Consider the following 144,179-nt stretch of genomic DNA (forward strand, 5'->3'; position numbering starts at 1 on the left):
TCTAACTAAAAAATAAACAATAAATAAACTAGGGAAGTTAAAAAAAACAAACAAACAAACAAACTAAGGATTCCTAGAAAAAATTAGATATGATAGACCTCTAGAGAAAACTGAATAGGGACAGAAAGGAATCTACTTTTTTCTTGGCAATACATGGCACTTAAACAAAAATTAACCATGTATTAGGGAATTAAAAACCTCAGAATCAAATACAAAAAAAGCACTTTTCCTTTTCAGATCATTATGTAATAAAAAAATTATACTCAATAAAAGACCAGGGAAAGATAGACTAAAAACCAAGTAAAAATTGAAAATTCTAATTTTAAAAATTGAGTAGGTAAAAGAACCAATCATAGAAATAATCCATAATTTCATCCAAGAGAATGACATAATGAGACAATATACTAAAACCTATGGGATGAAGCAAAAGTAGTTTTTAAGGGAAATTTTATATTTTTAAATATCCACATGAATGAAATAGAGAAAAAGATTAATGAATTAGGCATGCAACTAAAAATGCTAGAAAAGAAACAAATTAAAAGCCTCCAATTAAATACCACATTGAAACTCAAAGGACAAATTAATAAAATTACAACTAAAAAAAATTGAACTAATAAAAAAGTCAGGTTGGCTTTATGAAAAAAGATAGTGTGTTGTCTATAAGTATACAAACATTCCATGTATCATTGATGAAAGGAATCATATTTGCAAAATTTTTTGTGCTTTGCTTATATGTGTATGTGCATGTTTTGAACACAAGGTGGTATTTCTGCCTGCTTTGATAATCAGAGCAGGGTTGGGTAAAAATAAATTTTTTAGTTCACCTTTCTAAGTTCCTCATACCAGGAGCTGAGCAAAGTGATCCTCAAAAGACTGCTCAGACACTCAAGGAGCTGCCAAAATCTCATTCCCAGTGGGAAAAAAAAAATGACCTTATGGCTAGGCCACCTGTGGTCAAGATTGTGACTATAGCTCCCTGTGTATCTGTACCTGCTACTTTACCACTTGTCTAGTGCTAAAGGACTTTGCAGTAGGTAAAAAGTATAAAATGGTATGACTGATGTTTTTAAATTTCTGAGTAAATTGGACGTAAGTGAGTCAGAGTTGAATGAAGTCATCAGCCTCTCTCTTCCAGAATCATCATGATAGAGTCAAGATGATTGGTGAAGGATCAAGATGTAGTAGATGACCTTGGTATTTTTAATGTCTATAATGCTTGCTTCAGCTACTTTCATAGCAGTTGGAAAAAAATCTTCTCATTTGCCTATTCCACCAGGAAATGTCTTCATATACTTGGGGTATACACTCCCCTAACTCACCAATGAGACCTCTTGGGTACCCTCGATGTAGTTCAGCTTGATAGATGAAATGATTTTCTAGGGTATAGCTGCTTCGTATGCTATAGCTTCCTAGACCATAGGTGAGAATTAAGTGAATCATGTGTATTCTAAGTGGGTAAGCTGACATGTTAAAACTAATGAAAAAACTAGTCTTTCCTAAGCACAACTTTATACCTCATAATATATGTATGATATATATATATATATATATATATATTATATGACACTATAATAACAATGGAATGTGATATTATACAATAATGTTATAAACTGAATAAACTTGATTTGATAATATAGTTATTATGGACCTTGGAGAGTTCAATTCTATTATGGTATTGAGGAAATAATCTATTTTAAAAGGTTTGGGAATAAAAATAAATTGGTGAAGTTGAGTAAAACAGTGACTGAATTATTATAAAAATATTGATAGTTAAGAATTGAAGGAGAAAAAGATATAAAATAATCTGATAAAGGAAAGGATTTATTTTGGTTTTGTGTTCTTTTATAATATAGTGGATCTATACACTTTTTGTTAGTGATTAAAAAAAAAGACAGTTGAAAAGGTGAAGCATGATGATGATGATGGGAATGATTGATAGAATTAAGTACAGGAGAAATGAAAAGTTATTTCCAGAACAGAAGTAGAACATTTAGCCTTGTCTGGGGAAAAGGTCACTCTTTCATTTGAGAATAGAGCCAAAAAAAGAATATGGATAATAATGAAGTGAAGTTTTAAAAGGTGGAGATTAATAAATATGGCAGCACACAGTGAATAGACTTAAATTACAGTAAAGTCAGAGACAATGAACAAATAATTAGTTGGGCAAAGAAGGACAATAACGGAAGAAAAATAATGGAAGTATTTTTCAGTAGAAATTACAAAAAATAGTGTTGGGAGGAATACTTTTGATTTCAGATTTCTATAGGTAACATACAATATAGCTTGAAATTTGGACACAAATGAAATTTCCTAAGTATAAGCAAGGCCAGGTAAAATGAACCTGAGAACTAAAATACAGAAATAGGAAGATGAAAATTGTTCTTTGAAAATGAATTTACTCAATAAAATAGTTATGTAATGGTTTACATTAAGCACATATTCATTTTACCTGAGGGTAAAATATGATGGAAATCATCTAGGTGAAAATATTAAAGTGATAGAAGCAGGAATGATATTTTGGATTCATAGTACAGATCACCTAGTAAAAGAAATATAGATATTTTAATGCAAATGAAAAGACTTCCACAGAATAAGAATTAAGTGATTAATTAGAAGATCTGGAAAATTCATGACTTGACAATGCCTCAGAAGATAGAATGACCATATTACAAACAAAGTTTAGCATTAGCTTTGCTCTCTCTCATCAGTAAAAAATAGTTGTCGAAGGATATGAACAGACAATTTTCAGATGAAAAAAATTGGATAAGTCTAGTTATATGAAAAGGGGCTGTAAATCACTATTGATCAGAGAAATTGGAATTAAGACAACACTGAAGTACCACTACACACCTCTCAGATTGGCTAAAATGACAGGAAAATGATGAAATGATGGAAATTGGAAGAGATACCAAAAAACTGTAACACTAATACATTGTAGGTGGAGCTGTGAATTGATTGAACCATTCTGGAGAACAATTTGGAACTATGCTCAAAGGGCTATCAAACTGTTCATATCCTTTGATCTAGCAGTATTTCTACTGAGTTTGTATCCTAAAGCAATCATAAAGGTCACTTTCTCTACTTTCATCTTAGCCAAGCATTTTCACTTTTTTGTTGTTGTTTCCTTACATTTTGTTTTCTTTCTCATTTTTCCCTTTTTGATCTGATATTTCTTGTGTAACATGATAATTGTGGAAATATATATATATATATATATATATAAAAGAATTGCCCATGTTTAGCATCTAAGGGAGGAATTGGGGGGAACAGAGGAAAAATTTTGGAACATAAGGTTATGAAGGGTGAATGTTGAAAATTATCTATGCACATTTTTCAAAAATAAAAACCTTAATACAAAAATTAATAAATAATAAAGAAAGAAAGAAGTGTGACAGATGGCCTAGCAAAAATGAAAAAAAAAAAAAAGATGAATTCGTTGCAATAGAAAGTAATACGTTTGTGGAAAGTACATGTATATGTCTGTTTAGAGAAGAAATGGTGAAACATGAAGGTACCAAAATATCCAGGAAAGTGAGAGTCACACTAGACTAAAAGAGAATATGGTTTAAAATGAATAGAACTTTCTAATTAGTTAAATTCTTTTTATATAATCAAAACTATCACAATGCATAAGTAATATCTAAAAAACAAAAGTTCTCAAAAGGAATGTGGCTTCACAGGTTATCCATTTTAACAAGTTTATATGTACTAAACTTAGGCAGAGGAATTGCACAATTAAATATCAGTACAACAATAATGCAATGGTCTGTAAAAATTATAAGTAGCTTACCTTCTGTTCTTTCCACCCCCAACTTTTTTGGACCAGATATATAGGGAAGATGAAAGGAGAAGATAAATAGTGTCTTCTTGTGGCTGCCAGCAAAGACAAACCCAAGAATTATATGAACACAACTAAAAAACACTTCTCACACAAATAGAGTTACAATTGGAAAACAATTGGAAAAATATGAATTTATCATGGGTACGCCCAGATAATATAATAAAAATTATAATTCTGCCTAAATTGTCTAGTTGTGCAGTGTCATACCTAACAAACTACCAAAAAATATTTTATAGAACTAAAAAAAAAATAACAATAAAATTCATCTGGAAGAAAAAAGGTCAAAAATATCAAGAGAACTGATCAAAAATAATTACAAAAGATGATGGCTTAGTAGTACCAAGTCTAAAACAATATTATAAAATAGCAGTCACCAAAATCAGTTGGTACTGGCTAAGATCATAGAATGGTGGATCAAAATAGATTAGACACATATTATGCAATAAACAAGACCTATAGTAATATAATACTTGATAAACACATAAACTCCAGCTTCTGTAATAAGAACTCACTATTTGACAAAAATTACTGGGGAAACTGGAAAATAATGTCAGAAATTCAATATAGATTTACATCTTACACTCCATACCAAAATGAGGTCAAAATGCGCACATGATTTGGGCATAAAGGATGATACCATAAACAAAGTAGGAGAGCAAGGGATAATTTACCTATCAGATCTTTGAAAAAGGATGGCAATTTTGACCAAAGAAGAACAAGAAAACATGAAAGACAAGATGGATGGACAATTTGGATTATATTAAATAACAAAGTTTTTTTTTGAAGAAACAAAACCAATAGAAACAAGATTAAAAAGGAATTACAAAGCTAAGGAAAAATCTTTTCTGCTAAAGGTCTTATTTCTAAAATATATAAAGAACTGTATCAACCTTTTTAGGAATATAAATACATGTCATTTCCCAATTGATAAATTGTCAAAGTATATCAAGAGACAATTTTGAGATGAAATTAAAACCTGATCATTATATGAAAAAATGCTATAAATCACTGATTAGAAAAATGCAAATTAAAACAACTCTGAGACACCAACACAAACCTCTCAGTTTGTCTAAGACAATAGGAAAATATGACAATAAATGTGGAGGGGATGTGGGCAAACTGGGACATATACATTGTTGCTGGAGTTCTGAAATGATTCAACTATTCTGGAAATCAATATGAAACTATGCCCAAAGGGCTAAAAAACTTTACATGTCCTTTAATTAAGTGGCACCACTAATGGATCTGTATTCCAAAAAACTCAAAAAGGAGGGGGAAAGGCCTACATATGCAAAAATGTTTGTGGCAGCTCTTTTTTGTGGTAGCAAAGGAATTGAAAAATTAGTACATGACCATAAATTGGGGAATTGCTGGACAAGTTCTAATGTATGAAGATAATGGAATATTATTGTTCTATAAAACAAGATGAAGAAGCTGATTTTAGAAAGACCTGGAAAGATTTACATTAACGGATGCTGAGCGAACAAACAGATACATTGTACACAGTAACAGCAAGAATGTGAGATGATAAAGTACAAATGACATGTGTTCTTTTCAGTGGTTCAGTGATCCAAAGCAATTCCAATAGAATTTGGACAGAAAATGTCATCTGCATCCAGAAAGAGAATATAGAGACTAAATGTAAAGCAACACATACTATGTTCACTTCTTTTTTCTATTTTTTTATCCCTCTCATGGCTTTTCCTTTTTAGGAAAAATTTTCTAAATTTCTATTTTCACTTATTTTATTAATTATAGATTTTAATTTGAATTGAAATATTATCACAGAAAATTATTTAAACTTAATTTGAATTGAAATATTATCACAGAAAATTATTTAAACTTAGATTTGCCTTCAAGTCTCCAACACATGAATCCAGTTAGTAGTTTTTACTTAAAGAAATCAATCAGTATTTGTTAAAAGCAGTGAGTGTGCATAGGTCAGAAGGGAAACTATATTTTAGCAATGAAAGCAATATAACAAAGTTATTAATATTTTTAACAAAACAAGCCAATAGCTTTGCCACAAGTTTCAATTCTATAGCAAAATGTATGGTTGAGAATTGAATCTTCAGTATGTAAGAAAAATAAATAAAATCATGAAATATTCTTTTAAATCTTCCATTCTCTGTGTTAAGTCATTTATTATTAAACTTTGAATGGAAGACATTTTTCTTAATGTTGTAGTACTGAGACTCACTATCCATTGTGAAATGTAAGACTTGTTCATTTCAAATATGTGAGTAGGTAAAATGAAAACAATTTTCATATTTCAATGATCATCAAATGAATCATATTTAGCCATTTGGACAATTTTTTCTTTCAATTGAGATTTAGTCACTTAGACATTTAGACAAATGGACAATTTTTTTGATTGAAATGTTTTTTTACAAAAGACTACTTAGTGATTAAAAAAAAAAAATTGCCTGGTTTCTCTTGTTTTTCCTGTCTTGTAAATTACTTTTTTTTCATAATTCAAAACAATAATACCTTTAAATGCTCCCATAAAATCCATTTTAAATAATACAAAGGTTCATAGAAATTCTGTCATTTATTGAGAGTTACACATGCAGTAATTCCTATACACACACAATTCTTTCTCTGATATTAGCATATTTGTGACCAAATAGATACCTCTTAATGTACTGCTGTTGAAAGTTAATTATATAGTATCTAAAAGGATCTTTTCCTCCAAATATTATAGCATTCACAGTAAAGGTTATTGTGTATCAAAAAACAGTCATTTTTTTATGGATAAGCCTTTTTCCTATTAAGTCCCTCACAATTGCAAACCTATCTCCTTGTCAAGAGTGAACTATTTACTGCCAATATTACTGGATTGGAGGGATCTTAAAGATTTGTAAAACATACCTTTACAAGAATATTCTATGACATAATATGATAAGTATTTTTATAATCATTTTTGGACATGTCACGCTTTGAGTTAAACAAATCCTTTCAGAGCAATGTATTCAATCTTTTAGAAATTCTCATTGTAATGAATTTTTTCCCCTTTCCTCAAGGCAAAATTTGCTTCTTTTTAATATCTATCTATTCCCTCCCCTCAGGTTCACCTCATTTTGGCCTCTGGGTCACAAAGAGGACAAATTTATTCATTCTTCCACTACACTGATTTTCAGCTGTTTAAGGAGAATGAAACCTCTTCTCCAGGCTAAATATTTCCATTTCCTTTAAATGATCCTTAGATTATATGAATTTATGGCCTTTGAATTATGACTTTTTCCTCTAGAGAATCATTCTCTTATCCATTTTTTCATAGTCACTGTATCTTAAATGCAGTTTAATGAGAGAAGCAATTTGGTGTTACAAGATAGAATGAAATTTTCTTCTCTGTACATTAAAACCACCTAATGAAGAAAAGAAAGAAGCAAAAAAAAAAAAAAAAAACAATGCAAATTCTAAAAATTTCAAGTATTGTGATCATTTTAGTCATCAAATTATATCTCAAGTAATATTATTTTTGCTACTTTTGTCATATACTTGAAAATACATTAAACTAGAAGTCAGAAAACATGTGTATTTCTCCCAAACTAACACTGAAGAACTTGTGACTTTAAGAAATTCTATAGATCTTTCTTCCCTTCAATACTCTCAACAAGAAAATGGAAAGAATAACAGTTCCACTCATTTCAGAAAGCAATTTTAAGGATCAACTAATTTTTTTCAGATACTTTCATAGAATCATAGAATTGTAAGATTTAGAACTAAATCATCTTAGACAACATTTAATGCAAGCTACTCATTTTATAGAGGATAGGGAAATTGACTCCCTCAAGGTCATACATATAGAAAATAACTTTACCTAAACTTTTTTACACTTAAAATGTCTAAAAACACAAACTATTTTAATATGAATTTACATTATTTTACATAGCTCAAAATCTTCATGCAGCACATATCTTTTGGCGTAGGAAAATTTATTTAAAATATTCAATTCACTTAAAATATATTTTTCACTTTGAATATCTTTTTTTTTTAGCTTAAATATGTAGTCATGATATATAATTTTATTTGGTAAATTGATGAAGTGGAAATATCTGAAAATGGAATAAAACAATATCTTCTCATTAAAAAAAAAAAAAAATCACAACATAAACCAGGACAGAAAATGTTGACGGCACTACAGACATAGTATGTGACAATTGAGATAATTAGTTAATATCAATAAAAACAATGATGTTCTTACATAATATATTTTATTTTTCTCCTCCCTATTTTGAATCCTATAAGTTATTTAGATAAAGTTCTCTGGGTCTGCAAAAAATTAGATGTAAAATAAAATATCACTGAAAAGCAAAAAAAAAAAAAATCATCAAAAGTTGTGTTTTCTTTTTAATCTAAAAATTTGAGAACAGTGAAAATGGACAAGGATAATTCAGTGATGTAACACAAAAGACATGAAAAAAACAAAGAATTTTATTAAAATAAAGAAGACAAAGGAAGGCATAAATGCTGAGGTGAAAGTTCAGAAGCACTGTGGTTTCTCCGTTCAAGAAAATTATATTTTGATAGAAGGTGTCAGCACATATAAGGCACTGCTATTCTTAGATGGTGATTTGATGAGGAAAGATACAGGGTTATATAGAGGTGTCATTTAACTCCTTTCCAAAATCAATAGGGGTGTGTGTGTGTGTGTGTGTGTGTGTGTGTGTGTGTGTGTGTGTTTGCATATGTGTATGGTTTCATGTGTGTGGAGAGAGACAGAAAGACACACAGAGTTAGAGTGAGACACAAGCACAGACACAAACAGAGACAAAGAGACAGAGATAAAGATGAATATTGTTGGAAAATGAACAATGGGACAGATGAAGTTGGCCATGATGGATAATAGGATAAGTTATAAAGCATGATGGGGATCCTGCATTAGTGGGGACAATGTTTTTTGACAGTGGCTAATTCAACAATCAAATGAGCATTCTTTAGGTTAGTAATACTACAAAGCTGAATGAATTTATTAATTTACTGAGGACATTATATTAAGAAGAAACAGATACATAGAGAATTATAATGCAATATGCAATATTGGTAGGATAGGAAAAATCAATAATGAATCACTTTATAAAATGAATATATCTTCCTATTATCATACACATTAGGCAGATAAAATTAGAAAAAACCTTTCAATGACTAAATAACTTAGATTTTTGAAGGAGTTGAAAGCTCAGACACTTGTTTTAGTTCAGTTTGGGAATCAGATACTTGCAAAGCGAGGAAGGAAAGATATTTCACTCTCTTTCTCCACCCTAATAGCCAAGGTATCATGGTATCACTTACCAAAAAACAGATATATTTACCTAGCAGCTAAAAATAGTTTGAAACACATTTTGAGGGAGCATATACAAACAATCCAGACAAATATGGAAAAGCAGTCATTTGAGGGGGATACGGATTTTAAGTAAAAAGAATCTTAGCAGCAAAATTACAGATAGCTATGATGCTAAGAAAAAGCTCAACCTGACAATACATAGTCAAACCATGGAAAGGAGAAGACTTTGGTAACTCAAATTGACTAATACATTCAGCAAAGATCTTGTATCTCAGGGAACCAAAAGCATTATTCAAAGATTTTTAAAAATTGCTATAGTAGAACTCTGGATTATCTTAATTTGCTTGGATCCTATATATGTGCCTTACTGCTCAAATACTGTAAGTCTGAACTCACATTCTCCAGAAATTTTCATATCTTTGGGAGAAAACATATTCAAGATTTATGAGAAAAATATTTCAAGCTTCTATTTATGTTATGGAATCTTAGTAAATATCTTCTAAGAGTTAGTTGTGTTTATGAATTGTCAATGGGGAGTAAATTACTTGGAGCAATGACCTAATGATGTTAGGAATGTAGTGGTACAATGTTATCCTAAAAAGTGAGGTAATAGCCAGCATCTTGGGACTTAATCTAGTGGAATTAATTAATTAATTAATTTAGTGGAATTAATTAATTAATTAGTGGAAACTGGGGAGTTGTACTAGAGTGAAACAAATAAAGGATAACAATAGGTATATATCCTTTCATTTGTAAAATGTAGTCAGAATTTGTTTATTTCTAGAGTAGTTTATGACTTTTTTAATGAACAAAGTTTTAATAAATGGCTGCTTTATGTCAAATGTATTTGTGGAAATGATCTATTTTATTATTTCAATTCATAACCATGTCATTGCTGCTAGAAGTTATTTAAAGGGCACAGATGTAGTTATTGTTGTTCAGTCATTTCAGTTATGTCCAACTCTTTGTGAATGTAGTTGATATTTTCTTACAAAAGATATTAGAGTGATTTTCTATTTCCTTCTTCAGCTCATTTTATAGAGGAAGAAACCAAGGCAAACAGGTTGTTCAGGGTCACACAATTAGTATCTAAAGCTAGATTTGAATTCAGACCCAGAATTCTTTCCGCTGCACCGCGTAATTTCTCTACAGATATGGAGATCATTTTATATTGTAGAAGGAAACCATAAAATCAGCACAATTTTGACAGCTATAAAATTTAGGACTTGGCCAGTTAACAAGATTTATTCATTAGAATCACTATCTTTCATTGACTAACAGACAAGTTTTCATATTGAAGATTCATATTTTTTAATAATAACATGGAGAACTCAACAAATTAACTGCTAAAAGCAGACAATTTTCACAGACCTAAAGGTTTCCCACAATTGCCTGGACTTCACAATGATCTGTAAATGTATATTGACATAGATTTACAATGCTTCTAGTAGATGTCACCATATTAAGTCCTCATACTCTCCCAATTACATCGTTTAAAAAGATTTCACCAGATAGAGACCTAGTAGAATAAATCAAATCATATGGAAAGAGGATGAGTCATGCAAATTCTCTGTTCTTTTGTCTGCAAAAGATGTATCATAGATGCTTTGAGTGAGTATACATGGGCTGATATTGTTTTATTTATATTAAATTACAGAATTAGTTTTTATCCATTTACAAAATTTTCTATATTAAATATAAAGTAGGCTATTTGGATCATGTTTTTTTTTTTTTTTTTTTTTCCCCTGTCTGGATCAATTTCTATCTAAAGTCCTTCCAAAAGTGATAAAAATGAATGGGATAATAATGATGATAAAAAGTAATAATGCTGTAATGGGTTGAAATTCATCATTAGAGTAAAAAAGACCTTAGTCCCATTTCCCTTTGAATTCTTATTTAACAATTCTATGGAACTTTAAGTTACAGGAAAACGTATGCATTAGTGGAAAGACCTTCTTCATGTGGAATGTCCTACTACAATCAAATCAAAATTATATACTAACTCTAATTATAGTCATTTCAATTTGACAAGTGTTTATTCAGTACCTACTATGTGTCAATGTTATTTTAAATATTGGATAAGTAACTTTTACATACTGCTAAAAGTTTGCTAGTATTTTGCAGATGTTTGTCATTAAATAATTGAAGGGGAAAAAAATCAGAAGCACATTTCACTATCTATCAGACTTTCTGTTCATTTATTTCTCTTGAGTGACTTGTTTATTTGGAGTAAAAAAGAAGAGGAAGCATAAATTCTACTGAAAGGAGAAACAATAGTCCTGAGATCCTTTCTGTTTTCTATGCCATCACTGTGTTGTTTGTTGTGTCCATGATGCTGATATGTGGTCAATTCTGGGATGGCCTGAAATATCTGTGATCATTAGTCCAGGTGCCCCAGAAGACCCAGCACATTGGAAATTCCTTACCTGGCAACCAGAGGAGCACTTCAGACAACCAGAAAAATTGTCCATTACATACTGGTGCTGTGCCCAGAATGGTCATTACTAAGACTCAAAGGATCCTTTCAGGACTATTACCTTTAAGGTCAGCTACCTGATTCTGCTCCCCATTACTTTCACTTTTTTGAACATGTACTTTAGTGCTACACTGAGGCCTATTTTTCTCTCTAAAGATCCATTAGTACTTTTGACTGAGGGCTCTTCTGTTTTCTGGAACTGAGCTTTGTAGATTATCTACCCTGGGCCTTCCCCTCCCCTAAGTACAATTGTTGCAGTTCCTAGATTGTGAAATAATAAATTTAAAGTTACAAGAAAAGTTAGAGGTATTCTAGTCCTATCTTCTCATTTTATAGGAGTTATCTTCCCTTGTTTTTAAAACAACTTTCTATTATTTCATTTCCTCTCTGTATGTGTCTCTGTTTATATCTCTGTCCCTGTCTTTGTTTTTGTCTGTCTCCCTGTCTCTCTCTCTATCTCTGACTTTTTTACACACATATTTTAAAATAATAAGCATTCAAGATGCTATTCTGAATCTATGAAATACAGGGAAAGTTTAAGTTTTGCATGCTTCTTTGTGTATGAATACATATTCTTGGTCTTATCTTCCCATTTAGATTAAAAGTACAACAGATGTAAATATTATCTTCTTTATGGCACATAAAAATCTGAACATGAGATTAATAAGTTTCTTTTTTGTCTCATTTAGTTTTGCAAATACTTTCTTGGTGATTGATTTTTGCATAACTTATAAACTTAGCACTTTTTTTTGACATCATTCACCTTTAAAAATGACCCAAAAAATGTTATTTTAAATTACCACTTATTTTTCAGTGTGATGTTCACTCGCTGTTTGAGAACATAGTGTTCTACTATTTCTTTGAAATGAAAAAGGAAATTATTAGTAAAATTTTCCTTTATACTTAATCCACTCACTGGTTTCTTCAGTAGCAAGTGAAATATTCTGGAATTGAAGTATAATGGAGAGGCCATACAGTAGTATTCTGAGGTCAAGAAGGGATAACTTAGCCAGTCATCATTATATTGCTGCACATAGGGTAGAATGGTATACTTTGCTAAACTCTGAAAACCTTTTGATTTTTTGAAGGCTTCCATTACAAAAATAGTGACCCTTCAGTGACTGAGGTTTTAGGAGAGAGTGTAATCCATTTAATAACTTGGTCAATAATCCTTCCATGGCTTGAGAAAATACAGGCAGAAATTCTGCTTCTCCTAGAAGAAAAAGACAATCTAAATCTTGTCTTGGAAGCAATTTGGAGGTCTGCTTTAAATATTTAGCTATTTTGTTAGGTAATAAGAGTATTACTGCTTTAATCTCTACTGTGATTTAGAAAAGAGTTAAGAAGTAGTGATCTGTTTACAATGCATATTAACTAAATGGATGCATTTACATAATACCTCTTTAGGGATAGGCTACTATACATTATTCAGAGTTTTCTATGTGGACAAACTTACAGATATTTTAGGCTGCAATGACAACAAGGTCTTAAAATCTATTAGATTAGCAAGGCAGCATTTTCTGATTTAAAAATTTCCATTAACACTGAGACATATTCTGACAAACATTAATCACCTTACTGTGATACAACATGTAAATATTCTCAATTAACAGTGAAAAAACTTTTTTGAAAAAGAAAATGGCATGTGCTTTAGTGAAACTGAAACAACTTTTATTTCATCCTGCACTTTAGGCATTATCTTTTATTTATTTGTTTGTTTATTTATTTTTTGAAAAGCCATTCCTCTCTTCTCAACATCCAGGCTTCTTAAATTAGACTATTAAAAAAGACAAAATAAAGAAAAAAATAACATACACACTCAACATGGACATAACAATCTACCTTACTTTGCAGGAAAAAAAGAGGGGAATGAAATATGGGTAGGAAGGAGGGAGATAAAAGACAGGTCATATGGGAGAGGGGTGAGTGGTCAGTAAAATACTTTTGAGAATGGGCAGTATGAAAGGAGAGAGAGGGAATATAATAAATGTTGGGAAACAGTAATTGTAAAACAAATTTTCTTTTTTTAATGTTTTTTTTTTAAATTTTCAAAATATATGAAAGGCAGTTTTCAACATTCGCCCTTGCAAATCTTTGCATTCCAAATTTTTCTCCCTCCTTTCCTCCAACCCCTCCCCTATTCAGCAACTGATCTAATATATGTTAAACATGTACAATTGTTCCATGTATATTTTCATATTAAATATGCTACACAAGAAAAATGAGATCAAAAAGGAAAAAATGCAGAAAAAAAACCCCAAAAGCAAGCAAACAGTAACAAAAAAGGTGAAAAAACTAAGTTGAGTGTAAAGTCTAGACTAGCTCTCTGGAGAATCTCAGAATCTCTCTAACATATTTAACATGTATTGGTCAACCTGTCATCTGGGGGAAGGGACTGGGGGGGGGAGGAGGGGAAAAGTTGGAACAAAAGGTTTTGCAATTGCCAATGCTGAAAAATTAATTATGCATATATCTTGTAAATATAAAGCTATAATAAAAAAAAAAGAATTGATTAGCATATATGTTTTTGTTGTTGCTATGTACAATTTTGTCTTGGTTCTACTCACTTCACTCAGCATCAATTCATGTAAGTCTCTCCAGGCTTTTTTGAAAACATTCTGCTGATTGATTTCTATAGAACAATAATAATAATATTCCATAACATTTATATAATATAATTTATTCAGCCATACCCCAACTGATGGGCATTCGCTCAGTTTCCAGTTCCTTGCCACCACAAAAAAGGGCTCCTACAAATATTTTTGCACATGTGAGTCCTTTTCCCTTTTCTGTGATCTCTTTAGGATACAGACCCAGCAGAGAGACTGCTAGGTCAAAGGCTGTGCACAGTTTGATGGGATTTAGGGCATAATTCCAAATTATTCTCCAGAATGGTTTCCCTTCATCTCTTCAATATTCATCATTATCTTTTCCTGTCATATTAATCAATCTGAGAGGTATCTAGTGTTACCTCAAAGTTGTCTTAATTTTCATTTCTCTGTTAATGATTTAAATGATTTTTATATGACTATAAATAGTTTTAATTTCTTCATCTAAAAGTTTCCTGCTCATATCTTTTGACAATTCATCAATTAAAGAATGGTTTGTATTCTTATAAATTTGAGTTAATTCTCAAAAATTAAATTATTTTAGACATTAGGCCTTTATCAAAACCTTTGGATATGAATTTTTTCCCAGTTTAGTGTTTCCCTTCTTATCTTGTCTGTATTGGTTTCATTTGTACAAAACATTTTAAATTTATTATAATTAAAATTATCCATTTTGCATTCCACATTGTACTATAGTTCTTTTTAGCCATAAAGTCTGTGCTTCTTCACAGATTTAAGAGGTAGAGAATCTTTGTTTTTCTTACTTGCCTATAGTATGATTCTTTATGTCTAAATCATGATCCCATTTTGATCTTCTCTTGGTGTAGGATATTAAGTGTGGGTCAATACCTAGTTGCTGTCAATTGTCCCACCAATTTTTGTCAAATAGTGATTTCTTATCCCAGAAGCTGGGATCTTTGGGTTTATCAAACACCAGATTATTATAGTCATTGAATATTGTGTCTTGTGAACCTAATCTATTGCACAGATTAACCTATTTTTTAGCCAATTCCAAATGGCTTTGATGACCACTGCTTTATAATATAATTTTAAATCTAGCACTATTTTCATTTGCATTTTTGTCATTAATTTCATTGAAATTCTTGACCTTTGTTTTCCAGATGAACTTGTTATTATTTTTTCTAGCTTTGTATAGTACATTTTTTTTTCTAGCTTTGGAAGTTTGGTTGGTATGGCACTGAATAAGTAGATTAATTTAGGCAGAATTGCCATTTTTTATTATATTTCCTGATCATATCCACAAACACTTGATATTATTCCAATTGTTTAGATTTGACTTTATTTGTGCAGAAAGTGTTTTGTAATTGTGTTCATATAGTTCCTGATTTTGTATTGGCAGGTAGACTCCCAAACATTTTGTATTCTCTACAGTTATTTTAAATGACATTTTTCTTTGTATCCATTCCTGCTGGACTTTATTGGTAACACATACAAATGCTGATGATTTATGTGGATTTATTTTGTATCCTGCAACTTTGCTAAAGTTGTGAATTGTTTTTAATAGTTACTTAGTTGATTCTTTAGGATTCTCTAAGTATACTGTCATATCATCTGTAAAAAGTGATACTTTTATTTCCTCATTACCAGTTCTAATTTCTTTAATTTCTTTTTCATCTCTTATTGCTAAAGCTAGCATTTCTAAATCAATATTGAATAGTAATGGTGGTAATGGGTAACCTTATTTCCCTCCTGATCTTATTGGGAATACTTCTAGTTAATCCCCATTAAAGATGATCCTTGCTGATGGTTTTAGATGGATGGTACTGATCATTTTAAGTAAAACTCCATTTATTCCTATGTACTCTAGTGTTTTTCATAGGATTTTGTTAAATAATTTTTCTGCATCTATTGAGATAATCATATGATTTTTGTCAGTTTATTGATATAGTCAAATATGCTAATAGTTTTCTTAATATTGCATCATCCCTCAATTCCTAATGTAAATCCCACTTGGTCATGATGTATTATCCCAGTAATTACTTGCTGTTATCTCTTTGCTAATATTTTTAAAGATTTTTGCGTTGATATTGATAAGAGAAATTGGTCTATAATTTTCTTTCTCTGTTTTGACCCAGCCTGGTTTAGCTATCAGCACCAAATCTGTGTCATAAAAGAAATTTAGTATGACTCTTTCTTCCCCTATTTTTTCAAGTATTTTGTATAATACTATAATTAATTGTACTTTATATGCTTGGTAAAATTCACTTGTAAATCTACCTGGCCCTGGAGACTTTTTCTTAGGAAGTTGAATAATTTATTCAATAAAACGAGACTATTTAAGTAATTTATTTTCTTCACTTTTAATCTGGACAATCTATATTTGTAAATATTCACCCATTTCATTAGATTATCAGATTTATCAATATATTATTGAGTAAATTAGCTCCTAATTATTGCTCTAAAATTGTGGCTTCTGGATCTGCTTTCAAGGTCAGCTGTTTTTCTAATGAGGTATTTCACATTTTTTTCTTTTTTTCATTTTTTTTCAATTTCTTTGACTAATTCTTCATGCCTCATAGAGTCTATAGCTTCCATTTGCCTTGTTCTCCTTTTTAATGTGTGATTTTCTTCAGTTAGCTTTCATGTCTCTTTTTCCATTTGGTTAATTCTACTTTTGAAGGTGCTGTTTTCTCCAGTGGCTTTTTAAAATTTTTGATGAATTCTATTTTTTAAAAATTGCCTTCCTTTTCCAATCTGTTTACTTTGTTTTGCATTTCTCTCATTTCTCATTTTTTCCTCTATGCCCCTTGTTTGTCTTTTAAGTCTTTTATGAGAACTTCCAAGAACTTTCTTGGGGCTTCAGACCAATTCATACAATTCTTTGAGATTTCCTCTATGAACATTTTATTCTCTTTTGAGTTGTTGCTTTGTTTTTCACAGTCATTAAAATAACTTTCTATGGTCAGTGGTTTTTTTTTCCTAATTCTTGCATATTCTCTCCTTTTTTTGTGTGTATGACTTTTTTTTTTTTTTTTAACTTTTCAGTGTAGCTCTGCTCCTGGGTAAAGGGGGACCTGTCCCAAGCTTCTTGGGCAGCTCTGAGCCTTCGCACCCTGGTGATTGCAGGGGTAGCTTTGCCCACTCTGTTCTGGAAACAGCCTGCTTTCCCAGTTTGCCTTTTGAGCTGGGACTGGAAGTTGCCCCTTACTGTACTCTTCTCCTGAGCCAGGAGCTAGGGCTGATTTGCTGTGATTAAGAACCTCTCACTAACTTTCCCATGGGCTGAATACCCTTTTCTCTTCAGTGAGACTTACATTTCTTGAAGTTTTTTCAGTCAGTCTCCAACAGGAGAGTGATTTCATTTCATCAGACTCTGTTTAAAGGCTAGATTTCATGTGGTTTTCAAGGGAAACTGGGAGAGCTGAAGCAGCTTCCTGGTTTGACTCCTCTATCATGGTTCCACCCCCATGACTTCACTAATAGAGTTTTGCTGTCTATTTCTTCTTTCAGCTCTTTTAACTTCTCCTCCAGGAATTTGGAGCATATACATTTACTATTGATATTACTGCATCATCTATGGTACCCTTTAGCAAGATGTTGTTTCCTTCCTTCCTTATCTGTTTGAATTGCGAGTATTTTTGCTTTGATTGATCTGAGATCAGGATGGCTACCCCTGCTTTTTTACTTCAGGTGAAACATAATAGATTCTGCTCCAGTCTTTTAAAAAGAATTTTAAAACAAGTTTCTCTGATAAAGCTGTATTTCTCAAACATAAAGGGAACAGAGTTAAATTTATAAAAAAATTAGAGCCATACCCCAATTGATAAATGATCAAAAGATATGATCTATGCCCATAGGGTTGTAAAATCATGCATAGCCTTTGAACTAATAATAACACCACTAGGCATGAATACCAAAAGAGATTTTTAAAAAGGAAAAGCACTTATATGTACAAAAATCTTGGTAGCAGTTCTCTTCTCAGGGCAAAAATTTGGAAAATAAGGAGATGCTCATTAATTGAGGAATGGCTGAATAAAGTGTGGTATGTGATTGTCATGGAATATTATTGTTCTATGGGAAATGGTGAGCAGGATGCTCTCAGGAAAAAAATAAATAAATAAATAATGAACAAGGAAAGTCCTTCATGAATTCAAGCAAAGTTAAATGTACTATATACAAAGTATAGCAATATTCTGGCCTGAGATGTAGTAAATTATTTTGCTATTCTCAATAGTAAAATGATCCACAAATACTCTGAAGGCGTTATGATGAAAAAATCCACTCTCTACCAAAGAAAAAAAAACTGATTCCTTTGAATTAGATTAGCTCATTCTCTGTCTCTCTATTTCTGTCTCTCTGTCTCTTTTACTCTTTTTGTTTCTCTGTCTCTGTCTCTTTCTGTTTCTGTCTCTATCTCCTCTCTCTTTCTTTAACTTTATTTTTCTTGAACATTTTTTATTAGAGTTGGAGATCTATGTTTTCTTTAATAACATGACTTTAACAAAAATGTTTTATATAATGTCACATGTGGTCTCTTAATGGGGGCTCAGGGTAAAGACAAGGGAGAGAATCTGGAACTCAGAACATTTAAAAAACAAATGAAACAAAATTTAAATGTAAGTGGAGGAAATGTTAAATATATAAATAATATGAAAAAGTTAATAGCATTACTGTTCTAGTCACTTTTTGTATGTGTATATATATATATATACATACATAGGTATGTAAATGATTATGTATGTGTATTGAATGCATACATATATAAGAAATGTATGCAAATAATTACACTGTGTACACATATTGATGATTTATGCATATATATGCATATATTGTATGCATATATAGTATTAAGATGCTTTATGATTTTAAGGAAGTTTTGATGTAATTAACACCTAAAGTAGGTCATAATTGAGCCAAAAAAGAAGGTAGCTCAATTCTTTAGCTTCTGTGACTTCATTAGTGTCAGGTCAGAATGAGTGACAAAGTTAAAGAAGGTCTCATATTGTTAGAATCATGTACAAAGATACCTACATATGCTTATGAGCATACATATGCAAATACACATACACACATATATGTATATATAGATAGATAGATAGATAGATAGATATCTATATCTGTATATCTATCTCTCTCTCTCTCTCTCTCTCTCTCTCTCTGTATATATATATATATATATATATATATATATATATATATATATATATATATATATATATATATACATGTATATAAATACATACATACACATTTACATATGGCCAGGGCCAGTGATTTTGTTACTATATGGACATCTTAGAGAGCAGAAATTCTTTCCCCCAAATCTCTGTAATTTAAAATCAAAGGGTTACCTAGGCCATAATTCAATATTAAATGACATGTCAGGGTCACAACTATCATATGTAAGAAACAGGATTGAAACTCTAGAAATGTACATATTGCTTAAACCAAAAATTTTCCTGTGTTTATATTTTCTTTATGTGCAACTGTTGGGGGTGTTTCTCCTTTTCTTAAGAAGCATCTATTACTCTGATCCTAAGCTTTAAAAGCTCATCAAGTATTTTATACACAGAGGAAAGAAATCCCAAGACAACTTCCCCACTGATCTAATTATCCCTCCTATGCTTAATCTCTGCATAATTTCTTCATGCTCAAATCAATCAAGTTTAAAAATGTACCCCACCCTAGGGGGAACAGAATAATTATATAATTTACTCTTCACTGTCCGTTATCAATTTTTCTGTCTATTGGGGAAACTCCCCTCTGCATGAATATCTCCTTTGACTTTACCCAAGATTCAAATAGAGAAAAGAACAAACAAAGAAAGTGACAAGGTATCTATCTGTCTGATGAAAGAAATTACTCAAGAGAGCTATTCCTGTGGGTTCTAGAAGTAGGCTTAAAATATAGTGCTGACTCTACAAGCTGTGCAAATGTTTTCAAGAAGGTGATAATTTTCTGTGTTTAAACTAGACACACATATTCTTTGTCATAAATAGAGAAATAGGCAATATCTTGCCTATATATATATGTGATTAGAAAAAAAATAGTAAAAATTCACAGAAATGTGAATATCAGTATATATGTATAATATATACATATATATGTATTTATAGATATATATACACACAAAATACCACATATATTATAAATATATAGATTTTATGAGTATATATGTGCTTATCTGTAATATATTTGTGTGCATATATGTGTCAAGTGATCATTTAAGTAATGGCCTTCAATCAATTGTTAACATCTATCTTCAATGATTTGTTGAAAAGTAGAAAGAACAGCATCTGGAAAGAAAAATCAAAACCTTTCTGGGAAAAATTAGGGCCACGATAATGGGACTAACAATGAAGTATAATGCATAATATGGCATTTTTAAATCTTATGTTATTAAACATTATCCTCACTCCACAGATATTGAGAAGGTAATAACATTTTCTTACATATAACACTGACCTTTTAAGAAATTCACATATCACTATGTTTTCCATTACCATCTGTCTACTTGTCTTTTTTTTTTTTTTTTTTTTTTTTTTTTTTTTTAGCAAAAATTCTAGGGATCTAAATAGTGGTAATTTTCATCCAGAATCTGATGGGACCAAAACTTATATCTTACCTCATAAATGATAGTGCTGACCATCTCTATTACAATCAATACAAACACTGATGTTCTAGTATTATCATTCTATTTCAATATAACCACTGGTAAGAAAAAATTAGAATATGTGTGATATGTGCTCAAAGATCAGTTATTTAGGGTGAGAAGAGAATATTTCAATTATTTTTTTTAAAGATCATTATTCTCAAAAATACTGAGTTTGCATTTTCCAAATTTAATTTATCACTGAGGACTACAAATTACTATATATATATATATATATATATATATATATATATATATATATATATATATATATATATATAAACACACATATATGTGTGTGTATAAAAGTTGTTTTCTTTCTTAGTTTAATGTTCTTCTCTATTAATTTAGTGATGTCATTATACTGAAGAATGGTAATTTTCATATAGCGAATAAAATATCTAATGTCTGTCTCTATAATAAAATAAAAGTAAATAATCTCTATCATGGAAGGAAAATGTCAGGATGAACTCTATCTAAATTGATTTAAGAAAGAAAATGAAATGAGATCAAAAAGCAAAGAAAAATAAGAGAGCAAAATGAGCTTAAAGAACAACAAACAAGAATCTGAATTTATCTTTTCTCAGATTTGTAAGATAGAGGTGAGTGCTAATTATCACCTGAATATAATTATGGCACTATTAAAGGATAAACATTCATGGTCTCCTCCATCATGATTCATTTGTGAAAGACTGATTAGCATTACTTGTCCAAGATTCACAAATTACTAGTTATGACACTGATTTTTAAGAAACTCCACTCTAGAAAAGAAAAGATTTATTTACTGTTCCTTCCTTCTGGAATAGAGAAGCCTATAGAAGATGGGCCTCTTCAAGCACATCACGAATAGTTCTACCTTTAGCCGTCTCTATGAAGCTTTTGACTACATGCATAAGCACTAGGATCATTAAAGGGGATGATCACTCAACACAGAGATCTATGTCTAACTACTAGTGGTTCTGGAGGATAAAAGTGAGACTGCTGATTTTATTTTTTTCCCCTATGGCAATTGGGGTTAAGTGAGTTGCCTAGGAAGTGTTAAGTGACTGAGTCCAGAACTCTGGTCCTCCTGACTTCAGGGCTGGTGCTCTATCCACTGCACCACCTAGTTGCCCTGAGGTTGGTGATCTTGCACAGCCCTCTGTAAGAGTTAAAAAAAAAAAAAAAAAAAAACCTCTAGAAGCAAGGAATGCAGTTCAAGGCATGTGGGAGGACCTGAGGGATGAGAGGTTCTGAGATGCAGGCGAGTCCTATGTGGAGGTGGGGCACAGCCCCAAGAGGCGATGTCTGACTCCAGGTACCACGCCTCCCTCCTTAGTGCTCTCAAAGCCTAGCACTCCTCTCTCCTTCTTCGTGGGCCAATCCCATTATGCCAGATTCCTAGAGGACCTCCCACTTCCCCCACCTCCTCAGGGGGGGGTATAAATATATGCTATCTAAGAATAAAGTTCTCTTTCACTTCACTCCTACCTCCTGGTGGTCTGTCTCTATGGGATCCGGGTTGGTGCCTGAAGACAGGTAAGTGTGACCTAGCCATGCCCTCAATGGACGGGCATTAAGAGTAACTCTAAGGAGAGCTACCAGGTTAGAGTAGTCCATATGGGTGTAACAGCCCTCCTTTACTTAAATTAAATTCACTTGCATATCATGGCCTCATCGCCCTGATGTCATGGTCCTCTTGAAGAATGATTAATAAGCAGCAACAACTAGCACACTAGTTCTTACTTAGAAATACTGAATGACTACTAGGTTGAATATGTAATGGGAGAAAATGCAAAAAAGTTAAGAAGAAAGCAGAAGAGGGATGGTGTAATATTACTACATAAGTAAAATATTTTTCATTCTTTCTGTCCTTCATTATTGTCCCAATCCCACATAAACTCTCTTTTAGCAAATCTCTTCTTTATCTCTCTCCACTGGCCAAAAAAAATTAACTTAAAATCAATAATTTTCATATTAGTATGTCATCATTTCATATTTGAGACAAATTGGATCATCTATTGGATTGCTTTCAGAGTTCAATGGAGGAGAGTAGAGTAGGATAAGATATCATGATTATCATCAAATCCAGGACATAGTCTGAAGAAAGTCATCTGCATAGATTCCTTTGCTAAGCTGTGGTACTTTGGAAGGGGTATCATTTCTTTTATCCTACTGCAAGTCCTAAAGATCCAGGTTCCATTCTCATCTTTCATTCATCCAATAACAAGTCTAGACTTCCTAATCTCACCTAATCCTTTGCTTGTAGTAATCATGGTTTTGCTTCCTTTACTGGCCAAACACTTATCTTGAGTCAAGGATGCATCTTACCCAATACTCAGGAGAGAGAGATAGTTCTTTTCAGTGCTAAAGGAATACTGGGATATTGCTATGTGGAAAATAAGGAAAACATGTTACAGACTTTTGGAGCTATAATTAAGATATTTTTAATGGCTTTTTTCAGGGTGCCAAAATTCTCATATCCCTCCTATCACTTTAACATATTAAACCCCTAACATAACAAGAAAAACCTGAGATGAGCACCTAATAAGCAATAATGATTATTTTAAAATAGGAATTTAGCAGGTGTGCTTCCTGACACTCTGGTGAGCTCTTTTATACTTTTGTTCTATCCTGTGCCTCTCAGAACTTCTTTTGACATGGTTTTATCTTCCTAAGTTCAAGTTCTCCTCAAGGCCTCTTTTTCGCACCAAATTCTTCCCCCATTACCTACTGAATTTTATTTTTAAAAATGGACCCAAGGACATCATTCATACTGTTTTTTTTCCAAGAATGCATTCTTGCAACTTTTCTTGATAGAGACTTTTCTTGTAGGTATTTGTCTACAAGATATGTGAGGGTTCTTGTGTTAATTGTGGATTGCAATTATCAGTCAAACAAATAAATGAGCTGATATAAGTATAGGCATCAAAGTGAAGGAAATCATAGATTTACAGTATTTAATCTATTCTAGTCATATGTTATCTGGAGAAACATTTCCAGACCTAGGTGCTACATTTTGGAAGTAATAAGAAAGAATACATTTATAAAGAAACAAAGAGAATGATGAAGAGATAAAAAAAAATTATGCCATTTGAAGATTGACTAAACAATCGGACATGTTTATCCAGGAAAAAGAGAATTAGAAGACTCAATAGATATAATAAAATATTGAAGAGCTAACATGCAAAAGAAAGATTGGATTACATTAGTTATGCTTGACCCTGCGAAACAAAATTGAAACCAAGGAGTAAAAGTTCGAATCAGTTTCTGGCTCATTCATCATCATTATCAATAACCAGACACTATGTTAAATATCTTATAAATAATATCTCATCCAAAATATTCTCTTTAACCCTAGAAGATATATGCTATTATTATCTAATTTTACAGATGAGGAAACTGAGTTAAATATGAATGATGATTCACTTACAAGTCATAGAAATAAGTATCTGAGGTTAGATTTGAATTTATCTTTCTTATACCAGACCTGGTGCTCTATCAACTGTATTACCTAGTTGCCCCAAAATAAGGAAATACAAGTAGGTTCCAATAAACAATGGATTCTGCTGACATTGTGATATGCATTTAAGTTGCATTATATAGAGTTATAATTAAATAGGATTATTTTCAATACATTGAAAATAAACAGTAAGAATTTAAATTATATCAGCAATTTAAAATAGTCATTATTCCCATTTATCAGGAATTAGCCCTAGTTCATATGAATTAGAGCATTGAAAAAATAATCTCTTCAAATTTAGTCTTTAGAAATACTTTTAGGGGATATTATTGATGTTATTGATAACTCAGGAAAGGACTAAACAAGAAGAATTCTAAATATCTTTCCAAATCAAAGAAAAGAATCTATCATAATTCTATAACTAACCAATATTTCCCTCTCTGATATACCATTTCTTGTGATACTTTCTCTTGCTAACAAATTACTGATTCCCTCAAAGATCAGAAATTATTTTCCTAAGAATTCTCTATAAGCCTTTATTCACTAGCATATGATTGATTCTGGACGAAAGGAAACCTTATCCAGTAGTAATACTTATTCACCTGATATCAGTATTTTTTTTTTTTTCTGTCACCAAGATTTGTCTCTTTATCTAAATAGTTAGAATACTCTTAGTTGCAAGAAGACCAAAGTTCATTCCTTATACCTTTGATCCATCTCTTAGCTATGAAGAAATGAGTTCTAAAATCAATTGACAATTGCTTCTTAATCTCTAAAATTAAATTATCATAGATATTATATATAACAAATAGCTAATTTACAGGTGACTGATAATATTTTTGCAGGTCTTCTAATTGACCATAATATTAATACAATATCATGTTATTTGTTAAATTCCTTTTAACTTTTCCTTTCTAGTTATTTTAGCTATTTATACCTATTAAAAGATATTTTTAAAGTTATTATTATGTTCCAAAGCCTGGGTTAGGTGCTAAAGTGACAAACGCTCTACACTTCCTCTAATGCCCTTTATTCACGAATACCAAAACATTTTTTTTAGATTATGCCTTTATTATCCCTTGCTTTTGCTACTAAACCAACAGCTTTTCCAATCAAATATTTCTTGTGATATCTTTGATAGTTGTTTTCGCACACCAATAGTCATTGGTAAGATTTTACAATCTTTTTATACCCATTATCTATCTCTCTATTATACTGTAATTTACCTGAAATTGCGTGTGTGTGTGAGAGAGAGCCAGAGATAGACAGACAGAAATTCAGAGACAGACACACAAAGAGAAACAGAGACAGAGGCAGAGAGACAGAGAGATAGAAGAGAAGTTTTAGATTATTTGAAGCCCTGTATAATTTCCCAAATGCAATCCAACTACTCTCTTTGTCTTAATCAATTTTGGGCCTTTCATTGTCGAGCTATAATGCTAGTATGAGATATATATAGTGATTGACCAGTTCAATAGGCTTGCCATGCATCTCTATATAATAGTATGGATGATTAGCATTATTTATCCATTTATTGTTTCCTTTATGGAATGCCAGATCAATCTCTGAGTGTTTATAGATGTCATTGACGGAGTTTAAAACAATCTACACAATATTATGTGCAAATTGAATCATCTGGAAGATCTCATGAGCTATATCCAATTTCTATTCTGTTAATATTCTGCATAGGATATTTTATGTAATCCTGGTGTATGACTTTGGTGGCCAAATAGCTGCATATTCTATGCTTTATACTCTTAGAGGAGTATTGAATAAAACTATCTTTGTGATTATATCTATTTATGAATCTTGTGTGATCTTATTATTATTAGGGGAATTATTATTATTCTGATCTGCCATATCACATGTATTATTGAAAAGACATTTTATTTTTAACATAACAAGAAATAAAATTAGTGACATTTATTTTCTATATTTTTCTTTGAATTGTGTGATTGTGAAAATATTGTTGACCATAGAAAAGATTCTTGTTTTCTTTTTTATATTTTCATTAAATACTTTGAATGCCTGCAAACATAATTCTTTTAAAAATTTAAAAAGATAAGAAAGTATTTCAAATGGTTGTTACTAATCTACCAATTATATTATTGATAATTTTATTGTAATATTAGTATTAGTAATATTAGTAATATTAGTAATTGATTAGTAATATTAGTAATTAGTAATAATTAGTAATATTAGTAATTGATTAGTAATATTAGTAATTAGTAATAATTAGTAATATTAGTAATATATCTAAATTTACAAATATATATATATATATGTATATATATATATATATATATATATATATATATATATATATATATATATATATAAATATACATGAAAATATATATATTCATACACACATTTACACATATGGGAATGATTATTTTGGTGACAATTTGGTGACAATTCTCTTCACGAATGTTGTTTTTCTTTTATTTTCTTATAGAGATGCCTGCTCAAAACTTTAAACAAAAACAGCATCAAGTGGAAGCAGAGCCAAGATGGAGGAGATGACACATATTTCTCTCTGACCTTCTCTATAACTCTCACAATAATTAGGAAATCCAGCCTCTAAATTATCTCTGGACTGGCAGAACCCACAAATATTTGAAGTGCAAAAAATTATCAGCAGAAGATAATTTCAAATATTGCTAGATAAAGTCTGTTTCAATTGGAAATGGGAGGAAGACAGGTAGGGCAACCAATACAAATGCCAGTGCAGACAGTGCAGAGTCCCACGGCATTGCAAATTCCATGTGGCAGAGAATCTATGAGGAGGAATCTACAGGAATCTACAGTAATGTTGGCCACTCTGCCCTGGTTGCAAGCCAGTAGATCAGCAGAGAAGTTATAAAACATCTAATATAAACATAAAAGTTAAATAGTAAACCCCAAAATGCCAGAATCTTATAGGGCCTCGCTACACCCACCCAACACAAGTGAATCAGCACTGAGCCAGTGCAGCTGCAGCCATTTGGAAAACCTTCCCCACCCTAAAGGCAGAACTTAAACTTTTTTTTTTTTTTTTTAATGAGTAAAAAAGTAAAGAGGACTCTAACAATAGATAGTTTTTATAGTAAAAGAAAAGAACAAATTTCAAACCCTGAGGAGATTAAAGGCAGATTGTCATATGATGCTCTAAAAGGTGATACAATGTGGTCCCCATCACACAAGGTTCTCTTAGAATAAATTAAAAGGGTTATAAAAAGAGAGCTAGAAGAAAAATGGGGTAAGGAAATGCAAAATTTGCAAGAGGGTATGGAATAGGCAACATAGAAATTATCTGAAGAAAATACACTACAAAATACTTAATGAAATGGAAAGCCATATAACTAATGGACAAAGAAAGCAACTCCCAGAAAAATAGACTTTGCGAAACAGGAAAATAAAATAATTCCTTAAAAACCCAAATTTGTGAAATGGAAAAAAAAATTCCATAAAACAAAACAACTCATTTAAAAATTCAATTGGACAAGTACAAAAAGATGTAAAAAAAAAAAAAAAATTCAGAAATGAACAAATGGAAATGAATAACTCAATGAGACAACATGAATCTGTCAAGCAAAAGCAAATATAAATAAATAAATAAATAGAAAAAATGTAAAATTTCTAATTGGGAAAACAACTGACATGGAATGTAGGTCTAAGAGAGTAGGAGAGACTATTAAGGATTATTAGACTCCTTGAAATACATGATGAAAAAAAGTACCTAGACACTATCTTTTAGGAAATCATCAAAGAGAACTGCCTGGGTATCAAAAAAGCAGAAGGTAAAATGACCATTGAAAGAAGTCACCAAATGTCTCCTGAAAGAGACCCTAAAATTAAAACCCCAAGGAATACCGTGGCTAAATTTGAGAACTATCAGACCAAGGAAAAATATTACAAGCAGCCAGAAAGAAACAATTCAAGAGCAAGGAACCACAATAAGGATTACTCAATTCCTAGCAGCTTCCATTTTAAAAGATTAAAGGGCCTGGAATCTGATAGTCTGAAAGGTGAAGGAACTTGGAATGCAGCCAACAGTAAATTACCCTGTTAAACTGAGCATTTTCTTTCAGGGAAGAAGATGGACATTCAATGAAACTGGTGAATTCCATTTATTTTTAATGAAAAGACCAGAGCTAAACAAAAGTTTGACCTCCAAATATAGAACTCAAGAGAAGCATAAAAAGGTAAAAAGAAAAAAAAAATTGAGAAGTGTATTTCTGTCATGGGTATACTTTGAGAGTACATGTATAATCTGGATTTACTGTTCTAATATAAAAAATAAACTAGAAATAAAAAGTGGATTGTGACAGAAAAAGGGGGAAAGTGAAGGTAAAATAAGGGAAATTATATCTGAGGAAGAGGCAAAGAAAACATATTGCAATTGTAGGAAAAAAGGGAGGGTAATGAATATTGTGTGAAGCTTATTCTCATCAGATTTGGCCCAAAGAAAGAAAATTAGATCTATTTGGTTTCACCGAGAAATGTAGGAGGGGAAAGGAGAAAAAGGAAGGGGTAGGCTAAATAAGAGAGAAAATAGAAATAGTAGGGGAAAGGTGTAAGAAAAGGGTAGGGTCTCTAAGGGGGAAGACTGCTTGAGGCAATTAGTGCTCATAAGTAAAATACTGGGGGGACGGGAAAAGGCAAAAAGAAAGAGAAAAGTAGAATTTGTGGATAATAAGATGGCAGGAAATAGAGAACTAGTAGTTTTAAATGTAAATGGGAACAGGGTAAACTCTCCCATAAAATGTAAGTGGATAGCAGACTGGATTAAAAGGTACAATTCTACAATATGTTATTTACAATGAAAAGTTAAAGCAAAGCAATACATACAGAGTAAAGGTAAAAGGCTGGAGCAGAATCTATTATGCTTCAGGTGAAGTAAAAAGCATGGGTAGCCATTCTGATCACAGATTAAGCAAAAGCAAAAACTGATCTAGTTAGAAGAGATAAGGAAGGAAACTATATTTTATGAAAAGATACCATGAATAATGAAGCCATATCAATTTGAAACATATATGCACTAAGTGGTGTAGCATCTAAATTCCTAAATTAGAAGTTGAGAGTTGCAAGAAAAAATAGACAGCAAAGCTGTAATAGGGGGAGATCTTAACTTTGTTCTCTCAGGATTAGACAAATCAAAACACAAAATAAATATGAAAGAAATTAAAAATGTAAATAGAATACTAAAAAAATTAGATATGATAGATCTTTGGAGAAAATTAAATGGAAACAGAAAGGAGTACATTTCCTTCTATGCAATTCATGGAACTATGCAAAAATTGACAATTTTAGGACATAATGACCTTATAATCAAATGTAGAAAGGCAAAAATAGTAAATGCAATTTTTTCAGCACAATGCAAGAAATATTACATTCAATAAAGAGCTAGGTGAAAATAGACCAAAAAGAAATTGGAAACTAAATAATCTCATCCTATAGAATGAATGTTTGAAACAGCAAATCAAAGATACAATCAGAAATTTCATCCAGGAGAATGACAATAATGAAAACACCTACCAAAATTTGGGATACAGACAAAGTTATAAAGGGAAATTGTATATATCTAGATGCTTACTTGAATCTCCATAATATAATCAAGCAACCAAACTCCTTAGAAACTATTTTACTGAACTAGAAAAAATAACAAAATTCATCTAGAAGAACAAAAGATCAAGAATGTCAAAGGAATTAATGAAGAGAAAAGCAAATGAAGGTGGCCTAGCTGTACTAGATCTCAAACTATATTATAAAACAGTGGTCATCAAAACCATTCGTGCTGGTTATAGATGAAGATGATCAGTGAAATAGGTTAGGTTCACAAAACAAAATAGCATATGACTATAACAATCTAGAATTTGACAAACCCAAAAGCCCCAGCTTTGGGCATAAGAATTCACTATTAAACAAAAACTACTGGGAAAATTAGAAACTGGTATGGCAGAAACTAGGCATTGACCCACACCTAACATCATATACCAAGATAAGTTCGAAATGGGTTCATGATCTAGACATAAAGAATGATAATATAATCAAATTGGAAGAATATAGGATAGTTTATCTCTCAGATCTGTGAAGGAGGAAGGAATTTGTGACCAAAGAATAATTAGAGACCATTATTGATCACAAAATAGATAATTTTGATTACATTAAATTAAAAAGATTTTGTACAAAAAAAAATGATGCAGACAAGATTAGAAGGAAAACAAACTGAGAAAATATTTTTTTTACATGCAAAGTATCAGATAAAGGCCTCATTTCTAAAATATATAAAGAATTGACTCAAATTTATAATAGTTCAAGCCATTCTCCAATTGATATGAACAATTTTCAATTTTCAGATGAAGAAATTGAAATTATTTGTAGTCACATGAAAAGGTGCTCCAAATCAGTATTGATAAGAGAATTGCAAATTAAAACAATGCTGAGATACCACTACACACCTGTCAGATTGGCTAAGATAACAGGAAGAGATAATGAGGAATTGGAGAAGATGTGGGAAAACTTGGACACTGATACATTGTTGGTGGAGTTGCAAAGTGATCCAGCCATTCTAGAGAACAGTTTGGAACTATGGTCAAAAAATTATCAAGCTGTGCATACCCTTAGTCCCAGCACTGTTACTATTATATATACCAAAGAAATCTTAAAGGAGGGAAAGGGTCCCACATGTGCAAAAATGTTTGTGGCAGTCCTTTTTGTAGTGGCCCAAAACTGGAAACTGAGTAGATGCCCATCAATTGGAGAATGGCTGAATAAACCGTGGTATATGAATGTTATGGAATATTATTGTTCTGTAAGAAATGATCAGCAGGATGATTTCAGAGAGGCCTGGAGAGACTTACATGAACTGATGCTAAGTGAAATGTGCAGAACCAGGAGATCATTATACATAGCAACAAGACTATACAAAATCAATTCTGATGGACATGGCTTTATTCAACATGGAGATGATTCAAACTAGTTCTACTTGTACAGTTATGAGGAGAGCCATCTACATCCATAGAGAGAACCATGGAAACAGAGTGTAGAACACAACATAGCATTCTCATTCTCTCTGTTGTTATTTGCTCACATTGTGTTTTCTTTCTCACTTTTTCTTCCTTCTTGATTTGATTTTTATTATGCAACAAGATAACCACATATACATGCATATATATATATATATATATATATATATATATATATATACATATATATATATATATATATATATGTATATATATATATATATATATATATATATATATATATATATATATATGCGTATTGGATCTGACATGTATTTCAATATATTTAACATGTATTGGACTACCTGCGAGCTAGTGGAGGGTGTGGACAAAGGAGGGGAAAATTTGGAACAAAAGGTTATGCAAGGGTCAATGTTGGAAAAAGTGCCAATGCGTATGCTTTGTAAATAAAAAAGATTTAACAATTAAAAATTGTAATTGGGAAACATTTAACAAAATAAACAAAAATATAATACAACATAAAAAACCAGCATCAATATTGATTTTGTTTCTCCTTATTCTCCTAGTCTTAGATATTTGCTTATACTTTCTGCCACTTAAACATATAGTCTTAATGCTTTACTTACAAACCATTTTTTCGTTTTTGTCAGGAAAGTGAACTCCTTGTCCAAATTCAGTTTGGTCCCTAAAATACATGGTAGTAAAGGCAAATGAAGTTGTCTCTTTAATGCACCAGCCTTCCATAACTGTGTTAATTCATTTACTTAGTTATATAGTATCTTATTTATTCCTTCATTTATTGCATTTTATATTTCCAAATTATATGGAAAAATTTTAATATTCATTTTTAAAATTTGAGCTTCAAATTATCTCTCTCTCCATTCCTCACCTTCCCCTAATTGAGAAAGCAAGGAATTTGACCTGTTTAGGTAGACAAAAAAATTACCATACTAGTCATATTATGAAGGAAAGCATAGACCTACCCCCCCCCAAAAAAAAACACTAGAAAATAAAGATAGTTTAAAAAGTATGCCTTCATCTGTATTCAGACGCCATCAGTTCTTTCTCTGGGAATGGATGCCATTTTTCATCATAAGCCCTTCATAGCTGTTTTGGATCATCATATTGATGAGAATAGCTAAGTCATTCACTGTTGATTATCTAACAATACAGTTATATTATTTTCTCCTCATTCTATCCATTCCATTTTTCATCATTTTATATGTCTTTGTAGTTTTCTTTGGAGGACATCCTGCTCATCATTCCATATAGCACAATGGTATTCCATTATAATCAGATATAACAACTTGTTCATATATTCCCCAATTGATAGGTATCTTTTCAATTTCAAATTCTTTTTCACCAAAAAAGAGCTGCTTTAAATATGTTTATAGAAAGCAAGATGTTTTTATCCCTCCTTCCTGCCCTTTCTTCTTTCTTCCCTCCTCTTTTATTTTGCTTCCTTCCTTTTTATTGTTTGTATTTTTGGTGCTTTGGGATATACAAACCTTTTAAGTGGCATTGTGGGACCAAAGCATATGCATATAACCCTTTGGGTACAGTTCAAAATTGCTTCACATAACATAAGAAACAGTTCACAACTTCTTCCATAACCCACTTAGAAATTCATGACTATTAATTTTGTCAAGAATGTTAATTTTCCTTATTACAGCTATCGAACAGCCTTCAATTCCCTCCTGATAATGTGACACTGAAATCATTACCAAAAAAATCTTAATCCTAACTTCCAGTTTCAACAATTTTCTCCAAGCTAAAATTCATTCTCCTCTGAAGCTCATCTTCTCAATATGAGATACCTATTTCTGTCCTTATTCTCAACATGTTCCATTTTACTCTTCTGCTATTCTATTTTACTACCTTTTCAAACCTATTTCTAATTCCATTACATTTCTAAGCCTTTTGCATCATTAAATTTTTCATTTCATACTTGTTCTAGTTGAAATTTCACTTTCCCTTGAAAAGGGAAAATATTATTTTGAAAATTTTCCATTGGTGTCCACTCTTCCCATTGCTGTTTCTCTATGTTGAGTAGAAAAAAGAGAGAAGATGGTGTACTTGTTGCTCCCAGGAACTATTTTCAAATAATTATTACCAAATTATTTCACAATTATCTTTCTTCTTTTAAAATGCACTCATAAAAGTGGTACATGAAGTGTTGCTTTCAGGGAAAAAAATTTAGAAGCTCAGAAGAACAATATAGTTTCAGAGTGAACATATACAATAGAATCAGACTTTAGATGGTCTTAAATGAAAGGTCAATGAGTTATATCTTAGAGAAAATGAAACTTTTACTCAAAATATACAATCAGAGAACTGGTATGATAGAATTTTTGTCTAATATTATTAACTTGGTAGCTATAGGCAGAAGGCATTGTAGAAAGCAAAGACTTAAATCAGGAAGAAGAGTGAGGAGTACATCATAGCACTGTTCCTAATGAGAAGTGGTCATGCTGCTCCTGTACGTGAAGAGAAGGAAATTACAGAAGAAAAAAAAAAAAAAAAAAAAGCCAATTTCAGAAATTTGATAAGGAAAATGAGTAGAATCCAATAGTCTAAAATGTTTGAGGTAAAGTTGGTCCAGCAATTATAGTAGATGGTTAAGAATAAAATTCTGTCTTTACAAGTGTTAAATTATACTAAGAAGGAACAATGACATTTACTTGAATCTGGATGCACAGAAGACTGACCAATAAACTAAAAAACAATAAACTAATAAACAAACAAACATGGGGAAAATGAAAAGAAATATAGGTACCATAAAAGAAGTATAAAAATGTTGTATGGTCTCCTAAAAAATTGTGGCAGGAAAATTCAATTAAAAATGTGGTGTGGCTGGCAAGGAAAACTAAGGACAAAACAGATAACTTCTCAAGTTTTATTAAAATAAAAAAGGTAGGTCAAGGAAGGGATAATAAAAACTTTGAAGTAAATCAGATCACAGTAACTTGAAATAGAATGAAAGCAGAGAAGAAAGAATTCTTTCTGTTTTCATCACAAAGGAAATGCATTGGGCAGAGCCAAGATGGCAGAGAAGATACTGTAAGCTCCCTTCTTCCCTCATTACCAATTAGTTAAATCAGCCTCAAAAAATAACGCTGGCCTGATAGAAAACACAAGGATTGGAAGCACAACGTACCAGCTGAAGAGAATCTGGAATTTCAACAGAAAAGGTAATTTCAGAGGGGAGGAAGAAAAAAGGCCAGCACAGACAGGGTTAGGTGCTAGCACACTGTGCCAATCGGGCTGGGGAAAACTCTGGGATCAGAGAAACCACTGAGATAGAGGAATCTGACACTGGCTGTTAGCTCTTCTCTGCTTATAAAACAGCAGAACAAAAGAGAAATCAAGCCACATTAAAATATAAAGCCAGATACTAGGACCACCCCAATCCCAAAGTGACCTAACAGATCTTGGCACAGCTGTGCAGCTGCTTTCTGCTGTCTGGGCTTCACCTTGGGATAGTTAAGAGCTTGAACAGCAGGGACACAGCCTGAGGCAATATCTAATCCACATAGTGCCCGGCTTTGCAGGAGGTGTAGAACTCAGCCACAGAAGTCACAGAGAAGCAGAACCTTTGAAATAGGGACCGCGGTTTCTGGGCAGACACTTCCAGTTTGAGCTCAGGGGCTTTTCACATCAGCTGCTGATATCCACGCCCCACAGGACACATTGGCTGGGCTTTGTGTCACCTTTACTGTTCACTCATAAAACTCAGGGAAGTCCCTAGGACACACAACAGGGTCCTTCACTGGGCAACCCTCACAGCACAGTCATACTAATCACCTCTGAGGCACTTCCAGGGAGGGGGAGGGGAACTCTGTTCCAGAGCTATCTCTTAGCCCAGAGACAGGAGCCGCTGCATCCATCTGGTCTGGGAGGAAGCTGCATCCATCTGGTCTGGGAGGAAGTTGGTAAAGAAATAAATAAATAAACTTCTTAACCCAAGGACAGACCCCAAAAGATTTTTAACCATGAGCAAAATGCTGAAGAGAACTATTAATACCTTCTACCCTGAGGAAGTTAACAGCAGAGAGTCAGCAGATAACACTATAAAGGGGAACGATACCTGCCCCCTCACCACATAACTCTCTCCTAGAAGGGAGTATTAAAAAGTTAAGAGAGTTTGAAGAAAAATGGGTAAAGGAAAGAGAAGCTATGATAGAGAATAACAATGTTCTGAAATTTGAGTTGGAAAAAATAAAGAATTCACAGGAGATGCAGGGAAAAAAGTCTGTGAATTAGAAAAGGTTAAAAAATCACAGGAAAGTAGGATTTCTGAACTGTAAAAGATAAAAAAAGTCTCAAGAAAGAAGAATTTCTGAATTGGAAAAAGAAAATAACTCTCTAAAAATAAAATTAGGGAAATGGAAAAAATTCAATAGAGCAAAATAATTCATTTAAAAACTCAATTGGGCATATACAAAAAGAACTTAAAAATATGAAGGAAGAAAATAACTCATTAAAAATCAGAACTTACTGGGAAAACCTGGAAAATAGATCTAGGAGAGATAATCTGAGGATCATTGGACTTCCCATAAACTATGACCAAAAAAAGAGCCTAGATAATATTTTAGAGGAAATTATCAAAGAGAACTGTCCAGAGATAATAGAAACAGAAGGGAAAATAGGCATTGAAAGAATTCATCGAACACCTTCTGAAAAAGACCCTAAAAAAAGAACTCCATGGAATATTGTGGCTAAGCTGCAAACAAAGGAAAAAATAGTCTACCTCTCAGACCTGTGGAGCAGGAAGGAATTTTTTTTTTTTCCAAATTAACATGGCATTTATTCTTTTTTCAATTTTTTTTATTTTTTTATAATATTATCCCTTGTATTCATTTTTCCAAATTATCCCCCCCCTCTACTCCCTCCCCTCGATGACAGGCAATCCCATACATTTTACATGTGTTACAATATAGTCTAGGTACAATACATGTGTGTGAATATCATTTTCTTGTTGCACAATAAACTTTAGATTCTGAAGGTACATGTAACATGGGCAGACAGATATTAGTGCTAACAATTTACATTCACTTCCCAGTGTTTCTTCTCTGGGTGTAGCTACCTCTGTCCATCATTGATCAACTGGAAGTGAGTTGGTTCTTCTTTATGTTGAAGATTTCCACTTCCATCAGAATACATCCTCATACAGTATTGTTGTTGAAGTGTATAGTGATCTTCTGGTTCTGCTCATTTCACTCAGCATCAGTTGATGTAAGTTTCTCCAAGCCTCTCTGTATTCCTCCTGCTGGTCATTTCTTACAGAGCAATAATATTCCATAACCTTCATATACCATAATTTACCCAACCATTCTCCAACTGATGGACATCCATTCATCTTCCAATTTCTAGCTACAACAAAAAGAGCTGACACAAACATTTTGGCACATACAGGTCCCTTTCTGCTCTTTAGTATTTCTTTGGGATACAATCCCAATAGCAGCAATGCTGGGTCAAAGGGTATGCACCGTTTGATAACTTTTTGGGCATAGTTCCAAATTGCTCTCTAGAATGGCTGGATTCTTTCATAGCTCCACCAAAACTGTATCAGTGTCCCAGTTTTCCCACATCCCCTCCAACATTCATCATTATTTGTTCCTATCACCTTAGCCAATCTGACAGGTGTGTAGTGGTATCTCAGGGTTGTCTTAATTTGCATTTCTCTGATCAGTAGTGATTTGGAACACTCTTTCATATGAGTGGATATAGTTTCACTTTCATCATCTGAGAATTTTCTGTTCACATCCTTTGACCATTTATCAATTGGAGAATGGTTTGGTTTCTTATAAATTAGGGTCAGTTCTCTCTATATTTTGGAAATGAGACCTTTGTCAGAACCTTTCCTTTTAAAAATATTTTCCCAATTTGTTACTTCCCTTCTAATCTTGTTTGCATTAGTATTGTTTGTACAGAAACTTTTTAGTTTGATGTAATCAAAATCTTCTATTTTGTGATCAATAATGATCTCTAGTTCTCCTCTGGTGATAAATTCCTTCCTCCTCCACATGTCTGAGAGGTAGACTATTTTCTGTTTCTCTAATCTATTTATTATCTCATTCTTTTTGCCTAAATCATGGACCCATTTTGATCTTATCTTGGTATATGGTGTTAAGTGTGGATCCATATCTAATTTCTGTCATACTAATTTCCAGTTTTCCAAACAGTTTTTTCCAAATAATGAATTTTTATCCCTAATGCTGGTATCTCTGGGTTTGTCAAAGATTAGATTGTTATAGATGTACCCTTTTTTGTCCTTTGTATCTAATCTGTTTCACTGATCTACCAGTCTATTTCTTAGCCAGTATCAAATGGTTTTGGTGACTGCTGCTACATAATATAGCTTTAGATCAGGTACACTTAGACCAGCTTCCACTGACTTTTTTTTCATTAGTTCCCTTGCAATTCTCGACCTTTTATTCTTCCATATGAATTTTGTTGTTATTTTTTCTAGGTCATTAAAATAGTTTCTGGGGAGTCTGATTGGTATAGCACTAAATAAATAGATTAGTTTGGGGAGTATTGTCACCATTATTATATTCGCTCGGCCTATCCAAGAGCACTGAATGTCTTTTCAATTATTTAAATCTGACTTTATTTTTGTGGCAAGTGTTTTGTAATTTTTCTCATATAATTCCTGACTTTTCTTTGGTAGATGGATTCCCAAATACTTTATACTCTCAACATTTGTTTGGAATGGAATTTCTCTTTGTATCTCTTGCTGTTGCATTTTGTTGGTGATATATAAAAATGCTGAGGATTTATGTGGATTTATTTTGTATTCTGCCACTTTGCTGAAATTCTGAATTATTTCTAATAGCGTTTTAGCAGAGTCTTTGGGGTTCTCTAAGTATACCATCACGTCATCTGCAAAGAGTGATAGTTTGATTTCCTCATTTCCTACTCTAATTCCTTGAATCTCTTTCTCGGCTCTTATTGCCGAGGCTAGCGTTTCTAGTACTATATTGAATAGTAATGGTGATAGTGGGCAACCTTGTTTCACTCCTGATCTTACTGGGAAAGGTTGCAGTTCATTTCTATTGCATATTATGCTTACTGACGGTCTTAAATATATGCTCCTGATTATTCTAAGGAATAGCCCATTTATTCCTATACTTTCAAGAGTTTTTAGTAGGAATGGATGTTGGATTTTTTCAAATGCTTTTTCTGCATCTATTGAGATGATCATATGGTTTTTATTAATTTGATTATTAATATGGTCCATTATACTAATAGTTTTCCTAATATTAAACCAGCCCTGCATTCCTGGTATGAATCTTACTTGATCATAGTGTATTGTCTTGGAGTCTTTTTGCTAATATATTATTTAAGATTTTAGCATCAATATTCATTAAGGAAATTGGTCTATAATTTTCTTTCTCAGTTTTCCATCGACCTGATTTAGGTATCAGTACCATGTCTGTGTCAAAAAAGGAGTTTGGTAGGACTCCTTCATGCCCTATTTTTTCAAATAGTTTATATAGCATTGTGGCTAATTGTTCTTTAAATGTTTGGTAGAATTCACATGTGAATCCATCTGGTCCTGGGGATTTTTTCCTGGGGATATGATTAATAGCTTGTTCTATTTCTTTTTCTGAAATGGGACTATTTAAGCAATTTATCTCCTCCTCTGTTAATTTAAGGAGCCTATATTTTTGCAGGAAATCATCCATTTCACTTAAGTTATCAAATTTATTGGCATAAAGTTGGGCAAAGTAACTCCTTATTATTTCTCTAATTTCCTCTTCATTGGTGGAAAGATCCCCCTTTTCATTTGTAAGACTAACAATTTGATTTTCCTCTTTCTTTTTTTCTGATCAAATTTACCAAAGGTTTATCTATTTTATTGGCTTTTTCATAAAACCAACTCTTGGTTTTATTTATTAATTCAATAGTTTTTTTTTTTGCTTTCAATATTATTGATTTTCTCCTTTTATGTACCCACAACAGAGTTAAAGTTCTCAAGGGTTTTGTGTACCTTTTTCTGTTTCTCTTCTGTCTTGTGGATGTAGATCAAAATTTTTTTTAAGTAGAATTCCTCTATTTCATTGAATGACCATCTTCTTCCATGGAAAAAGATGCTAAACTTTGCTGGGTAGTTCATTCTTGGTTGTAGTCCTTGATCTTTTGACTTTCGGAATATCAGGTTCTATCTTTTAATGTGGAGGCAGCCAGATCTTGTGTGACCCTTATTGTGGCACCTTCGTATTTAAATTGTTTTTTTCTAGCTGCTTGCAAGATTTCCTCCTTAGTGTGGTAATTCTGCAGCTTAGCCACAATATTGCATGGTGTTCTTTTTTTAGAGTCTATTTCAGAAGGAGTTCGATGAATTCTTTCCACATCTACTTTCCCTTCTGTTTCTATTATCTCTGGACAGTTCTCTTTGATAATTTCCTGTAAAATAGAATCTAAGGTCTTTTTTTGATCGAAGTTTTCGGGAAGTCCAATGATCCGCTGATTACTTCTCCTAGATCTATTTTCCAGGTCTATAGATTTTCCCAGTAAGTATTTGACGTCATTCTCCAGCTTTTTGGTTTTTCTTTTTTTGTTTTGTTTGACTGATTCTTGGGTTCTCAGTGAACCATTCATTTCTATTTGTTCCATCCTGAATTTTACGGAGTTGTTTTCGTCTTTCATAGTTTTTAGTTCTTTTTGTAAATGCCCAATTTCGTTTTTAAATTAATTATTTTGCTCTATTGAATTTTTTCCATTTCCCTAATTTTTTTGAGAATTATTTTCTTTATCCAATTCAGAAATTCTATTTTCTTGAGACTTTTTTATCTTTTCCAATTCAGAAATCTTACTTTCCTGTGATTTTTTAACCTTTTCTAATTCACAAATTTTTTTTTCCCTGCATCTCCTGTATATTCTTTATTTTTTTCAACTCCAATTTCAGAACGTTGTTATTCTCTATCATAGCTTCCCTTTCCTTTCCCCATTTTTCTTCAAACTCTTAACTTTTTAATAGTCTCTTAGAGGAGAGAGTTATGTGATAGGGGGCAGGTATAGTTCCCCTTTAGGTTATCTGCTGACTCTCTGCTCTTAACTTCCTTGGAGTTGGATACCCACTCTTTCTCTGTGTAGAATGAGTCAATGGTTCTTTTTGGCTTCTTACTCATGATTAATCTTTTGGGGTCTGTCCCTGGGGTAGGAAATTATTTATTTATTTCTTTGCCAGCTTCCTCCCAGCCAGGATGGATGCAGCGGCTCCTGCGCCTGAGCTAAGAGAGAGCTCTGGGAGAGAGTTCCCCACCCCCTCCCTGTAAGTGCCTCACAGGTGACCAGCACTGCTGTGCTTTGAGGGCAGCACTATGTGTCCTAGCGGCTTCCCTGAGGTTTGAGACTGAACATTAAAGGAGACACAAAGCCCAGCCTATGTGTCCCGGTGGAGCATGGATGACAGCAGCAGATGATGTGAAAAGCCCCTGCGCTCAAACTGAAAGTGTCTGCCCTGAAACCGCGGTCCCTAGTTCAAAGGTTCCCCTTCTCTGGGACTTCCCAGGGCGGAGTTCCACAGCCTCCAGCCAAGCAAGGCAGTGTGTGTTTCCTTGGGCCATGTCCGCCCACTTCTCAATCTCTTAACTACTCCCAGGTGAAAGCCTGGACAGCCTAAGTTGGCCACACCCACAGTGCTGAGATCTGCTGAGTCACCTCCGGGATCAGGGAAGATCTAATCTGGTTTTAAAATTTTAAGGTGGCTTGATTTCTCTTCTGAACTGCTGTTTTATAAGCAGAGAAGAGCTAACAGCCTGTGCCAGATTCTTCTATCTCAGTGGCTTCTCTGATTCCAGAGCCCTCCTCAGTGTGATTGGAGCAGTGTGCTACCACCCAACCGTCTGTGCTGGGGACTGACCTTTCTTGTTGAAACTCCAGATTCTCTTCAGCTGGTAAGTAGTGCTTCCAGTCCTTGTGGTTCTATCAGTCCAGGGCTATTTTTGAGGCTGAATTTATATAATTGGTTGTGAGGGAATAAGGATGCTCACAGAGTCGTGTGTATCTTCTCCGCCATCTTGGCCGGCCAGGAAGGAATTCATCACCAGAGGAGAACTAGAGATCATTATTGATCACAAAATAGAAGATTTTGATTACATCAAACTAAAAAGTTTCTGTACAAATAATACCAATGCAAATAAGATTAGAAGGGAAGTAACACAGTGGAAAAATATTTCTATAGTTAAAGGTTCTGATAAAGGTCTCATTTCCAAAATATATAGAGAACTGACCCTAATTTATAAGAAATCAAACCATTCTCCAATTGATAAATAGTCAAAGGATATGAACAGACAATTCTCAGATGATGAAATTGAAATTATATCCACTCATATGAAAGAGTGTTCCAAATCACTACTGATCAGAGAGATGCAAATTAAGACAACTCTGAGATACCACTACACACCTGTCAGATTGGCTAAGGTGATAGGAACAAATAATGATGAATGTTGGAGGGGATGTGGGAAAACTGGGACACTGATACATTGTTGGTGGAGTTGTGAAAGAATCCAGCCATTTTGGAGACCAATTTGGAACTATGTCCAAAAAGTTATCATACTGTGCATACCCTTTGATCCAGCATTGCTTCTATTGGGCTTATATCCCAAAGAAATACTGAGGAGGGGAAAGGGACCTGTATGTGCCAAAATGTTTGTGGCAGTTCTTTTCATAGTGTCTAGAAACTGTTAGATGAATGGATGTCCATCAGTTGCAGAATGGTTGGATAAATTATGGTATATGAAGGTTATGGAATATTATTGCTCTGTAAGAAATGACCAGCAGGAGGAATACAGAGAGGCTTGGAGAGACTTACATCAACTGATGCTGAGTGAAATGAATAGATCCAGAATATAGCTGTACACTTCAATGCTCTATGAAGATGTATTCTGAAGGAAGTGGATATCTTCAACATAAAGAAGGTCCAACTCACTTCCAGTTGATCAATGATGGACAGAGGTAGCTACACCCAGAGAAGGAATACTGGGAAATGAATGTAAATTGTTAGCACTACTGTCTATCTACCCAGGTTACTTATACCTTCGGAATCTAATACTTAACGTGCAACAAGAACATTGGATTTACACACATATATTGTATCTAGGTTATACTGTAACACATGTAAAATGTATGGGATTGCCTGTCATCAAGGGGAGGGATAATGTTATAAAAAAAATTAATCATGCATATATATTGTCAAAAAATTTTTATAATTAAGTGACTTTGTTTTCAATAAAAAAAAAAAAAAAAAAAAGGAAGCTAAGATGTATAAAAGTCATATGATTTTCCAAAGCTCACTGGTATGGACCCAGCAGATCTATAACTCTAAGAATATTTACATTTTCCCCCCAATAGTAAAGCTTAGCATGTCTTACTCGTAAAAAGTGCTTAAATACATGTTTTTTTTTTTATTTTTACCTATTTCATATATACATATATGTACCATTCCTGAATAGATAAGGGTTATATTTAATGTGCTGGGGTATATGTATACTTATGAATGCACATATGGCTTTGTTAGAAATTGTAAGTGCTCAAAGAATTTGGAAGTAATAAAGAATGGTTATTTGATAAAAACAAACAAACAAACAAACAAAAAAACCAAAGGAAATGCATTTACTATAAATGATAAAACAAAAAATGAGGAGGGAGTTGATGAATGAGAAAAAAAGGAAATATTAAAAATATTCACTGCCCATGATGAATAAAGGTCTGCTGACTTAGATAAACTTCAGGACCTTTGGTCTTAAAGAACTGGAAGATGTCATACAGAGCAATTGCCAGTGATATTTGGAAGACAATGTAAAATAGAGGAGGTGCTCAAGGACAAAAGTACAGAATTGCCCAATTAAAAAACAAAACAAAACAAAACAAACTTTTTTGAAAGAGAAGTTCTGATTAGAGACCCAGTATGGCTTTATTTCAGATTAACATAATTTCTTTTTCCTTTTTTTTTTTTCTTTTATTTTTTTTAAGTTAGTTTACTGAACTAGTGAATAAGAATAAGTGTAAATGAACTAGTGAATATATTTTGTGGATATACTTTACCTAGATATTTGTAAAATATTTATTCAGAATAACATTATTATAAAAATGACCCTCTGTATTAGATAATAATTTACTCATATGATTTCAAACGTCATTGAATGACCAGTCTGAAAATGGTATTAATGATATTAGTTCATTAAATTATATAATAAATATGTAGTTATTTATAGTGTTTATTCAGAATCACTCTGGAAGAATGTTACCAGTAAAAAAGCTCATCTGTACATGACTCTATTTTGTTTATATACTTTTTTCATTGCTTGGAGAAAGGCATAGCTGTTATGCTCATCAAATTTGTATATGGCACAATCTAGGAGGCATAGCTGGCACATGAGATAAGCATCAAAATAAAATCTTGAGCATGAATGTAAAATGATATTAAATGGGGATAAATATAAAGTCTTGAACATACATACATCCAATCAACTATAAAATTTTATATTGTATATATGTATTGACACCTGTCATTTAAAAAAAAAAATCCATGTGTGTGTGTGTGTGTGTGTGTGTGTGTGTGTGTGTGTGTGTGTGTGTGAATGTGTCCTGAAACTTCAGATGAGGCAGTAATGTGATATGGAAGTCAAAAATAGCTAATGCAATTTTGGATTTCATAAGGATGAAAATTGTTTTCAGGAATATTGAGGTACCAATTTCATTTTACTCTTCCCTTGCCTGATATCCAGATATCCAGTCTGGGCATCACATTATAAAGAGGACATTGATAAGCTGTACCTTCAATAGGAAGGCTTTTTTAAAAATTTCTCCTTAATTGTACTGTCTTCATTCTTATTATTTATTATATATCATGCACACATTTTATGTGAATGCTGTCTTTCCTATTAGTTAATAAATTGCTTGAAAACCAAGATGGGCTTTTGCCTTACTTTATGTCTCTAGTGCTCAGCACAGAACCTGACATATAGTAGGTGCTTATAAATTGGAATTGAATTAGTGATTCATTGAATGTTCAGAGGCAGAATGATGAAGGACCATGTTTTTATCATATATGAGGTCACATGAAGGAAATGGGTATGTTTATCCCAGAGAAAAGAAATTCATAGGGAGTATAATATCTGAGTTTAAATATTTGTGTATTAAATATTCCATTTAAATAAATGGAAGAGGAATTAGATTTATTTTGTTTGATTACATAGGGTGGGAAAATGATCAATATATGGAAGTTGCAAAGAGGCCAATTTACATTTGATATCTAGAAGATCTATATAATAATAAAAATGGCTGATTAAGTTGTGGTATATGACTATCATGGAATACTATTATTCTATAAGAAACTATCAGCAGGATGGTTTCAGAAAAAAAAAAAAAAACGGGAAATTTAGTATAAATTAATGCAAAGTGCAGTGAGAACCATGAGGACATTGTACATAGTATTAGGAATATTGTAACAATAATCAACTAAGAAAGATAACTACTCTGATCAAGTTAATTCCAAAAGAAACATATTTTAAAATTCTATCCATCTACAGAGAGAGAGACATGATGAATACTGGATATAGATTGAAGTTTACTTTTTTTTAAATTTTTGGTGTGTTTTCTTTTGTGACATGGCTAACAAAGAATTATGCTTAGCATGACTTCATATGCTATATGAATATATAATCATTATAATGTTACTTGCCTTCTCGAAATTTGGGGGAGGGGGAAGGGAATAGATGATTTGGAATTAAAATTATAAATTAATGATATTTAAAAAAGTATAACTGGGAAATATTTAACAAAATAATTGTTTTTAATTTGATTGTGTTATTTGTTGAAGATATTGAGAAGACTGAATGTATAAGAATGTCTTATTTCCTACTACTATTCTTTACATTTTCTGTGCTGCAATTTAATTGGACTAATATCTATCCACATTAAATATTTACAATATATACCCAATTAGATGGCTCACTAGATAAGAGTAGTAACCCTGCAATCAAGAAATCCTGAGTTCAAATCAGACCTCAGACATTTAGTAGCTGTGGGACTTTGGGCAAGTTACTTAACCCTCTTTGTCTCAATTTTTTTCATCTCTTAAATGAATTAGAGAAAGTAATAGAAAACCACTCCAGCATCTTTGCCAAAAGACAAAGAGACAGAAAAGTTTCAGCAAGTCATAAACAACTGAAAATGACTAAATAACGATACCTAACTTTGTGTGTTTATATTTTCTTAGATCTGGATTTCTCTCTCGGCCTTACCTACATTATCCTCATTCCCTTATTTATATTTACACAAATGAAATGCTATCTTCTTCATGTAACCAATCCCTGATGTGCCAAATTAGTGGTAACCTTCTCCCAAACTCCAAAGTTCATAAAGCTGCTTGTTCCTATGTAATTTGTTGATCATTTATTTCTTTTTATCAAAGTTTTGCATCATAACCTACATAATCTTTACTTCTACTACAACACAAATTGTCATTCTCTGTATTTTGTAGGGGTTCAATAGATGTTTGTTGATTTGAACCAAACTTATTCTTGGAATACATATACATATTCACTGTGGGTTATAATGGTGACTCATTGACAAGTTATTTATATCGCAATAAACAATACCTGAACTCATAGCTAAAATAAAGTTAAGGCCAAACTAAATTGAATATTGACATTATAGTGAACAAAAAGACATAAAACAACAATGTCATTTCATTCTCAATTAAATTCTTAATTTATTAAGTTTGTCAGTGTGATACTTTCTAAAATTCACAGTAGTATATTCTAGACTTAAAGGGTTTTCATAGAAATTTATCCTTGTTTTACTTTTGGAGGATTGTGCAGATTTAGAAAAGTAGAGAATACCCAATTCCAGGAAAAATAAACACAAGACACACATTATGACCGGGAAGCAAGCCTTTATTATTGAAGAGACATACTTTCAAAATAGAGTATTGAGTGTGCTTGGTGGTAACAAGTTAGGTTCTGTTGCCCAAAATAGAATTGAGTAACTCTCTTGAGGCTGCATAAGGAATAGTCCAGGAAAAGGGCCTTGGGCATTTTCTGTTGCTTTAACTCAGACAGTTGCTCAAGTGTTTTTATGGTTTAGTTTTATATTTTCAAGAGCTTTTTTATTTAACAGAATGGAGAGACTATTGGGATCATTAAATGGATCTAAAAACAAGATCATTTCTTAATGAAAAGATAGCACTGGATGGTACATGTATTTTTAATGATAATTATATTAAGAGCAGAAGAAGTTGTAGCATTTTCCAGCCTGTCTTATATAAATCATTTCATTTGTTCTTCACAGAAAATTTATAAGGTAAATAGTACAACTATTATTTTCTCCATTATAGAGGTTTGACAATTAAGCTCACAGAAATTAAGTGATTTACTCATGATAATTCACCTAATTGCTGCCTGAGTCAAAGTGAAAAAATCAGGTCTTCTGACTCTAATGCTATTGTTCTTTTCACCATTCATTCAATGCTTTCTCTGACAGAAAGAAGAATCAATTCCAATAAAAGTAAAAAACTAAAACCAACACAATGATTGCAGTTATAAATACAAAGCAAAGCTTAACCAACCCCTAATGCATATTAATCACATTGAACTCCTGGAGAAAGTATTCAGATAAACTGTTTTTCATTCTTAATAGAAAGAAGTTCTTGTCACGTGCAGTTTATATTCTAACAGTGCCTGCTAGGTACTTAAATTCTGGTAGTTGTTTAATATTTCTCCCTTGTGAAATATAGGCACATGAAGGAAAACAACATTATTTGAATTTCTATAAAACTCTGCAGAAGACAATTGTCTTAATCATTGTGTTTTACAGATTAGATCAGCTTCATCTTTGCCTTCTCCTTTCATCTAGCAATTTAAATTGCTAGTCTGCTTGTACAAGTGTAATTAGAATGTGACTTATGAAAGTACACCCAAAACAACACACCCACACCCCCTAGCAACTAACACTAGAAGATTAGATACAGTAATAATACATTGTCAAAACAGTAAGGTTGCTTCAACAATTACTCCCCCTTTTCTTCTAATAGATAGTTACACATGTGGTCATGTTTTATTTTCCAAGCAAGGTGTTGCCTAAAGAAGCGAGAAAAGCCAATATACTCACCATAATATGACAGCCAGGAAGAAAGTCTTACTTTCTCTAGTTATCTCCCTCATTCTATATTTTATCATTCCCCTCTCATCCCCATGACATCAATCATTCCTTTTGAAACTCATTATAATGTAGTTCTCTCTAGATTTCTATTTTTAGTCACGGAATCCTAGAATTAAATGGAGCTGGAAAGGACCTCAGCCATCATCAAATATAGCTTTCTTTGTAAAAATGAAGAGGTTGAGTCTTGGAGATGCTGACTTGATGATGATAATAGTTCCTCAAGTTTATGTGGAGTTTTAAGTTTTGTCAAGTGCTCATATTTTTTATTTTATTTGCTCTTGAATTGCCCAAAGCAATGGTAGAACTCAGACAAGAAAAAGTCAATTGTATTGGTTTAGTGTACTTTTTACTGTGTCTGCCCTAAAGTACTTACCCAGAATGGATCTCAGAAGAGTTGCAGAAAACAAAGAACAATCAGTAAAAATGTGAAGCCTGTACTTTGTCCTTAATGCCCCTACTTCCTCTAGATATATCATTTTCTCTTCTCAAATTGTCTCTTTGTCCCATACCATCTGCCCTTTGGCTTCTTTCTGTTTCCCTTTGTTCTTAGAGAAAATATTTAATTAGTTATTAAATCTTGATTCAGGCATTCTTACTCTGGAGACTATAAAGTTATTTTTAAAAATTCTGTAGGTAGAAAGATAGATATATTTATAGTTGCCAATTAATAATTATGTCACTATCATTGATTTTGTCTGTAATGAATTAACAAACATTATTCTTAAATGAAGTTTTTAGGTTTCCCTAGATGATATCACAAGTGCTCATGACACAAAAAAAGTTAAAAACTTCTTCATTGGTGTAAACTCTCCTCACTGTCTTACTATCTTAAGAGATTTTAAGACTCATAAAAGCAAAGTGAATGACTTCCATCAAAGTTTTTCCATCCTGTTTTCAGACAAATTTTCAATTAATCAGAAATAGGGGCAATGTTGATTAAAAAGACCCTTGATATACCAATTCAGCTCCATTAAATTCAAACATTTATTAAATACCTAATATATGCTGTGCACTGCACTAGGTAATAGAGGAGCAAAGATAAAATAGTCCTTGTTTTCAAAGATGTTATATTTAAATTCTGTTGGTATAAAACCAAATATGCACAGAAAATAAAATGTCAAATATATAGAATAGAGGGACAAATAATAAAAAGCAGGCATGAACAAAGATATAAGAAACCACTGGTTGACAACATAGTCAAGATTTTGAAGGGGGAAGTTAAGGTCAGAGAATTGTAGATAGACTAAGATAACAGAAAAGAAGTACAATGACTGGATGTGATTTTGAAGATAGACAATAGAGCTAGGAAGAGTGGATTAGGCACAGAAAGAAAGAAGGACTTAACTAAAGGAATGGAAAAAAATATTTTATCATATAACCTAGCCATAGACTACTGAAACTCATTTTCCTACATTTTCCCACATTAGTCATGTGATCAAATGCCACATCTTTTTCCATTGTCACAGTCACTAATCTGGGAGAACTACTCTAGGACTATTTAGTTCCATTCTTCAATATGTCTTTAGTGCCTAAAGACTGGGAAAAAGAACTACCTTTTGCAGAGTGGGCAGTGGAAGACACCCACTGTAAATGTTTAACATTTAAACTTAAATATGCTACATCTTATCCCTTCAGGAATAGACTTTTTAAGGTGTCAATGAGTTAGTCATTTTCTTCAGAAGACAATTATATCGAATTCATTTTATTTTCATCGGTGAAAAGGTAAAACCTACTGACAGGAATTCCAGGTTAGAAATGTTTAATGTGTATCTCCATAGTAGACTATTAGGAAAGATATTCTGGGACTTTTGAAATCATTTTATATCACACTGTAATTTTCTATATATTTGATCATATATTTCAATCTTTTTCAACCTTCATAAAGATAACAAAAACATAGGTTAGTGATTTTTCAGTTTATTTTAGTGAAAACAAACACCACCACCACCACCAGAATAACAACACATAAATTTATGGACTATTAGAGATTGAAAGGCATTTATCTTTTTTAACTGGCTCATTTAATAGATGAGGAAAATGAGGCAGAGAGAAGTTACTTGCCTCGGAATACAACAAAATAATAATAGTTACAGAGTAATATTTCCTGTTCATTTTTCATAATTAGAAGATTTTTTTTTTTATCTTGAGTATGTATATGTGGGTATGATAAGGTCAAAAAGAGATAGCCCAAGATACGGGGAATTCTGGTCTTGGGAGAGGTTAAAGGAGATAACTTGAGACAAATAATTAATAGAATTTTAGAAATTCTTGTCTTATTTACAAATCTCTCCAGGAACCTCTTGGATAGCATCTCTATACAAACTTTCTTTTATGACCCTGGTTATGTATAAAAGGAATTTCTAAAATTATATTTCTAGCACTCGGTTTATCCTTGCCTTGTGCCCTCCAACTTGTTCTGGCGTCCTGGCCCTTGCCAGCCTTGCCAGGCAGTTCAGCCTTTCTGGAGGCCAAATGCCTGTCTATCTCTTTACTATCAATAAAGAATTTGTTTTGACACAACATTGAGTAAAGAATTCATTGTATCCGGACCTGCCCTTGGTTATTTAGGGGAAGGAGAGAGAGATAATCAGACCACCAGAAAAAAAGCTGATCCATCTCGGCTTAGAGCCTCAATTTCTCCTCATCAGGTACATATATATATATATATATATATATATATATATATATATATATATATATATATATATATATATATGTATATATACAAATGTGTACTATATACATATCCATATATGCGAAGGTCTGGTCTAGCTCCTCTTGTCAGGATAAGCAAAAGTCCTTGCCCCACGTTGGGCGCCAATTGTAGTGAGCTGTCGTCTCTAGAAGCTGCTGGATCACGCTCTCTGGGAAGAGATCTGCTGTGTCTTCTACTCAAATCTCTCCGACAGATTCTTCTTCCTGTAATGAACCGCTGTCTCCAGGCAGTTGCTGTTAACTCTTGTCCAAAGAAGTGACTTCCCTTCCTGCAGAGAGCCCCATCAAGCCTGATGCAATGCAGAGTCTTTCTTCTTGAATCCTGGCTCTGAATCTCCTCCAGCTCTTATCCTTCTCCAGGCCGATCTGCTCTCTGGGCCCAGTGCTATCTCTTTTATCCTCCCAGAGAATGGGCGTGGGATAATGCAAGGGCTTCTGGGAAGAACCACTTCAGCCAATGGGCTTGCTCCTTCTATCAAGTCAACCTGAGTTCTCACCTTGTAATTGTCCAACCTGAATTCTCACCTTGTCACTATCCAGACAGCCTCAGTTCTCACTTAGTAATCCTAACATCTCCCCCTTTCTTTTGATTTAGAACATAGGACAGTCATGACCTTGAAACATAAATCCATCAATATGGGAAGTATTACAGATAATTACATAAATGACCTTGAAACATAAATCCATCAATATGGGAAGTATTACAGATAATTACATAAATTACATAAGCACATAGTAACATAGTAATGTAACACATGCTAGAAGTATATAACATAATCATAATCAAATAATCATAAATTGAAAATTTATAAATGTCCATAAGTCCATTGTCCATTAGTCTCATCTTATGTGAGGAAGTCCAGTGATTCCTGCTGGTTTTTAAAGTTCTTTAACAGTCTTCTTATTATCCATGCTCTTTCAGTGTCAGATGTTTCTTAAATCTTCTCCTTTATTTTGAGGTCTTTCTCTTTTTCTGTCTCTCTCTGATGGACAAGGCGAATATGACTCGTTGGCACCCATCTGATTCCTTCTCCTGCTGAAGAAATACAAGCAAACCCTCTCTCCCAGGCAGTTAACCTATCTAATTTCCTTCTATTTACCACTTTCTAAATCTCTTCTCATCATCTGACAATTACATTGGAGTTGTTTGCACTGGGCACAGCCCTGTTGGTTTAAAAGGCCTGTATTCTCCCCAAGTGTAATCCATTTTTGCAATCTAATTGCCTTTTGACTGACTTATCAGGTAATCCCTTTCTGCCATGTGATTGCTTCTCTGCTGATTGATTAAATCATAGTCCTGGCCTTCTAAAGGTTCTTTGGGTGTAACATCAGCTGCTATCATGCCCCAAGTCTTTTTTGCCTGGGGCCCTGGACCTGGGCCCCTCATCCCATTTCCCTGAATTATTCTACACTCTGATGCCCAATGGAGTCCTCTATTGCATTTTGGACATGGGGTTTTAGGTCTTCTTTCACCCTGTCTTCTCACTGTATCTCCATACCTACACTGAGCTCTTAGATGCCCAATTTTTCCACATTGAAAACATCGCCGAGTATCTCTAGAAGTCCCTTGCCAGGAGGGACCTTGCCTTTCCACATTCATCATTGTCCGGGTGTAAAAAGCATTTGTTCCCACTGTAGCACAGCGTCTTATGATCTCCTCTAAAGGAGCATCTTTGTCTAATCCCCATATAATTCTTTTGCAAATCTCATTGGCATTTTCCTTAGCCAGATGTCTGGTCATTATTTCTGTAGCTGCATTTTCTCCAATAGTTCTTTTGACAGCAGTTTGCAAACGTCCCACAAAATCTGCAAAAGGTTCATTGGGACCTTGCTGTATTTTAGTGAAAGCCTCTCCACGATCTTTCTGTCCAGGAAGGACACCCCAAGCTTTTATTGCAGCCTTAGCAATTTGTTCATATATTGTCATGGTATAATTAATCTGTTCCGAATTCTCTCCATACTGACCTTCACCAGCTAAGTGCTCAAAAGTGAATTGTGTGTTAACTCCTATTTCCAAATTGCATCTGACTTGAATTTTACATAATTCATGAAATTCCGCAAGCCATAATAAATTTTCTCCAGGTTCCAGACATGTCCTTGCTATGGATTTCCAATCATTCGGGGTTAGGACTTCATAAGACAAACCATCTAGTAACATTTTGACATAAGCTGATGTAGCCCCATAAAGGGTACAACCTTTTTTCAAATCCTTAATTTTATTCAAATCTAAAGGTGCATATCTTCTCCTTTTTTTACCTACAGAGTCAGTATTTTCAATCACAGGATATGCATGTATAAAATCACTTATATCCTGTCCTTCTCTCTTAGCTTTAACCAATGCTTTTTCTAATCTTGTCATAGGCTTAGGCTTCTTCACAGGCAATTCTGTTTGTGTTTCTGCCTCTTCCTCTCTTTCTTCCTCCATCTCTGAATGTGGGGTTGATGTGGGCCTGTCAATAATCTGTTCTCTAGGCAGGGTTGAAGCTTCTTCAAGAGAATCATACCATAATTCCTCATTTAAATCCTCTTGCTCTAGGGAAAGATCTTGATCTTTCCTTTTTTCCTCACACTTCCTCCTCTGTTCATTTTTAGAACTTTTCCTTCTCCTACAACTTGCTTGATAGTTTAAGGCTAATTGAACTATGTTGTAGATATAAAATACTTCTGCAGAAATTGAACGAGGCCCATTTTTTGCTTGAAATTCTTTCATTTCATATCCCACTAGCTTCCATTTATCTACATCTATCTTTTCTTCCTCTAAGAACCAAGGGGATGTGCGTCTTAATGCAGCCAAGAGTTTAGCAATCTGTACCCAGGTTACAAGTAAACTCTGCTCCTCAATTATGTTGATTATACTCTCTATAGTACCACTCCTGAATGGGGGTGGAGCTGAGGTTGCTTCTGGGGCTGGGGATGAGTCGGCTGAGGTCCAGGGATTGAATATAGCTAACATCTGCCCCATTTCAGCTATAAGAGATTCCTGGTTTAGCCCTTAACAAGTTAAGTTCCTTATTTATCTATTAGCACGCTCACTTAATCTTTAACAAAGTTTCCTCGTTACTCACGGTTCTGGGTCAGAGAGACTGAGATCTAGATCAGAAGCTTTTCCACTGGAATCAGGACTGTGTCTGTCCCTGTTCGAGCGCCAAATTGCGAAGGTCTGGTCTAGCTCCTCTTGTCAGGATAAGCAAAAGTCCTTGCCCCACGTTGGGCGCCAATTGTAGTGAGCTGTCGTCTCTAGAAGCTGCTGGATCACGCTCTCTGGGAAGAGATCTGCTGTGTCTTCTACTCAAATCTCTCCGACAGATTCTTCTTCCTGTAATGAACCGTTGTCTCCAGGCAGTTGCTGTTAACTCTTGTCCAAAGAAGTGACTTCCCTTCCTGCAGAGAGCCCCATCAAGCCTGATGCAATGCAGAGTCTTTCTTCTTGAATCCTGGCTCTGAATCTCCTCCAGCTCTTATCCTTCTCCAGGCCGATCTGCTCTCTGGGCCCAGTGCTATCTCTTTTATCCTCCAGAAAATGGGCGTGGGATAATGCAAGGGCTTCTGGGAAGAACCACCCCAGCCAATGAGCTTGCCCCCTCTATCAAGTCAACCTGAGTTCTCACCTTGTAAGAATCCAGAAAACCTGAATTCTCACCTTGTCACTGTCCAGACAACCTGAGTTCTCACTTAGTAATCCTAACACATATATACATACACTTAGATAGATAGATACATGTGTGTAAAATTCATTTGAATACAGATTAAAAGGGTGAGAAATTCAGATATAATATTGAGTTAAAATTGTGGAATTATAGGACTGCAATTCTCCCACGTGCACTCCACCCAAAACATAAAAAGGCACTAGATCAAATGATCAAGAAGTTTAAAGAGAAATAATAGTAAACTACTTCCAGTACATGATTGTTCAAAAAGAGAACCATACACTGGGAAAGGGTACCACTTGTAAAAGGGTCTCTAGTCAATGTAATCTCAAGTTTAAAAAAGATCTGGAGGTATACCTGACCCTTGACTGGAGTTTGTCCAGGGTCATGAAAAGTCATCACTCTTCTGTTCCCAGAAGGCATGAAAAACCCAGGGTGTTCTATCAGGTAAACTTCATGAAATTTTCAACCTTGATCTGACTTTCAATTTGAACTTGGATAAGGATTCAGTAGCTGGCAGTGCTCAGATAAAAATGCTGGGGGTTTGGAGGGAGCCAAACTAATTCTGAGGATCTCCAAAGTCCTTTGATGATCACAATGCCCTGTGTGTGGACAAACTAGGGATCCTTGGTACTAGTCATTGCTTAGAATTTATATATACCAGGGAGGTCAAGACAAATGGTACAAATCTATGAAATGGAGTTAAGTAATAAACTTGGTCAGATATCCTCATCCAAAGACTTTAAAAAGGGGTGGAGATCCTAGCCATGCCACAAAGCCACAAATTTTAGTACTGAGCCTAAAATATGATTTAAAAAATATACTTTTAAACAATAAAGAAATAGTATGAGTCAAAGGAGAAATTAAAAAAGAATAACTCCAGGACAACTACAAGTAGAACTTCAGAAAGAGAGAAAAAAAAAAAAAAATTTCCTTGAACATTAGCTGTATGAGTTCTTTGAAAATAAATAAATAAATAAAGTCAGATATAATAAAATAAAATTATCCATGAAACAAAAGTTCTGGAGAAGGGTATTTAAAGGAAAACAATAAGTTTTTTTAAGTAATGTAGAAATATTTATAATCCCTGAAAATTTTAAATACCACAGATTCAATTACACACACACACAAACACACACACACACACACACACACACACACACACGAAAAAAAAGAAAAAAAAAAATAGAACAATGTTTTGCACACCACCTGGCCCATGAGAATGCTCTTGACTCACAAAATCTACTATCAGAAACAACTGATTTGGAAAACAGTTAAAGGAAGGATCATTTAAGTCACATTTTATTTCTTGAAATCTGAAAAAAACACCAAAATCACAATTAAAAACTAGGTAATCTATTTCAAATAATCATCATTAATATTTCCCAAATCTATTATAACTGCAGAGAAAATTAGAGCAAAAAAAAAGGAAATAATTCATTGGTTATCCAATAAAATTTTAATGGCATTTTTCCAATTATATATAAAGATTTCAGTGAAGTGGTAACAGATAGTTTTAGTTATAGGCTATTAGTATTAACCACAATCTAGTTCTTTTATCACTTTTCTTTGTAAAGGAGTGGCCAAATAAAAAAGAAGAAGGAAAGGTAGAAGAGGAGATGATATAAGGGAATGTACAATTAGCAATTATAACTGTAAATGTCTATGGGATAAACTGATCAATAAAATGAAAGATAATAACTGTTTACAAGAAACATGTTTGAAATATTAAAAAAACACAAAAATTCAAATGAGAGTTTGGAGCAGAATTTATTATTCTTCAAAAGAAAAGTTTAGAAATAGTAATAGCAATTATGATCTTAGAATGTAAGAAAGTAGATACAAGAAAATAAAAAGAACAAAGAAATTATGTCATTCATAAAAGCATCATTAATGATAAAATAATATATTCAATATAAAGGAAATAGATGATAATATTTAATAATTTAAATGAATTATACAAGGAGAAAGATTTTTTATTAGAGCTTTTTTATTTACAAAACATATTCATGGATAATTGGGGGCGGAGCCAAGATGGCGGAGAAGAAACACACTACTCAGTGAACGTCCTCACTCCCTCACAACCAATTAGATAAATTAAGTCTCAGAATTAGCTCAGGACTGATAGATACCACAAGGACTGGAAGCACGACTTACGAGCTGAAGAGAATCTGGAGTTTCAACAGGAAAGGTCAGTTCTCAGGGGAGGAATAAGAAGACCAGCACAGACGGTGGGGTAGGGGCACACTGCGCCCATTGCGCTGGGAAGGGCTCTGGGATCAGAGAAGCCACTGAGGTAAAGGAATCTGGCACAGGCTGTTAGCTCTTCTCTGCTAATTATTTAGCAGTTCAGAAGAGAAAGCCAAAATATTTTAAAACTCAGATTAGATTTTCCCCGATCCTGGGGGGTGACTCTGCAGCGGCACCAGGGGGTGTGGCCTCAGCTACCTCCTGAGAATAGTTAAGAGACTGACAAGTGGGTGGATACGGCCCAAGGCAACACACACGGCCTAGCTTAGCTGGAGGGAGTGGAACTCAGCTCCAGGAAGTCCCAGAGAAGCGGAACCTTTGAACTAGGGACCGCGGTTTCTGGCAGACACTTCCAGTTTGAGCGCAGGGGCTTCTCACGTCACCTGCTGCAGACATCCACTCCCCACCCGGACACATAGGCTGAGCTTCTTGCTGTCTTCACTATTCTACGCCCTCAAAGCACAGCAGTGCTAATCACCTCTGAGGCACTTCCAGGGAGGGGGTGGGGAACTCTCTCCCAGAGCTCTATCTTAGCTCAGGCGCAGGGGCCGCTGCATCCATCCGGTCTGGGAGGAAGCTGGTAAAGAAGTAAATAATTTCCTAGCCCAGGGACAGACCCCAAAACATTTTTTAAGTATGAGCAAAAAAGCTAGAAAAACTATAGATTCCTTCTATACAGAGAAAGAGCGGGTACCCAACCCCGAGGAAGTTAACAGCAAAGATTCAGAAGATAACAACCTAAAGGGGAACGATTCCTGCCCCCCATCACATAACTCTCTCCTAGAAGAAGCTCTTAAGAAATTGAGGGAGATCGAAGAAAAATGGGGCAAGGAAAGGGAAGTTATGATAGAGAATAACAACGTCCTGAAATTGGAGTTGGAAAAAATAAAGAATTCACAGGAGATGCAGGGAAACAAAATTAGTGAATTAGAAAAGGTTAAAAAAACACAGGAAAGTAGGATTTCTGAATTGGAAAAGATAAAAAAGTCTCAAGAAAATAGAATTTCTGAATTGGAAAAAGAAAATAATTCTCAAAAAAAAAAAAATTAGGGAAATGGAAAAAAATTCAATAGAGCAAAATAATTCATTTAAAAACGAAATTGGGCATTTACAAAAAGAACTAAAAACTGTGAAAGAAGAAAATAACTCCTTAAAAGTCAGGATGGAACAAATAGAAATGAATGATTCACAGAGAACCCAAGAATCAGTCAACCAAAACAAAAAAAAATGAGAAGCTGGAGAACAACGTCAAATACTTACTGGGAAAATCTATAGACCTGGAAAATAGATCTAGGAGAGATAATCTGCGGATTATTGGACTTCCAGAAAACTATGACCAAAAAAAGAGCCTAGATTCTATTTTACAGGAAATTATCAAAGAGAACTGTCCAGAGATAATAGAAACAGAAGGGAAAGTAGATGTGGAAAGAATTCATCGAACTCCTTCTGAAATAGACCCTAAAAAAAGAACACCACGGAATATTGTAGCTAAGCTACAGAATTATCACACAAAGGAGAAAATCCTGCAAGCAGCTAGAAAAAAACAATTTAAATACCAAGGTGCCACAATAAGGGTCACCCAAGATCTGGCTGCCTCCACATTAAAAGATAGAAGGGCCTGGAACCTGATATTCCGTAAGGCAAAAGATCAAGGACTGCAACCAAGAATGAACTACCCAGCTAAGTTTAGCATCTTTTTTCACGGAAGAAGATGGTCATTCAATGAAACAGAGGAATTCTATATGTTTCTAAGAAAAAAACCAGACTTAAACAAAAAATTTGATCTACATCCACAAGACTGAAGAGAAACAGAAAAAGGTACACAGAAACCCTTGAGAACTGTAACTCTGTTGTGGGTATATAAAAAATACTCAAGGATAATTTGATTTTACTGATATAAAAGAAAAAAAGGGGGGGGTGTAGTAAAGGGAAGGAGGTCGGTTCAGAAAAAGGGGAAGGAGTGATAAAAAGAGGGAAACTACATCCCAGGAAGAGACATAGAAAATATACCATATCTGAGGGAACTTAGTGAGGGGGAGAATCATTGTGCGAATCTTACTCTCATCAGAAGAGGCTCAAAGAGTAAATAATTAACATAGTTGTTTTTCAGAGAATTCTCTCTCACCTCATTAAAAGGGGGGAGAGGAAAAGGGAAAAGGAAAAGGGGAATAAGTGAAGGGACTTGGAGGGAGGGGGGAGGGATCCTAAAAAAAAAAAAAAAAAAAGAGGGAGGGTTGCGCGTCACAAGGGGGGTCTGTAAATTAAATATCGGGGAGGGGGATCAGGGGGGTCAAGGGAAAAAAGCATAATCTGGGGATAATACGATGGCAGGAAATACAGAATTAGTAATTTTAACTGTAAATGTAAATGGGATGAACGATCCCATCAAACGGAGACGGATAGTAGATTGGATCAAAAAGCAGAACCCTACAATATGTTGCCTACAGGAAACACACTTAAAGCAGGGAGATACATACAGAGTAAAGGTAAAAGGTTGGAACAGAGCCTATTATGCTTCAGGTAAAGCCAAAAAAGCAGGGGTAGCTATCCTTATCTCAGATCAAGCAAAAGCAGAAGTAGATCTCGTTAAAAAAGATAAGGAAGGAAACTATATCCTGCTGAAAGGTAGCATAAATAATGAAGCCATATCAATACTAAACATATATGCACCAAGTGGTATAGCATCTAACTTTCTAAAGGAAAAGTTAAGAGAACTGCAAGAAGAAATAGACAGTAAAACTATAATAGTGGGAGATCTCAACCTTGCACTCTCAGATTTAGACAAATCAAACCACAAAACAAACAAGAAAGAAATTAAAAAAGTAAATAGAACATTAGAAAAACTAGGTATGATAGACCTTTGGAGAAAACTGAATGGCAATAGGAAGGAATATACTTTCTTCTCAGCAGTTCATGGATCCTATACAAAAATTGACCATATACTAGGACATAAAGATCTCAAAATTAAATGCAGGAAGGCAGAAATAATAAATGCCTTCTTCTCAGATCACAATGCAATAAAAGCTACATTCAGTAAAAAGTTAGGGGTAAATAGACCAAAAAGTAATTGGAAACTGAATAATCTCATCTTAAAGAATGACTGGGTGAAAGAGCAAATTATAGAAACAATTAACAATTTCACCCAAGATAATGATAATGATGAGACATCATATCAAAATCTTTGGGATGCAGCTAAAGCGGTAATAAGGGGAAATTTTATATCTTTAGAGGCTTATTTGAAGAAAATTGAGAAAGAGAAGATTAACGAATTGGGCTTACAACTTAAAAGGCTAGAAAAAGACCAAATTATAAACCCCCAACCAAAAATTAAACTCGAAATACAAAAATTAAAAGGAGAAATCAATAAAATTGAAAGTAAAAAAACTATTGAATTAATAAATAAAACCAAGAGTTGGTTTTATGAAAAAGCCAATAAAATAGATAAACCTTTGGTAAATTTGATCAAAAAAAAGAAAGAGGAAAATCAAATTGATAGTCTTACAAATGAAAAGGGGGATCTTTCCACCAATGAAGAGGAAATTAGAGAAATAATAAGGAGTTACTTTGCCCAACTTTATGCCAATAAATTTGATAACTTAAGTGAAATGGATGACTTCCTCCAAAAATATAGGCTCCCTAGATTAACAGAGGAGGAGATAAATTGCCTAAATAGTCCCATTTCAGAAAAAGAAATAGAACAAGCTATTAATCAACTCCCCAGGAAAAAATCCCCAGGGCCAGATGGATTCACATGTGAATTCTACCAAACATTTAAAGAACAATTAGCCCCAATGTTATATAAATTATTTGAAAAAATAGGGGATGAAGGAGTCCTACCAAATTCCTTTTATGACACAGACATGGTACTGATACCTAAACCTGGTAGATCGAAAACTGAGAAAGAAAATTATAGACCAATCTCCTTAATGAATATTGATGCTAAAATCTTAAATAAGATATTAGCAAAAAGACTTCAGAAAATCATCTCCAAGATAATACACTATGATCAAGTAGGATTTATTCCAGGAATGCAGGGCTGGTTTAATATTAGGAAAACTATTAATATAATTGACCATATTAATAATCAAATTAATAAGAACCATATGATCATCTCAATAGATGCAGAAAAAGCATTTGACAAAATCCAACATCCATTCCTACTAAAAACTCTTGAGAGTATAGGAATAAATGGATTATTCCTTAGAATAATCAGGAGTATATATTTAAGACCGTCAGTAAGCATAATATGCAATAGAAATAAACTGCAACCTTTCCCAGTAAGATCAGGAGTGAAACAAGGTTGCCCACTATCACCATTACTATTCAATATAGTACTAGAAACGCTAGCCTCGGCAATAAGAGCCGAGAAAGAGATTCAAGGAATTAGAGTAGGAAATGAGGAAATTAAACTATCACTTTTTGCAGATGACATGATGGTATACTTAGAGAACCCCAAAGACTCTGCTAAAAAGCTATTAAAAATAATTCAAAATTTCAGCAAAGTGGCAGGATACAAAATAAATCCACATAAATCCTCGGCATTTTTATATATCACTAACAAAATGCAACAGCAAGAGATACAAAGAGAAATTCCATTCCAAACAAATGTTGATAGTATAAAATATTTGGGAATCCATCTACCAAAGAAAAGTCAGGAATTATATGAGAAAAATTACAAAACACTTGCCACAAAAATAAAATCAGATTTAAATAATTGGAAAGACATTCAGTGCTCTTGGATAGGCCGAGTGAATATAATAAAGATGACAATACTCCCCAAACTAATCTATTTATTTAGTGCTATACCAATCAGACTCCCAAGAAACTATTTTAATGACCTAGAAAAAATAACAACAAAATTCATATGGAAGAATAAAAGGTCAAGAATTGCAAGGGAACTAATGAAAAAAAACTCAGAGGAAGGTGGTCTAAGTGTACCTGATCTAAAGCTATATTATATAGCAGCAGTCACCAAAACCATTTGGTATTGGCTAAGAAATAGACCGGTAGATCAGTGGAACAGATTAGATACAAAGGACAAAAAAGGGTACATCTATAGCAATCTAATCTTTGACAAACCCAAAGATTCCAACATTAGGGATAAAAATTCATTATTCGGAAAAAACTGTTGGGAAAACTGGAAATTAGTATGGCAGAAATTAGATATGGATCCACACTTAACACCATATACCAAGATAAGATCAAAATGGGTCCATGATTTAGGCATAAAGAGGGAGATAATAAATAGATTAGAGGAACAGAGGATAATCTACCTCTCAGACTTGTGGAGGAGGAAGGAATTTATGACCAGAGGAGAACTAGAGATCATTATTGATCACAAAATAGAAGATTTTGATTACATCAAACTAAAAAGTTTCTGTACAAATAATACTAATGCAAACAAGATTAGAAGGGAAGTAACAAATTGGGAAAATATTTTTAAAAACAAAGGTTCTGACAAAGGTCTCATTTCCAAAATATATAGAGAACTGACCATAATTTATAAGAAACCAAACCATTCTCCAATTGATAAATGGTCAAAGGATATGAACAGACAATTCTCAGAGGAAGAAATTGAAACTATATCCACTCACATGAAAGAGTGTTCCAAATCACTACTGATCAGAGAAATGCAAATTAAGACCACTCTGAGATACCACTACACACCTGTCAGATTGGCTAAGATGACAGGAACAAACAATGACAAATGTTGGAGGGGATGTGGGGAAATTGGGACACTAATACATTGCTGGTGGAGTTGTGAAAGAATCCAGCCATTCTGGAGAGCAATCTGGAATTATGCCCAAAAAGTTATCAAACTGTGCATACCCTTTGACCCAGCAGCGCTACTACTGGGATTATATCCCAAAGAAATACTAAAGAGCGGAAAGAGACATATATGTGCCAAAATGTTTGTGGCAGCTCTTTTTGTTGTAGCTAGAAACTGGAAGATGAATGGATGTCCATCAGTTGGAGAATGGTTGGGTAAATTGTGGTATATGAAAGTTATGGAATATTATTGCTCAGTAAGAAATGACCAGCAGGAGGAATACAGAGAGGGTTGGAGAGACTTAAATCAACTGATGCTGAGTGAAATGAGCAGAACCAGAAGATCACTGTATACTTCAACAACGATACTGTATGAGGATGTATTCTGATGGAAGTGGAAATCTTCAACATAAAGAAGATCCAACTCACTTCCAGTTGATCAATGATGGACAGAGGTAGATACACCCAGAGAAGAAACACTGGGAGGGGAATGTAAATTGTTAGCACTAATATCTGTCTGCCCAGGTTGCATGTACCTTCGGATTCTAATGTTTATTGTGCAACAAGAAAATGATATTCACACACATGTATTGTACTTAGACTATATTGTAACACATGTAAAATGTATGGTATTGCCTGTCGTCGGGGGGAGGGAATAAGGGAGGGGGGGTAATTTGGAAAAATGAATACAAGGGATAATATTATAAAATATATATATATATATATATATATATATATATAAAATAAAAAAAAAATTAAATACAAAACATATTCATGGATAATTTTTCAACAATGACCCTTGCAAAACATTCTATTCCAAATTTTCCCCTCTTTCCCCCCACCCACTCCCCTAGATGTCAGGTAGTTCAATACATGTTAAATATGGTACAATATTTGTTAAATCCAATAAATGTGAAAATAGTTATACAGTTATGTTGCTGCACAACAAAAATCGAATCGAGAATGGAAAAAAAAAAAAAAACGAGAAAGAAAGCAAAATGCAAGTAAAGACAACAGAAAGAGTGAAAATGCTATGTTGTGGTCCACACTCAGTTCCCACAGTCCTCTCTCTGTGTGCAAATGGCTTTCTTCATCACTGAACAATTGGAAATGGTTTGAATCATCTTATTGTTGAAGAGAGATCATCATATAGTCTACTTGTTGACATGTATAATGATCTCCTAATTCTGTTCATTTTACTTAGCATCAGTTCATGTAAGTCTCTCCAGGCTTCTCTGAAATCATCCTGCTAGTTTTTTCTTACAGAACAATAATATTCCATAACATTCATATACCATATGGATAGACATTCTCCAATTGATATCATCTATTCAATTCCTAGTTTCTGCCACAAACATTTTTGCATATGTTGGTCCCTTTCCCTCCTTTAAGATCTCTTTGGGATATAAGTTCAATAGTAACACTGCTGGGTCAAAGGGTATGCACAGTTTGATAACATTCTGAGGATAGTTCCAACTGTTCTCCAGAATGGCTGGATCACTTTAAAACTCCACTCACAATGTGTCAGTGTCCCAGTTTCCCCCCATCCCTTCCCACATTCGTCATTATCTTTTTTATTGTTTTCTTAGCCAATCTGAGGGTTATCTCAGAGTTGTCTTAATTTGTATTTCTCTGATCATAAGTGATTTGGAGAACCTTTTCATGTGACTAGAAATAGTTTTAATTTTTTCGTCTGAAAATCACCTGTTCATATACTTTCACCATTCATCAATTGGAGAATGGCTTAAATTCTTATAAATTTGAATCAATTCTCTCTATATTTTAGAAATGAGGCCTTTATCAAAACCTTTTGATATAAAAATGTTTTCCTAGTTTATTGTTTCCCTTCTAATCTTGTCTGCATTAATTTTGTTTGTACAAAACCTTTTTAACTTAATATAATCAAAATTATCTATCTGGTGTTCAGTTATGAGTTCCAGCCCTTCTTTGGACACAAATTCCTTCCTTCTATACAGATGTGACAGTTAAACTATCCTATGTTCCTCTAATTTGCTTATATCACTCTTTGTGTCTAAATCGTGAATCTATTTAGATTTTATCTTAATATGTGGTATTAGGTGTGAATCATACTCTAATTTCTTGCACACTAGTTTTCAGTTTTCCCAGCAGTTTTTGTCAAATAGTGAGCTCTTAAAGCTGGGGTCTTTGGATTTGTCAAATACTAGATTGCTATAGTTATTGACTATTTTGTCCTGTGATCCTAGGCTATTCCACTAATCGACTACTCTATTTCTTAGCCAGTACCAAATGGCTTTTATGATATGACATCTCCTTTATAATATAGTTTTAGGTCTGGCACAGCTATGTCACCTTCATTAACATTTTTTGTTCCTAAATGACCTTAAAATTCTTGACCTTTTGTTCTTCTAGATGAACTGTTACTATTTTTTTTCCTAGCTCTGTAAAATAATTTCTTGGGAATTTGATTAGTATGGCATTAAATAAGAAGATTAATGTAGGAAGTATTTTCATTTTTATTATATTGTCTCAGCCTACCCATAAGCACTTGCTACTTTTCCAAACTGATTAGGTTTGACTTTATCTGTGTGAAAAGTGTTTTATACTTGTCTTCCTGTATTTCCTGACTTGCCCTTGGCAGATAGGTTCCCAAATATTTTATACTATTGAAAGTCATTTTGAATGGAATTTCTTTTTATATCTCTTGCTGCTGGACTTTGTTGATAATATATAGAAATACTGATAATTTATGTATATTTATTTTATACCCTGCAAATTTGCTAAAGTTGTGGATTATTTCTAGTAGTTTTTTAGTTGATTCTCTACAGTTCTCTAAGTATACCATCTTATCATTTGCAAAGAGTGATTATGTGGTTTCCTCATGACTTACTTTAACTCCTTTAATCTCTTTTTCTTTTCTTATTGTCAAAACTAACACTGATGGTTTTAAATAGATGCCACTGATCATTTTAAGGAAAAATCAATTTATTTCTATACTCTCTAGTGTTTTTAATCCAAGTGGGTATTGGAGTTTGTTAAATGCTTTTTCTGCATCTGTTAAGATAATCATATGATTTTTATCAGTTTGGTTATTAATATAGTTGATTTATGCTGATAGTTTTCCTAATACTGAACCAGCCCTGAATTCCTGATATAAATCCTCCTTGATCATAGTGTAATTATCTTGGGGATGACTTTCTGTAATCTCATTGCTAATATTTTATTTAAGATTTCTGCAACAATATTCATTAGGGAATTTGGTCTTTAATTTTCTTTTCCTGATTTTACCCTGTCTAGTTTAGCTATCAGCACCATATCTGTGTCATAAAAAGAATTTGGTAGAACTCCTTCTTTCCCTATTTTTCAAATAGTTTATTTAGTATTCAAAATAATTGTTCTTTGAATGTTTGGTAGAATTCACATGTAAATCCATATAAGCTTGAAGATTTTATCTTAGGGAGTTGATTAACAGCTTGTTCTATTTCTTTTTCTAAAATGGAGCTATTTAAATGATTTATCTCCTTTTCTATTGACCTAAGCAATCTATATTTTTGTAGATATTCCTCTATTTCATTTAGATTATCAAATTTATTGGCATATAACTGAGCAAAATAACTCCTAATTATTGCTCTAATTTCCTCTTCATTGGTGGAAAGTTCTCCCTTTTCATTTTTGAGACTAACAATTTTATTTTCCTCTTTCCTTTTACTAATCAAATTAACTAAAGGTTTATCTATTTTGTTGTTTTTTTAATAAAGCTAACTCAGTTTTATTTATTAAGTCAATAGTTTTCTTATTTTCAGTTTTATTAATTTACTCTTTTATGTTCATATTTTCAAATTTGGTATTTAATTGGGGGTTTTTAATTTGTTCTTTTTCTAGTTTTTTTTAGTTGTAAGCCCAATTCATTGATATTCTCTTTCTCTATATGCAGGTAAAGATCTAGAGATATAAAATTTACCATTATAACATACTTTGCCTATATCCCACAAGTTTTGATTTATTGTCTCATTATTGTCATTCCCTTGGATGAATTTATTGATTGTGTCTATGATTTACTGTTTTACCCACTCATTTTTAAGGTTAAATTATTTAATTTTCAATTAATTTTGGTCTATTTTCTTCTGACCTTATATATCTGATTTTTATTGCATCATGATCTGAAAAAAAATGCATTTGCTATTTCTGCATTTCTGCATATGATTTTGAGGTTTTAATACCCTAACACATGGTAAATTTTTGTATAAGTTCCATGACCACTGAGGAAAAAGTAAACTCTTTTCTGTCTCCATCCAATTTTCTCCAAAGATTTATCATGCCTAACTTTTCTAACACCTTGTTTACCTCCTTAACTTCTTTTTTTTAAAATTTATTTTGTGGTTCAATTTATCTAGTTCTGAGAGAGCAAAGTCGAGATACCTGACTTGTATAGTTTTGCTTTCTATTTCTTCTTGTATCTCTCTTAACTGGGAGAAAGAGATTGTTCTACAATAATAATTCAGCACAACAGTGTAACCCATTTAAAATTGAAGAAAGTTTAATGAATAGTTGAGAAAAAATTTAAAATAGTAGAGAATATCAAAAACTTAAATATAAAATGTAACAATGGGAATAGACAATACCTTGCAATTATTTCAGCTGTGTATGACACTATGGGAGAAAATGAGTATGCCCTAAGGGTTAGAACTGCCATAATCAAATTTTAAAATGCAGAAATATTAATTCAGCCTTTACTGACCACAAAGGAATAAAAAATAAGTAAAAAAAAATTACCTTTGAAGAAAGAAATCAGACCTAAAAAAAGACTAAATAAATAAATCTAAAATGGGTCAAAGAACACATTATTAAAAGAATACATACTTTTTGAAAGTAATGACATGAAGAAATCATATAATAAAAATTTTGATATCTAGCCAAAATGGACGATGGAGGGAATTTTAAAGCTACAAATGTTTTCATCAACAAAAGAAATAAAAGATCCATGAACTGAGTATGCAACTAAAAAACAAAAGAAACAAAATCTAGAGAACCAACATTTTAAAAAATTCAAAAATATTCTTAAAAATTAAAAATCAAAGAAGTGGTTAAACTAAATCAACAACTAAAAAAGTAAATAAATATTTTAGGTACTTACTATAGTGCAAGCATTGTTCTAAGCACTTGGACATACAAATATATGAAAGTCAGTACTTGTCCTCAAAGAAAGCATTTACAACTTAATTGGAGAACAAAGGTATGAAAAGAAACTGGAAAAAATAAAATAAGAGCTTGAGTATTAGAAATGTTCCAGAATAGTATAGCAAAGTAAGAAATGGTGAAATGTTTTGATCTGAATGCTATCTTTAAATGGAAATTCCAGAAGTCATGGCACAATTTTTCAAATGGAGAGGAAGAAAATAATGAAGAAGTAGAATAACAAAGCTGATGGGATTTTGAAGGAAAATGAGTTTTTTTCTTAACAATGACCTTCCTAGGATATCGGAAAAATCAGAGATGTCCCCAAGTAGTGCAATCACGTGAATAATAGGAAAAACATATTAAAATGAAAAATAAAAATAATTTTTTTTCAAAAATGAAATACATTGTTAGCTAATTTGATTTTTAAGAGGAGAAAACCAAATTGTCAATATCCAAAATGAAAAATGAGCATTTACTAAAAGAGAAGAAGTAAATTTTCCATGATTATGTGTGACTGAAACTAATCACTGAAATGTATTAATTTCAACATAAAGATTATAAGAAAAACAATTCAAATAAATGGATAAATAAAATGAAAATACAATTATCATGGATGAATTACCCAGTACCCATAACTAATCAGTAATTCTGGCTATTGCTTTTAAGATCAGTTTGAATGTTGTTGTCTGTCTGTCTGTAAACATAGAAAAAGAAGGTTTTGGAATTATTAATGTCCACCGTCCACATGCCTAATAGATGAATGATATTATTTATAAACTTTAAAGTTTTTTTTTCTATCTGATTTGTGTCTCAAATTTGTGACCATTATTTTTTATTCTAAGTGATGATTTTAAATCTGATATGAACAGAAATGTATGACTATAATCTCAAACAAATATTACTTTGTTTTCAAGATGAAATAATCTAATTTCATAGGATAAATAGGAAATTTTGTAGTATTTAAAATGTTAACTATTAAGACATAATGAAGATGATGTATCATCTTGTATAATGAACCATGATGTTAGAACATTCAATATTTCAAAGACATTTTAGATAGAAACATCAACAAGGGGATTTCTGAATTAATTTCATTCTGACAGTAATTAAGGGAAAAGTTTGTGTTGCCATTAGTAGTGAGGACACTGTTGAAAGTTATGATATTTGTACAGGATCTCAGAATTCAACATGGTTCTCTGAGTTTCAAGTTGCAGTGGGATATCTGATTTTTTTTTTCAGGGAAATAAACAAAGAGAAGGTCAGTAAGCTAAATGTACTTTTTGTAATTTCTGCTTTATGTATTTAACTACTAATGTTCCATAACTAAAAGCATTAGAATATATTAATTTCAAGTGGAGAAAGTATAATGTGAGACTAAATAAAGGCCAAAAATTGAAAATTATAGATATTGATAAGATTTTCAGTGAAGTAAAGATTCCAGTAAATTAAATACATATACATATACATATACATATACATATACATATACATATACATATACATATACATATACATATACATATACATATACATATACATATACATATACATATACATATATATATATATATATATATATATATATATATGTATATATTGTTTGCACAAGATACCACACAGCAAATTATAATTTAGCAGCTTGAGATAAATCATTGCAAGAGAAATCCACTTTGGGCTATTTCAGAACATAAAGCCTTAGTATTTTCTTCTAGATTTGTAACATTTTCTTTTAGCTCAGAAAGTAAATGAATGGAACTTTTCATTTTATATATATATATGTTATATGAAAAATTCAATTTAATATGTATACATATATATTAAATATAATGATTTATGTGAGTTTCATGGAAAATAGAAGTATTTTTTTTCTTTTTTGATAAGATGAAAATTCATTTTGAACTCAGATGGCATTTGTAAAAAGCATTAAACCCTACCAAATTACAACCAAGCTAATGGAAGAATATTTTTAAATTGTCTTCAGTTCTCCATATCAAGCAATAGATCTCACTAAGCTGCTTTCAAAGTATTTTTTTAAAAGAATAATAGCAAAACTTTCAAACATTTTTTTCTGGCCAGTTCATCAACACTGCATCTCAGGGAAATTTCTGAGTGTATATGTGTTTATATTTATATGAATGGCTCATTTTTTCTTACATTCTAAAATCTTATATCTCACATTTATACTTCATTTTAAAATTTGAGAAATACTAGCTTCACTCCAAGTTACAATGTATGTATTAGAATGTATATATTATTATCCCTGTTGTAAAAATGTGCAAACTAAACATTAGCATAGGTTAGCTTAGGAAAAATTAGGAGTTGCCTATTTTCATGGAGCTTATATTATTACAAAAAAGGATAAAATCAAAGTCTCTGAATATAAATTCCATTGCATTTTTTGCACTAGAATATTTGCTCTTATAATAAATATTGTAATAATTAACATTGTGTAGACTGACACTTAAATAATGAAAAGATTAAAAACTGATCAACACCTAAAGCGTCTCCCATGTATCAGGCTCTAGACTAGGTACTGATGATACAAAGATGAACATAATATTACCCTTTCACTGATGAAGTTTACATTCTCTAGGTGAACTTTCCTTAACAAAGAAGTCAGACACAGCAAATATTATTCTGTTTTATTGATATGGATACAAAGAGTTGATATTAAATTTTCATAAAGACCTAGGTTTTACTAGGACACATATTGGCTTTGTGACCTTATGACATTTATTCTCTCAATAACTTAAGCTGATGTCTAGGAATCTAGAAAAAAAAATTATCAGTTTGCATCAATAAGGAAGGTATTTCTAGGAATTCCCTATATCAATAAAATATTTGGAATACTCTCTCCCCCAAATAATGAGGCAAATAATTTAAGTGACTTGTTCAAAATTATGCAACTAAGTGCAAAAAAGAAGGAAAGAAAGAAAGAAAGAAAGAAAGAAAGAAAGAAAGAAAGAAAGAAAGAAAGAAAGAAAGAAAGAAAGAAAGAAAAGAAAGAAAGAAAGAAAGAAAGAAAAGAAAGAAAAAAGACTGGAAAACACCTAAATTTGAAATCCAGCACCTTCACTTACTATAATAAAAATTGAAAATTGATTATTCTTTTTATAATACACATTTCTTTATTAATCATGTTGGGAGAGAAAAATCAGAACAAAAGAATAAAACTGCAGGAGAGGAAAAAAAAGAGAAAAAAGAAGTGAATATAGCATGTGCTGATTTAAATTCAGTCTCAGTTCTTATACTGGATGAAGATGGCATTTTCTATCCACAGTTTATTGGAATTGCCTTGAATCACTGCACCATTGAGAAGAACCAAGTCTTTCATAATTGATCATCAAACATTCTTGCTGTTACTGTGTAAAATGTGTTCCTGCTTCTTCTTCTTTTGCTCAGAATCAATTCATGTATATCCTTCCAGGTCTTTCTAAAATCAGTTTGTTCATCATTTTTATTTAACAATAATATTCCATTACCTTAGAATACCACAAATTATCCAGCTATTCCCTAGTTTCCTGTTCTCTGCTACCACAAAAAGAACTGCTGTAAGCATTTTTGTACATGTGGGTCCTTTACTCTCCTTTATGATTTTCTTGGGATACGGACTCAGTAATTTTATAACCTTTTGGTCATAATTCTAAATTGTTCTCTGGAATAGTTGGATCATTTCACAAATTCACCAAAAATGCATTAGTGTCCCAGTTTTCCCACATTCCCTCTAACAATTATTTTCCTGTTATCTTAGCCAATTTCAGAGGTGGTACCTCAGACTTGTTTTAATTTACCTTTCTCTAATAGATAGTGATTTAAAGAATCTTTCCATGTGACTATAGATGGCTATAATTTTGTTACCTGAAAATTGTTTGTTTGTATCCTTTGAGTATATATCATTTGGAGAATGACTTGTATTCTTATAAATTTGGCACAACTCTTTATATATTTAAGAATTAAGACCTTTGCTAGAATCTCTGGCTGTAAAAATTTCCTCCCATCTTTGTACTTACTTCACTTTTAGTCTTGTTTCTTTTGGTTTTATTTGTGAAAAGCCTTTTCTATTTAATATAATTAAAGTTGTCCATTATGCATTATCTAACATGCTGTAGTTCTATGTTGATTATAAATTACTCCCTTCTCCAGAGATCTCATAGTTAATTATCCTAATTTGTTTATGGTATCATTCTTTATGCTCAAATCATGTACCCATTGTAACCTTATTTTGGTATGGTGTGGGATGTAGATTTAAGCTGAATTTCTGGCATTATTTTCCAATTTTCCCAGCAATTTTTGTCAAATATTGAGTTCTTATTCCAGAATCTGGAGTTTGTGTATTTATAAAATACTAGATTGTTATAGGCCCTGATTATTGTGTATCCAATGTATTACACTGATCCACTATTCTAATTCTTAGGCAGCACCAAATAATTTTGAGCATTACTGCTTTATAATGTTGTTTTAGCTTCAGTAATGTTAAGCTGACATCCTTTGAATTTTTTTTCATTAATTCGCTTGACATTCTTGATCTTTTGTTCTTTGAGATGAATTTTGTTATTATTTTTTCTAATTCTATAAAATAATGCTTTAGCAGTTTGATTGCTATGGTATTGAATAATTAGATTAATTTAAATAAAATTTTCATTTTTATTAAATTAGCTCAGCCCATCCATGAGGAATTGATATTTCTCCATTTGTTTAAATCTGATTTTATATGTGTGAAAAGTGTTTTGTAATTGTTTTCTTATGCTTCCTGGGTTTATCTTGGCAAATAGACACCCAGGAATTTTATTTTGTCTACAGTAGTTTTAAATGAAATTTGCCTTTCTATCTTTTGCTGCTGAGTTTTATCAGTAATATATAGAAATGTTGATGGTTTCTGTGGATTTATTTTATATCCTGCAACTTTGCCAAAGCTGCTAACTATTTCATATAGGTTTTTGGATGATTTTCTTGGATTCCCTAAGCATATTATTATATTATCTGCAAAGAGTGATAGTTTTCTATCCTCATTGTATAGTCAAATTCCCTTAATTTTGTTTTCTTATTTGTAAAATCAATGCTTCTAGAATAATATTGAATAATAGTGATGATAATGGGTATTCTTGTTTCACTCCAGAACTTACTGGGAATTTCTGTCTATTACAAATAATGCTTGCTGTTGGTTTTATATAGATATTGCTTATTATTTTTTTTAAAAAATCTTCTTTTATCCCTATGTTTTCTAGTATTTTTAATAAGAATGAATGTTGTATTTTGTCAAAGCTCTTTCTGCATTTTGTGAGATTACCATATGATTTCTGCTGGTTTTGTTATTGATGTGGTCAATTATATGGCAATAGTTTTCTTGATATTGAATAAGTCCTGCATTCCTAGTATAAATCTCACTTAGTCATAGTGTATTATCCTGCTGATAAGTTGCTAAAATCTCTTTGCTAACATTTCATTTAAAATATTTGCATCAATATTCATTAGGAAGATTGACCTATAATTTTCTTTCTCCATTTTGTCTCTTCCTGGTTTAATTATCTATTCCATATTTGTGTATAAGGAATTTGGCAGAATTTCTTCTTTACCTAGGTTTCCAACTAGTTTACATAGTACTAGAATTAAGTGTTCTCTAAATATTTGGTAGCATTCACTTGTTAATCTATCTGGCTCTGGGGATTTTACTTAGGGAGTTCAATTTCTTTTTCTAAAATGGGAATAGTTAAGTAATTTATTTCCTCTTCTGTTAATCTGGACAATTTGTATTTTTGTAACTATTTATCCCTTCCAGGAAAATTATCAGATTTGCTGTCATTAAATTGAGTGAATTAGCTAATTCTTATTTATATTTTTTTAGCTGGTGGTAAATTCATCATTTTCATTTTTTATGCTGATAAATTGGATTTTTCTTTCCTTTTTCTAATTAAATTAACCAGTAGTTTACCTATTTTATTTTTGTTGTTTTTTTCAGTTTTATTAGTTTAATAGTTTTCTTTGCTTCAATTTATTAATCTTTCCTTTGGGTTTCAGAATTTCTAATTTGGTATTTAGCTGGGGGTTTTAAATCGTTCTTTTTTTTCCTAACTTTTTTAGTTGCATACCCAATTTATTGAACTCTTATTTTTTTTAATTTTATTCATATAACTATTCAGAGATATATTATTTCATTGGTAAGGACACTTTCTCCATTGATGTAGAAAATAATATTAACTGGCTCAATAAGTTGCTATGATTGAAAAAAAAAAAAACAAACTTCTTTAGCCTCTCCCTAATCTTTTAATAATGAGTTTCACTAGTTTAGTAAGTCCTTTTCTGATTTAGACCCAAAGCCCAAACTTGGTATGATTTTGTAGGACCAAGTTTGGTAGAATCTCTCAGAGCTTGTATTCTAATCCAAAGTCTATATGAAACAAGGATGGGCCATTAGAAAAGCACTTTAGAAAAAGAAAAAAAGACATAATTCATGCTTCATTTCAATTATTTTATTATATTGGATTGTCTTTTCATTTACTTCTTTTCCTTACTTTTAGTGACTTGGTAAGGGAAAAAAATGATGTATTTTGCTTGAACACAGTAGAAAAAATGAAATGTTGCAGAAGGATAGATGTTGGTATAAAGCTGAGAAAAATTTTCTATAACCATAATTACCCAGAAAATTAAATGGATTCCTTCAGGAAAGCCATGAACCAACCTCCTTCCATTAGAGATGTTTTAGTAAAAATTGTCAGGCATATAATAAAGGGAACTTTATCAGATGTAGGGCTAGATGAAATTGTCTCAGAGGTTATTTCCAAGGCTAAGGTACTGTTATTTTGTGACTTTCACATGGAAGCAAAATCTTTAAACCTAAATTGATTAGACTTAATCCTACCAACCATAGGTTACAGATTTGGAAATTGCAACCTATTGACCTGAGATATGACTTCCTATGTAAACTAAATGGAAAAGCTCATATAATTAAAAGCAAAAAAGAAAAGACTGGAAATGGTATCACATATCTTTTCTTAGGAAGATGCACAATTTTTCAGCAGACATCCATTAGGGTAAATTATAAAATAGATATATAATTGTCATTGCACAGAATTTTTTTTTTGTTTTTCAACAAACAAAATCACTACTTCTACAGAAAAAAAAAGTTATTCTCATTTAAGAGTGTGTTGTGATCTCTTCGTGTGAGCAATGATGATGATACAAGGAAACTGAGAGGTCATTATGTTATCTGAACTCCCTTCTCTCTGCCTCCAATTTATCTCATTCCCAGTCCACAATCAACACCTTTGTCAGTAAAGGCTGCTTTGTAACTCCTTCAGATGTTAAGATTCATAGCTGTGGAGGCTCTGGGAGAATTGACCTACTCCTTCACCTAGGCATAGTCCTTAACTAACAAGTGTGCAAAGTTTTGGTGACATACTATGTATAAGTTTGCTATCCAAGACAGGAAAGGAGTACCATAAATATATAAAAGTAAAGTCCAATAGAAAATCCAATAGAAAAGAGGTCAAAAGACATCGACAAACTATTTTCAAATAAAATTCCCTATTTATCAACAATCACATAAAGAACGTGTCAAGTCATTAAAAAAAGAAATATGAATCAAAGATCAGTGTTTACAAGTTTTTATCTAAGCCCAGAAAATTGGAAATGCAAAAAGAGAGCAATGTGTGTGTATATTTATGTGTTTTGTGGAGGGAAGGAATTGTGGAAAGATAGAAACATTAAAATATACTGTATTTGGAACTATGAATTGGTAGGTAATTTTGTAAAACAATTTGGAATTTTTAAAGAGAAGTCATTAAAATTTTTGAACAAGTGATGCTACAACTCTCCCAAGTATATAAAAATAAACACTGTATAAATATATTACTATTCATATTGTCAATTTTGAGGTAATGAAAAAGCCACCAAAAACTAAGCAAGTACTTATGAATTATATGCTACTTCAATAACTTTTGATATATCAATGTAATAATAATAAATATCAGTGCAATAATAAAATAACTTAATATTGTTATGCTTCAAAAAAAGGAATAAAACACTTGTTCAGTGACCCAGGGCAAGTTGCCTGTTACCTGTCTGAGATTTCTCATTTGCAAAACGTTAATGATAATAGCATGCATCTCTGAGCACTTTTTGTGACAATAAAATTGAATGCTGACAATGCAATTTGAAAACCTTAAATCATTATATAAATCCAAGATATTGTTATTTGAGAAATTCAGAGAAAAATGATATTGCTTGTAAAAAGAAATTCAGAGTAACATGGTTTTGCACAATGGCACTGTTGTTCCTCCTTCTCCCTCTCCCTCCTCTTCTTCATCTTCTTTGTCATCATAATCTTCCTCCTGCTTTACCTCTTTCTTCTTCTTTTGTTATTTCTTTCTTCTCTTCTTCTCTTCATTATTATCATTAGTTATAAAATGATGCAGAAAAAAGTAAGTAAATGAAGAATAATGTATGTAAATGACTATAATCATATCAATGAAATAAACCCAAAACAGAAGCTGAATTATGAGCCATTACTAAAATCAATATGAGATCCAGGGAAGTGTTAGCATAATGATATTCACATTTTTGTCACAGAGAGGTCAAGAACAATGCCATAGAATGTTGCCTAGGTTTTTATACACAGTCACTCTCAATTGTTCTTTCTTAATTATTTTTGTTATGAGAATATTCAGTTTTACTAGTGGCAAAAATAATTGGATATCTGTAAATGATGTGATATAAAATCTAAAACAACAATATAAAATGTTTCTTGTAAGTATGAGATGACCAATAAATTATCTTTAAGATAATGAGAATTAATGACTTATAGGAAGTGAGACACTGGGGATGACTTCATGTGATGCAACAGGTATACAAAGTTCAGAAGCAATTCAAGAATGTATTGAAATAATGCCATGTTTAAGCAATGTGCAAATACTCTGTTAAGAAAAGCATTTTATGTATGGAATTGCCTGTCATCAAGGGGAGGGAGTAGAAGAAGGGAGGGGATAATTTGGAAAAATGAATACAAGGGATAATGTTATTTTAAAAATTACTTATGCATAAATACTGTCAAAAATTATAAATAAAAGAAAATATTAAAAAAAGAAAAGCATTTTAGTCAATGAGGTAAATTTTAATTTTGGAAATTGAGAAAGTTATTGGAAAATGCTTCCAAATAGACTTCCCCTTATGTATTCAGAGTTTTTGTTGGTTTCCTTTTCTTAGTTGTAGAAAATAACAAAATAGCTCTAGACAGAGAGTAAGACCAATAAACAATAACCTTTCACCAAATCTATTTTTCTCTTGCCTTCAATATTCAATCTTTAAAAGAATGAATAAATAAATCCTCTATTACAATGCAGTTGCCTTACACACTGATGCAAGTCAGCTTGTTTATTTAGCACAGAAAGTCACTAAACCCATCAAGATTTTATCATCCTCTCCATAGTATTTTTCATTTAGAGATGGAAAAGCTACATATTCCCTGAAGAGACACAAGCATATAAAGAATACTAATTAGTGGGTGGTTATTTTTTTAATATTAATTGTAAAAAAGGGAAATGGCTTATATGAAATGTATCAGACAAATTCTTGGCATAGAGCTGGTTGCAACTCCTGTGCATTTGTTTTCTGATCATGTTTTCCAAAAATTTATAAAAAATACCTTTGGGAATGAAGTTAAAGCTTTATCTAGGTTTATACTTCTGAACTAATAAATTATGGGTACTTTCAAAATAACAGAGTTCAAGTGGTTCTGCTAATCTTTCTCCATTTTAATTTACTTGGATTTTACTGGAACACTTCATTGTAAGGCAAAAGTTAAGATGGAGACTTCCTTAGGTTAGCTTGGGAGATGACATAGAAACCCAGAAATGCATATTTTGTCCTGCAAAATTGGAGAATCTTTTTGGGTCATGTAAATTACTGTATTTCCCTTTTTTCTTACTTTTATGGTTGAGTTCTGCTTCTGGGGTAAAGGGGGCACTGTCACAAGCTTTCTGTGTAGCTCTGAGCCTTGACTTTGAGCACGTGCTCAAAATTACTATTGATTAGAGAAATTCAAATTAAAACAACTCTAAGGTACCACTACACATCTCTCAGATTGTCTAAGATGATAATAAAGAATAATAATAAATTTTGGAGGGGATGTGGGAAATAGGACACTAATGCATTGTTGGTGGAGTTGTGAAATCATCCAACCATTCTGGAGAGCAATCTGGATCTATGCTCAAAGGGCCATAAAACTGTGCTTACCCTTTGACCCAGCAGTGCCATTACTATATCTGTATTCCAAGGAGATCATAAAGGAGTGAAAAGGACCCACATATGCAAAAATGTTTGTAGCAGCTCTTTTTGTGGTAGCAAAGAATTAGAAATTGGGGAATAGCTGAATAAAATGTGGTATATGAAAGTAATGGAATATTATTGTTCCATAAAGAAATCATGAACAAGCGGATTATAGAAAAGTCTGGAAAGATTTACATGAACTGATGCTAAGTGAAACAAGTAGAACCAGGAATACATTGTACACAATAACAGCAAGAATTTGTGATGATCAGCTATGAAATGTTTGGTTCTTCTCAATAGTTTAGTGATTCAAAGGAATCCCAATAGACTTTGGATAGAAAATGTCATCTGCATCCAGAGAAAGAATTAAGAAGACTGAATATAAATCTAAACATGCTATGTTGACTTTTTTTTTTTTTAATCTCTCCTGTAAAGGGCAGAATTCTGGAGAAGTAACTTGAAAGAAGGTGTTAACTCAGTGGAATTGATGTGACAATGGTTATCTAGTTTAGCTTGGTGATTAATAGGTCTCTAGTTCAGTACATTTACTTAGTACTTAATATAATTATGCAAGATTGACACCTATGATGATGTACTTACAATAGAGTATATAAGAGCCAACAAGAACTGGGAGAGAGACATTCCATTTCCCACCATCCTGGTGGCTGGCCTATCCTCCTTCATTTCTCCACTGAGACAAAGCCCTCCAGAAAGACATTACCCCCTTTCCTATCTTTTTTTTTTCCCCATTTGCTCTGATCCCAAAATAATTAATAAAATAATGTGATTTAAAACAAATAATTTTCTTAAAAAAAGAAATCTGATACTGTTGGGTTGCCTTTCTTCCCATCTTTAATGGATTCCTTTGATATATTTTACTTGTTGCTTTTTCAGAATAATTTTGTTATTATAATTTCTAACCTCACCCCCAAAATAATTATTCTGTAATTTCACTGATACATGACTAACTAAATTAATATACGTAAAATTGTAATATTGTTAGCTCAAAGTGGTTACATTAATTTTGCTAATTATTTAGATGTGTTGTTATGTATTTAAAAAAATATATATTTTGCGACTATTTATGTATTGCTTGGGTTTCAGTTGGCATTTAGAATTCCAAATATTTTATATTGTCAGAAGTTATTTTAGATGAAATATTTCTCTCTATCTCTTACTGAGTTTTGTTTTAATATGTAGAATTGGTGGTGCTTTATATTAATTTATTTCATACTCTGAAACTTTCCTAAAGTTGTTCATTGTCTCAATTATTTTTTATTGATCTTCTAAAGTTTATTTTTATTAGAAGTTACTTATCCTTTTTATTTTTAATACTAGTAATTTGGTTTCCTTTTTTTTAAAAACCAAATTAACCAATAATATATGCATTTTATTATTTTCTCAGAAAACTAGCTCTAGTTTAATTTATTAATTCAATGATGCTATTACTTTTCCTTTGATTAATTTCTCCTTTTTTAGAATTTCCATTTTTTTATTATTTTAGTGATTTTTCAATTTGGAAATTCTCTAGTTATTTTTTTACTTGCACTGCCAATTCATTGATCTTATCCTTTTCTATTGTGTTCATATACACATTTAGAGACATAAATTTTCGCCTAAGTTTTGCTTTGGATGAATTCCACAAAATTTGCATAATGTCATTCTTTTTAATGGAATTGTTAATTTTTTTCTATAATTTGTTTCTGGTCCCAATAATTCTTCAGCATTACATTATTTATTTTTAAATTATCTTTATTTGATTTGATATTTTGTTATATTTTAAATTCTTTAGTGCCTCCCTTATTTCCTACACACATTAGAGACAGCCACTATTTGACACAATTATAAGTATATAGATATATAGTGTACACTCAATACCATACTATGTATAATTCTATTTATCAAATCTGCAGTAAATAGTATCTTTCTTCATATTCCATTTTTAGTGTCCATATTTATAAAATTCAAAAAAAATTAATTATTCAGAGTTATTCTTTGAATAATATTGCTCTTACTGTATGCAATGCTTCTTGGTTCTGTTTTTTTTTTTTCCACTCTCCATTATTTCATGATATTTTTCCTATTTTTTCCCTAAAATCAAACTGTTCATCATTTTTAAAATCACTACAAAATTCCATCACAATTATATATCATAATTTGTTTAGACATTTCTCAGATGGGCATTTTCTCAGTTGTCAGTTTTTTGCTACTAAAAATAGAATTTCTATAAATGTCTTGGAACATATAGGAAACAAACAACAACAAAAAAGGTGAGATGTTGTGATCCACTTTTTTTTTTTTTTTTTGGAGGTTGGGGTTAAATGACTTGCCCAGGGTCACACAGCTAGGAAGTGTTAAGTGTTTGAGATCAAATTTGAACTCGGATCCTCCTGAGTTCAAGGCTGGTGCTCTATCTACTGCACTATCTAGCCGCCCCTGTGATCCACATTTAGTCCCACAGTCTGCTTTATGGATGCAGATGGCTCTATCACAAGTCTATTGGAATTAGCATGAATCAGCTCATTGATGAAAAGAACGGCATCCATCAGAGTTGATCATCATATAATTTCGTTTTTGCTGCATAGTGTTCTCTTGATTCTACTCCACTTAGCATCAGTTTTTATCAGTTTCTCCAGTCTTTTCTGAAATCATCCTGCTGAGTGTTTTTTAGAACAATAATATTCCATTACATTCATATACCATAACTTATTCAATCATTCTAATTGGCATCCACTCAGTTTCCAGTTTCTTGCCACTACAAAAAGGGTTGCTACAAACATTTTTTGCACATGTTGCTGCTGTTCCCTTTTGTATGATCTCTTTTGGATACAGACACAGCAGAGACACTGCTGGATCAAAGAATATGCACAATTTGATAACTCTTTGGTCATAGTTCCAGTTTGTTTTCCAGAATGGTTGAATCAACTCACAACTTTACCAATAATGTAGTAGTGTCCCAGTTTTCCCACATACCCTCCAACATTTACTATTATCTTTTCTTCTCATTTTAGACAATCTGAGAGCTGTGTAGTGGTACCTTAGAGTTGTCTTAATTTGTATTTCTCTGATCAATAGTGATTTAGATTTTTTTTCATATGACTGCCTTATTTAGTTTTAAATAATTTTAATACATCTTTTCAAGGTCCTTTATTAAATATAATTTTATTATACTCTGGGCTAAAAATGGTGTAATTTATATTTTTTTGTCCTTGTGCACTTGGTTGTGGGTTTTCAAGAACTTTATAGTCAACATTTATGAATATCCCAAAAATATTTTCTTCCTATTTCTATTGAATTTTCTTCAGAAATATATTATATCCAATTTTCTAGGAATACATGTATCTTCTTTACTTTTTTAAAATAATGTTTTATTTTCTCCCTAGTGACATGACAAGAAAAAATTTTAATATTCATGTTTTCCAAGATTTGAATTTCAAAATTTTCTCATTCCCTCCTTCTACCTTTTTTCTTAATATGGTAGGAATTTTGATATAATATATACATGTGCTATCATGTAAAACATATTTCCACATTAATCAAAGTTGCCAAAGAAGAAACAATTGCATCACTTCTTATGTTTTCTAGATTTTTTCTAAAATTTGCTTGTTCATCACTTCTCATTAGAAAATAATATTTCATTGCATCCATATATCACAACTTTTTAGCCACTCCCCAACTGACACAAATCCCCTCAATTTCCAGTATTTTGCCACTAAGAAAAGAGTGCTATAAATATTTTGTAAATGTTAAGTCCTTTCCCAATCTTTTTGGTATACATATGACATTTCTACATTTAAGGCTATGCATGATTTGTCCATTTGGCATTACTCCATATAGTTCTCCAGAATGGTTGGCTCTGTTCCTCACTCCACCAATCATTAATTAGTGCTACAGAATTCCCATATCCTTTTCAATATTTATCCATTTCCCTTTCTGGAGATGTCATACTGACCAATCTGAAACCTGTGAGTTTTTTTTTTTAATTTGCATTTCTCTAATCAAAATGTACCTGAAGCACTTTTTCATATGAATATTATTTTTTATTTCTTCACCTTAAAACTGTCTCTTCATATATTTTGACCATTTATCAATTGGGGAATGTTTTGTTTTCTTATAAGTTTGATTCAGTTCTGTATATAGTTGAGAAATGAGGCCTTTATTAGAGACATTTGCTATAAAATTATTTCTCAATTTTCTTCTTTCCTAATCTTGCTGGCATTAGTTTTGTTTGTGCAAATTTTTTTTAATTTTACTGTAATTGAAATTAACTATTTTTGCATTTTGCAATAGTCTTGATCTCTTTTTGGTTATGAATATTTTCCCTTTCTTAAAAATATGGCGGTAGACTATTCCTTATTCTTCTAATATCCTTATGATGTTTAATGTTCTATTTACTTCATTTCTTAGTTTCTTTCTTGTTCATTTTTTGTTGGATTTATCAAATTGGATAAATCAAGTTGTATTTATCAATTAAGGTCCACCCAGAATTGTTTAGCTATTTACGTCTTCTTATAACTCACTTAACTTCTCCTTTAATAATTTGGATACTCTGCCACTTGGTGCATATATGTTTACTATTGCTATTCTTTCATTGTCTGTGGTACCTTTTGGCAAGATATAGCTTTATTTATTATTTCCTTTATTTAATTAGGTCTATTTTTGTTTTTACTTTGAAATCAGGATTGCTACTCTTGCTTTTCCTTTCCCCCTTTGACTAAAGCATAATAGATTTTGCTCCAGTCCCTTAAATTTAGTCTCTGTGTATCTCTCTACTTCAAGTATGTTTCCTATAAACAAAATATTGTAGGATTCTGATTTCTGATCCACTCTACTATCCACTTCTGTTTTAAGTGTTCATAAAACACTTTATGTTTTATGAATGAAAGTTCATCTTGTTCACATTCACAATCAAAACTTCTACTCTTATATTTTCTTCCATCCTTTTCTTCCTCTTATTTCTTTTCTCTACATTCATTCTTTCCCTCCATATCAGTGTTTTTCTTCTTTCTAACACCTCAACTGCTCTGCCCTTCCTTATATCATTTGTCACTTCTTTACTTGTTCTCTTCCACTCCTATCAGGTAAGATAGATTTCTATATACAACTGACTGTATATATTCTTCATTATTTGAGCTAATACTTGGATACTGATAACATTTTGGCACGTTGAATCAAATACATTTTTAAAAAGTATTAATGTAGCCAATAAAGCATGCACATTTTTGTATTCTCTAAATCTTTTCTTCAGTTGTATTTTGATAAAGCAGTGGTCTAGTCTGGAATATAAGTTGCAGTCCTCCATCTGATCTCACTGTGTGCATAATATATGGATGAATATATCTCAGCTATTGATATAGTACCTTTGTACTTGGTAATCACAACATTTGAATGTTTTACACTTTTAGCTATTCTTTTACTATTTCCCCCTTTTTTTTAAGACCTTGAGAATCAATCCCCTGCATGTACTCAAAATTATATAACAAGGACCTCCTTTCTGTTTATTTAATGTACTTCATCTATAATTTTGTTCATGCATTGAATTGTACAAATATGCACAAATATACACACACAAACATAATTATATACTCCCTGTAAAACACACACACACACACACACACACACACACACACACACACACTCACGAATGAGCCATGTACTAGATATATCCCAGTGCATATTATAGTCTAGTTCCCAAACTTTCTTGGTTCACAGCATTCTTTGTGTCTTACTAGCCTTTTCTCAGAAATCCTAGACCAAAAGTTATTAACACTTCTAATTTTTAATTAGTTAATTTCAAATAATATGATATTTATGTCCTAGCAACTGTTTGAAAAATAATATACAAGAAAAATAATGTTTTGCCATCCTTTCATGATTATAATCACCAATATAATATGTATACCTGTTGGCACTGTATAACTTTCAAACCTTGGTCTGATATTTGAAATTATTGCCTTCATTTCGTGATTCATAATTTTTTTTGCAGAATGCTTCCTTAACAAGGCAATTGCCAAAAACCATGCCTCATAAATGTATGAAATCAAAAATGAAAATCCTTTCCTTTTCATCTTTGCTCCTTTATTAAAAAAGCCAAATTTGTTTTTCAAAATGCATATGACTGAGGGAAAAGTTTTTCCCCCCTTTGTTTGGAATAATTTACACATTGTATATATACATATAATCCTTTTACTTATATATGAGATGCTGAGCTGGTCTATAGTTCTATTTTTCTTTGGCAGTCTTCTTCAGTTACTCTTAAGATCACATCTGTCATGGGAACTTGTGCATTATTCTTCCCATGATGCCTTTTTTCCCTCTTTGAGAGGTTAGCAATACAGTCTTGCTGTCTTTTTGCTTAATAACTGTAAATGTGATATTCCTAAATGTCACCCATATATCATTCTTTGGTTAACTAATTCATCTGTATCCTTGCCCTTGACTGTGGCTTTACTTTCTCCCTAACCTCATCTCAGACTCTGGTTGCTGGAGAACATTTCCTTTTTAGCCTTAAATAAACTCCTGCCTTCACTTGATTTTCCAGATAATTCATCTGGCAGATTCATCTGAATGTTTAACAGAACTTTTGATGTCTCTAAACTTAACCACATTCTAGATTAATGCTATCCAACCACCTTTATGAATAGGGATTTCTTATAAACATATCACTCTACTTGTGCTAATATCTTTCTTCATAGCTTTATCACAACTTGAAGATGATGCTATCATGTCAAGAAATGTGTCAAAATAGCACATTTGTTAACTTTTCCAGCCTAGGAAGGCTTTGATAAAATAGATTATAGCATTAACCTAGCTAAATTTAGGTAAGCCCATCTCTAAAACTTTAACCTCCAGATAATAGAGTTATAGGTCATAACTCATTGAGGTTAACTCACCTACTAATGTGTGGAGGCTTAATTTGCACAAGTGAAGAGACTATTCACACTGGTAAAATCACGTCACCTTTGAAATACTGAAGCATTAGTCAGAGGAATAACATTAAATGATTTAGCAGGTATCTAAGAATCAATCAGCAGCAGTGCAAAATTTTCATGTTCACTTTTCTTATCCTTAATATACCTTGAAAGCTGTGAACTGTGGGGCTGTGAGGCCTCCCAGGATACTTGCTAGAGTACCAGCAAATTAACCTCAATAATAACAGGACTTACTTTTTGATTCATCTGTGCTTTAATTATGGCAGATTACATTTTACATAGTAAATTAAATTATCTGAGAAGTATAATATGGTATTTTTAACTGTCATACTGAAAAATATGTTGTATGAAACCAACATAATTGTGCATTAGAATCTCTAGTATGAAACTATGGTATCAAATGATAGTTTGATGGGGTTCTGTAGTTCTTATAATATTGTAAAATACTCAAGTTGATGATATTTTCATCTTACCTTCCTTGCAGATTTTTTTTGGTCCCTGAATGCATAGCCTGTAAGGGCTTATTCTTTTCTGGCTCTCTATTTATATTTAGAATTGAATGGGGATAAATGTGATTATTTTTTAAAAATTCTCCAATATTTTTCATTAAAATACCAAAATAAATGTAAATAGCTTCACCTTACATATAGGAATTTTGAAATCATATGTTGAAATATAATTAGATAATATAGACAGATTGCCATAACCACTTATAGTAACAAAAATTTTGACATTAACCACCTCATTTAATTCTGACAATGATACTGTGAGTAAAGGGTGTGAATAAAATAGTATTTCACTAAATGTCCAACAACTGCCAGGGATAACAAGACACAATACTCTTTTAAGTTTAATCTTCATTTTAAAATACCATGCTGCTTCTAATGTGGAGCTGAAGTTAGGAGACAATAGCTTTAATTTGCAGAAAACAGTTGGGTTTTTTTCAGTTATATTCATTTTTTCAAAAAATACTTCTTTGAATAAGTGGAGGCATAGAGAAAGAAATAGTAATTATAAAAAAATAATTTTGAAGCAATCTTCTCTGATAATGCCTCATTTCTCAAACCTATATGAAATGGAGTGAAATTTATAAATAAAAAACAAAAGCTAGGCCCCAATTGATAAGTGATCAAAAGATATGAATACTGTGCCCAAATGACTAGTAACACAAATGTAAAAATTGTTTTAAATGCAATTAGGGAAAGCCATATACACCCAGAGAGAGGGCTGTGGGAACTGAATGTAGACCACAACATAGCATTTTCACGCTTTCTGTTGATGTGTGCTTGCATTTTGTTTTCTTTCTCAGGGTTTTTTGTTTTTTTTCTTTTTAGATCTGATTTTTCTTGTGCAGCAAGACAACTGTATACATATGTGTACGTATTGGATTTAACATATATGTTAATATATTTAACATGAATTGGACAACCTGCCATCTAGGAGAGAGTGTGGGAGGGAAGGAGGGAAACATTTGGAACAGAAAGTTTTGTAAGGGTCAATATTGAAAAATTACCCATACATATATGTTTTGTAACTTAAAAAAACCTTTAATTAAAAAATTAAAAATAAAATAAATGTAATTAAGGAAAAATATGTATTTTAAAAGAAATATTTCTTTGAAGATGAAGATGGATTTTCTTTACATTACTAAAAAGTTCTTCTATCATTCAATGTCCCTATGACCCACATAATCATCAAACAACAAACCTAAAAGTCTCATTTCACTTTTTATTAAATTTATCTAAAGTCTTTATGTGGAAAATAAATTAGCTAAACATATAAACTTTCACTTAATAGTTTGACAAATTTTAAAGGAAACCTGCTTTTAGTTTTAGAGTCTCAAATTCCAACTAGCAGGAGTTTAGTTGAGCCAATGAAACTCCAAAACATGACATTATATTGTGGGAGAATTGCACAGTTTCTGAGATACATTACAATGGACACCTACTCATTAACTATTAATATAGATTTAGGAGAAAAACTATAAATGGCATAGTATAACATGGCAAGAACCTTAGAAAGTAAAATTGTTAGAAAATAGACAACATCTCAGATGGTTATGTCTGTCTATTCTAAACATTTTTTTCTCTATTGAATAAATATACATCATCACTCTAATTAACTGTAAAACCATAGCCACAAATTTATAGCATTATATTTTCATGACAATTCTTTTAATATTCAGATTTAGTAACAAGCAGCACTAAAATTATAAATAAATATTAGTCATCTGCCTATTTACCTCAGTGAAATATTGATTGTGCAGTTTTTACATTCTACTTGCAGAAGCCATAACTACATTAAGCATCTTCATCTAAAGTAGCTTAAAATCTTTACAAAGGTGAGAAAATAATGCTTTAAAATAGACTAATAAATGAATATCGTCCACCTATGTAATAAAAGACAGCAATGAAGTGAAGGAATGGTCAAAAGTCTGCAGTTATCTGGTACTCTAAGCCTTATAATCAGTAATCTCAATAGTTTATTTCTTCTCCTTGTCTTGTTTCATCCCTATTAATGCCCAACTGCAGATATCCTGAATTTGTGTCTCAACTCCATTAATTCTCAACTTCAGTATCAAATTTGTTTTTCTTTCTGCTCCTATTCTTGAGCTACCAAGTGTTCCTAAAGAAAGTCACAAAACCATTCTATGTACACGACAAATTTATCTTTTCTAACCATAACTAGAACCTTACTGCTGTAGAAATCTCTGAAACACTTATCAAAGAATCTTTAGACCAACCTATAACAGAAGCTGTGTCTTCTCAACAATAAATCTAAAGGATTAGAGGTTCTTGGAGACCTTTAGTGAGGGGAAACCCACTATTTCCCTAGGCTGAGTTCCTATTTGGATAATATGAGTAGTTAGGGAGTTTTTCCTTAAAGAAAATCTAATTCTCCTTTCTGCAAATTAAAGCCATCATGCTTTTTTTCTATTCTCTGTGGCAAAGCAGAATTACAACATGTCTAAGTTCTCTTCATCATTACAACTTTCATCAAGTATTTTTGGGATAAAATATTCCTATGACTTCCATCAGTTGCAAGGCCCTTTAACCATGCTTGTCAACTTTCTGCAGACACCATTCCTAAAATGTGATGCATAAAACTCTGCAAGATACTGATACCCTATATCTAATCTGATAGGACAAGTATACATTTACTTTTATATATCTGCTCCCTTATTCCTGACTTTTTTTTTTTACTGCAGACAAGTATTAATTAGATCATTTGACTGTGAGTTCATATTGTTAACTCATTTTAAGTTTTCAGAATATTAAAGCACCTTAAATTTAAGGTTTAAGAAAAAAAAACTGCTATGTCTAATAATATACCAGTATAGGATGTGTCTGGTTCTGTGCTCTGAGTTTTGTCCATGTAGGTTTTGAGTGTTTACATGGATCTATCTAGATCTGCTTCCTAAGAAGGTAAGAAAAAACTATTTTTAGAATCTTCTACACTTCTCCAAGAGAGGCTTTGTTTCCTACCAGGAGGGAAAGCAGGATATTGGGGCAGAAGTTGGCCACTCTACTGGCACCATAGAGAGGGAATAGCAGGTTATAATATTAATGACAATAGCAAGAATTTTCAGACAGCATTTATGCAAGACACTGTGCTAAGTACTTTACAATTATTATCTTCACAACAATTTAGGAAGTAGCTGCTATTATTATCCTTGTTTTACAGATGAAGAGAATGATGCAATAAGACTCTCTCAAATTCCATTCAACAAGATTTATTAAACACATACTATTTGTAAGAAATTGTGCTAGCTAATAGGGATATAAAGGCAAAACCATAAGCCATCCCTATCTTTAAAAAGCTTAAGTTCTCCTGATTTAGCATCCTCTTATTTTCTCCCTGACTTTATTCTGTTGATTATTTATTCCCTCATATCAATATTGACATATTAATTAATCTTCCTTTATTGTCTCCTCTCATTCTCAGGTCTCCCTTATTTTAAAACAAGTAAATATCTTTCCTTTAATCAGAAAACCCCTTAACTTAACATTCTAAATCTCTCCTTCCATTCAGTGTTAAACTTCTAGAAATAGAAACTTATACTGTCTCCACTTCCCCATTTCCCACTCATTCTTAATGCAACCTGGCTTCCCATACAACTTCAATGAAACCATTTGCTTTAATTATTTTTTTCCTGTTTTGTTTCTTATGTCTTTCTCCTTTCCCCTCCTGTCCTCTTTCCCTTCCTTCCCTTTCCTTTCTTTGACTTCTAAGTTTCCTTATCTTCCTCAGGCTGGAGTTAAATAGGATTATTCAGAGACCTGATCCCTTTCTGATGGGCAGATTATCTCTTCTTTAGTCATCCTTAGTTCATTCTATGAACTCATTATATTAATAATAAAACTAATTCAAGACATCCAAACTCCCAAAGTCAAGGGGTCTTCCAGTACCAGCTTTGCAAGTAACAGGGATTACAGGCTTTTATCATCACACCTGATTTTAATGGCTTTTAAATCATTAAAACTAATATTTTTCCTTAGTACTTATTTTCCTTGATCTTTTTGTATCATTTGCCCCTACTGACTATACCTACTTTCCTATTTTTGTTCCTATAACATATATTCCTACAATGTTTTGCTATCTATGCCCAATTTGTCCTGTAATAACTTCAGAGAACTAGAAGACATCTTAAAGTTCCTCAAGTTCAATTCCCTTATTTAGTTAGAAATACACTGGAACTAGCTTGAAACAACTCATAAGTTATTGTGAAATTTTTATCAGCATTAGCACTTCAGAAATCAGCATTTTCTACAAATCACAGCTTGAGTTATTTTTTGTTGAATGTCTAAATTTATGAAAGTGTTAATAACTCACATTAAATTTAAAAGTATGTGTGCATATTTCCCCCCACAGTATCTAATTATTAAAGATTTACCAACAAAAACTTATATTCTTGTTCTATTTTCTTTGCTTGAGCTCAGCAGAACTATAGAAGAAGACTCAGGGAATAAAACTATCACCATACTGCAGGCCTAGTGATGGCAGGATAATAATAAAGATTATGGTGGTGATGGATAAACAAATGGAATTTATAAAGTATTTTACAGTTTTCACAATACTTTATATCTATTATATCATTTGAGTCTCCTTATATCCCTGGCTACATTTTAGCATTTAGATGATGAAAATGAGGTCCAGTGAATTTGTGAATTAAGAATACTAAATGGATTAATTACTGATGAAAGAGACAATACTCTAGTTTTTTTGACTCCTAAAAAGAGGTTCTTGGCATCATGCTATAATGATTGATTTTAAAAATAAATGAGAATCTTCTTTGATAATTTTTATTTAAAATTTTTCTACCCTGAAAATAAATAGATGGAGAATTATTTTTTGTCCTTCATAATACAATGAAATGAAATGTCAAAAAACCTAATTCCTCACAACAGAGTGAAAAATAACATTTCAAATTAATATTTTTGTGTATGTAATATTTAAAAAAATACAAATATTATCTCATTTGGCCATAATAACCTTAGTGAGTTTGTAGTGGAAAGCTCATTATTATCGTTTTATAAAAAGAAAAATGATCTTCAGAAAGTCACTTGCTCCAATTCACTCAGGCATTAACTGGCAAAGGTGACATTTAAGAGTCTTCTGATATTGAACTTAATATTTTTTTTCAACTGTTGTAAAAGTACAACAGTTTGGAAGTAATAACAAAAGTCTACTAAAACACCTTTGACTGGTTAGAAGCTATGGATTTGATAGCAATGAGGAGTTTGTAAGTTCCTTTACATATTGATGCTTTTCATACAGAATTCTTTATTTTAAAGTGCCACATAAATCACATGGCATTTTCCTGCATTTTAAGAATACTCTCTAAAATAGAGAGACAGAGATATACAAAGACACAGAGAGAGAAAGGGACAGAAAGACAGAAACAGAGACCCAGGAGACAGAAACAGACACAGGGTAAGAGATGGAGACATAAAGATACATACTGATTCATAGAGATGATTTTTGGGGAGGGTGAAAAAGAGAACAAGACAAAGAAAGAGAACAAATGTAGGTAATCAAGGTTTCTATAGAAACAGAGATATTTTGGTAGTTCCTCAATTTCATATATTGATCATTTAAATTTTGCTTAAGTTAACTACATATATTGATTCTCATACACAAGAAGTAAATAAACATTAAAAAGTTAATATTACTTTGAAAAATCAATATTAATAAACTCAAGGAAAATTTAAACTTTAACTCAAGACTGCAACTTCATGGGAAGTAGCTTGAAGGAGTGGTCTTATTGTCTTATGTGAAGAAACCAAAGAACCAAGTCAAGCTCAGTTTAGATTCTAATACATTTTTGAGTGGATCCATAATGTTTTCCAGGACTCTATTAACATAAAATGCTCAGACTCAAGGATAAATTTGGAATATTTGAAATTTTTAAGACTGATGGTTAATTCATTTTTGACATACTTTAATTTTTCCCAATTAATATTAGAACTCAGACAAAATTTAACTAAAGACTGCAGCTATATGGGGGTGGTGGGGTGAGAGAGTGGTGGTGTCTTATATAAGGAAGCCAAAGAGATAAATCAAGCTCCTTGTAACTTCCCGTACTTTTTAAAATGGGTCCATAATATTTTCCAGGACCCTATTAACACAAAATCCTCATACAGAGCCCAGGGTCAAATTGGAATATTTGAAATCCTTAGTACTGATGCTTATTTCATTTTTGGCACACTTTGCTTTTTCCCAATTAATATTAGCTATTTAGCTATTCACTATAGAATACTAAGTAGTTAGTGTTATATTTCTTCCATGATGTATCTGCTTTATCTGCTAACAGGACACTTACTTGTGCCAAATTTGTCACAGTTTTTTAATGATGAAAAGTAGCCCATAAATGTCTAATAATATATAAAGGTACTTTTTTTCTGGCACTTAAGGTAAAAGTGTATTTGCTTTGTATCATACTGGTAGAATATTTTTTAACTATAATGACATTAGGAAAGATGGTATTTAAAAAAAAAACACAAAACATTTTCAGGATTTAAAAGGAGAATAATTTTCTTAGTAAATCATCAAACCCTAAGTGAAACTCATTCCCTGATGGAATGCACATGGTAATAAGATTGCAAGCTATTAACTTTTCTTTCTTTAGTCCCCCATTGTCAGTTTTTTTTTTCTTGAAATTCTGTCTTTCCATAAAGCTTTTTTCCCTTCTTTTTTTTCTCAGAAAGGAATGTTTGCCTCTTACTTTGTGAGAAGATTGAAGTAGCAAACCAGATTGTAATAAGAAAGAAGTGAACCTTTGCCCTGAACCCAAAATAAATCTCCAATGTTCTTTCTGGGGATCAACAAAGCTCAAATACATTATTTAAAAATGTGTGTGGAAGTGCAACTCCCTAACTCTTAATTTGGTCTAGATCTGTAAGAAAGAACTGAGAAAACCCTAGAGAAAAGCTTCTCTAGATTTTGTAGTCTCATTTATTGTTAGAAAACTGAAACTCTTATAAATGTAGCTTATCACACAAATCTATTCTAGTATCTAAGAATCAAGAGATTTAGATAACTTTTCACACTGACATAAAGGGAAAAAGGCATACTCAAATGGTCTCAGAGTCCTGGCATTCTCTGATACTAGGAAGAAACTTAAAGGACTCTTAGGAGTAATTGTCTTTTTCCTGACTCTCCAGAGAAATCAAGGGGTTGTGAACAGTGTTTAAGCCTGGGTTGCCCTTTTTAAACTGGGTTTTAATTAAAGTGATCCCATGGGTTTTCTATTGCTACTTTATAAACTACTATGGACCAGAAGACCAAAGGGGCTTTTTCATAAGGTTATGTCCATGAAACTACTGGATTTAAAATATTGTTCCACTTAAGGGAGCCCAGGGCCCAAAATGAACTTTTCTCTCTGGTACTTATATTTCATTTGCCCAATAATTATTTTTAGTTCTCTAAAATTCTCATAGTTTTGTGCAAATTTGCATTAATTTAAATTCTTCACATATATTACACATATAAGTGGATATTTCCTTTTGCTATGCTTTAATTTTTATTAATAATATTAAAATTTTTAAACACCAGCTTTTTTATTTCAGTTAACTTTGAAGGTAGATGAAAAAATGAGCTATATGTTTTCAAAATGAAAATAACTGTTATTTACTGCAAATTGCCAATATCAACTAACCCTAGGGAGCCACAAAAATTATTTAAGTCTTTACAAATATTTCTCTAGGTGTTTAAAAATCCACTAAAATAAAATCTGTTGGAATATGGCTCCAAATTTCTTAGCAAATTCCTTTAGTAATGGGTCTATTTTCCAAGTATCTCCAACATTTGTCATTTTTCTTTCGTTTTGACATTTTTTACAATTTACTAAGTTTGAAATAGAACCTGAGAAATATTTTAATTTGCATTAATTTCAATTAATTAGAATTGTGGAGCATATTTCTTCCCATGGATTTTGATAATTTGTATTTCTTCCACTTAGAATCTACCACTTCACATTTTTTCGCTATTTATAATTTGGGAAATGATTCTTATTCAAATAAATTTAAATCAGCTTTCTATATATCTAGGAAAAAGAGAAAAACCTGAATTTTTTTTTTCTCTCAAGTCATCTGCTCCCTGTAGTGTAGTTAGAAATGTTTGATAAGTGGAAGCAGATAACTTGAGGGAAAATTTCCAGCAAGTATTTAAACAATTAACAAAACAATCAGTCAAACTTTGATTTTTGTAGTTTACTGATTTCTGAAGTATAAATACAGTGAAAATTTAACAATTGCCTCTTGCTTTCTGGTATAGCTAATATCAGTACAACTCTTGCTAATTTTAGTGTCGTTTTTTGTTTTTGTTAAAATTTAATTTTAGTTCAAATTTATTTATTTTGTCTTCTGCTCTCTTTCCTATTTCTCATTTGGTCATGAACATTTCCCTTAACAATAACTGTGCTATCTCCTGATAGATAGCTAATTGACTGAAGGTATAGGAGAGGACATTTTACAGATATATATGTAGAGGTGTATCTACCTATGTATTTGTGTGTGTATGTATATGTGTATGCATTTGTGTGTGCATATTCATATGTGTAAGGTCAGTAGAGACATTTAATATTTTTAAAAGTATTATTTTTCTGTTTTATTTGAGGATAGGTAGGTTTGAAGGTATTAAAATTAATTTCTATTCATTAAGTACTTTGAACTTTTTAAAGGAAAATACCTAAAAATCAGTTACATTGGCTCAAAAAGGCTTAACTATTATTGTGTGTAATACTTATTTAAAAAAACCACAAACCTATTTTGAAATTATGTGACTTTGCCCCTGTTCTCCTCACATTTAATTTTTTAAATCATCTTTATTTGTGTGAATTTCCCTTATATGTTTTAAAACCTTTTGGGGTGAGGTCTATGTCACATTTTATCTTTGCAAATCCAATGCCTAGCATCGTGTATTATATGTAGTATTTCCTTATTAAGTTTTTGTTTAAATGAATTGATTAATAATGATCTGTTGGGAAGTATCAATGAATTCATCCTTATGATGGGGAGATGGGGGTGGGAATATGATTTTTGGTATAATGTGAATGTGGCCAAGATAACTAATATGTTGGGTGACGAGTTCAAATCCAAAATGGTATGGACAGTCTAAAATGATACTATAAACCTAATAAGATTTAATTTAATGACAAAATCATGCTTTTGATATCAAATAAAAGAGCACAGATTCAGAAAAGAGAAATATGTCTAGAAAAATAGTTTATGATAGTTATATGATTCCTATCTAAAAGTATTTGAGTCACAAAAAAACTTCACACTAGATATAAGCTCAGGAATCATCTATTAAAATATATATGTAGCTAGTAAATAAAATGACAATTCATTGAAGATTCTAATGAGAGAAAGGCTACTTCCTGAAGAAATTCATAGATCTTTTGGTCTGCATATCACCATTTCTGGGTTCATTTTCCTAACCTTTATTGGAATTGACCTTGAGTCCCCAGAGTGCTATGACTATTTCTCCCTTAAGGTTTTAGGGATAACTCTGAAGAGTTGGAGGCCTTTTTTCTCATTGTTGTTCCTGAACCCCAATTCAGTGATTTCTATTGACTAGCAACAAACCATCTAGAGTTGATTTGCTTTTAGAAAGGGGTATTTACTAAGCAAGAAATGAAAGGACAGTTTTTGCTGAAATATTCCCTCCCCAAAAATTCTTGGACATACTCTCCCAGTACACATTCAAGATCCTTGGAGAAGACGGAATTAAACTTTAAAAGAGCACATGTGAACAAAGTATAAATTTTAGCTCCTGATTATTGGAAAATCTTTTCTCCTCCATAAAATCCTTATGAAGTCTCTCTTTGATGTAATGGTCTACAGGGCTTTAGAGTCAATATCCATAGAGAATTCTGATGCTGCTCTTTGTCTTTTATTGTTTGTTTATTATGGTTTTCTTATTTACAGAAATATTGCCATCAACTATAGCTCTTTCGGGGAAATGCTCCAATACTAGAGGAAGACAAAATTTTCTGCCTTTACAGTAGTTATTAAGGTCATTTCTTAGAAGGTTAGAAGAACATTGGGAAAAAGACATATTCAATTAACTTACTCACACTTCAACTACTGTATGATTTGCAGGTATATGTATCTACTTCCTAATATTCTTGTAGCAGTAAGATGGTACAGTTGATAAAGTACCCAGTCTGGAGTCAGAAAGACTGAGTTCAAATATGGCCTCAAATACTTACTAGTTTTGTGACACTAGACAAATCACTTAATATTTGCCTATTTCTTCATCTGTAAAATGAGTTGTAAAAGGAAATAGAATATCACTACATTATCTAAGTTAAGAAAACCCTAATGGTATCATGAAGTCAGATATGACAAAAAATGATCAAATAACAACAATATTCTTTAAACTTAATATATTTCTTTAGAGAATATTTTCTTTTATAGAAATATAGCTAGAGATGTGGATGTTTTTCAACAAATCTCAATCTATTTCCAGTGTAGTATCAATTAATTTTTAAATGATTATGAAAACTTCACTCCTACAAACTTGATTAAAACTTAGTTTATACTGATTGATTCAATGGAGATGCCTAGAAGATATTTACATATTAGATTAATTCTATAATTCATAGTATTCTACTTGATAAAAATAGGTGACAAAAAATATGGGCTCATGGAACATTTTTTTAAAATGGTAATTATTCTTGTGGGTATAATAGATCTCTTTATACTTGAAAAAAGCAAACATTTGGCTCTTGGCTGGTGCAGCAAGTTGACTAGGTAGAATACTGGACCTGAAGTCATCTTGTTGAGTTCAAATCTGATTTCAGACATTATTAGCCATGTGACTCTGGGTAAATTAATCCTTTTGGCCTCCATTTTCTCATGTGTGAAATGAGCTAGAGAAGGAATGACAAAAAACACTTCAGTAAGTTTGTTATGAAAAGCTCAAATGAGGTCAGACAAAGTTAGACATGACTGAAATGACTAAATAGCAAAAACAATTTCCATCTACTACTCTTAGCTTTAGACTTCTTCTTGAAGAAGTAGCATAGTTTTCATTCTGGTACAGTGGAGAAAAATGAGAATCTGGGTTCAAATTTCTATCTATATACTACAGAGAGTCATTTAATTAGTCTCTTTAGCCTCTTTTTATTCATCCATAAAATTGAACAAGAAGATGTTGGGTTCCTACACAAGAGTTCTAATCTATGATCTATGATCTTTAACTTGATATAACTTTACTAACTTAAAGACCACTAATATCTCCCCCTTAATTGTTTCTCCCCTATAAGCTAGACAAATTAAAAAAAAACAGCTCTTGCAATTCATTACCATCAATTTTAATTCTATCTTTAATTTATCAGTGTTCTTCCTAAAAATGTAGTATTCATGGTGGAACATAATATTCCAAATGTAAGCTAATCAGGGCAGAATAGAACATAACTACCACCTCCCTTATTCTGGATGCTATTCCCTTGGTTGTAGCCTGAGATTATGTGTATGTATACATATAAATATATGCATGTGTATGTGTGTTTGTATGTATGTATGCATGTATACATACATTTTGTGTGTATATATGTATATATTTTTCATTCATTCTCATATATCAGTGCTTTTTTACAGTAAGCTTGCAATACACAAAAAATCCTAGATTTTTTTTTTTATGTATTGCTGACTAACCTTGTTTAGTGTATCATGAATTTGTGAACTTAATTTTTTTTAACAAAAATGTAAGACTTTTTATTTGTCCTAATTTTATCTTATTCTATTGGTCCCATAGTTTTAGGCCATTGATATCTTTAGGATTATGATATTCATTCCATTACTGGGTCATTTAAAATGTATAAGCATGTCATCTATGCCTTTATTCAAGCTGTTGATAAAAATCTTTAAAATGTCACAAACATGTCCCCAGAAATAAAATCTGGTTTTTCCATATCACATAAGTTTTTGTCAAAAGAATGCTATGGTTGGTTTTGCAAATGCTTCATGAAAATTTAAGATGGTAAAATCTATCTGAATGATGAATTTTTAAGATTTGTTTTTGTTTTTGTTTTGTTTTGAGTCATGGATTCCTGTAGCAGTCTGATGAAGAAGCTTATGAACATTTTCTATAAAAAAAATTAAAATACATAAAATAAAAATCATAAGATTATAATGAAAATTTATGTAGAAATATAATTATCACTATTTTTAAATTCGTGAATATCAGATTAAAAATCACAAAAAATGCTTATTAGAGTAGTTTAATTTAATCTCTCTCTCTCTCTCTCTCTCTCTCTCTCTCTCTCTCTCTCTCTCTCCCTTTTTTTTTTTTTTTTTTTTTTTTTTTTTTTTGCTGAAGCAATTGCCGTTAAGTGACTTGCCCAGGGTCACACAACTAGGAAGTGTTAAGTGTCTGAGGTTAGATTTAAACTCAGGTCTTCCTGACTTCAGGGCTGGGGCTCTATCCACTGTACCACTTAGCTTCTCCCCTAATATCTTTATCTCAATAAAACATGTTTTGTTTTATTTTTTGCCAAGATTCGGAGGGCATAGTGATCACTTTCTTTTTCTAAATATTCATTAACCATTATTTTAATATCACATTGTGCATTTTTTCCAGGAATCTAAGTCATTTTCTTTGGCCTAATATTTACAGTCTTTATTTTCTTTCTCTTAAAAAGGACAATGACACACAGACCCACATATATCATAAATTTTCACTCAAATAAGATACAATAACTTCAGTTATAAAGATAGAAATACTTATCATTACAGCAATTTAACCAATAAGAGTTAAATTTTGGGTTAAAAATTAATGAATTGAGTTTGCAGGTAAAGCAATGTTCCTAATATATTCCTGTTTGTGTTTTAGGTCCTTAGCTTAGGCAGTATTCAGTGAAATATTAACAACTCAAAAATATTGCTGTCCAATTTTCACCAATAACCCACTTCCTAGCATGCTTAATACTTTATACTGACTTTAGTCGTTTACTTCAACTTTTTACCTGACTTTCTGCTTACAAAGAATAAATTGAAATCCTTGTATCTCAAATAATACTGTCAATTACTTTGTGAAGTTCACTTAAGTAAATGACTGCCCAAAATTAAAAAAAAAAATATGCTCACCAAATTACATGTTAGAAATATAACAAATATAATGGGGGGTTGTGGCCTCGTTGATGTGGAATGGGACCAGAAGTACCAAAATCTTTTTGGAAAAGGATCATAGCATAATCAATATATACTTCCAAATAGAAAAAACAAATTACAAAATTCAAGGAAACTTGTCTTTTCATATGGAAAAGAAGGTATACTTGGAAGATATCATGTAGTATGTTTTATATATATATATATATATATATATATATATATATATATATATATATATATATATATATATATATATATATATATATATATATATATATATATATATATATATATATATATATATATATATGTATTTTATACTTTTTTTCAAAGAGCATGATTTTGAAGCCATTTAAAGTGACCCCCAACAACTAATGCATTCATGGATATGTACATTGTTCCAACTTGTGTTGTTTGCATTGGACTTAAGATAACAGGAAATAGCCTTTTAGAATAATGGTATTTTTTATATTATCATTTAAACAATCATTTACAGGCAAAAACACTTGTGAAAAGCTCTACTTGTGGGTGGCTTGAATCCTACAGGCAGTTTTTTGCTAACCATCCACTTTAAAGTGCAGACAAATCTGTGACACTATGAATCTAAAATTGCTATTTCTTTAACTTTTCATAGAAGGTGTTTAAAGATAAAAACTTTCACTGGAGGTGAAATGAGGCTGTTCATCTATCTTTGGATTCCATGTTCAGTGACCCACTTCTTACCTGTGGTTCCAAGAAGTTGTAGCACATGAAACAGCCACATGTCAGTAAAATCATCTCAAGAGATGAAATAAAGCAGACCTCAAGCCCACCAATGATTTGGAAGGAATTGTCTATACCACACATGTGAGACTTTCCCCATCAGAATGGACACTTGAAAACAATTTAATGCAAAAGACAAGAAGGCAGCTGAAGAAGGTTCTTTAGGGCACTTAGAGCTTGGTCACATAACAAAAACACCATGATCATCCACTGCATTCTAGTTGTCTTGACTTTGGTCTTGCCACTGTATTTTGATGACTGGGAAAGAGAGTAAGGCTAAAGAATTGGCAAATTGCTTGACTTACAAGATAAAATTAAAGGATTTTTTATTATTATTCTTTAACCTATAATTCTCTGTCAATGAGAAATTATCATTTGACACTGATGTGCTACAAAGTAATGTGGGTTCCAGGACTCTAAAGCATATCATGAAATTATGCAATAGGAAAAGGATTAGACTTAGAAGTCAGGAAGAAGTTAGTTCAAATTTTAACTCAGACATTTAACTAGTTGTATGGCCCTGGAAAAAACAATTAACTTCTCTGAGACTCAATCTCCTCTTACGTAAAATAGGTATATTAATAGCATGCATATCACAAGGTTGTTATAAGGCTAAAAGGAGATAAAATAAGTAAGGCATTTTGTAAACTTTAAAATACTATAAAAGCAGTACAAAAAGTATTTTGTTAAGACAAATTTATATTTGTCTTGCTATATTTTCCCACAGTTTAATTGATAAATATTTTGACATTTCAGAAAATAACAAGAATCCAACTATCTTTTATCTTTTATCAGTGGACTATGCAGTATTTCAGCAAAGGAAACTCTTTATTAGAAAAATGGTGATTGAAATTTAACTGAACTTCTTCCTTCATACTTAGAATGACCCCATCATGGATTTCATTGTACTTAAGGAGGGATAAAAAATTCAGTGTGGGCAGGAGGTGGTAAGTTTTTAACAACTGATTCTTATTGGGGGAAAAAATTATATACACACACACTTATAAGTTTAAATTTTAGTATAAACATTTTCTTCAATATTTTCTTAAATCTAGATAATTAGGAATCAGAGTAAGAAAGTGGGTAGAGAAAGAAATCCAGTTAAACTCCCCCAACATTCCCCTCTAAATAACTTTAAAATAATAAACCAAATCAAATTCTAGAGTGACATAGTCAAGAAAAGATCAGGGTTAAGACATTTTTCCAGCCAAAGACAATTTGGGAGATCATAAAGAAAGTTCTGTGATATTGGTGGGGTTTACTAAATTAGAAGCTCAGAAGCAACAACATTTGCAGATTTGGGAGTAAGCACCAGCAGCAGCAGCAAGAAGATGCAGAAACAGGTCAAAGAGTTGTTAAGACCCAGAGAAAGTAAGAATATTGGACAACTGCTCAGAAAGGGATTATAAGGGAATACTTTAAGAGCACTGGGCACAAGACTAGGTGCCACTTTGCTGCTCCAGTGAACAATACCAGGTCACACAGTACAATTTCAGGTAGAGAGAAATCAAATGCTTCCTAATAGCAGTTCATGAGCAGAGAGAAAAACACTAGTGCTTGTGGTTCCAAGGGAATAGGAGGGTCCTTCCTTAGGGATTAGAACATTTTTTTGTTTTGTTTTCCAAGAAAACAGTAAACATACCTCTCCAAGAATAATACCATCCTGGAAGCACTAAAAATTACAAACCTGAAGAACCAGCTTTGAAAACAAAATGGCCCAAAAGTCTGAAGCTAGTGACCATATCTCCCTACTTTTTAACAGGTGAGCAGAAATCAATTCTACTAAAAAGTTCAAAGTGAAAGAATGAGCAAACAACAAAAAAAAAGGACATGATAATTAAAAAATTACAATGGTAACAGAGAAACTCAAGAAAGACAATTAATAACAAAAACACTTACATCATAAAATATATAAGCAAAATCTCAAAGAAAATGAATATTAGACACAAGCCCAACAACTGGAAGAGGTAAAAGAGATAAAAAGTAAAACAATTTTGAAAATCAAGTGTGCTTCCTGGCTGTGTGACCCTGGGCAAGTCACTTAACCCCAATTGCCTAAAAAAAAAAAAAAAAGAAAGAAAATGAAGTATGAATAGCAGAATTCAAATATGAACAATAACAGAAATGAAAGCAATGCCAAAAAATTACCTGATAACTTCCCCTTTAATGACATTTTCTCTGATTCATTTAGCAATTTTAATCCTAAGTTTTCTTACTTCCAAGTTGGACTTGAAGTTAAGAAGATCTGGTATTAAATTCTACCTTTTACACTACCTAATTATGTGGCCATGAGCAAATAAATCAAGTTCTCTAATCCTCAGTTTCCTCAACCATAAGAAACAGATATTAAACTAGATCATCTCCTTGGTCTCTTCTACCTCTAAATCTATCAAGCTATTATTACTTGTTTCTAAAGCTCATCTTTTATTTCTGGAATTTTTCTTAGGCAAATTTGCCTAAAATGGTTAAGGACCATCCCTAAGTGAAGGGGCAGGTCAGTTCTCCAAGAGCTCTCACAGCTGTGCATTATAACACTTGAAGGAGTTACAAAGCAGCCTTTACTAATGTAGATGTCTCTTGTGGATTGAGAATGAAATAAATTTGAAGCAAGAGGGAAGAGGAGAGAGGTCAGAGAATACAACTGCCCCTCAGTCTCTTTGTATCATTCTCTCTCACATGAAGAGATCCATTCTACAAGTCTGAGTTAGACCTCCAGAAGCCACTGGCAGGTGGCTCCCATATTGCAACATAAAATAAACCTATTTGTAGTATATTTATTTGCATATGCCATATCCTATTATTTGTTTCTCAGTTTCTTGAAGGTAAAGACTGGGTCACCATTGTTTCAAACACAACTTCTAGTCAGTCCACTATATTTCAGAAGCATTTAATAGATGTTTGTTGAATTGTTTCTGAGGTTTGGCTCTATAGAATATTTCACAACAATTATTGCTTTGAAACGTATTTGTAAAAAAAAAAAGTCAAATTATTTTCCCCAATGGTAAAGAATCCCTTTCTAAGAATCATTAAAAGACCTTAAAATCTTTCAAATGGGTAATAGTTATAGAGGCACAGAGTCAGTGAAATACAGACAGACTGAGGCAGGCAAAGGTAATCTTGATGTACAAAGCACAGAAACCAAAACAGAAAGATAGAGACTGAGAAAAATAGCTAGAGATAGATAGGAGATGTAGAGAAAATCAAAATAGAAAGAGAAAGGAAGATGGATAAGAGAAGAGAGGACACAGAGAAAAAGACAGACAGAGACAGAAACAGAGTGACAGAGACACAGAGAGATTTTGGTTTGAGGTGGAGGAGGGGAAGAGACTAGTCACCTAAATGCTTGATCAATATTTGCCAATTTCACAGAAGGATTTTTTTTTTTTAATTATGATATGTGAATTGATTAAAACTTGGATGAAAGTGCAAGGAGATATATTGCATATAACTATTATGCAGTTGGCAGAAAGAACTAATAGATCTTTTCTTTCAATTTAATACCAGCATGGCAGTGAGTCCCTGTCCATTTGGAAAGGAGCCACTGTTGTTTCACTGGCCATGATCCTTCCCGATTCCACAGTGCCAGATGAAATGGATGATTTGTATTTTGGGAAGAAATAGCTCGACATTTTTTCATTTCTGTCATAATTCAATTTTCCATGTTGGCTGCTACAGTTGACTTCAGATTCATGGTGCACTGCAACATATGGAAGCATGAAGAGAATGAGTAAAGGTAGTCTTCTAGTGGTAAACAAAGAAAGAAACAAAAACATCCAACCAACAGTCAGGGAAAATTAATAAATGCTGTTAAATGCTTGGGTAATCGAGCTTCTCAGAATTTCTGAAGGAATCCAAGTCATGCTTCTCACATCAGACTGAGCATATTAATTTACACTGTTATGTTGAATTTAATATAATTGCAGATAAAAGTTCTTACAAATAATCTCCAATTTTCCAGTGGTCTGCTAATTTCCTCATACTACACTTCCCAAACAAAACAAGTAAAATGTGATAATCCCAACAGAATGCAAAACCTAATTATTTCTGTAAAGCAATTCCAAAATAAAACAAGAGAAGCAAGGGTCATGATTGTGGAGGAAGCAAGAATTCACTTTCCCCTGTTCTTCACCCAAATAAGCATTCAGGCTTATTGAGATAGTCAATTCACTAGAAACCAAATATGTTTCCATGTTTATCAAGCTAATTTATTCAGAATATGAAAGCTGCTAACCTTTTCTCTCTTTCCAGTGCCAAACACTTCATTAATTTTTCTTTCATTTTTGTTTCTATGATGCTCAAAAAGAAAATAACAATTTTCCTTCCAACTGAATTCAAGGAAAACAAAACAAATTAGACATCTGAGAAGGGAATTTAAAAAATATATATATATTTTGTCTTCAATTTCTTGTGGACTTTGAGAATTAGGAAGTATCTACTTGGCTTTGTGAAAATATGCTGTGACTCTCAAGATGTCACCTCCCTAATTTCTCTCAGAATTGTATTTATTTTAGTGATTAGGGTCAAAAGTATAAAATCCTATCTTAGGTTGAGGTAAATTCATTATTATACAAAGCTCTTTGTAGACAATGATGATTTTTCAAGACTTTCTCCCTTTCTAAAGTGGAAGATAGTTATTTTGTATTCAAGGCATATGTGTGTGTTGTATGTGTTGTAGTGTGTGTGAGTGTGTGTGTGTGTGTGTGTGTGTGTGTGTGTGTGTGTGTGTGTGTGGCTTTGGGTGTAACATGCCCTCCTGGCAGTAACAATTACTAGTCTGCCCTAGGCCCAACAGAGTACCTTTGACCACTGACCTTTGTAGTGTCAACTCTACCTGGCTCGCCGCCTCTGAGGCCTTCAAAGGTCTCTGGCCACGATCTCTTGAATCTATAGTTTAATAACCAGTAGCATGCTCAAGAACAGCCACGTGTAATCTTAAAAGCGTTTATTATACCTACTCACATAATGCCCTGACTTGATGCCCTGACTTGTTGGTTCCCTAGTGAACACCTGGTCAGAAGACCCACATGTTCACTACCAAACTCTTTACCTCTCTGGGCTATCCATCTGCTTAGCTCAGGGAACCAGGTTAAAGAGGGTGACAGCTGTCTGCAGTGGGCTTATAAAGGGCCTGTGAGGTCACACACACAGCCAATCAGAGAGAGAATCACCCATTACGAAGCTATCTCAATGTGGCCAAGATCCCACCCACAGGGCATTCCTAATATCCACAGACAATAATTTCTCTAAGAATTGTATTTATTTTAGTGGTTAGGGTCAAAAGTATAAGGTCCAATCTTAGGTGGAGGTAAATTAATTATTATACAAGACTCTTCCTGTACAATAATGATTTTTCAAAACTTTCTCCCTTTCTAAAGTGGAAGATAGTTATTTTGTGTTCAAGGCATATATGTGTGTTGTATGTGTTGTAGTGTGTGTGTGTGTGTGTGTGTGTGTGTGTGTGTGTGTGTGTGTGTGTGTGTGTGTGTGTGTGTGTGTGTGTGGCTTTGGGTATATAAATACATATTCTGTTCTTTGAGTCCCTCTCTCTCTATAGACACATACACACACATACATATACACTATATATATATATATATATATATATATATATATATATATATATATATATATATATATATATATATATATATATATATATATATATGTGTATATATATATATATATGTATATATATGTATAAATAGATGTGTGCATGTTAATAAATATATGTATATAAAGCACATATTATAAAGTTTATATTATATAAATTATTAAAATAAAATTATATATAATGTACATACTACATATTTATATTATTACATACATTTTCAATCAATCAATAATAATTCAACTTTCACTTCCCTATATACTCCATACTTCCAAAGGAAAAAAAAAATAATAAATTATCTAGTGCTCACTATCTGCTATTACTTTGTAGATAGTCATATTGCCATATTTTACCCTAACAATAATCCTGAGACTTAGGTAGTATTCTATGTCAATTTTTGCCATTATGGAAATGAAGATAAATAGAGATTAAATATTTGATCACTGTTACACAACTAATGAATATGTGATATTGAATTTGAACTCAGAGTTTCCTAATTTCAGGCCCAGGCTCTACCCACCAGACAATGAAGCTGACTCCACTTCTATTTCTTCTTTGAGAATGAAAGAAAAACAAAACTTGTTAAACATAACTGAAAAGAGCAAATTTCATCTTCTTTGTCATTTAGTAATTTTCAGTCATATCTGACTCTTTATAACCCATTTGGGATTATCTTGGCAAAGGTACTATAGTGGTTTATTATTTTCTTCTCCAACTCATTTTTTATACCTGAGAAAACTTAGGTGGATAATCATCCAACCTTTGATTCAGAAAGACCTATGTTTAAACCTAGATTCTAAAATACATGATCTGAGTGACAATGTACAGATTTCTTAATATTTCAGTACCATATATTTCTAAAATGCTAAGTTTCAGATTCTGATCTATATTACTGGTAGATTTTCCAAATTGGCACTACCTCAGATGGAGAAAATGCAGGCATATTTCCGTGCCAAGGAAAGAAGAAAGGATGGAAAGAAGGAAGGAAGGAAAGAAGGAAGGAAGGAAGGAAGGAAGGAAGGAAGGAAGGAAGGAAGGAAGGAAGGAAGGAAGGAAGGAAGGAAGGAAGGAAGGAGGAAAACAAAGGAGGGAACTGAGGAAGGGAATGAAGGAGGGAATGAAGGAGGGAATGAAGGAAGGAGGGAATAGAAGGAAGGAAAGAAAAGAAGGGAATTGAAGGAGGGACAAAGTGAGGGAGAAGGAAGAAGGTAGGAAGATGCTCTTTAAAAATTTTGAATGTGTGGACATAAATTACATTTTTTGCCTCTCTCTCTCTCCTTTCCATTTCCTTCTCATCTTTTTCCTTCTGCTTTTCCCTCTTTATTCTCCCCCATTCTGTTATCCTTAATTCTTTTCCCTTTCTCTGTCTCCTCTCTCTTTCTCCCTCTTTGTTCTTTTCTTTTACACTTCCTGTTCACATTGTGTGACATTATTCCATATTATTTCATTTTATATTGGTATTTTTATTATACCATAGTATAAGATTATGTGAGTCTACTGAGGTCATCCCTGTCATACATAATCTTTGGGTAAGTCCTACTGAGTCCTGAAGGCTTCTGTAAAGTTCTAGTAATAAAATTTATTTTTTTTTCTTAAAAATCAGCTTCTTTGTTTCTCAGATGTCTATCACTACCATGGTTCAGTAGGGGAAATAATGATGATCATGATAAAGACAAAGTAGTAGCAGCTTACTTTTTTGTTTGTTTGTTTTGTTTTGTATTAACTAAGTATGGAAAATGTCAATGGAGGAAGTAGCTACAGTGATAAAAGTATCACAGTACTAAATTTGAAAATACTAAAATTAAAATTGAGGTAATATGTATCCTTCTAAGTATTTTTGACCACTACAATCAAAGTCTCTTTCATGTGGATATTTGTTCTCTTTTAGAGATGCATTTTATATTTTTATTTAGAAGCATACTAACCTCAGTCCATCAATGATCAGAAACTGGCTATTGATAGAGTGTAATCAACCCAAGAAAACAGGTGGTGTTTAAGGGTGCTTACAGCCTCTTCCAAAATTATATGATGTCCTGTTATCATTCACTCACTTCCTGTTTCCAGACTCACATTTTGTATCAATTCCATTAAATAGAAAAAATTGCCTAACAACAGATTCCAAGGGCAACATCCAAATACCATTTAAATCAATTTTGGAAAGTTCATAGGGGAGGTGACAAGTGCTTGGGTCTTTTGTAAATGGCATAATGTCAGACCAGTGATGATAATAACTATGATTTGCATTTATATGAGGTCTTTCATTCTGACAATCTACAGACATTGCAAACGTCACCTGTCAGTAAGGTGAGACACAAAACAAAAAAAGAGCAAGACTGTGCTAGAGCTTAGAAACTGCTTTTTAAAAAAAAATGAACAAGGTTACATTTAATTGTAAATAAAATGAAATGTGAAGTTGGCAGAGTGTAATTATTTGGACTGGAAATGTGCCAGATCTCTTATCATGTTTGGAGAATATTAAGGACCATAAAGAAATAGATTCGAAGATTCTCCTGTGAGAAGGATAGAACACAATCCTTGGGGAGGCTCCTAAATAAACCATGTAGTAGTTTTCGGGTTCTCCCAAAATAACAAAGCGCAATATGACAAAAATAGACCCAAAGTAATACGACCAATGAGGGATAGACATTACTTTTAAAATAATATAATACATTCATGATTATTCCTGAGAATTGAATGCTAAAAGTAATTAAAAAGGTAGTATGTATATAATCAACCAAAATCAAACAAACATAATTAATTCATGGGATTGTCAAAACAGAGCTGAAAGTGGTCTTAAAGTCATCCATCTTTTTCATTTTAGAAATAAAGAAATTGAATCCTATAGATATTAATCAACTTATCTAAGTATTTATATCCTTTTATATCTATTTATATAAACACACACACCGATATATGTATATGGAAGGATGAAGAGAGGAAGAGGGAAGAAGGGAAGAAGATGGTCTTTGAAAATTTGAATGTCTAGACATAGATTATTTTTTCCTCTCACTCTTTCCCATTTCCCTCTCATCTCTTTCCTTTTGCTTTTCCCTTTATTTATTTTTTTGAATGTAGATCACTACATAGAATTTTCATTTTTTAGTCCCAGGGTGGAGCCAAGATGGCAGAGAAGATACACACGACTCTGTGAACGTCCTTACTCCCTCACAACCAATTAGATAAATCAGCCTCAGAAATAGCGCTGGAATGATAGAATCCACAAGGACTGGAAGCACAACTTACCAACTGAAGAGAATCTGGAGTTTCAACAGAAAAGTTCATTTCCCAGGGGAGGAAGAAGAGAGGCCAGCACAGACGGCTGGGTGCTAGCACACTGTGCCGATCGTGCTGGGGAGGGCTCTGGGATTAGAGAAGCCACTGAGATAGAAGAATCTGGCACAGGCTGTTAGCTCTTCTCTGCTTATAAAACAGCAGTTCAGAAGAGAAATCTAAGCCACTTTAAAAAGCCAGATTGGATCTTCCCCTATCCCGGAGGTGACTCAGCAGATCTCAGCACTGTGGGTACGGCCAACATAGGATTTCCTAGCTTTCACCTGTGAGTAGTTAAGACATTGAGAAGTGGGCAGATATGGCCCAAGGAAACACACACTGCCTGGCTCAGCTGGAGGGTGTGGAACTCAGCCCCGGGAAGTCCCAGAGAAGCTGAACCTTTGAACTACGGACCGCGGTTTCTGGCAGACACTTCCAGTTTGAGCGCAGGGGCTTTTCATGTCACCTGCTGCTGACATCCACGCCCCACTGGGACGCATAGGCCGGGCTTTGTGTCGCCTTTACTGTTCAGTCTCAAACCTCAGGGAAGCTGCTAGAACACAGAACCTCAAAGCACAGCAGTGCTGATCACCTGTGAGGCACTTCCAGGGAGGGGGTGGGGAACTCACTCCCAGAGCTCTCTCTGGCACAGGGGCCACTGCATCCATCCAGTCTGGGAGGAAGCTGGTAAAGCAATAAATGAATAATTTCCTATCCAAGGGACAGACCCCCAAAATTTTTTTAAGTATGAGTAAAAAGCCAAGAAAAACTATAGATTCCTTCTACACAAAGAGCAGGTATCTAACCCCGAGGAAGTTAACAGCAGAGAGTCAGCAGATAACAACCTAAAGGGGAACAATTCCTGCCCCCCATCACATAACTCTCAACTTGAAGAGACTATTAAAAAGCTAAGAGAGTTTGAAGAAAAAATGGGGAAAGGAAAGGGAAGCTATGATAGAGAATAACAACGTTCTGAAATTGGAGTTGGAAATAATAAAGAATTCACAGGAGATGCAGGGAAACAAAATTTGTTAATTAGAAAAGGTTAAAAAATCACAGGAAAGTAGGATTTCTGAATTGGAAAAGATAAAAAAGTCTCAGGAAAATAGGATTTCTGAATTGGAAAAAGAAAATAATTCTCAAAAAAAAATTAGGGAAATGGAAAAAAAATTCAATAGAGCAAAATATTTCATATAAAAATGAAATTGGGCATTTACAAAAAGAACTGAAAACTGTGAAAGAAGAAAATAACTCCTTAAAAGTCAGGATGGAACAAATAGAAATGAATGATTCACAGAGAACCCAAGAATCAGTCAAACAAAACAAAAAAAATGAGAAGCTGGAGAACAATGTCAAATACTTACTGGGAAAATCTATAGACCTGGAAAATAGATCTAGGAGAGATAATCTACAGATCATTGGACTTCCAGAAAAATACGACCAAAAAAAGAGCCTAGATTCTATTTTACAGGAAATTGTCAAAGAGAACTGTCCAGAGATAATAGAAACAGAAGGGAAAGTAGATGTCAAAAGAATTCATCAAACTCCTTCTGAAATAGACCCTAAAAAAAGAACACCACAGAATATTGTGGCTAAGCTGCAGACAAAGGAGAAAATCTTGCAAGTAGTTAGAAAAAAACAATTTAAATATCAAGGTACCACAATAAGGGTCACTCAAGATCTGGCTGCCTCCACATTAAAAGATAGAAGGGCCTGGAACCTGACATTCCATAAGGCAAAAGATCAAGGATTGCAACCAAGAATGAACTACCCAGCTAAGGTTAGCATCTTTTTCCATGGAAGAAGATGGTCATTCAATGAAATAGAGGAATTCTATATGTTTCTAAGAAAAAAAAAAAAACAGACGTAAACAAAAAGTTTAATCTACATCCACAAGACTGAAGAGAAACAGAAAAATGTACACAGAACCCTTGAGAACTGTAACTCTGTTGTGGGTATATAAAAAGTACTAATGGATAATTTGATTTTACTGATATAAAAAAAAGGGGGGTGTAGTAAAGAGAAGGAGGTCATTTCAGAAAAAGGGGAAGTAATGATAAAAAGAGGGAAAATACATCCCAGGAAGAGGCATAGAAAATATACCATATCTGAGGGAATTTAGTGAGGGGGAGAATCATTGTGTGAATCTTACTCTAATGAGAAGAGGCTCAAAGAGTAAATAATTGACATATTTGTTTTTCAGAGAATTCTCTCTCACCTCATTAAAAGGGGGGAAAGGAAAAGGGAAAAAGAAAAAGAGAATAAGTAAAGGGACTTGGAGGGAGGAGGGAGGGATACTAAAAAAAAAAAAAAAAAGGGAGGGCTGCGCATCACAAGAGGGGTCTATAAATTAAATATCGGGGAAGGGGATCAGTGGGGTCAAGGGAAAAAGCATAATCTGGGGATAATATGATGGCAGGAAATACAAAATTAGTAATTTTAACTGTAAATGTGAATGGGATGAACGCTCCCATCCAACGGAGACGGATAGCAGATTGGATCAAAAATCAGAACCCTACAATATGTTGTCTACAGGAAACACACTTAAAGCAGGGAGATACATACAGAGTAAAGGTAAAAGGTTGGAGCAGAATCTATTATGCTTCAGGTAAAGCCAAAAAGCAGGGGTAGCTATCCTTATCTCAGATCAAGCAAAAGCAGAAATTGATCTAGTTAAAAAAGATAAGGAAGGAAACTATATCCTGCTGAAAGGTAGCATAAATAATGAAGCCATATCGATACTAAACATATATGCACCAAGTGGTATAGCATCTAACTTTCTAAAGGAAAAGTTAAGAGAATTGCAAGAAGAAATAGACAGTAAAACTATAATAGTGGGAGATCTCAACCTTGCACTCTCAGATTTATACAAATCAAACCACATAAGAAAGAAATTTAAAAAGTAAATAGAACATTAGAAAAACTAGGTATGATAGACCTTTGGAGAAAACTGAATGGCAATAGGAAGGAATATACTTTCTTCTCAGCAATTCATGGATCCTATAAAAAATAGACCATATATTAGGACATAAAGATCTCAAAATTAAATGTAGGAAGGCAGAAATAATAAATGCCTTCTTCTCAGACCACAATGCAATAAAAGCTACATTCAGTAAAAAGTTAGGGGTAAATAGACCAAAAAGTAATTGGAAAATGAACAATCTCATCTTAAAGAATGACTGGGTGAAACAGCAAATTATAGAAACAATTAATATTTTCACCCAAGATAATGACAATGATGAGACATCATACCAAAATCTGTGGGATGCAACTAAAGCAGTAATAAGGGGAAATTTTATATCTTTAGAAGCTTATTTGAAGAAAATAGAGAAAGAGAAAATTAACGAATTGGGCTTGCAACTTAAAAAGTTAGAAAAACACCAAATTAAAAACCCCCAACCAAAAATTAAACTTGAAATACAAAAATTAAAAGGAGAAATCAATAATATTGAAAATAAAAAAAAAAAAACTATTGAATTAATAAATAAAACCAAGAGTTGGTTTTATGAAAAAGCCAATAAAATAGATAAACCTTTGGTAAATTTGATCAGAAAAAAGAAAGAGGAAAATCAAATTGTTAGTCTTACAAATGAAAAGGGGGATCTTTCCACCAATGAAGAGTAAATTAGAGAAATAATAAGGAGTTACTTTGCCCAAATTTATGCCAATAAATTTGATAACTTAAGTGAAGTGGATGACTTCCTCCAAAAATATAGGCTCCCTTGATTAACAGAGGAGGAGATAAATTGCTTAAATAGTCCCATTTCAGAAAAAGAAATGGAATAAGCTATTAATCAACTCCCCAGGAAAAATTCCCCAGGACCAGATGGATTTACATGTGAATTCTACCAAACATTTAAAGAACAATTAGCCCCAATGTTATATAAATTATTTGAAAAAATAGGGGATGAAGGAATCCTACCAAACTCCTTTTATGACACAGACATGGTATTGATACCTAAACCATGTCAATGGAAAACTGAGAAAGAAAATTATAGACCAGTTTCCTTAATGAATATTGATGCTAAAATCTTAAATAAGATATTAGCAAAAAGACTTCAGAAAATCATCCCCAGGATAATACATTATGATCAAGTAGGATTTATTCCAGGAATGCAGGGCTGGTTTAATATTAGGAAAACTATTAATATAATTGACCATATTAATAATCAAATTAATAAAAACCATATGATCATCTCAATAGATGCAGAAAAAGCATTTGACAAAATCCAACATCCATTCCTACTAAAAACTCTTGAGAGTATAGGAATAAATGGACTATTCCTTAGAATAATCAGGAGCATATATTTAAGACTTTCAGTAAGCAAAATATGCAATAGAAATAAACTGCAACCTTTCCCAGTAAGATCAGGAGTGAAACAAGGTTGCCCACTATCACCATTACTATTCAATATAGTACTAGAAACGCTAGCCTCGGCAATAAGAGCCGAGAAAGAGATTCAAGGAATTAGAGTAGGAAATGAGGAAATCAAACTATCACTCTTTGCAGATGACATGATGGTATATTTAGAGAACCCCAAAGACTCTGCTAAAAAGCTATTAGAAATAATTCAAAATTTTAGCAAAGTGGCAGGATACAAAATAAATCCACATAAATCCTCAGCATTTTTATATATCACCAACAAAATGCAACAGCAAGAGATACAAAGAGAAATTCCATTCCAAACAAATGTTGAGAGTATAAAGTATTTGGGAATCCATCTACAAAATAAAAGTCAGGAATTATATGAGAAAAATTACAAAACACTTGCCAAAAAAATAAAGTCAGATTTAAATAATTGGAAAGACATTCAGTGCTCTTGGATAGGCCGAGTGAATATAATAAAGATGGCAATACTCCCCAAACTAATCTATTTATTTAGTGCTATACCAATCAGACTCCCAAGAAACTATTTCAATGACCTAGAAAAAATCACAACAAAATTCATATGGAAGAATAAAAGGTCGAGAATTGCAAGGGAACTAATGGAAAAAAAAAAAAAAAAACTCAGAGGAAGCTGGTCTAAGTGTACCTGATCTAAAGCTATATTATATAGCAGCAGTCACCAAAACCATTTGGTATTGGCTAAGAAATAGACTGGTAGATCAGTGGAACAGATTAGATACAAAGGACAAAAAAGGGTACATCTATAACAATCTAATCTTTGACAAACGCAAAGATACCAACATTAGGGATAAAAATTCATTATTTGGAAAAAACTGTTGGGAAAACTGGAAATTAGTATGGCAGAAATTAGTTATGGACCTACACTTAACACCATATACCAAGATAAGATCAAAATGGGTCCATGATTTAGGCATAAAGAATAAGATAATAAATAGATTAGAGGAACAGAGAATAGTCTACCTCTCAGACCTGTGGAGGAGGAAGGAATTTATGACCAGAGGAGAACTAGAGATCATTATTGATCACAAAATAGAAGATTTTGATTACATCAAATTAAAAAGTTTCTGTACAAACAATATTAATGCAAACAAGATTATAAGGGAAGTAACAAATTGGGAAAATATTTTTAATGTTAAAGGTTCTGACAAAAGTCTCATTTCCAAAATATATAGAGAACTGACCCTAATTTATAAGAAACCGAACCATTCTCCAATTGATAAATGTTCAAAGGATATGAACAGACAATTATATCCACTCACATGAAAGAGTGTTCCAAATCACTACTGATCAGAGAAATGCAAATTAAGACAACTCTGAGATTCCACTACACACCTGTCAGATTGGCTAAAATGACAGGAACAAATAATGATGAATGTTGGAGGGGATGTGGGAAAACTGGGACACTAATACATTGCTGGTGGAGTTGTGAAAGAATCCAGCCATTCTGGAGAGCAATTTGGAACTGTGCCGAAAAAGTTATCAAACTGTGCATACTCTTTTACCCAGCAGTACTACTACTGGGCTTATATCCCAAAGAAATACTAAAGAGCTGCCAAAATGTTTGTGGCAGCTCTATTTGTTGTAGCTAGAAACTGGAAGATGAATGGATGCCCATCAGTTGGAGAATGGTTGGGTAAATTATGGTATATGAAGGTTATGGAATATTATTGCTTTGTAAGAAATGACCAGCAGGAGGAATACAGAGAGGCTTGGAGAGACTTACATCAACTGATGCTGAGTGAAATGAGCAGAACCAGAAGATCACTATACACTTCAACAACAATACTGTATGAGGATATATTCTGATGGAAGTGGAAATCTTCAACATAAGGAAGAGCCAACTCACTTCCAGTTGATCAATGATGGACAGAGGTAGCTACACCCAGAGAAGGAACACTGGGAAGTGAATGCAAATTGTTAGCCCTAATATCTGTCTGCCCAGATTACATGTACCTTCGGAATCTAATGCTTATTGTGCAACAAGAAAATGGTATTTACACACATGTATTGTATCTAGGTTATATTGTAACACATGTAAAATGTATGGGATTGCCTTTCATGGGGGGGGAGGGAGTAGAGGAAGGGGGGATAATTTGGAAAAAATGAATACAAGGGATAATATTATAAAATATATATATATATATATATATATATATATATATATATATATATATATATATATATAATAAAAAAAAGAATTTTCATTTTTGCTGTTGTTTGCTTGTTTTTTTTTTCTTTCTCATTTTTTTTCCTTTGGATCCAACTTTTCTTGTGCAGCATGATAAATGTGGAAATATGTTTAGAAGAATTGCATATGTTTAACCTATATTGGATTACTTGCTGTCTAAGGGAGGGTTGTGGGGGAAGGAGGGAGAAATATTTGGAACAGTTTTGCAAGAGTGAAAGTTGAAAACTATCTTTCTATGCATTTTGAAAATTAAAAAGTTATTACTAATTTTTTAATGTGTGAATTCTAGTTCTAACACTTATGCACTGGGAGAATACTGGGAAATATCTTTATTCTAAACAGATTCTGATCAGCAAAAATTGCCTTGAAAAGCAGCATCAAGTGAAAAACATTCCTACTTTTTATCATTTTTCTTTTTACTCATTTCTCCAATACAATGTGAAATTCCCAATTCAACTCCCTGGGAACTTAAAATTGATACAAATATTACATCTGTAAAAGAGATAATAGCTAACACTTAAACTTCTAATCTCACAGGATTATGATGAAAGTAGGAAGGAAATAAGTATTAGCACCTACCAAGCCAAGTTCTTTATAAATACTTTATTTGATCATCACAATAACTCTGAGAGGTATTATACCTGTTTTACAATTGAAGAAATGAAAACAAATAAAAGTTAAATGACTTGTTCAATATCATATAGCAAGTAAGGATCTAAGCCCAGATCTGTATTGGCTCCAGGCCCAGAACTCTGTCTGCAGTAACACCTAACTGCCTCTGAAGAGAACAGAATTCTGTAAATCTTTAAGCCTTGAATAAGATCATGCATCACAGGAAGAGCCCTAGATCTCAATTCATCACATCTGGCTTTCATAATTATCCTCCTACTCTAGGCATATCACATCATCTCTTTGGGCATGGTTTTCTCACAAAAATGAGGAGTCAGAAAATCTCTATAGCCCATTTCCACTTGAGATCATATATTCTCTGTGAACATGTGTGTTCTATTCCTTCCTCTCCTCACCTCATTCAATTCACCAAAAATGTTTTTGGCACCTGCCAATATATTTTATTTGTTGTTAAGTCATTTTAGTTGTCTGATTCTCCATGCCCTCATTTGGAGGTTTCTTGGCAAAGATACTAGAATGATTTGACATTTTCTTCTCTAGCACATTTAACAAATGAAAACCTAATACATATAGGGTTAATTGACTTGCCCAGCGTCACACAGCTAGGAAGTGTCTGAGGCTGGATTTTAATTCAGTTACCCTTGACTCCAGGTTGGGTCCTCTAACCATTGTACCACCCAGGTGCTCACACATTGTGCTAGGCAAAAAGAAAAATTGATAAGAAAAAATGATAGGTCTGCCTTTTAGGAGCTTAAATTATAATGAGCCTTCAGGAGGACTACAAAATGTACAGACATAAGGATGGTGGAAGATAAAATGTGACAGGATTAAAAGAGAGCAAGGCAAAGTACCATGAGAAATGTGAGGTATGAGAGATTGCTTTCACACACACACACACACACACACACACACACACACACACACACACACACATTATTGCCTGAAAACAAATTTATTATTCAGTTATTTGCCTGCTCTAGGACTCTTTTACATCTTAGAATAACCTTAAGACTAAATAATCTCCAGCCCATGATTTCACCACCAGTGACCAATGGCAATATTGGATTAACCATACTATTATTATTAAAAAAAAATCACTTCTCTGGAACACTCAGCTTTCAAAGTTAGATCTATTATTGTTTTCATCAGGTAACATATGCCCTGCCATTACTTCTTCTCTTGCCTCTCCCAAATATTTTAGTTTATTTTCTGTTACATTTTAAGTTCTCCTTCCACCTCTTCTCCCCACAGCTCACCTAGAAAAGGCCATGGGTGGTTCTGGAGTGTTGTGACTGACAGGTGGAGGAGGGACTTTGGGGTACAGTAAGAGAAGGTAAAGAAAGGGAGCAGAGTCAGTAAGGAGGCCTAAGAAGGATGCACAGTGCCAAGGCTGAAGGATGATATGGTTCTTGCAGGTGTTCAGTGGACATAGAAGCTGTGGCTGCAGAAATGGCACCTGGCTATGTCAGACAAGGAGAGAAAAAAAGATGGTTCCAAATTTTATGCTGGTCAGAATGCCCAAAATATGCAATTTTCTTAGTGGAAAGACCCCAAAGCTGTTTATAAGAAATATGGAAGCCTCTACTTCTCCCTCACCACTGAGAGCCAAGATAATAAGCTCACCACATGTGTCCAGATATTTTGACAGTGTATGTGAAAATAACATCATCTTCAATTTTGAGAAGACCTACTTCTTCTTAGATGACATTCTGATATGTGGCAATGTCCTAAGAAAAGTGTGCTGAAGGCCATAAAACAAGCAGATCTACTGCGGAGTCTCCTCAAAGTGTCCTTAAGAAGGCAGCTTTGGCAGAGCTTCCCAGCCCAGTGGTGATCCATTGCAGGGTTGCCAAGACATTGCTGGTTGCTATAAAATCCACACACATTCAGATCACTTTTTCTGTGCAATATTATTTCCTCCTCTCTCAAATTTCTCTTGGAGAGAACAGTGAGTTCAAATTCTTTTTCTGATTCCCAACACTTCTTGTTTATTCATTTTTTCTAGCTGAAGTTTGAAAACATGGCTAGAAAGACTATGACCAAGAAGAAAGATATGAACACCTCTGTCTTTGTCTCTCTGTCTCTATTATTTTTGTGCCTCTATCTTTCTCTGTCTCTGTTTCTCTCTCTGTTTCTGTCTGTCTGTCTGCCTGTGTCTGTGTCTGTCTCTTTTTCTCTGTTTCTCTGTCTCTCTCTGTGTCTCTCCATCTCTGTCTCTCTCTCTGTCTCTATCTCTCTTTCTGTCTGTCTGTTTGTCTCTCTCTTTCTCTCTCCTTCTCTTTCTCTCTTTTTCTCTTCCCATTCTGAGAACTGACCTTGCAAATCTTAGATTTTTATCACATATACTTTAAACACATAAATGTGTCAGGTTAAAATAAAATGATTTTCAGTCATTCATCTTCCCAAAGAAAAATAACACACCTACATTTCACCCCCCTCCCTACTATAATCAGCAAGGCTTTCATCCTTTTCTAGGGAAAGGTATCACAAGTCTATTAAGGAGAGTTGTTTCTTTTCTTATATCCTTACCCCTGTACCCATCTTTGGATGGATTTGAACTGTGGGGAAGAACAAAACTAATTTTTAAAATCTTATGACTGAGAGAAGTGAAAAAGGAAGGCTTAAAAACTCAGTGGAACCCCAAATACTGTAATTTAGGGGGAGGAAAAGAGGGTGTTTATCTGTCTATTTTTTTCTTCATGAAATAAAAGGAATATAATTTTGGAAAAAAAGAAATCTCACTCTGCCTCTGTCTATCTTCCTGTTTGTCTCTCTCTCTCTCTCTCTCTCTCTCTCTCTCTCTCTCTCTCTCTCTCTCTCTCTCTCTCTCTCTCTCTCACACACACACACACACACACACACACACACAGGCACACACACACACTTGTGTTTGTTTTTGTGCAACTATTCTATGCATGCTTTTATTCATTAAATCTTTCTCTGCAGGTGAAAGGCATCAAAAACCCTTTTTAGTTGATTTGAATATTTATAATACTCTGATAGTTTTTAGATATTACTGTTAGCATATACAATGTTATCTTGGTTATGCTTATTTCAGTCTTCATTATTTCATCAGTATTTTCATTTTTTTTTCAAAAATCAAAATTCATTATTTTTAAAAATTATCTAAGGTTCCATCACAATTATAAATCATTTAATCATTCCCTAATTGATGGACATCCCCTCAATCTCCAGTCTTTGTGACCAGAGAGTTGGAATAAATATGTTAAATGATATAGGTTCTTCTGTTCTTCTGATCACTTTGGAAAATAAACCAAGTATTATTGCTGAGTCAGAGGGTTCAGGCAATTTTATAATTCTTTGGGCATAATTCCAGCTTGCTCACCAAAAATTTGGATTAGCTCATGGGTCCAAAAATGTATTCGTGATCCAATTTTTTTCACAACTAATCCAACATTTGTTATTTTTCTTTTCAATCATTTTAGTCAACTTAGTAGCTGTGAGATGATATTTCAAGGTTCTTTTAATTTTCATTTCTCTAACCAATAATGATTAAACCATTTTTGTGATTATATATAGCTTTGGCTTCTTCATCTAAAAAAAACTGTCTATTCATTTCTTTGACAGTTTAGCAACTAAGGAATGACACATTATAAATTTGACAAAGATCTCTATATAGTTTAGATATGAGAACTTTATCTGTAAAACCGTCCACAAAATCTATTGCACCCCCAATTTTCTTTTTTCCTTCTTATCTTGACTTCACTAGTTTTATTTGTGTAAGAAAAAACAATAACAACAACAAAAGCAAAACAAAAAATCTTTTTAATTTAACGCAATTGATACTACCCATTTTACATATTACAATGCTCTTTAGTTCTTGCTTATTCATAAGTTCTTCTATCCATAAGGTTGGTAGGCAATGCATCTTCCATTCTAAGTTACTTATGATATCTCCCTTTAGATTTAGGTCATATACCTATTTTGACTGTATCTTGGTAAATGGCATAAAATATTGATCAATACTTTGTTTTGGCCATAAGTTTCCAGTTTTCCCAACAATTTTTACCACACATTTAATTCTTATCTCAAAAGCTAAAATGTTTACATTTATCAAACACATTTATTATAACCATTTAATACAGTATATTATAAATATATTCTGTTGCACTGATCAACCTTTCCATTTATTTATTAGTACCAGTTTTATTACCACCACACAATACAGTTTAGGATCTGTTACTGAAAAACCTCCTTATTCTCATTTTTTCCTTTGATATTCTTGATCTTTTGCTCTTCCAAATGATTTTTATTATGTTTTTCGCTCAATAAAATATTTTGATAATTTTTAATTGCCATGGTTTTAAATAAATAAATTTGGTAGACATAACACTTTTTATTATATTTGTTATCCTACCCATTAACAATATTTCTCTAATTTTTTGAACCAGACTTTATTTTTATAAAAAAGTGTTTGACAATTGTGTTCATATAGTTCCTGGATATGTCTTAGTGGGTATTCTCTCAGGTATTTTAGCATCTTTATGGTTATTTTAAATGGTGTATCTCTTAATATCTCTACTTATATGGTTCTCTTGGTATTATATAGAAATATTGGTTACTTATATGTTTGTTTTCTTCTGCTCTTTAGATAAAAATATTTGTTTCAACTATCTTTTAATTGAAAGTCTGGTATTTTCTAAGTATATCATCATATTCCTGCAAAAAGAGATAGTTTAATTACCTCATCACCCATTTTGAATCCTGCAATATCTTTTTCTTCTCTTATTGCTATTGCTAACATTTTCTTGTTTTATTTCTAATGTTATTGGAAAGGTTTACAAATAATACCCATTGCAAATAATCCTTGCTGACATTTTTAGATAGATGCTTCTTACCATTTTGAAGAAAAACACATTTATATCTATGCTTAGAAGCATTTTTAATATAAAGTAGTAGTATATTTTTTTTCAAAAATGTTTTCTGAATATTTCTGTTTCTTTTTAAACTACTTGGGATCTTCTCATGTGCCTTGAACTTCTCTCTGCCAGAAACTAAATATCACCTTACCTGTTCATTGGAATGAACTGAATTATCCCTTATGTAATTATCCTCCAGTTAAAATGTGAACTCTTTGAGATCTGGGACAGTCAGAATGTATTTAGAAGGACAAACCTATAAAATCATCAATAGGATATAGGCATTATATGCAAACACATATTATAATCTTTGTATTTATATACTGTAAATGGCTGAAACTCTTGAGTTGATCAACTGAGGTCAGACAACTGAGCACTTAAGGCTAATTACCGATTGGATAATACTCTATTATCATATGCTTCGAAAATGGCCCTTCTCACTATTCTGTGCTCCTTCAATCTTTTGGTGTATACAGAGAATTGTCGAGTAAAACAAGCCAGAGTCACTTTGGCACTAGAGGAGGAAAAGGAAGGTCACAGCAATCCTGTGTCCATTCCCTTCACTTCTACCCCTAAAGACCAAGAATAAAGACCAAGGACTTTTGCTTATCCTGACTCTGGCTGATTCTAAGGTATCCAGGATGCTAACTTGGTCTCTTCACAATATATATTGATGAATTAACAGATTTTATAAGTTATACATCAGAATGCATATTATAATAAATCAATAAATTAAAAATTATTAGTTTTCTAATATGTCCCAGGAATTTAATTAAGTTATAAACAATAAAGAATTAATCTATCCCAGCTCTCAAGAAGCTTACAATATAAAATAAGAAACCAGACATATATATTTATGTGTGTATATATAGTCATATATATATATTTACACATATATGTGTTATATATACATGTGTGTGTATATATATGTGTGTATAATACGCATATGATAATTGCATATATATACATGAGTATAAACATATGTATTATATATAGGTTTATTTATATTATATGTACACATATACATATAGCCACAGATACACATACATATATGCATATAGACATGCATCAATTGCTATATATATGTATATTGTTACAGAAGAAATAAAGAAAATAAGCACAAAAATAGAATTTAACTTCCCAGTAATTAGAGAGTTAAGGTAATAAGGGATTTAGATAGTAATTCATGAAGAATATGATGCTTGAGTGACATATTTAAGGAAGAGAAGAATTCTGTAAAATGGACAAGGCATGTATCTTAGACACTAAGAATGTTAAATGTAAAGGCATATAGATAAAAATTGAAATATCATGTAGGAATGGCAAAAAAGCCAGTCTGAGTGAATTTCAGAATGGGTAGGAGAAAGGGAGACAGAATGATGCATAATGTGGTAAAATGATTATTAAAGTTCAAATATTGAAAACTTTTCTTTATCCACTTGTCTTTTCTTGTGTGGATGTTGAGACCAAAACCTTTTTGATGATTACAAATCATTTCATAGGAATATTTTCATAAACCTTATTTGGAATGAATATTTACAAATCAATTACAAGTCAATCTTTTTGACAAGCTAAAAATATGGCTCTATAAGAAATATATCTTACTGAAAATATTGTGCCACATCACATATAAAAAAGCAGTGTTTTATACAAAGTTTTAAGAGACTCTTATGCATTCTTCTTAGCTAGGACTTATGGTGAAAATGTTTGAAATTATGTACAGTAGTAAGTATATTGCATTCTGCACTTGTGAGCTTTTGATTTTTATCAAGTACTTCACTATGTTTTTTTGGGGAAAGGAACACATACACACATACATTAGTGTGCGTGCAAGTGCAGACATACAGGAGACTACCAGTAGAACTTTTTTTTTTTTAATTGAAATACTTTTTTTTCCAGTTAATCCTCTTTGAATCTGGACTACTTTTCTTATCTATACGTACACACACACACACACACACACACACACACACACACACACACACATATATATATATACACAAACGCATATAATAATCTATTCTACCAACATTTATCAATGTAATTTATATCTACATTTGTAGTTCTATAATGTTAGAACATCTGTATCTTATAGTATAAATAGATAGTGAATTTCACACAGCTGAGTAGGAAAAAGAGAGTGGTTTAGATTGCCTTTAGGAAACAGCAAAATTCTTTTATTATTTTGAAATTTTTTTATGGAAACAAAAGTTCATCTTTTAAAAAGCAGCATTGCACAGCATTGTGTGTATGTATGTATATGTGTATGTGTTCATTAGAATGATTATGTATCAATCATCTTTAAAGAATTTTAAATGAATATCACACAGATAAAAACAAGAGTTATATTTTGGGTGAGAGGATGCTATAAACTATAACCTGTTAGGAACTTTGAAGGTTCAAAGATTTTACTAGGGAAATGTATAGTAGGAAAAGAGTATAAGGTCATTATGTAGGAAAGTCAAGGGATGCCAGATGGACAGTTTGAAAGCTCCACTCATATTCTTATGCTATAAAAGGAAAACAAGTTAAGTTCTTGCATGGTAGATGGTTACTCTGTGTTGAAATTATGGATAAATTATAATAACAAGATGAGTAGATAGGACAGTTGACAATATGCATGATTGGAGAAAGCATTCAAATTGCTAAGATCACATATGTATATAAGTATTTGTACAGAAATAAAATACTTTAAATATTTGACATAATCTTAGTACTGTATATCTAGTTCATGCTTAAATATGATAATAAATGCATGCAAAGTTTGATCAGCTATAGCACTGTAGACAACATAGGAATATATAGACAAGTTTCCTTCCATAGAATCAGAGAAAATGAGGACATACCCCTTGGTTATAATTACATAAAGCAATAGGCTATAGAGAAATCCTTTGGTTAACTAGGTTCATCTCATAAGCAGATGCACCTGAGGATTCCTGATTACTAAATACATTCACTTGTTTAATTCATATTGACCTCATTTCTCTTAAAACATATCAGAAAGTATTTGAAGTTCTCTGAAGCTTACCTATTTTATCCTCTTTCCAATTCAATGCAAAAGCTATGTAAAGGTGATTAACACTGATAACCTACTTAGTATCAAGATATTACAAAAGAACCCACAGCAAGCTCACTTCCCAGAGGTCTCTGAATAATCCTGGATTTCTAATCTAAAATGTAACACCACGTCTTTATCAAACAAACAAACAAACTTATTTGCAGTGGCTTATTCAATTCCCACAATTGCCTTTTCTTTTAACAACAGTATTATCAGGCTTTATTGCATTAATGATCTTGTCTCACACTGGGATTAAGAGTTCAAAAAAGAACAACAAAACCTTCCAAATTCCAAAATGTCCAGGTTTAGTAAAGAGCAGGAGTTCAAACTTCAAGTTTTCAAATCAACTAGAGGTCAAGTCAGAGAAAGGCTATTATAGAATAATAACAGGAATTCAGCTGAGATCTGATAAGTGCTTCATAGGAAGAGAAAATAAACTAACATTGAATAATATTTGCAATGTGAGTGAACACAGTCAGAGGTTAGGTAAGCTCTGTGAGAAAAGATCAATGGCCTCTTTATCATGAAGAAAGAAGTTTCTAGAATATCATGTGTGAAATCAATTTTATGTGAGGATATTTAAAAAAAAATCAAATGTACAGGGGAGTAATCATCCGTTTTTTATTCTAAGTGATTGTAAATTAATGCATGTAAGTTAGGGATCATCAGTGATGTTCAATCTTGCTAATACTTTTTGGAGCATATTCTGCCTCTAGATAGCTGATTAGAAGACAATTCAGTAGTTCCTGGACAGTCTGAGGGCTTATAAAGCACTGGATTAATTCTCCACTTTCATTAAGAAAATATCTAAGAAAAGATTGTTTATTCTATCTCTCATTGATTTTATTCTCCTCATAGAATCCTATTCTAGAGTCATATTTCTTCTAATGACTTTTAACAATTTAGAGAAGAGATGAGATCTAATGGGGAGTTAAGGATTACTTCAGAATAATGAGTCTGAAGGACCAGAAGGACAGTGAAGGTAAAAGGGGGAAAGGTCTAGGAAGAAAGCTGATGACTTCCCTTTTGAAGGGGTTAAGGTTAAAATGTTTATTAGATATACATTTTAAAATGTCTGAAAGACAGGATATATGAGATTAGAAATATACAGAAAGATTGGAGAGAATAGCTAGCTTTGAAAATCATCAATATTCAGATATGTACTAGGTTTTTGATGAATTCCAACAACACTCAAGATGGAGGCATCCATTTAAAAAATACCAGGTGCTTACTTTTGGGAGAAAACAGTCTGTGTTGGCATCCACAGAATTGGGAATAGCATAGTTTAACTAAAATAGAGCTTGAAATTCCTAAATTTTTAAATATAATTTAAATATATCTTAAAGATTCACTCTCTGTTAATATTCAATGAAGAAGCCTCAGGTTTCAAATGCAGAAAGCTGGGCAGGAAAGGGTATCCTCAAGCTCTTTGGCAATAGGAAATGGTCTTAGAGTTTTAGTTCTATTTTGTTTGACTCTTTTGGGTCTGGGGCAGTCAGTGAAATCCCAGATCTGGAAGCTGATTCACAATGATTTTAGATTCTAGGATTCTAGGATTCTAGGTGTGATAAGCATTCCAGCAAAGAAGATCTGAAAAGCCAGGATATCAGGATGCTCCAATGTTGGGAAGGGGTGGTGTTGAAGGGAGGATTAGACTTGTACTTTAGAAGCAATAATGATATTTGGGAATTGAGTTAAATTATGAACCTAATCCTCTTTCCTGACCCAGAGCCTGAGAGGATTATACTACACCAGGTATGGGGAGGCAGGGATTGTATGTTTGTATGTTTTTCTTGTAAAATTTTTGAAATTAATATTCCTTGGCAAAAGCTATGATAAGTAAGTGATTAAATGGAACTGGGGAGTTCAAGATATCTAAAACTTGGAGGAATGTAACTTTGTGGCTAGAAACATTGATAGGGAAATCTCTGCAACATCCTAAGGATACTGAAAAATGTTGATGAAATTGAAATAATACAATTGATCCTAAGCCCATGGGGCCAGAGAAGTCCCTGCAACAGATTAATACAAATATGTGTATGTATATGGGAGTGGGTGGGAGAGACAGACACAGATGAAGAGAGAGACAGAAGCAGAGACAGAGAGAGACAGAAGCAGAGACAGAGAGAGACAGAAGCAGAGACAGAGAGAGAGAGAGAGAGAGAGAGAGAGAGAGAAGAGAGAGCTTGTGATAGAGGTTTAGGTGATATCAATAGATTATAGAGGATTTAGAAGGGAAGTATAAAGTACAGACATAGGTTGATAGATGGCTTTTTCAAAGAGTTTAACTGAAAATGAGATAAAAAATATTGGATAATTGCCAAGAGGGCAATTATCTAGTGAATCTAGTGAAGATTTTGTAAGTTTGAGGATAATTTCGGTTCATTTGAAGACAGCAGGGAAGAAACTAGTAGATAGGGAGATATTGAAGATTAGAAGGAGGGAGATGTAAGTGTGGACAATGTAGAGAAGATAGGATGGAACAGGATCAAACCTACATGTGTCAAGAAAACACAAGAGGATTATAATGTAGAAAAAAGAAGCCTAGAGCTATGAACCTGTTCAAAATGTATTTGGATAATATTAGAGTGAAATCCATAATAGTTTGGATTAGGTTGGTAGCAGCAGGAAAGAAAAAAGATAGCACATGATATCTGCCTTATAATCTTTACTTCCAGACAAAATTATGCACACAATGTAATTTGTAACAACTACACATTTTTAACCAGAGAGAGAAAATAACAGGAAGTCACTGTTTAGAAAAATAAAGCCAATTATTTCCCCTCTTTCCTCTGAAGAAGGCTAGAGCAAATGTACAGATAGTATAGAACAGCAACTTCGGGTCAGTAGCTATATTGGAGTAGCTGGTAATAGGATGTGTGAGAAACTCAGACAGCTAGTGAAGCCTCCTGGATCCATGCTAAAACAGTGCAAGAGTGAGAATGGAATATTATGAGCCAAATGGGCCTGACTAGTATGAACGGATGAAACACATGAATATTAAAACAAGCAAGTTATTGTTAACCTCTGGAACAATAAAGACTTCCTAGATGCTTGGAAATATCAGGCAGGGATGTTACACTGGCTTCAGAGCATGTGTTCCATTCATAATACAGGAACTTCATCAAGTCATTCAGCTTTTAAACAGTATATATGAGGATGGTTTTGTTTGTTTGTTTGTTTCCTAATTGCTTATCTAGGAGCTTGGAAAAAACTTCCTTTCTGTTTCTCTTGATGTCTTAGATAAGCTTATTCTGTTTAATTTTAATTGTTGTTAGCCTTAATACTTCTTGGAGGCTAAGAACTCCTTAAAAGACATGGACCAGATAGTGGTTCCTAGGCCAGGGCTAATGGATTAGAATTAATTATAATTGGGGAGAAGCCCTTTACATTGAACTAGGTCCACTGAGTTAAAGATCAAGATCAAATAAAAAGCAGACAAATACAAAATTGAACCATGCCCACATGGCATAAAGAGTGATACAAACAAAATTATTTGAGCTTAGTCCCTAGAGTAATAAAAAAAAAAAATTTAAATAAATATAAAGAGATGAGAGGGATTTAGATAAGAAGTGAAGATTGAAAGAGCCCTTCCATGTGAAGGAGGCAGTGTGTACTTTTACAAAAAAAGCAAATACTCACACATACACACACAAAACAAAAACAAAAACGACAACAACAAAGAAAAACACCTTTTTATGGAGCAGTTATGAGTTACTTAAGCAAGAATAAAGTTTGGAGATTGGTGAATTTAAAAAGTTGAGCATGCAGAGTGGGTTTAGCTTCTGGAAGGCTAAAAACTCAATTTAAATCAATGAACATTAATTTTGCCCTTACTATTTATGTGGCTTTCTCCTTTATGCTGTAGGAAAAGATGAATTATTTAAAAGATATTAAGAATTTGGATAATAGAAGAGACATTAGCATGGAAATGTTGTGGAAAGAATAGTGAATGTGAATGTGGAATAAGAAGAACTAGACTTAAATCCTTCCTTGCTTAGTTCTTAGTTCATATTTTTATGACCAGGGTAATCACCTTATCTGTTTGGGCATTAATTTATTAATCTGTAAAAGGAAGAAATTGGACCAAACATTCTCTATGATAATTCCAAGTCCTATGTTATGATTCTATTATTCATTAGTAGTGAAGTAAATGAGTAAATGAAGCTTAGTAGTGAAAATTAGTAGTGAAGTAAATGAGAACTAGAATGAGTTCAGAGATTATTCAAATAATCCAAGAGTAAAGTCACTAAATTATGGATTTGGACATGTCAATTGACAGGAAAAAATATAAAGTGGAATTATTTCAAGCTGATGAATATATTAAAAATGCATAGGGATAAAACATTGTTAACTTTCTATATAAAAGTATTTCATTTACACAGTGATCCCCTTAGTAGCCAGTATAGCACAAGGAAGACCTTGGTTCAAGTTCTCTGTCTGACATTTAATAACTTCATGGCTATGTGAAAAATCACCTGTCTAAGCCCCAGACTCCTTTAAACTTCTAAATTACAGATAACTTTCCAATCTACCCTGACACAGGGATCTTTCAATTCAGGAGAACCCTGGGCTGTTAAATTTCATCCAGTCAAAATGTGTTTAAGATGAGCTTTTTCATTTTACTGTGTCAGTAAGGAACTCCTCTGTTAATTATAATTCACATTTATGGAGTGTTTAAACATGCACAAAGTCTTTACAACAAACCTAAGAAGAAGATAGTACTTAATATTAACCCAATTTTACACACAAGGAAGTAGACCCTCTGAGACATGAAGTCACTAATTTTAAGGTCATAAATCTAGAGTCTGGCCAAAATTTAAATCTATGTCCTAAGTTCAAATCTATACCTTTTTCTAAATACTCTATCACATCCCACTATTTCTCTTTGATTAGAAATTATTTTATCTTATAGTCATAAACTAAGTTGCTAGCATCTAACAATAGTTAGATCCCTTGACTGGGTGCAAAGTGATATATATGGCCTAAAAGAAGGTTGGAAGAGACCCAAGAGGCTCTGTTACATAACCCATACCTATGGAATTATCCCTTCTATAACACACAAAATAAGTAAACACCCAATCTTTGAAAATTTTGAGTGAAAGATATCCCACAATCTACTAAACTATCTCACTCCAGTCTTATATGACTATATTGGTTATAATTTTTCCTTTTACAAAGCTTAAGTTTTAGAGGGAATTAGGTGGCTCAATGGCTAATGGGCTTTCTGAGTGCCTCAATTTTTCTTAACAATGAAATGGAGATAATAATAGATCTTGTTTTCTAGGACTGTTGTGAAGACTAAATGAAATAATGTGCGAAACTCTTAGTATGGTCGTACATAGTAAGTGCTTAATGAAAGCTTATTCCCTCTACCCTTCTTAACTTTCTGCCTCAGGAACAAGACACAACAAAAACTGAACACCTAAATTTTGTGTTAATTCTTCAAATACTTTGATGTCTCTATCGTATATTCTACAAACCTTTCCTTATCTAGGCTAAATATCCTTATTTCCTCCCAGTAGTTCTTAAAAAGCATAGATTCTTGAAGTGTGTGTGTGTGTGTGTGTGTGTGTGTGTGTAAAGGAAAGAATCTTTTGGAAATCTGGTAAAGCTATATATACTTTGTAGAATTATTTTGATGTATAAAATAAAATACATAGGATTACAAAGAAAAACAATTATATTGAAATCAATACTTTTTTTTACCCATTCTGGTTCATGAACTCCTGGAAATCTGTCCATGAAGGTCATGAGACCTTTACCACCTGAAATTACTTTCATCAGCATGCTCTCGATTTAATAATTCAATTAATCAAGCATTTATTATATATTAGGTATGTCTAAAATCCCAATATGGTTATTATACATGAAAACAAAAAAGAAAAATTATCCAATAGAAGCATGTTTTATAATACAGTAATATACAAAGTAAATATTTAGGGAAACAAGAACATTAATTACCTTTAGGATAAAGAAAAGCATACTTTAGGAAAAGCATCCTACATTGAACCTTGAAAGGAACTAAAGGTTCTGAGGACTAAAAAGGGAGTCTCAAGCATGGAAGGGCAACCTCTATGACATATAGAGGAAGAAGACGGGATACAATTTTGGGAAAAATCTTCTAGGCCTGTTTGATTCAACTATAGAATTAGTAAAGGGGAAATATTATTTATGAATCATGACTCAAATCCTCCTCAAAGACTATATTTGTGAAATAAATCAAGAAAAGTCACATTTCTCAGTTGTTTTGTTACTCAAATTCAGTTTAAAATTTTGAGAAAACTCCAAATACAGATACGGATAAATGTACTTTGCAGCTCTCACATGATCACTCAGTATAGAAAAGTATTTGGGTAGAGCACAGCTTTTATTTCACACAATAGACAAAATAAAAAAAAAAGTTCTCTATTAGCTTCCTGAGCTGTTGAGAACTTGTTTTATTCTATAAGCTCCCTTCAAAAAGGAGACTGAATGTCCAGTTGCCTTTGATGTTGCATTTAAATCTAAGAAGGTTCCCCTTAGATGTGGCATCCAGAATAAAATAATATGTTCCAGATGAAGTGTGATGAGGAAAAAAAAATCAGACTAGGAAAAAGTGCATTGAGGCTTTTGCCTCCCTAAAGTATAGCTTGATGATTACAGGGAATTCATTTAAGCCAAAGAATTTCCTTTCTAGGCCTAAGCTGGGAGGGAATGGATAGAGAAAGAAATGAGTTTTAAAATAAGAAAGCTGTCACTATTTCATCATTAAGGAGAATGGTCTATCATTTTTCCTCCATAGACACAAAGGAAATTGTATTTTCAATGATTGTTCTGATCTTAATGTGTCAAACTTTAATTAAATACAAAAAAAAAATCTATCTTAAAATGTTAAAAAATTGATGAAATTATTGTTTTTACCAGTGATAAGAATTAATATTTTTATAAATTTGGAATCATAGAAATGAATGGAAGAGCTTAATGTAAAGATAGAAAACATTAAAAGAATGTTTTCAAATAAATAAATAAAATATTTTTTTAATTATTAATACCTCAGAGAGACATACATTTTAGACATCTGACCTATCAAAAGGGCAAAACATATTTTGCATTATCTCTTGAAATTTAATTGCTTTTAAAATATTTTAAAAGCTACATGTAATCCTATATCAATATATATTTGTATCAATTTTTAAGTTTGATCATCTAAATTCATACTGAGAAAAAATGAAACATAAGAACCCACTCTAAATCATCATTTTTATATCTATCTTGGTTGTTTAAGCAGGAAAAGCTGCCACTCTAGAGGGGGTGAGAAAGAATAAAATCTATTGCCAGGATGTATTTGAATTTGGACCCATTTTCTTTCATTTTATTTTATTCTATTCCATTTGTAGGCAAGAAATGGGCTGGATATATCATCTAAGGATGGCAAATCCACAGGCAGCCCACCCAACTGCTAAAAGGCTTTGGATGTGTTTACTTATATTTGCAATTGAATTTCTCACTTTAAGAATACACAACACAAGCTTTCAACAGTTGGAAATAAAAACAAAAAAAATAATATGTGTGTAATATTTATCATTAACATATTTTATTGGGGAATAGCAATTTTGTAAAAGATATGCAAGTGATGGGGGGAATCTGAGGGATTCTAAACCATTAGGATTTATCTTTATGGGCATGTGGGGAATGGAGGAATCTGGCCCTTCTACAACAAATACTTTAATGAAATAACTTGACAGATGGAGCTTATTGAATCAGATAAATACAACTGATCATTGAAAAAGATGATGCATGAGGTGTTACAAAATGCTGGCTTGCCAAAGCACTGACAAGGTAATTTTCCTTTCTACAGAATTGATTGGATTTAATTGTAGAAAACTCAATGCCTAAGAGAGGTAAGTGTATCCAAGCACACTGTATTGTTTGCTCTGAGACATTTTTCCTCATTTTGTTTAGATTATCAGATAGCCATAATTTCAGGATAAAATAGACAAGTACAAGATTTATTTAGGTGCCTGTCCCTACAAAGATTGAATAGGTGAACCAGTCTCAGGAAGAACATAGTCTATTCAGCTCACTAGCCTCCTCATCAAGTACAAGAACTGGGGGGGGGGGGGGGAAGGAAGGAATTGCAGTAAGAGAACTCCAGAAATACTGGCAGTCTTTGCATCACCAGGAAGATTAAACACCAACAAAGAGCTGAAGAGGTCATGAGAAGCACATTGATGAGAATTTTCCTGCAGCCCTCTTTGATCTAGGTTTCTTTTCATGTCCAGTCTTTTTCTGAACCTCTCTGGACTCTTGCCTTGTCATTTTCTCTTAGTCCCTATAGAGTACTGAAAGCAGCTGTCAGCTTGAACAGAATTGACCTTATAAATAGATTTTTCTTCTTTTCTATCAAGGGTGATACGATTCTCCTGGTGACCCAAATCTGAATACTAGAAATTCTATTTCATTTGTTTTTCATGCTCATGTCTGATGTTTGTTTAATCATTCAACAAACATCTTTAAAATAACTACTGCTTGCATAGCTTTGTTTAGATAAGACATAGTCTCTGACCTCCTGAGGTTTACTGTTTTGTAAGGGAACAAAATTCTAACAAAAATAAGCTTGATATCCAATATTAAAAGAAAAGTGCATATGACTACAAAATTCATCTTCCTCCAACCCCCCCTCATCATGAACAAGGTCTTGTGCAGAAACTTCCTTCATTATTATTGACTATTTAATCAATACAATATATTAGTTTTATGGAGAAGATAAAAGTTGAGATAAACTTTGAAGACAGTAAAGATTCTTAAAGGCAGAAATTTGGAGGGGGTGCATTCCAGGGAAGAGGAGTATCAGAATTTTCTACTAATCCAGTTTGCTAGAAAGAGAGTTTATAAAAGTAAATAGTATGAAATCAGTTTTTTGAAAGTAGGTAGAAATTATGAGTAGGCCTTAAATAAAAAAATCAAGGAATTTTTCTATATTTTTTGACAAATTAGAGGGAGATAAATGTCTTTATCTCCCTTTAATGTTGACTTTAATAGTCTTTAATAATGTTTTATTTTCCCAAATACATGTAAAGATATTTTTCAACATTCATTTCAACATGCATTAGAACTTTGTGTTCTAAAATTTTCCCCTTCTTTCCTTTCCTCTCTTCTCTCTAAGACAGAAAGCAATCTGTTATAAGTTAAATATGTGCAATCATTTTAAACATATATCCATATTTGTCATGTTGTATGAAAAAATTCAAACCAAAAGGGGGGGGAGCAAAAAAAAAAAAAAACCCAAACAAACAAACAAACAAAAAATTAGGTAAAAACACTATGCTTCAGTTAACATTCTGTCTCCATAGTTCTCTCTCTGCATGCAATTGGCTTTTTCTATGCCACATTTATTGGAATTCCCTTGAATCATTGCATTATTGAGAAGAGCCAAGTCCATTAAGCTGATGTTACTGTGTACAGTGTTCTCCCTGTTCTGCTCACTTTACTCAACATCACTTCATATATAAGTTCCAAGCTTTTTTGAAGTCAGCTTGCTCATCATTTATTATGGAATAATAATATCACATTACCTTCATATACCATAACTTATCCAGCCATTTTCCAACTGAGGAACATCCACTCAATGTTTAGTTCCTTGCCAGTACAAGAAGTGCTGCTACAAACATTTTTGTACATAAGGGTCTTTTCCCATTTTTTATTATATCTTTGGATTACAGACCCATTAGTGAGATTGCTGCATCAAAGGACATGCAGTTTTACAGCTCTTTGGGCATATTTACAAATGCTATACAGAATAGTTGCATTGGTTCACAACTCCATCAGCAAACCATGAGTATCTAGGACAGTTAGATAACACAATGGATAGTGTACTGCTCCAGGAGTTAGCAGAACCTCAGTTCAAATCTGGTCTGAGATACTTAACACAAATTGTGTGACCCTGAGAAAGTTACTTAACCCTAATTGCCTTGCCACGAGAAGAAAAAAAAAAAAAAAGAACAAAGCATTAGTGTCCCAGTTTTTCCCATTTATCGTTTTCCTTTTCTATTATATTACCCAATCTGACATATAGGAGGTGGTACCTCACAGTTGTTTTAATTTCCATTTCTCTAATCAGTACTGGTTAGAGCATTTTTATATGACTATAGATAGCTTTGCTTTCTTTGTCTCAAAAATGACCATTTGACCATTTATCGATCAGAAAAGTAGTTGCATTCTTATAAATTTGACTCAGTCTTCCATATATTTTAGAAATGATGCCTTTTACAGTGTCTGTAATTTTTTTTTATTTATTCTTGATAAATTTTACTTTATTTCACTTAGCCCAATGTGTAGCCCATCACATTTTTTTTGAATCTTGATTCAATTTAATCTAATTTTGTTAGCTATCTAATATGTTAGCCATCCCTCCCTGTTTTGTGCGGTGTCCAACTTTGGTATAATTTCCAAATTTGCTAAGTGTAACATTTATGTCTTGAATGGAATTATTGACAAAAAGTGTTAGAGACCCTAGAGTCAGGTTTTGCTGAGATACTCCACTGAAGACTTCCTTCTAACTTGACATTGAACCATCAATAACTGATCTTTGGTTCTACTTATTAAATTTTGTTTCAAATTCTTATAATTATACCCCTTATCCACCCTCATGATTCCAAATTTTCTGCAAATATAACATAAGAGAATTTGTCAAATGCTTAGCTAAAATCAAGGTTAAGCAAGCATACTTAGAGCATTTAAGTGTACTGTCAAAAAAAAAAAAAAAAAAAAAAAAAAAAAAAAAAAAAGGAAATAGAACTAGTTCTAGGTCTCAAGTAATGCACATAATCAATCCCCTGAAGAGATGGCATGTATTTAAAACCACACTATATGAAGTTCTAATTATATAAAATGTAATCTTTAGTTTCAGCTCAATGAAAATATGCAGTAAGAATTTCAATAATACAGCCAATTCTAGGTACTCATTATTCACTCTCAGGGGACCTAGATGTAAAGTTACTGTGGCATGAGCTCTTATTGATGAAACTATATTGACTCTGTGTGATTATCCCTTCACCTCTAAATATTGCCTAATCATCAATTTAACAAAAGTCAAATCAATGCCTGAAATTGAAATCTGTCTAACTGATCTATTGTTAGTATACACTACTTTCTTCTTTCTAAGGCAGATAAGTGGTATAATAGATAGAGATTATGACCTCGAGTCATATAGATCTGAGTTCACATCTAAATATTCTGACATTTACTAGCTACATTGTGACCATGGATAAGTCATTTCATCTCTGCTTGCTTCAGTTTCCTAATAGGTGAAATGGAGATAGTTTAATAATTCCTACTTCCCAGAGTTGTTTTGGGGACAAAATGAGAACATTTGTAAATAACCTCACAAATCTTAAAGTACTATTTCAATACTAGTTATTATATTTTATTAAATTAGGATTACACTAATCCTAGTGTTTCAGTACCTCAGTATATAATACCTGTTGTCTGGTTGGTTTGAATTTATAAGGAGAGTTAGATGCTCTCTTAAAGTCTTGTTATTTATCTTAGCTATCAACCCCTTCAGCCATTTTTTTTCTTTTATTCCCATTCCAAAGCACATTCCTTTTGCTAGAGAAACAGAAGAAAATTAAGAATTGGGCAATTATGTCTTCTCTTTGTCCTGGGTTATAATTGTTTTACCCACTCTGAGTAGTGCTCCTACATTTCTGTTTATTCTTCTTGTTTTCAATTTAATCAAAGAAAACTTCTTTTATGCCATTACCTTGGTCAGTAGCCTCAATTCTCATTATCACTCCATACAGTATTCTTATAAGATAATTAAAATTTTATACATATGTGAAGTCATGCATTTTACTATTGCCTTCTGTGTATTATTTATGCCCTCCCATTTCCATTTCTACATTATCACTACTCTGTATAGATATTATATAGTTTGGTGGAAATTTCATATATATATATATATATATATGCTTATATATATACACACATACATTCATACACATATATGCATATATGTATGTATGCATTAGTATTTGTGTTGTACATAATTAGATGTGCATGTAATATATATGTGATTTTCTCCCTTTCCTCATTTTCATTTGAATTCACAAAACTCTAGTGAGTTATTCAGTAGGCCAATAAACATTTATTAAGCATCTACTATATACTGATGATACTACATGATATACTGAGAATAGAAAGGCAAAAGATAGCTTCTGCTCTCAAGGAGCTCATATTCTAATAAAGGAGTCAACATGAAATCACTATGTATAAATAAACTATATATAGAATATTTTATAAATAATCAATAGAGGGAAAGCACTAGAATTAAGAAAAGATTTCCTGTAGAAGATGAAATTTTGTTTTATTGTTTGTTTTTTCTGGTGCTTGGAAGAAGAGAACTGAAGAAGCAGAGATGAGGGAAAGAAATCTTTCAGTCTGGGAGATAGTGAAAATATCTAGGGAAAGGAGAAATGATTTGTTGAAAGATCAGTAACATTTTTTCAGCCTTTATTAGGTCTGAACATTCTCTGACTGTGGGCCTTCTACTTTTATATTTTAAGATACACCCTAGAAATCTAAATTCCATATTTAAATACCAGTATCTTAATCAACTATTCACTTCTGAAATCTGTTCTTTCCTTCTTTAACAAAAGAATATTGCATCATAGATTTTGAAGTGGAAAAGACCTTTTCCTTTAATAGAAATCAATGAAGGTTGCACCTCCAATTTTCTTCAGGGCACCAGTTTCCTTCTAAGACTTCCTATGTTTGGTAATTCCTTCTTGATTCCTATAGAAGTATCATTTTCATTCATGTGACATACTAGCAAAACCTAGTAGTCTCACATTATCATGAGTCAATCAGTTAAGGCATTTTTCCTAAAAAGGAATTATCCAATGGGCCAAAATTATGTTCCTTCTAGATGAATGAAACTTTCTCAAGGTGAAATACATAAGAGAAAGTATTCTATTAATTGCTTTGATAACATTGTTAAACCTTTGAATCATATGACTTTTCTCTGTGAGTGAGGATGTTGTGAAGGGAAAGCAATAATCATCATATAAAATCATTTTCCTATATAGAAACTGAAAAGACTATTATTCATATTTACAGAAATCTAGAAATCCGTTGAATGTAGAAACTTCAGTTTATTCCTAAGAGACCTTCTCTTCTGGTGAAGGATATATTACTCCAAGAACATCTTATTAATGTGTAAGTGAAATGCACTGGAGAGACTAGAACAAGCATAAATCTATCATAACTGGTTCTGGTCAACTATATCTTGAAAAGAAGATTTTTGATTGATTTCTGATGCATTCAAAAATATTGCCCACTTTGTCTCTTTTCTTCATTCAGTTGTATAATATTAGTTGCAAGAGACTTCAGTGACTGCTTTGATAAAAGAAATATAGTAACCTTCAGTAAACATCATATGTAATGGTGATAAACTAGAACCTTTCCCTGTAAGATCAGGAGTGAAACAAGGTTGCCCACTATCACCATTACTATTCAATATAGTACTAGAAACTCTAGCCTTGGCAATAAGAGCCGAGAAAGAGATCCAAGGAATTAGAGTAGGAAATGAAGAAATCAAATTGTCACTTTTCGCAGATGACATGATGGTATACTTAGAGAACCCCAAAGACTCTGCTAAAAAGCTATTAGAAATAATTCAGAATTTTAGCAAAGTTGCAGGATACAAAATAAATCCACATAAATCCTCAGGATTTTTATACATTACGAACACAATCCAACAGCAAGAGATACAAAGAGAAATTCCATTCAAAATAACAGTCGATAGTATCAAATATTTGGGAATATATCTACCAAAGGAGAGTCAGGAATTATATGAGCAAAATTACAAAACACTTACCACAAAAATAAAGTCAGATTTAAATAATTGGAAAGACATTCAATGTTCTTGGATAGGCCGAGCGAATATAATAAAGATGACAATACTCCCCAAACTAATCTATTTATTTAGTGCTATACCAATCAGACTCCCAAGAAACTATTTTAATGACCTAGAAAAAATAACAACAAAATTCATATGGAAGAATAAAAGGTCGAGAATTGCAAGGAAACTAATGAAAAAAAAGTCAGAGGAAGGTGGTCTAAGTGTACCTGATTTAAAGCTATATTATAAAGCAACAGTCACCAAAACCATTTGGTATTGGCTAAGAAATAGAGTAGTTGATCAGTGGCATAGGTTAGGTTCACAGGACAAGATAGTGAATAAAAATAGCAATCTAATCTTTGACAAACCCAAAGATCCCAACTTTTGGGATAAGAATTCATTATTTGACAAAAACTGCTGGGAAAACTGGAAATTAGTATGGCAGAAACTAGGCATGGACCCACATTTAACACCACATACTAAGATTAGATCAAAATGGGTCCAAGATTTAGGCATAAAGAACGAAATCATAAATAAATTGGAGGAACATGGGATGGTTTACCTCTCAGACTTGTGGAGGAGGAAGGAGTTTGTGTCCAAGGGAGAACTAGAGACCATTATTGATCACAAAATAGAACATTTTGATTACACCAAATTAAAAAGTTTCTGCACAAACAAAACTAATGCAAACAAGATTAGAAGGGAAGTAACAAATTGGGAAAACATTTTTACAGTTAAAGGTTCTGATAAAGGCCTCATCTCCAAAATGTACAGAGATTTGACTTTAATTTATAAGAAATCAAGCCATTCTCCAATTGATAAATGGTCAAAGGATATGAACAGACAATTTTCAGATGATGAAATTAAAACTATTTCCACTCATATGAAAAAGTGTTCCAAATCACTATTGATCAGAGAAATGCAAATTAAGACAACTCTGAGGTATCATTACACACCTGTCAGATTGGCTAAAATGACAGGAACAAATAACGATGAATGTTGGAGGGGCTGTGGGAAAACTGGGACACTGATGCATTGTTGGTGGAGTTGTGAAAGAATCCAACCATTCTGGAGAGCAATCTGGAATTATGCCCAAAAAGTTATCAAAATGTGCATACCCTTTGACCCAGCCATACTACTACTGAGCTTATACCCCAAGGAACTACTAAAGAAGGGAAAGGGACCTGTATGTGCCAAAATGTTTGTGGCAGCCCTTTTCATAGTGGCTAGAAGCTGGAAGATGAATGGATGTCCATCAATTGGAGAATGGTTGGGTAAACTATGGTATATGAATGTTATGGAATATTACTGTTCTATAAGAAATGACCAACAGGAGAAATACAGAGAGGCTTGGAGAGACTTACATCAACTGATGCTGAGTGAAACGAGCAGAACCAGAAGATCATTATACACTTCAACAATGATACTGTACGAGGATGTATGCTGATGGAAGTGGATTTCTTCAACATAGAGAAGAGCTAATCCAATTCCAATTGATTAATGATGGACAGAACCAGCTACATCCAGAAAAGGAACACTGGGAAATGAATGTAAACTGTTATTTTTACCTCTGAATCCAATTCTTCCTGTGCAACAAAAAATTCGGTTCTACACACATATATTGTATCTAGAATATACTGTAATATATTTAACATATATAAGACTGCTTGCCATCTGGGGGAGGGGGTTGGGGGAGGAAGGGAAAAAATCTGAATAGAAGTAAGTGCAAGGGATAATGTTGTAAAAAATTACCCATGCATATGTACTGTCAAAAAATGATATAATTATAAAATAAAATAAAAAATTAAGAAAAAAAAAAAGAAATATAGTAATTAATACTTGGAAATTTGAAAAACAAATCAGGAGAGCAAGGTACAGGAAACTTGGAATAGTATCCAAGACTGAGTTTTTCATTTAGGGCATCTATCTTGAGCAAGGGTTAATCTTTCTCAATGACTGTCAAAATTCTGGCCCACTGGAAAGATTCATCTGAGAATTGAGCCACACTTTCATGTTAACTGAATGAGACTATGCTTTGGGAGGACTGAGTGAAATTATGAGCCTAATTCCCTTTCTCTCTTCACTAAGAAACCACCAGGTAATAAAAGATTATACCTTCCAGGTGTTTGTTGGGGGAAAATATATATTCCTTTTTTGCTATGTCTTTGTGGAATATCAGAAAAAGCAGTATTCCTGAAATAAAGGAGATTTGAGATCAAATATAACTTCAGATATTTGCAATGTGACCCTGGGCAAGTAACTTAACTTGTTTGCTTCAGTTTGTTCTTCTGCAAAATGGGGACAATAATTGCATCTACCTTCCAAGCTGTTGTGAAGATCAATTGTGATAAAATATTCTAAACCACTTAACACAATACCTGTTACATAGAAACAGTTATAGATATGTTAGGTATTATTGTAAATATCCTTTTATAAAAGCCATTCTATGTTGTATGGAAATGAAGTGTCAGATTTTGCACTCCTGAATTGGGTATAAAGATAATTATTGTGGATTTTAGTCTATGTCAGAAGAAAGAAAATCCACAACAACTTCCAGTTACCTAAAAATTATTAAGGAGTGATGTAAATTCAGTTCCTTTTTAATTCATAATCAGGGGGGGGGCTGGGTTATGAATTACATATATCTTTTTTCCGCTAGAAGATAGATGCTTGCTATAGGCTCTTAATATATTCTTCTTTTCTTTGTTCTCTTTTGTTCTTATTGTATAGAATGCTATGATGATTGATTTCCTATGCCAGAAACCCTAATCTTGATGATGATTTCCATAGATAACAAAAAAAGATAAATTCCCCTATTCCACTTTCTCTTCAGCTCTTTGCTAAATTGTCCATTATTTCTTAGTTGAAAGAGACAATTTTTGATTTCCATTCGAAGTTACATACAGCTGACAGGCAATGCCTTGCCTGAGAGCCATGCACAGAGGTGACATACTAGGGAATTGGGGAGTCCCTGTAGCAATTTCTGCTCACCCAACGAGAGGAAGAAAAAGGGAATGAAAATGATGAAAGCAAAACAATTTTGACCTTCTGAAAGATTTCCTTCCCACTTCTCAATCTCTCAGCCAGTCAAAGCCTTGATCTCACCATTGTTATTATTAATAAGGCTTAGATCATAGCTTTGCTCTTCTTATTCATTCCAATTACATCATTGAGGCAAATCTTTTGCTTCATCTATTGATGGATATACAAAGAAAAGAGAGAGAGAGAGAGAGAGAGAGAGAGAGAGAGAGAGAGAGAGAGAGAGAGAGAGAGAGAGAGAAACAGATTCTTTCTACATTGAACAGAAGTTTTATAAATGCTCTAGTGTAATTCACTGTACTAGTGTTTCCCTGCTGAGGAAGAAATTTCATTTGGGAGTAATTTTGTTTTAACTCCAGGAACTGCTTCACACTTCTGACATATGAGACTCTTCAGCTCTGGAAAAAGGGCTGATTACAGTCATGTTTGCTATGGATTGTCAAATATCATGGAATTTGTCTGCCATTTAGGCACCTATAGGGCTATGCACTCTCTGGTTACAAGAATGATCCTGCACCAGAGGATGTTATAAATATTCAGTTATCCTTTGTAAAGAATATAACCTAAGAATTTACAACTCCAAATAAATTTGGAAGTCTTATTTTTCTAAATTGTTTATCTTTAATGGTTAAATATATCACATAGTTGTAGAACACAACTTGGAATACAAGTTATCCTCTAGGAAGGAAATAATAATTTACTGAGCTCCAAGCACTTACCTTAGTGCTTTACAAATATTACATTTGATTGTTTCAATAATGCTGGGAGGTAGCTAGCATTATTTTCTGCATCTTACATTATTTTGTTTTTGTTTTTATTTTTTCCCAAATTTATTTTATTTGAAGAAACAGAATTAGCAAAAAGAAAAACAGAAGAACAATATAAAACAAAAGAGAACATTATCATCTGCCCAGTAGCATATTAGCGATGATTCAAAATATATGACAACAAATACCAATTTAAGAAAGTAGATATAGACATTTTATTCATGAGTATCCCTCTTTTCTTTACTTCCTTGTAAATTGTTCTTTTGTTCTCTGCTGCACACCTTATTTACTTTATTCTTTTTCCCTCTTTCATTCCCGCCCCCACCCCCAATCCCAAGCAGGCCATAGTTAAGAAAGAATATATTAAAATATAGATATGTGGATACTTACATACACATACACATATACTTATTTTCCTTTACTCCTTCCTCACCTCCAAGCAAGTTAGAGTTAAGTAAACATATATTTAAGTATATACATATGTAGATATATACATACATAAACACACTCCACTCACACACATGTACTACATATACACATTGTCATCTTTATTATATTCGCTCGGCCTATCCAAGAGCACTGAATGTCTTTCCAATTATTTAAATCTGACTTTATTTTTGTGGCAAGTGTTTTGTAATTTTTCTCATATAATTCCTGACTATTTTTGGTATATGGATTCCCAAATACTTTATACTCTCAACATTTGTTTGGAATGGAATTTCTCTTTGTATCTCTTGCTGTTGCATTTTGTTGGTGATATATAAGAATGCTGAGGATTTATGTGGATTTATTTTGTATCCTGCCACTTTGCTAAAATTTTGAATTATTTCTAATAGCTTTTTAGTAGAGTCTTTGGGGTTCTCTAAGTATACCATCATGTCATCTGCAAAGAGTGATAGTTTGATTTCTTCATTTCCTACTCTAATTCCTTGAATCTCTTCTCGGCTCTTATTGCTGAGGCTAGCGTTTCTAGTACTATATTGAATAGTAATGGTGATAGTGGGCAACCTTGTTTCACTCCTGATCTTACTGGGAAAGGTTGCAGTTTATTTCTATTGCATATTATGCTTACTGAAGGTCTTAAATATATGCTCCTGATTATTCTAAGGAATAATCCATTTATTCCTATACTCTCAAGAGTTTTTAGTAGGAATGGATGTTGGATTTTGTCAAATGCTTTTTCTGCATCTATTGAGATGATCATATGGTTTTTATTAATTTGATTATTAATATGGTCAATTATACTAATAGTTTTCCTAATATTAAACCAGCCATGCATTCCTGGTATGAATCCAACTTGATCATAGTGTATTATCCTGGGGATGATTTTCTGAAGTCTTTTTTCTAATATCTTATTTAAGATTTTAGCCTCAATATTCATGAAGGAAATTGGTCTATAATTTTCTTTCTCAGTTTTCCATCGACCTGGTTTAGGTATCAGTACCATGTCTGTGTCATAAAAGGAGTTTGGTAGGACTCCTTCATTCCCTATTTTTTCAAATAGTTTATATAGCATTGGGGTTATTGTTCTTTAAATGTTTGGTAGAATTCACATGTAAATCCATCTGGTCCAGGAGATTTTTTCCTGGGGAGTTGATTAATAGCTTGTTCCATTTCTTTTTCTGAAATGGGACTATTTAAGCAATTTATCTCCTCTTCTGTTAATCTAGGAAGCCTATATTTTTGGAGGAAGTCATCCATTTCACTTAAGTTATCAAATTTATTGGCATAAAGTTGGGCAAAGTAACTCCTTATTATTTCTCTAATTTCCTCTTCATTGGTGGAAAGACCCCCCTTTTCATTTGTAAGACTAACAATTTGATTTTCCTCTTTCTTTTTTCTGATCAGATTTACCAAAGGTTTATCTATTTTATTGGCTTTTTCATAAAACCAACTCTTGGTTTTATTTATTAATTCAATAGTTTTTTTGCTTTCAATATTATTGATTTCTCCTTTTAATTTTTGTATTTCAAGTTTAATTTTTGGTTGGGGGGTTTTAATTTGGTCTTTTTCTAGCCTTTTAAGTTGCAAGCCCAATTCGTTAATCTTCTCTTTCTCTATTTTCTTCAAATAAGCCTCTAAAGATATAAAATTTCCCCTTATTGCTGCTTTAGTTGCATCCCACAGATTTTGGTATGATGTCTCATCATTGTCATTATCTTGGGTGAAATTATTAATTGTTTCTATAATTTGCTGTTTCGCCCAGTCATTCTTTAAGATGAGATTATTCAGTTACCGATTACTTTTTGGTCTATTTACCCCTAACTTTTTACTGAATGTAGCTTTTATTGCATTGTGGTCTGAGAAGAAGGCATTTATTATTTCTGCCTTCCTACATTTAATTTTGAGATCTTTATGTCCTAATATATGGTCAATTTTTTATAGGATCCATGAACTGCTGAGAAGAAAGTATATTCCTTTCTATTGCCATTCAGTTTTCTCCAAAGGTCTATCATACCTAGTTTTTCTAATGTTCTATTTACTTTTTTAATTTCTTTCTTGTTTGTTTTGTGGTTTGATTTGTCTAAATCTAAGAGTGCAAGTTTGAGATCTCCCACTATTACAGTTTTACTGTCTATTTCTTCTTGCAACTCTCTTAACTTTTCCTTTAGGAAGTTAGATGCTATACCACTTGGTGCATATATGTTTAGTATCGATATGGCTTCATTATTTATGCTACCTTTCAGCAGGATATAGATTCCTTCCTTATCTCTTTTAACAAGATCTACTTCTGCTTTTGCTTGATCTGAGATAAGGATAGCTACCCCTGCTTTTTTGGCTTTACCTGAAGCATAATAGATTCTGCTCCAACCTTTTACCTTTACTCTATATGTATCTCCCTGCTTTAAGTGTGTTTCCTGTAAGCAACATATTGTAGGGTTCTGATTTTTGATCCAATCTGCTATCCGTCTCCGTTTGATGGGATCGTTCATCCCATTTACATTTACAGTTAAAATTACTAATTCTGTATTTCCTGCCATCGTATTATCCCCAGATTATGCTTTTTTCCCTTGACCCCCCTGATCCCCCTCCCCGATATTTAATTTACAGACCCCCCTTGTGACGCGCAACCCTCCCTCTTTTTTTTTTTTTTAGGATCCCTCCCCCCTCCCTCCAAGTCCCTTCACTTATTCTCCTTTTCCTTTTCCCTTTTCCTCTCCCCCCTTTTAATGAGGTGAGAGAAAATTCTCTGAAAAACAAATATGTTAATTATTTACTCTTTGAGCCTCTCCTGATGAGAGTAAGATTCACACAATGATTCTCCCCCTCACTAAGTTCCCTCAGATATGGTGTATTTTCTATGCCTCTTCCTGGGATGTAGTTTCCCTCTTTTTATCATTCCTTCCCCTTTTTCTGAACCGACCTCCTTCCCTTTACTACACCCCCTTTTTTTTCTTTTATATCAGTAAAATCAAATTATCCTTGAGTATTTTTTATATACCCACAACAGAGTTACAGTTCTCAAGGGTTCTGTGTACCTTTTTCTGTTTCTCTTCAGTCTTGTGGATGTAGATCAAATTTTTTGTTTAAGTCTGGTTTTTTTCTTAGAAACATATAGAATTCCTCTGTTTCATTGAATGACCATCTTCTTCCATGGAAAAAGATGCTAAACTTAGCTGGGTAGTTCATTCTTGGTTGCAGTCCTTGATCTTTTGCCTTACGGAATATCAGGTTCCAGGCCCTTCTATCTTTTAATGTAGAGGCAGCCAGATCTTGGGTGACCCTTATTGTGGCACCTTGGTATTTAAATTGTTTTTTTCTAGCTGCTTGCAGGATTTTCTCCTTTGTGTGGTAATTCTGCAGCTTAGCCACAATATTCCATGGTGTTCATTTTTTAGGGTCTATTTCAAAAGGAGTTCGATGAATTCTTTCAACATCTACTTTCCCCTCTGTTTCTATTATCTCTGGACAGTTCTCTTTGA

Source organism: Sminthopsis crassicaudata, chromosome 1 (assembly GCF_048593235.1).
Source record: "Sminthopsis crassicaudata isolate SCR6 chromosome 1, ASM4859323v1, whole genome shotgun sequence".
Taxonomy (NCBI): domain Eukaryota; kingdom Metazoa; phylum Chordata; class Mammalia; order Dasyuromorphia; family Dasyuridae; genus Sminthopsis; species Sminthopsis crassicaudata.